The sequence below is a fragment of the Saccoglossus kowalevskii genome, chromosome 9 (assembly GCF_978046115.1).
Source record: "Saccoglossus kowalevskii chromosome 9, keSacKowa6.1, whole genome shotgun sequence".
NCBI lineage: Eukaryota > Metazoa > Hemichordata > Enteropneusta > Harrimaniidae > Saccoglossus > Saccoglossus kowalevskii.
Genome location: NC_140649.1, coordinates 33,334,538 through 33,456,586, shown reverse-complemented (window position 1 = coordinate 33,456,586; position 122,049 = coordinate 33,334,538). Strand labels below are relative to the sequence as shown.

General features: G+C 36.2%; 9 protein-coding genes across 11 annotated transcripts; 2 read left to right on the top strand and 7 right to left on the bottom strand.

The window, feature by feature from the left end:
- Positions 1-470: 470 nt before the first annotated feature.
- LOC146739170 (uncharacterized) lies at positions 471-9,385 on the bottom strand. The gene is made up of 5 exons (XM_085503427.1): positions 7,781-9,385; positions 7,397-7,447; positions 6,878-7,026; positions 6,471-6,578; positions 471-3,991 (listed from the first exon to the last, which is right to left on the bottom strand). The coding sequence occupies exons 1-4, from the start codon at positions 7,989-7,991 to the stop codon at positions 6,498-6,500; spliced, it is 492 nt and encodes a 163-aa protein (XP_085359553.1). The 5' UTR covers positions 7,992-9,385; the 3' UTR covers positions 471-3,991; positions 6,471-6,497.
- Positions 9,386-11,223: 1,838 nt separating this feature from the next.
- Positions 11,224-17,387, bottom strand: LOC146739169 (uncharacterized). Its single transcript, XM_085503430.1, has 4 exons — positions 17,300-17,387; positions 16,685-16,842; positions 15,973-16,160; positions 11,224-11,436 (listed from the first exon to the last, which is right to left on the bottom strand). The coding sequence occupies exons 1-3, from the start codon at positions 17,315-17,317 to the stop codon at positions 16,031-16,033; spliced, it is 306 nt and encodes a 101-aa protein (XP_085359556.1). The 5' UTR covers positions 17,318-17,387; the 3' UTR covers positions 11,224-11,436; positions 15,973-16,030.
- Positions 17,388-26,442: 9,055 nt separating this feature from the next.
- On the bottom strand, positions 26,443-32,883 carry LOC146739168 (uncharacterized). Its single transcript, XM_085503429.1, has 3 exons — positions 32,804-32,883; positions 32,419-32,526; positions 26,443-29,947 (listed from the first exon to the last, which is right to left on the bottom strand). The coding sequence occupies exons 1-3, from the start codon at positions 32,847-32,849 to the stop codon at positions 29,739-29,741; spliced, it is 363 nt and encodes a 120-aa protein (XP_085359555.1). The 5' UTR covers positions 32,850-32,883; the 3' UTR covers positions 26,443-29,738.
- Positions 32,884-33,246: 363 nt separating this feature from the next.
- Positions 33,247-46,250, bottom strand: LOC146739167 (uncharacterized). Of its 2 annotated transcripts, none has more exons than XM_085503425.1 (8): positions 44,916-46,250; positions 44,605-44,655; positions 44,086-44,234; positions 43,300-43,371; positions 41,961-42,056; positions 39,990-40,078; positions 38,857-38,952; positions 33,247-33,291 (listed from the first exon to the last, which is right to left on the bottom strand). In XM_085503425.1, exons 1-5 carry the CDS (start codon positions 45,124-45,126, stop codon positions 41,970-41,972), a joined length of 570 nt encoding a protein of 189 aa, XP_085359551.1. In that variant the 5' UTR covers positions 45,127-46,250; the 3' UTR covers positions 33,247-33,291; positions 38,857-38,952; positions 39,990-40,078; positions 41,961-41,969. The 2 variants fall into 2 exon arrangements, with proteins under 2 accessions (XP_085359551.1, XP_085359552.1); XM_085503426.1 differs by having other exon boundaries at positions 33,257-33,284.
- Positions 45,427-52,638, bottom strand: LOC146739166 (uncharacterized). The gene is made up of 5 exons (XM_085504079.1): positions 52,551-52,638; positions 51,938-52,093; positions 51,213-51,414; positions 46,274-46,661; positions 45,427-45,485 (listed from the first exon to the last, which is right to left on the bottom strand). The coding sequence occupies exons 2-5, from the start codon at positions 51,985-51,987 to the stop codon at positions 45,427-45,429; spliced, it is 699 nt and encodes a 232-aa protein (XP_085360205.1). The 5' UTR covers positions 51,988-52,093; positions 52,551-52,638.
- Positions 52,639-57,033: 4,395 nt separating this feature from the next.
- LOC144345459 (uncharacterized) lies at positions 57,034-62,501 on the bottom strand. 2 transcript variants are annotated; one of them, XM_085503423.1, is made up of 3 exons: positions 62,369-62,500; positions 61,765-61,858; positions 57,034-61,284 (listed from the first exon to the last, which is right to left on the bottom strand). In XM_085503423.1, exon 3 carries the CDS (start codon positions 60,248-60,250, stop codon positions 57,512-57,514), a length of 2,739 nt encoding a protein of 912 aa, XP_085359549.1. In that variant the 5' UTR covers positions 60,251-61,284; positions 61,765-61,858; positions 62,369-62,500; the 3' UTR covers positions 57,034-57,511. The 2 variants fall into 2 exon arrangements, with proteins under 2 accessions (XP_085359549.1, XP_085359550.1); XM_085503424.1 differs by lacking the exon at positions 61,765-61,858 and having other exon boundaries at positions 62,369-62,501.
- A 7,810-nt stretch (positions 62,502-70,311) lies between these two features.
- LOC144341580 (monocarboxylate transporter 13-like) lies at positions 70,312-81,443 on the bottom strand. The gene is made up of 6 exons (XM_078006896.2): positions 81,169-81,443; positions 74,467-74,652; positions 73,365-73,948; positions 72,704-72,908; positions 72,166-72,327; positions 70,312-70,548 (listed from the first exon to the last, which is right to left on the bottom strand). The coding sequence occupies exons 1-6, from the start codon at positions 81,377-81,379 to the stop codon at positions 70,322-70,324; spliced, it is 1,575 nt and encodes a 524-aa protein (XP_077863022.2). The 5' UTR covers positions 81,380-81,443; the 3' UTR covers positions 70,312-70,321.
- Positions 81,444-89,266: 7,823 nt separating this feature from the next.
- LOC102802945 (alpha-2,8-sialyltransferase 8B-like) lies at positions 89,267-94,088 on the top strand. The gene is made up of 4 exons (XM_085503422.1): positions 89,267-89,375; positions 89,978-90,535; positions 90,887-93,145; positions 93,642-94,088. The coding sequence occupies exons 1-3, from the start codon at positions 89,284-89,286 to the stop codon at positions 91,161-91,163; spliced, it is 927 nt and encodes a 308-aa protein (XP_085359548.1). The 5' UTR covers positions 89,267-89,283; the 3' UTR covers positions 91,164-93,145; positions 93,642-94,088.
- A 2,118-nt stretch (positions 94,089-96,206) lies between these two features.
- LOC144345439 (alpha-2,8-sialyltransferase 8B-like) lies at positions 96,207-99,375 on the top strand. The gene is made up of 3 exons (XM_078006873.2): positions 96,207-96,504; positions 96,900-97,457; positions 97,994-99,375. The coding sequence occupies exons 1-3, from the start codon at positions 96,353-96,355 to the stop codon at positions 98,268-98,270; spliced, it is 987 nt and encodes a 328-aa protein (XP_077862999.2). The 5' UTR covers positions 96,207-96,352; the 3' UTR covers positions 98,271-99,375.
- The last annotated feature ends 22,674 nt before the right edge of the window (positions 99,376-122,049 follow it).

Sequence of the window (122,049 nt, the reverse complement as noted above, 5' to 3'; positions counted from 1 at the left end):
TGATGCCTTGCCCTGTCTATGCCCAGCACAAAAACATTCCTTTTATGTATACAAAATATTCACAAATTTGCTTGAGCATTAAATCTCTGTGAATACCTTCACCATTCCAATGGATGTTAAGTGATTGAATGTATAAATAAAAATAGGTGTGGATATTTTTGTATATACAACATCGTTCAATAACTTAGTGGTGCTGAAAATTGGGTAGGGAAGGTAGCTGCTCCCCTCTCGTTCTGCACAATTTTATTAGGGAAGCAAGCATTTCTTTTTAACTTTTTTTGTACAAAATGGCAATGTACATCTCCAGTAGGGGACAACACTGATAGTTGCATAAACTGCAACTGTAATTCTCAGAGCAATGAACTCGTATCAGTATTTATCTAGCATTGTTTCCAAATTTTGAATTCGATAAAATAGAATGGGGTTGGAATCTGGTTGATACAACTTTCACACAGAATATCATCACGCTATTTTCTACTAACCAACTTTATTTGCAATAGTTTGAAGGAATACATATTCCTTTCTTACATTATAATGAGAAATGAGCAGAGATCAAAGTGTACTTGTTAATAGTATAGGCAGGGAGTTTTCCATAGTTGTGTTTTTTCTCAGCCACATGTGGCATTATGTATAGAAAATTTGTAAATATTTTTAGTATATTTTTGTTTCTGTTGGAATGCAATATCAAACAAAATGTTTATTCTTATTTTCAAACTTCCAGCATGAAAAGGTGGTAATTTTCCATCCCAAATTTAGGTGAGATAGAGCATACGGTACTCCAACATTTAAACAAGACCATGTTGTGGATGACCACAGATAACTATGGTAGTGGAAGGAATAAACCTGTTTGGAACTCAAGTACACCTAAGATCAAATGCACAAAATGATCATTGTAAATGATCTAAATGCTTATGCCCATAAACTTAAAGGGTGGTGGTCGGCGCAGCGGGTGTTTGAATTACACGTAAACAATGTATTTCACACGCATTGTGTGCATTGGTACAAGTCCATTATCAACCAGGCCATGGTGCAACGACCACCTTGCTTTAGGATTTATTTGATGAAAAACAAAATATATGGAGGTAGAAATACATGAAAATATTAATTAATCATAACAAAGAACACAGGAACTCCATTAATGAAGCCATGAATTCAGCCACTTATTTCAGATTGAGCTCAATTCAATAACATTTACATTTCTAGAATCCAATTATGTTTTTATAATTCATCCTAAGTAACAAATGATGTACACAGAATATCTCAAACTTGCTATTGGCTTTTGGAGCAAAGCATGATTTTGATTGACATGATTACCATAAGACCAATCAGTGTAACATGTTTTTTTAGAATGTAGGACAAGTGCACATGTAGTATTACTGAGTAGCAGAGATAGGTTTGTTTCACCTGATCACACATTCAGTTCAGTATAAAGACATAATTTTTTTGTGACCACTGTAGTTAAAACGACAATAGATGCAACTATCGATATTTTCATTTTAATAAAACATTTCCTGCAGACACTGAAAGCATAGCATAAACGGACATTGTACATTAAATCATTGTCAGTGAAATAAGGGGGGGGGGCACGGTTGCGTCATGGTCTCCATCTATTGAATTCCAGTTTTGATGAAAAATTACAGTACATGATAACTTACTGAGGGCCCTGGGTCAAATACGTTCCCAGCTTGAAAGGCTGACCAATCTCCACGCAATTATGTCTAAAACAGTATTTTGGTAATCTTTATGTAGGTATATTTAAACAAAAATTTTCAAAATCTATTGTCGCTTTAAGAACCTGTCACTGTTTCTATAGTACCAGTTATCAGAAATTAATGAAGGTATGACCCAACTGCAAAGGTTACAACAACCTGCATAGATTTGACCACAATATCTGACAGTGTGAGATTCATTGCAATAACAATGAAGTGGCCTTAAGGTATAGATGCATGTTCGTGGGCACTTTGAGTGAATTATTTTTTTTTTGCTTTTTCTTACCCAGACAGTCTTGGCTAGATAATGTTAAAATTTTGGAGCATTGTCAATGCTGAAACACTCAAAAAAACGATTTTAAAATAGAGGGAACCGAGGCACACGTATGTGATTAAAAGTCCCGAAGTTTGTTTACGTTGCTTACAGTTGTAAATGATAAGTAAACAGTTTCACCCTTATCTCGCAACATGTCAACAACTTCTAGCCTGGCATATTGTTATATTACTAAATATTTTTGTTTTCACACATTTTTTTTCTCCCAAGGTATTTTAAAACTGAAGTATACAAAGTAAACATTTTTCGTTTTGCTGTAGAGATCACCCTGCTGATAGCATTGCAATGCAATGGATAAACACCATTGCTGAGCTGTATCGATAACTTGTCAATGGCATGCTCGTAAAATGCTTGGTTAATTAAAAATAAAAAAATACCCTGGAAATTACAGAAAAATTGCCAACAAGATTCTGTTTTTAAGCACCACGGAAAAATGAAGCACTCTGTGATGCCATCTTGGTTACCTCAATCGGAAACCCCTTGTCAGCTAGCATGCACCTGTAGCGATGTTGAAAAGTACATTGTATGTATGCTCTGCAACCTCTGGTACTAAGGCACTCTATAAATCGGGTACTTCCAGAGGTCAGGGTTCGTTTAATTTTTATCGACCCATCTCATCTTTAGTTGAATGAAACCTGTCTCGATTTACAATATTTTCCCTCCCATTTAGATTTTTTCTCACAGGCAGTTGACTGATTGAGTAGTAAAAACTGCAAATAGCCGTTGTGTAGCAAAATATTACGGCCCATTTCAAACTGGTCGTCTAACTTCGCATGGTCCATTTCACTGGAGATCACGAAAAACTGAGTCATACAATGTATTTTTTTAAGGTTTGAGGGAAAGTAAATTTAGACTCAATCCGCAATGTTTATATAACTGTATGAATATCTCATCAGCTTTACGTGATCCATTGTGCCCCTCACTCAGTGGAAATGATAACACGACACCGTGACAGTTTTCGCGCAAGGTGTTGACTCTGCAGACAATTTTACGTCCGTTTCCCTTGAATTGTAAATATTTTTATTTTATTTTTTATCTGACAATTGAACATCAGCAAGCATCGATGTATGATGGATTTTGGCATGTCGTTGTGATGCAATAGCCATTTTTGTAGACGATTAACGTCGTCACTTTCATAAAACAGGCATTATCTCTGTTCGTGTTTTCTGGTTAGTCACAGAGATTGGAAATTAATTAGCTCCCACAGTTTATGTTAGTTTGTCTTGAAATTCTCACACTATTTTGACAACAACCTATTATTGTTTTGAAAAAAGTTAAATACAGTGCATAATATGGAGATCCCGTCATTACTTTTTTCACCATGTTTCTTTTTGATTATTTATGTACAGCCTTGCTAAATCTTGCTAAACATTCAAAAAAGAAAATGTTTGTACCTGTTTTCTATAATTTAAAATCGTCTTTTGAGTATGTTCCACTATTCACAATACTGCGAAATTTTAACAATCTATAGCCAAGACTTTGGATAAAAAAAGCAAAAAAAAAAAAAAATTCACTCCCAAGTGCCCAAGAACCTGTATCTATACCTTAAATCATAATCCTGCTGGAACGATTCCCTTTCTATAAAAAGAGTTTAATACTACCATAGCCGAGCACCTGATGAGGTGAGATGTAGAATCAGGTGTGGTAGCAAATATGAACTGGCGGCTCTTTAGCAGTTCTTTTACAGTTTGATGTATACCACATTATTATATAACATCTGGCAGCAATAATAACAGAATTCATTTATCCTTCCGCCTCTTATGTACCGTAATCAAATTACGAACACAATCTTTTACATTTTTCCAGGACCTATGGCACAAAACTGGATTCTGTTGTAAACAACTACTGCAAGCAGCCTTTCCAGACATGTGTAGAAGTCTAATATCTTGCGAAAAATAATTTTTAACAGCCATCTGTTCTTCAACACTCCATATCTTATATTCTGCACCTAACACAAAAAGAAAATATCAAGTAAATCTACTGTTACAAAGTAACAAGGTAAATAGACAGCCGCAAATCAAAATCTGTTGCTGCAAAATTGTTTAGATTTTCAAAAAGAAGTTGTTTGAAATAATAGTTGAAAAATTGCCATCACTCAAAATCAAAACAAGGTGTATAAGTAATATCCTATGAGTAATTTCAAATTAAATGACATTTTCATATGTTGATTTTTTATGGTTTTGTAAATGACCACCAGTCAGTCAAACATAACAAAAACAAATCAACATGGATATGTAATAAATGATGTAATGCAATTTTAAAGTAAACCTTATATTTAATTATATTATAGCATTATCAATATCAGTGGATTTTATGATGTCAATGCAGCAGATTATTTGCAATAATGTATCCCATTATTGATCCCTGTACCATGGATTTGATTACAATGTAGTTTTCGAAAACGAATAAAGGAGAAACTATTTAAGAAGAGAAATTGCAAGCATCCTCGTTAGCTCTCTACGTTAAAGCACGCTCGGCTGAAGCATTTCATCTAGTAGGCATGCTTCTAGATTCTACGACTGATGCCGCTGTCATGTCCCTAATCGTGTCAATGAACTAAGGTTAACCCGGGGTGATTCAACCAAGCAGATGCTGCTATGTTTACAGAGTGTGAGTACAGAAAAATGAATAGTAGTACTACACTTATTTGTGAAACAAGATTGTTGTCAGGTGTCTTTTTTTTAGTCCCCGTTCGAACGAAGTCCGAAAACGGGGACTATCATTTTGGGTTAGTTCCATCCGTCCGTCCGTCCGTCCGTCCATTCCTATGTATGTACGTACGGAGCTATATCTCAAACACCAATTGACTGATTTCATTCAAACTTTACATGAAGACATAATATCTTACATATACGCGTCAAGTTACTTTATTATCGGAGCAAAAATGGGCGACTTGTGGCCATTTTGGATGTAAAATTTGCTATTTCTGATACCTAAACGTGTCTGCAGCAGTTTCTCAGAGATGACTGGGCCGATTTGGATCAAAGTTGGTATGATGATCATACATATTGGTTTGTAGTTGCACGTCATTTTTTTATCGTGATTCGAACAAATATGGCGGCCATCTTGTTTTTCATGGTACTCATGCTACTTTATCTTGAATGCAATGAATGTCTCTGTTTAAAGTTTGTACAGAGATAGTATACCAAGAGATACATCTGCACCAGCATGGTTTTTGTGATTCAATTCAATATGGCTGGCCGATGCCCAATTTTAATGTAAAAGCGCTAAATCGTCATTTTCACATGTCCGAGGCTGTTTCTCAAAGATGACTGGGTCGATTTGGATTAAACTTGGAATGATGATCATACACATTTGGTTATAGGTGCACGTCATACTTTTTTCGTGATTCAAACAAATATGGCGGCCATTTTGTTTTTCATGGTACCCATGCCTACTTTCCTATGAATGCAATGAATATTTCTGTTTAAATTTTGTACAAAAACAGTATACCAATAGATACATCAACACGAACATTATTTTTGTAATTTGATTCAATATGATTGTCCAAGTCTCATGTAAAAGCAATAAATCATATTTTTTTTACAAATCCATCTCCTATTAATGGTTTCAATCTAATCTCAATGACTTCATCAGCATCAAATTGATATGTCAAATCACAAAATTTTGGACGGGGACTGTGTCGTTAACAATGACTTGTTATTTATACAGCAAGATTAAAATCACTGTTTGTAGGATGGCTAACACCCACTAGCTTTCCAGCCATGTTCACTCACTCGCTACGCATTCGTTTGGCTTGAAGTATTCATCAAATCATGGGCCTCTCGTAGCATTTGAAAATAGCTATTACAGGACTGTCGCCAATAAAATCCACCTCAATGGTTTGAAAACACTTGCTGGATTGGGTAACAATACGACAACGTACATGTACCCATGGTACACACTCCTACGCACAGTCAATTCCGTCAGTCCATAGGCGGCGGTCTAGCATAGCATAGTGCAAGGTCGTGACGGACACCAAAAGTACTAGTCACTGTGTGCCGTTCACTCGGGCGACCACTACAATGCTACTCCACACCACACTGTGAATTATTTAATTACAAGAATATTTGATGGATAAAAACTAGTTTCTTTCTTAGTTTGCCATATGAGATTGTGAATACAATTTTCAGAAAGACATTTTAAATTATTCAGATTTACAGGCCAGTGACTGCGAAACAGTTCTGTTCACTGTGGATTTTTCTCGAAATTTTCCATTTTTTAGTGGCAGCAAATCCACTGATATTGAAAATGCTTCAAAAAATAACAATAATAAATTCTTTGTCAACTCATAATGGAGTGAGCTTTCGTCCATTATAGGTTGGCGGGTCGTTCATTATTGTTTAAATAGACATCATAAAGTCATAGTCTATGAGGTGCAATACACATTGAAATTTTGGCAGCTACATACTGAAACAGTTCCATACCTTGAGGCATCTGTCTGCTTTTTTTCTTTACACTAGATGAAGTCTGAGTGAAAAAAGCATCACTTTTGCCAGATGCCCTTCTTTTAGGATAAGCAAGCTCATGCTGAACTAAAAGGAAGAATCAAGTAAAATGTAAATGAAAAAGAAAGAAGAAAAATGAATCCTGCAATTCATAAAAAACTATATAGTATAATGTCCCCTATTGTATTAACAATTTAAACAAGATTTAATTTAGCTTTTATAATATTATCATTTCTATTTTTTAATTATATTATCTAGCACATGATAACTGTACAGCATGCTATAGTGTACACAAATTATTTCTTATCTAATTACAATGATGTACATGTGACACAGACTCAGTGAAGTAATTAATATAACTTTAAATTAATATAACTTTAAGTTACCTCTCTTTTTTGAGTGGCAGGATAGACAGCAGAATTGACAATATCATCAGAAAGTTCATTCCCATTCTTGAGATTCCTAAAACTGGATTCTAGTATCAAATACGGTTCTATCTTACATACAGCTGAATCTGCTGTTTTCTCAGTAGGTGCTGAAAAAATACCAGGTATAATGAAAGTAATAAAGATTCGGAAATGTACTGATCTGTGACAGTGTGTGCAAACACAGACGCTGTTCATGAAGAATAACGTAATGTAATAGTTTCATGGTTGGATTTTATTTCCCCTTTATAAAAAACAAGCCATGCATGGCACAGTCCCAGTTAGTTATCAAACTTAAGATGTATAGTTTTGTTTATAGTAATATAGTTGGAACATAAACATGTCAGAGATATGGATCCAGAAGCTGATGCTTAATTATGATTTTTTTAACACTGAAATGATTGACATTCAGCCACCTTGTTTCTAATCGTCAATCCATCCATAAATTCTTGATTTTCCAGTATTATAACTCTCACATACCTTCAGGAGTCTTGATATCAATCAGCACTGATTCTTCATCATCTGAAACCTCTGAAATAAACACACATATTGATGAAGCATACAATAGTAATGAGAAATTAATTTTTTTTTTGATGTAAGAACATCCATTTTTGTTTAGGCATAAATGTGATTTACGATAAAGTTAACAATTTTAGAATAACATTTAAAAATTTCAAAACTGCAGTTGAAAACCATTTTGCCAACCACAGGAACTGTGGCTTTGGCATAAATACAATTTCGAAATGACTTCATCCAATCAGAAATTACTTTCACGAATATAGGGCGGTAAAAAAGAACATACCATCACCACATTCATTGAAAATATTCTGGCATACATGTACGTTAAAGTAAATCCATACTTACCATTCAAGTCAATCTCTATGTCATCAAGTGATTTGTTCTTGTACTTTTCCACAGATCCTCTTTCACAAGCAAGTATAATTCTGCTGACTTTAGTGATCTGCAGGGTGTCTTGTGGGAGCCTATAAAACTTCCTATGAACTCTGATGTAATGACCCAAAAAACCAGCCAAAATTTCCTGTCCATTGTCTTTCAAGTTGAAAAGTTGAGACATAGTTGCAATTTGCTTTCTTAAGATTGGTTGAGTTGAAACATTCAGGGCAAGTCAAACCACATTTCTGTGCATATTTGTTCAAGCACATGGTAGCACGTATTGGATTCTCAAGCATAGTGAAGAACCAGATGTAGCTCATGTGTTGAGTTTTAAATCCAGAAATGCTGAAAGAAAATTGCTGTGGCAAAAGCTAACAAAGGAAATCATGCAAATAATGTTGAAGTACTCAAGGCAGGAAAGGGTTTTCTAATTCCCTTTAAAAGACCATCATATCAGATAGGTGCAACTAAATATGTTCCCTGTCCAGCCTGTTTGGGATATTTCATCCGAACTGAATTATGGAAATATCACAAATCATGTACAGTCTGGATGTTTCAAAAAGCACCACAGCAGGCATTTCATAATCGTATACAGCAAGTTGCCGGAATGTTGTCACCTCATAGTAAAAATGCTGGTATGGCTGAAATTTTTTTATCCCAAATGATTCAGGATGATGTGTCAATTACAGCAGGAAATGATGATCTGATTGTAGAATATGGCTACAGAGAATACATCAAAGTTGGTACTGCCTCTACCTGACATCAGTATGTCAAACAAAAGATGAGGGAACTAGCAAGACTACTTTTAGAGTTGAGGAAGCAGAGTAAAGAAGACTCTTGTTTAAGGGATTTTATTCATCCTACAAAATTTGATGCTGTAATCGAAGCTGCACAAATGAAGCTGGAAAACTATCTCTAGCGTTGATGTTGGGACATGCCTTGAAAAAGCGTGCTGCAATCTGTATAACTGATGCCATAAAGAGTGAAAATTCTAATATGGAAATAGCATATACAAGGTTCCTCAAGTTGTGTGAGATGCAGTGGGCTCAAAAAATTAGTTCTCATGCACTAAGCTCAAAGCTAGAACAAAAGAGAAACAAACGAAACGATCTACCATTAGTGGAAGATGTTGTAAGGATGAACAAATATCTGAAAAAAGCAGCACAATTATGAAAATCTTAAAGAAAACACCTGTAAAACGTCATGGAAGAAGCTAAGTGAAGTCACCCTCATACAGTTAATTATCTTCAATCGTCAAAGAAGTGGCGAGATGGAACGTATAACAATTACAGATTTCAGGGAATCTCGTGGAGCAAACATGGAAGAAGCATGTCATTTGTCGGATTGGGAGAAAGCCCTATGTCAGTTGTTTGAACGAGTTGAAATAAGAGGAAAAAGAGGTAGAAATGTTCCGGTCATTCTGACACACCATGTGAAAAATCAAGTCACATTGCTTATGGATAAGAGAGAGTCGGTTGGTGTTCTGAAAACCAATCTGTATGTGTTTGCCTGTCTCCAGGATTTAGAGAATCCAATACGTGCTACCATGTGCTTGAACAAATATGCACAGAAATGTGGGCGTGACATATTACCAGACGACACATCACCGGATGGAATCAGTCGCCAGTTAGCCAAGTCTCAAGTACCACGGTGTGACATATTACCAGACTGCACATCACAAAGAAAGCTATTTAATGAAATGTCTAGAAATAAAAGTTATGGTGAGGATTATGATGATCATGGAGCCTCTACATCTGAATCGTCGGATTGTGAGTCAGAGGTGTTTAACATTACACCCCAATTTCAGTCATTAAGCATTGGAAAAGATGTTGAAGAAAACAAATGTTCAAGTAATGTATGTGCTGTTTTGAAACCTGATACTTCATCATCCTCTCAAAAATAAGGCAACTGTATCTGAAACTTCATCTGTGTTGGTTCTTACAGCAAATAACACAAAGAAAAAAGGAAATGGGACAAATACCAGTATTGTGTGTACTGTATGAAGCCAGTTGCAAAGTTACCTAGGCATTTTGAAAGCAAGCATAGTGAAGAACCAGATGTAGCTCATGTGTTGAGTTTCAAATACAGAAGCGCTAAAAGAAAATTGCTGTGGCAAAAGCTAACAAACAAAGGAAATCATGCACATAATGTGGAAGTACTCAAGGCTAGAAAGGGTTTTTTAATTCCCTTTAAAAGACCATCATATCATATAGCTGCAACTGAATATGTTCCCTGTCCAGCCTGTTTAGGATATTTCATCCGAACTGAATTATGGAAACATCACAAATCATGTACAGCCATATTCTGAGTCAGTATTGTTCGTAAAAAACATTTGTTAATGGAGCAGCGTTCAAGTGACGATCAGTAACAATCTCAGCTAACGGGCTACTAATTTCATCGGATAATGTGTGGTCTGACGATATGTCACACTGTGGTACTTGACACTGGATTGACTGAGTGGTGATTCCATCAGGTGTTGTGTGGTTGGTATTACATCACATCCTGGTACTTGAGACTTGGCTAACTGACAACTGATTCCATCCGGTGAAATGCAGTCTGGTAATATGTCAGAACCAGGTACCTGAGACTTGGCTAACTGACAACTGATTCCATCCGGTGATGTGCGGTCTGGTATTGTGTCAGACCCAAATACCCGAGACTTGGCTACCTGACAACTGATTCCATCCGGTGATGTGTCGTCTGGTAATATGTCACACCCTGGTACTAGAGGCTTGCTTAACTGACAACTGATTCCATCCGGTGATGTGCGATCTGGTAATATGTCACACCCTAGTACTTGAGACTTGGCTAACTGACAACTGATTCCATCCGGTGATGTGTGGTCTGATAATATCTCACACCCTGGTACATGAGACTTGGCTAACTGACAACTGATTCCATCTGGTGATGTGTGGTCTGGTAATATGTCACACCCTGATACTTGAGAATTGGCTAACTGACAACTGATTCCGTCCTGTGACGTGCAGTCTGGTAATATGTCACACCTTGGTACTTGAGGCTTGGTTAACTGACAACTGATTCCATCAGGTGATGTGTGGTCTGGTAATATGTCACACCCTGGTACTTGAGACTTGGCTAACTGACAACTGATTCCGTCCTGTGATGTGCAGTCTGGTAATATGTCACACCTTGGTATTTGAGGCTTGGCTACCTGACAACTGATTTCATCCGTTAATGTGCGGTCTGGTAATATGTCACACCCTGGTACATGAGACTTGGCTAACTGACAACTGATTCCATCCGGTGATGTGCGGTCTGGTATTGTGTCAGACCCAAGTACCTGAGACTTGGCTACCTGACAACTGATTCCATCCGGTGATGTGTGGTCTGGTAATATGTCACACCCTGGTACTTGAGACTTGCTTAACTGACAACTGATTCCGTCCTGTGATGTGCAGTCTGGTAATACGTCACACTCTGGAACTTGAGACTTGGCTAACTGACAACTGATTCCATCTGGTGACGTGTGGTCTGGTAATATGTCGCACCCTGGTACTTGAGACTTGGCTAACAGACAACTGATTTCATCAGATGATGTGCGTTCTGGTAATACGTGACACCCTGGTACATGCTGGTATGCCATGTGTTTGTTGCAAGTTTAATATCTACAAAAGCAATACAAATAGAAGAAGACAAAGATTTTAGAGCAATAAATATTTATATTTAATCTCACTCAACAGCATACAAGAAAATCAAGTCATTGGAAATAGCACAGCTATTTCACGTTACTTTTTCAACATAATGTTTTAAATACCATTATATGTGAAAAATGCATATACCATGTAGTAAACAAAATCTGTTCATGTATGAGCGAGATTCAGTTCCATATATATGGAAATGTACAACATTAAGTTTGATGCTTATGTGATGTTTGAAGCATATTCAAGCATGTCAGCGATCTGGTAAAGAATTCATAAAAAATGGCTACCAGTAAACAATTTTTTACCAAAACAAGTCATTTCATGATATGACAAGAGTCATCCTTATTTTAACAGTAAACATAACTGAAATTAGTCAGCCACTTTGAATCAGAGCATGAAAGAAATGACATAGGAATAGTAGTTTGATTGCCATCAATCAATATATGTCAGAGGCATACTTTATAACAGCATTCCACCATTCTGAATCAGATCCATCCTGGTCAATTAATGTCAGATACAGCTCTGAAACCACATTCATTACAACAAAATTCCCCCAACCCCCACCCCACATTCAAAACTAACAACAAAATGACCACCAGTCAGCCATTTTGAATCCAGTCTGAGAAACAAAATTACTTGCAAACGTTCAATGTACATGTATGTATTAAGTTCACACAAGATCTATCCATACATGACCAAGGTCTGGAACCGGAATGGCATTGTTCTCCCCAAAAAAGGTGACAGGCATAATGCAAAAATTTTTCTTGTTTTGAATACTTAACCAGCTGCGAAAATTTACTAATGGACACGTGGGATAAAATTAGGTCAGCTTTTCTATAACATATTTCAAAAGCCCTACAAGCCCTACTACCGGTACATTGTTTACAAGTCATTGAAAATGACACAGTCCCCATTAAATTTTTGAAAGTTCTTTTTGTGCTCATCATATTAAAGCAGAGGGGTTGTCGCGAGCGTGTCCTTGAAACTTGAGTTCCAAGTGGCGTATACAACAGATTGTCTATTTACCGTACTCGACCGCATTAGCGCCTATGCCCGAGCAAGCGCCCACCCCCCACTTTTGCGCAATTTTTATATTTGGGGTCACATTCGGCAAAGCGCCCACCCCTTCAAAATGCAACTAATTTAAAACTTGGTCTTGCGTAACGAATCTTGGTAATCGTTTTTATATGATACAGCGTGGACATCGACCGCTGTGAACATGTTGTGGATGCGTAGAACACGGTAACCGTGCGTAAACTACGCTTCGACAATGACCTGTTAATACAAGTAAAATGCGATACATATTTCATGCCATATTCAGTCTAATTCTCAAAAATGGCTAGTTACTAGTTTTTTGGAAAAACCATGTCGTTTATTCGCTGAAATCAATTCCAACAGATCGTACTTCGACATCGATTATTCACTTCCGCATTGCGTTACCGGAAAGTCTTCGGGAATTTGCGTCAGTACAACACAGCATTCTGATTAGTTAATAACCAACTTTGACCCATTAGGTCAAACGACGCTGCTGTAGGTCAAATCTGCAATTGCATCATGGCGGAAAGTGATTTTCATCGAGAGTTTGCGTACGATCCAACAACTTCGTCAGTGGAAATAATATGACAATTTTGACTTCGACTGTGTTCCAAAAGACTCAAATGTTTTTAATTCCGTAAATTATGGTGGTACGTAATTAATATTGTAATAAAATGTGCATATTTTTTGTGATCATTTCTGTTTCTTCATTGTGAAAATCAATGACGACGCAAATTAATTTAGTAATTTGATTTTCCCTCAAAGACGTAATCTGTCACTTGATGAATCAAAATTTTCATTTGCACTCTTTTTCGAGGGGGGTGCTCGGGTAAGCGCCCACCCCTACAAAATCGTGATTTTCTGAGTTGAGGCCTCTGGGCGCTAACCCGGTCGAGTACGGTACATCAAAACACGTGTTCTGTGTAGTAGTAATATGGCCAAAAATAAAAACAGCCATTATTCGGCCATCTTTGATCTGATTATGAAACACACTGATATGTATGATGTATGTGCCAAATATGAATGAAAATAGTACATAAATTGTGGAAATATCAATAGTAGTAAGGCCAAAAAGTCAGATGGCTGTCAATCAGATTTTGAAACAAATTGTCATGGACATGCATCCTAACATGTATAAAGTACATGTATGTGCCAAATTTGAATGAAAACTGACAGAGCACGTCCAAGATACCGCATAAAAAAAAAAAAAAGATACCGACCATCTTAGATCCAATTACGAAAAAAATCGGCATGGACATGTAACCTAACATGTATAATCTATGTACCAAGTTTGAATGGCAACTGACAAAGCATATCAAAAATACAACATTTTCAAAAAACAAGATGGCTGCCAGTTGGCCATTTTGAATCGAATCGCTAAACCACTGCATGTGCGTATCTCCCACATAAGGCACAAGGCACATGCAAAGAATGAACAGAATCGGTCTACAGGATTCTGAAATATGACTCAGGACAGACTGACTGACGCACGGACGGACGGACGAACGGACAGACTCAGGAACTCACAGACGGTCAGGGACATGTATCCTAACATGTATGATCTATGTACTAAATTTGAATGAAAACTGACAAAGCATGTCAAAAATACAACATTTTCAAAAAACAAGATGGCTGCCAGTCGGCCATTTTGAATCGAATCACTAAACCACTGCATGTGCATATGTGCCACATAAAGTACTAGGCACATGCAAAGAATGAACGGAATCGGTCCAAGGGATTCTGAGATACGACTCTGGACGAACGCACGGACTTCGTTAGAACGGGGACTAAAATACACTCCAAATTACAGCATGTTGTAAATTAAAAAAAAAACTGAAATGTTTGTCCCATTACCATCTCTGGGGAGAATTTTGCCATTCATGACCTAATACTCCCTTTCTGAATACAACTTCTCAACTTTGTGATCTTAGAATGACGATTTAACAACTCCTGTGTCTTATCAGTAACATTCACTTCAGTCTTGTATATTGACATAGTTTCTAGCTTGCAATCATGATATCCCAATTCCAAACTGGGCTGTTGTTGTAACCCAATAATCATTTGTCTTGAAAAAACCAGTTTAGCTTTGCTGATGACATTAGATACTAGCAGGATCTTTTGAATATTTGGGGCAATACGCAGTTTTCTGAATGAGAGCCGATTTCTATCTGAAGCAATTTTTTCAACTGATATACTGATTATCCTTTGTGCATCAGTTGTATCCATGTTTCTTTTTGAATACTGTAAAGGGATTAAAGGTACATGCTCAGTGAATGGTGGCCCAAAAAACTTGTTTGCTAAAAATATGTTAAAGATTGGGGGGGGGGGTCTCTCTCATGGGTAAACGGGCATTAACAATTGACTTCTCTGGCCAATGAAAACTCATATTTGGATCAAATGTAGCTAATTAATTAATTAATGCTTCAAATCGTATGGCACATTGTTCATTCATAAATGCAACTTGAACTGTGACCTCTTGTTATATGATTTGAATACTCAGATCTTTGTTATGATTTTAGCAAATTAAATGTAATATTTTATATCATGGAAATTGAAGTCAGCTTATTGAAACACGACTCGAATGACAGAATCATGTTCGGTTGTATTATCCACAGCCATTTGCCAGTGTACCACACCCACATGCTCAACCATTTTTAGCACTGAAGTAGGGAAATTCATAAATTTTCCGGGTTTGCTATTGGATTTTTTTTTTCAACACTTCAAGGTAATAAATGCATAGTTGAAATGAACCAATACATTGATTTTAATGACTGTTTCACCAAGACAACTTAAATTTTTTTTTGGTTTAGCAATGAAAAATCAGAATATATATATAATAAATAGTACCTAAATAATTATGGTTCTCAGTCGTCACATTGTTGTACATTATTCCCAGGAATTTTAGTCCAGGTTTGTCCTGTTTTAGCTGATCTTGCTGAATGATAGATATCGGTTTTGACTGTCCAAAACTCAGTATGGGCAAACTAATAGCGAACAACATTCCAAACAATAGGCATTTTCAAACCATTAAAAATATTTTTCTGGATATATCTACTGACATACTGCCATACCATACACATGCAAAATTAACAAATACATGTAGCGAGAGCAAGGTCAGGATGTATTTTAGAAAATTAGAAATATTTCACTCAGTCCATATTCTTTTTCATGGGGAAAACAGGAATAATTATACAAATCTTGAACACATCATGACAAGTCAACGATCAGAAGAAAAAATATCACACCAATGGACTTTGCAAACCAGACAATCCTACTGTACTTGTGTTTGTGGTAGTACATGTGCAAGTGTATGTGCAATTTCGAATGGAATCAGTTAAAGGAATGATGTGAACAAATATTACCTATTTCAGACTTTCACCAACTTCTCAACTGGAAATTGTATATAAATATATTTATAAGGCATATGCTGTTATAACATTATTATGAAAATAAGCATTATCTTACCTTATGCTCCCATGGTAATTTGACTGGTCCATAATCATATAATATTTCCTCATTGACGTCAATGTCTTTTACAGCAAATAGTGCCAGGTATGGCTGTCCTTTTCATTCTTGCATTTGGAAATTTTCTTTCATGGTTTACTAGCCGCCCATATTTAGGTCCATTACCAGGTTCATTAGTAGAATCGATACTGCAACATTGGCAAAATATAGCTTTTGAAAAATATATAGCAAGGTAGATTTTTTTTATGGACTAAGAGTTAAAAGATTATTTTTACTGTCACAATCATTCATTTGATACAGACTTAAGAATGACCAGCAATCCCAAGTTATTGATAATAGTAAATTGCATACAGTCATATATGGTCATCCACTACATTAAAAGAAATAAATGAAGAAATATTCTTTGTGGCTAACATGGCAAAGTTGTTAAAGCTTTACTATTACATAAAATAAGAATTTGATATTTGTTACAAATATTGGTAGATGGGGTTACTGGCCTTATTTGTTCATGTAATTTATTGGTGATAGTAGGTATGAATTAAAAAAAACACCACATGTGTTGTGTTTGAGTTTGAATAATTTCTGTGGCTGTGGTACAGGGTCACATAGTAGTCACAACACAGACATGTACACAGTACTATGGGATAGGCTAATATTAAATGCAGTTTAAATGAGTTTCATATGAAAAGATTGTAAAGATGTGGACACTAACCAATATGTCTTATCCTTGAATTTAAAAAAAGTAACGGAATACACTGCCATCAGAAGACTCTTCACGAATCTCTCCCTCCGACCCACTAATAAGTTCACCATCGTATTGCAATAAGAAATCTCTTTTCTTGAATTGCTTTCCAGCAAAAACACCTCTACCTGGAATAAAATAAACCATAAATGATAAACTAGTCATTACACTTGTGACTTGGATATATTTCGAAATACAAGTTAACATGAAGCAGTGATGTGGCCGTTCAGTTATTTAGGACATTGAGCACCGTGGTAAACGGCAAACAGTCAGATTAAATATATTCTCATCTGAGGGACATCAAAGAATCGTACAACGAACAGCTGAAATACTTGCTGATTATCGCTAAAAACTATAAACAAACGTCTTTTTCAATATACTGAGATCTGAATGCACAAATCTAACGCAGACTGAAGTAAATTTCGATTCCACTGCCATGGTTTGAACGGCACAGTGTCTTCGAAAAACGTGCTGTCAGTCTTTGGTTTAGAATATAATGTGTTGTCAACTGACAGGAAATTGATTGCATATTATTAATCGCGCCGAACTGAGCACAACAAATTTGTTAATTCTTTACATTATTACCTTCCTGAATAACTCCATTCACAGCATATCAAAAATTCACGGCCGATCAGAACAAAACTGCCATTTTTATTGGGACCCCCTAAGCTCTTAAGACCAAAGACTCCCTAAGTTTTATTATAGAATTTTGTATTTGGAAACTGGTGTAATATCAGTGTTCTTACGGCTAATCTCATTTTTGTGTCTAAACAATAAATCACAGTTATTTTTTTTTTAGCATGCACTTTCATTGCCGCCAGATATTAATGCGTACTGCCGAAATACAAAAACAAAACAACGAGAACGCGTACAAAATAAAAAAATAATTAGATAAAAAAAATATTGTCACTCAGTTTGAAATTATTTTACAGTAAGTGCATTCTACTATAAAAGTGTTCTGTTTAGATTACTAGTATTCGATATGGTAACACCTACGCGCTTGGTCCCAGCATTTAGCACATTGTCGCTGAAGACAGACAACAAATAGAAACAGTAAAGTGAACAGTGGAACGTCATACCTTTCCATAGCACAATCGTCTCATAAAATCCTGGCTGGTCAGTTTGTTTGGCTATATAATGTTCTGCCACTTTTATTTGATCTTCTTTAGAAGAGAGCAGTCGATGTGACCGTCGTGTGCTTCGAGTGCCCGCCATGCTTAACTTGTTGGCCTTTTCTCCATGCCCATATTATGCGCACGTCCACGCGAGTAGTAACATTTCTTCGCTTTCACAAACGTTTTCCATTTTACATTGAAAGACAAGTACTAGAACCATGTGTTCCCCAATATTCTCGCTTTCGCGGTCTGAGCACCATTTTACCCGCAAAAAAAATAATTCCTCGGAAAACATTAAAGTCCTCGCTTGCGCAATTCTTTGCATTTAACGTGAGTGCTACGTCTTACAGCCGAATTCATGAAAGTTGGACGCACGACATACTTTTGTAACATGTTTACTAAAAAACGCGTTCAGACAGCGCCACATTCAGACACAGTACAAACTAAACAAATGTGAAGTATGGTAATACAATACCATGATGCCAATGTACTCATTAGAAATACTTCATTCACAAAGAAAGATTTTAGTTTTGACAGGTAAATGAACAAACGTCCAGTCCTTGAGGAAGGCGAAATAAGATATCGCATTTTTAATAACTGACTAAATGGAGTAGCTCCAAATTACTTATGGCCAGAAAATGTCCCTAGGAGGGTCTGACCCAGTTTTCAAGAACGTTTCTTTCCTGTGTATTATTATCGAAACTAATTTAAAATACATGATTCATACTCATTTTGCTATATGATCTGAGGACTGTTTTGGAACCTGTCTCCGAGGACGTTTTCTTTTTTGTGTATTATAAAAACCGTATACAAATATATTGCAAGTGTATGATTCTTACTTATTTTGCTATATGATCTGAGGACTGTTTCTAGAACCTGTCTCCGAGGACGTTTCTTTTCTATGTATTATCAAAACCCTATACAAATTAATTGCAAGTGTATGGTTCATACTTATTTTGCTATATGATCTGAGGACTGTTTCTAGAACCTGTCTCCTAGGACGTTTCTTTTCTGTGTATTATAAAAACCGTATACAAATTAATTTTGCTATATGATCCGAGGACTGTTTCTAGAACCTGTCTCCAAGGACGTTTCTTTTCTGTGTATTATAAAAACCGTATACAAATTAATTGCAAGAGTATGATTCATACTTATTTTGCTATATGATCTGAGGACTGTTTCTAGAACCTGTCTCCGAGGACGTTTCTTTTCTGTGTATGATAAAAACCGTATACAAATTAATTGCAAGTGTATGATTCATACTTATTTTGCTATATGATCCGAGGACTGTTTCTAGAACCTGTCTCCGAGGACGTTTCTTTTCTATGTATTATAAAAACCGTGTTCAAATTAATTGCAAGTGTATGATTCATACTTATTTTGCTATATCATCTGAGGACTGTTTCTAGAACCTGTCTCCGAGGACGTTTCTTTTCTATGTTATAAAAACCGTCTACAAATTAATTGCAAGTGTATGATTCATACTTATTTTGCTATATGATCCGAGGACTGTTTCTAGAACCTGTCTCCGAGGACGTTTCTTTTCTATGTATTATAAAAACCGTGTTCAAATTAATTGCAAGTGTATGATTCATACTTATTTTGCTATATGATCTGAGGACTGTTTCTAGAACCTGTCTCCGAGGACGTTTCTTTTCTGTGTATTATAAAAACCGTATACAAATTAATTGCAAGAGTATGATTCATACTTATTTTGCTATATGATCTGAGGACTGTTTCTAGAACCTGTCTCCGAGGACGTTTCTTTTCTGTGTATTATAAAAACCGTATACAAATTAATTGCAAGTGTATGATTCATACTTATTTTGCTATATGATCTGAGGACTGTTTCTAGAACCTGTCTCCGAGGACGTTTCTTTTTTATATGTTATAAAAACCGTCTACAAATTAATTGCAAGTGTATGATTCATACTTATTTTGCTATATGATCCGAGGACTGTTCCTAGAACCTGTCTCCGAGGACGTTTCTTTTCTGTGTATTATAAAAACCGTATACAAATTAATTGCAAGTGTATGATTCATACTTATTTTGCTATATGATCCGAGGACTGTTTCTAGAACCTGTCTCCGAGGACGTTTCTTTTCTATGTATTATAAAAACCGTATACAAATTAATTGCAAGTGTATGATTCATACTTATTTTGCTATATGATCCGAGAACTGTTTCTAGAACCTGTCTCCGAGGACGTTTCTTTTCTATGTATTATAAAAACGGTATACAAATTAATTGCAAGTGTATGATTCATACTTATTTTGCTATATGATCCGAGGACTGTTTCTAGAACCTGTCTCCGAGGACGTTTCTTTTCTATGTATTATAAAAACCGTGTACAAATTCATTGCAAGTGTATGATTCATACTTATTTTGCTATATGATCTGAGAACTGTTTTTTAGAACCTGTCTCCGAGGACGTTTCTTTTTTGTGTATTATCAAAACCGTCTATGAACTAATTGCAAGTGTATGATTCATACATATTTTGCTATATGACCTGATTTAGGTTGAGAATTACTTGCCAAGTAACTGAAAAAAACGTACTCAAATAGTATAGAGTATCCGTGTTAGATATTTCTAAATGTATGCTCATTAAAACTTGTGCATTGGTACTCTTGTTTATACCTCTGTTTTCATTTTTCCTGATCACATTGAATTTATGTCCCAGTTATTTGGATTAAACATGTTTGTTTACGGGAAACACCGACATAGCGATATTTATAAATACTAATACGATTGTAACCGTGCCTGTTACATAACATATACTCTGCTTCCCCAAAATTGAATTAACTATCACGTATTAACTGATAGCAAAATACTGATATCCGCCGAAAAAGAATCTTTGACGCATGTGTACGAAGCTTCACCAAATGACAAATCCTACAGACGATGCAAGAGAAAATAAGTTAATGTCTATACTTAATAAAATATATAAGTAAAACAACTTCGCTCATGCAACATACTCCATGCAATTTTAGTCTTTATCGATTTTATGATTTTGGCGTTGTTTGTGGTGGCGGTGGTGGTAGAGACAGCCACATTTATTATTCCTTAAATTGGTCTTGGAAAAGCATATGGCGTTTGACAGTTCGACAAATCATGTACGATAAAAAAGTACAAACTGTTTCAACGAGGTTTATGTTTCTTCATGAAATCAATTGCAGTGGATATTTATACGGCATTTACTAAAGTAGTCTTGATAGGCATATAGCACCGTTAACCTTGGTCCTATTTCCGACAGTGTGGGCAGAATTCTTTCACACAAAAACGTTTCTATAAAGTAACTAACACAGCGCATCATAAAGGTCAATACTGTAAAAAAGATTCTTGGCAAGGAAAACTCTGAAATCACTATCAAAATATCAGCGTGATTGTTTATTTTCGTGTGAAATAATGCATGTTCAAGTTGTCAAAAATTTGCAAGATTATTTTTGTTAAATTGTTCAATGGACATACATTATATTTTCGAGTATTTTTAAGTTTAAGTTGTTAAGACGTTTATTAATACGACATATTTTGATATTGTCGCACTTGATTCTAAATTTTTTGCAGGGTTGTCTATTATTGAGTGTTTTTAGAATAGATCTGTTTTTATCTAACGTGTACTCCCAGTATGGGCAGACATCGCACTTCGTATTGTTCAAACCAAAATAAATCACAATGTGAATGCGCACATGAGTTATTAGAACAAAACAAAATTCAATATCGGGATTTTGTTCTGTTTATTACAATGTGTTATTTAGCTTCACACATGTCCTACTACCTTGCGTACAGTGATATCCCATTCGGAGTACTAGCATACAATTCATGGGGCTCAACAATTTGAACTTTAAGTATAGGTTATTATTAGCGGACTGTCTGACATGTCAATAGCATTTTTGATTTTCGATGCTTTTTGAGTACACACTGTGGTTACATGTTCTAATACTTTCTAACAAATGTAATGACAGTCGGCAGCAGAGATTATGCCTACTATCAAAATCGAAATATTTGTAGTTATAAAACGGCATGTTCAACGGGATAAAAAATTGATGAATAAGATAGAGTTGTTACGTGCCCAATTCTAATATTCAAAAGAAAGAACAAAAAAGGAAAGAACTCGGCTACACTTCAGTTAAACATTATCAACGACCACGGCACTACATCGCCTGCTTCAGCAGTTGAGCGGATGTTCTTAAAATACGGCAAATATATTACAAAATAACTAATTAAGACAAAACCAATTAATCCTATTCAAATTGCACACGTTGCTTTTTACGTGTCTAAATTATTATAAAACACGCAGTGCATCAGACCACAGTGATCAGACAGACCTTTTTATTCTCGACCATGTTCAATAGAGTTATCCATTTAAACAAATATCAGTCACATTATAGCCTGGTGGATTTAAAGGTTATTTGTGCCATGGCGGCTGTGTTGGGAGTTTTGTTACTGTAATTTCAGTTTATTCACCGCTTCGCGCAGTGAGATAACGTGATTGGCTATATTTGAATCTATGAATCTGAATATAGAAAATAAAATATATTGTAATATTGATCGGAATCTGTAGCACACCCACTGAGTGTAACATGTTATATATCAATGCACATTTCAAACATGACATGCAATTTTATCTTTTAATATTTTGCCTATTTTGTAGCAGCTGTCCCTCAGTTTGGGAAAGGTTGCTGGAAAACTAAACTGGGTAGCAAATAGCCGGCATAATTCGTGAGCAGGTGTCGCATGACACCGTGTACCCGCGGCCTAGCCACCCATGGTGGGGAAACATATTATACTTTCATTACAATTCATTTTAATCAATCTCGTCAGCGTTTTGAGTCACCTTTCCCGTAGAAACACGCCTCGTGATTGTCCTTGTAAAATGACTTGTCTTGGACAGCAGACAAATACACAAGTATGTACTTGGTCGTGTTCGCAGCGATTGATCCCTGGCCGATGCACGTGAAGAAACTGTATTCCATTCATGCCAAATATATATATATATATGTAGTCTTCAGAATAAAGTTCTACAGTCTTGATCTAATTTACGACAAAATACTGGCCAGGCCTGAAACTATGTTACTTGGCGTCAATGAAATTGTATCCCTAAGTTTCAGTGATAGTTCAAGTCTTCCAGCTTGAGGGACTGCTTGGTCCATTTTTGTATATTTAATTTGGATTCATGTACAACCGGCCCGACATCGTTTAAATACATTATCAGGCATCGTTCCAGTGAATTATCTCAAAATTCAAAATTTATATACACCATGATCGAACATGGTTTCCCTAAATTCGATGGATTTAATGCCATATTTGTATCTCAAAATTCACCACTTCCAGACAAGTGTATCGTATTTTTGAGTGAGTTATAAATATATAATTTGTCCAAATTTGCACAATATTCGGGTAAACATCCTGTTAAGGATTCTGATATAACAGGTGTAAGCTTCCTATCGTAAACAGTGCGTGTTTATCTAACGTCCATTGTCAGCATTGTGTTGATCGACGCCCGTCCTAAACTCAGTATGAAGAAACCAACGATATTCCAAACAAATACTAATAAATATTAACAAATACACAAAGAGGTGTAATATTAGGTTTTATTTTAGGCTTAGAAAATATTTTCTTTCACTCAGAATGGAACTGCCATTTAGCTTCATGGTCTTTCAGCTTGTCTTCGCCTCGGAGGAAAACAACAATACTTATACAAAACACATTGCGAAGACTCAATAATCAGGAAAGAAAACCCAGACAACCATGTCGTACTTGTGTCGAAATACATTTTGTATTTCACGTCAGAATATTGTTTAAAATAAAATATTCAGTCCAAGCCAAATCTAGGTCAAAGGGTCAGGTTGCGTGCATATAATTATATATAGTTAAAACAAAAAGTATTTGAACTTGTGTCAGCTGTTCAACATATATAGAAAACAGAAAAACAATGATAAGGCAATGTGAACCTCGGAATTTTTTTGTTAGTCCGAATGATATTTCGGGAATTGCGCGGTCGAAAAAAAGCGGAAATTGTTCGGTCGAATTCAGCAAGCGGTAGCAAAAGCGAGACAAAAAAGTGATTGGAAAACGGAAGTTTCGTTTAAATAGTTTTATTTTCCAAGTCAATATTCTATTTTACTAATACCATTTTTTCTAACGCAATGGCGAGGAAAAAAAAGCGTTGACAGACGAGGCAAACAAAATCTGCCACTCAGCGTCACACTCTGACACAGCAATTTTTTTTTTCACCATGAAACCCGTTCTGTTAGATTTCTTATCAGAGACACTTGAAGGATTAGCTTGTTTGTAAACTGTCAGCGTGTACAGTGGGACAGTAATGTTTGTCAGAGGATTATCCCTCGTTGTTCGTTTGCATAACAATGAAAACCCGAACCACGGTTACTTTTTTAGTAACCGTGCCCGAACGTTCCTGAAGTACGAACTCAAATGCCAGCAATTTTCTTCATTTTTCACGCTTGAAATTATTCATTATATCTGACACTCTTTATGAGTTCTATGATATCAGTGGTTAATGTGTTTGGCCATTTTAGTGCATATTTATAATAACGCAGCAAATTTCCAATGTTTTATTATCGAAAACTGTTTTTCGCGTTTTTCTTGAGTTGAAGTTTTGATTGAGTACGACTTATTGGGACCACCGCCAAATCAAGTGCCTTCGGACTAGGACATTCAAACTCGCAGTTAGCATTCAAAAGATAATGATGGTGTGCGAAATATTTCTGGGTTTTTTAGGAAAATGCTTTGTCACAGAATAATAGTATGTTAAAGGTGCCAAGTGTGGAGTAATTAGGGGACCAAAAACAAACCTGCGTAGAAATCGGAAGAATAGGTCTTTTGACTATGGAAGACGCATTTCAATAGACTTGATTACAGACAATGCCTTGCCCAAATTTCACCCGGAAATTCCCTCATTGTACTCTCGCAATCGCAGACTTGGTCATTTTTACAAAAAGTTTTGCCATTTTTGCAGTCACGTAGTAATTATGTAAACATTGACTCTCCAGATTGTGCCAACGTGTCCCTCTATACTTAGGCTTTTGAAATATATAAGCTAAATTACGGTTCTGAATGAGATAATAGACAGAGAATGCTTTAATCAGAAACGTCATCAAACCCTTCTCGCTACCTTAACACATTGTGTATCATGTTTTGGACAACAATGAGGCCTCTCATGTCCCCCGGGGTCCTCGGATCTCACTTAAAACTAGAATTGTGGTAATACCTTTGCTATATGCCATTAAAAGGTGGCGCACTAACCAGTGAGACGCGTTATAACTGTTGAATTGCGTGTATCTTTGAAATGTGTGTATCTGTCAAATTGGGGGCGCCCGAGGCTGAAATGGGCCTCCAACGAAAATGTGTAAATTTTTCACACTTTACGCGTTCTTCGAGGACGTGTCTCAGAATGGTGTCACGTGGTTAATAGGTCATTTGAAGCCATTCTATAGCACTTTAATCCGAGGACCCTGAAAATGTCCTCGCTAGCATTGAGACGTCCTCGGAGGCAGGTCAAATAACCTATCAACGTCCTCGAAGCATATAGTAATGCGAGCGCACACACACACACACACACACACACACACACACACACACACACACACACACACACACACACACACACACACACACACACACACACACACACACACACACACACACACACACACACAGGCTTTACAGGCTTGATATTTAATTACATAATATAATATTATTGTAGGTATACATGGGTTAGTAGAGTTTAGCAATCAGACCATTTCTTCAAGGACCTGCGTTTGACTATCATACTGAGGACCTCCTTTCTGAGGACGCGATTTTTTTTTCAGAGGACGTGGAAAATCTCGGGGGTGTCACTCCCACATGTGCAAAGTGTCACTTCACATGTCCTCGAACTGATATGAACAATAGCATAGCATTCACACATATAAGTGCAATTCACAAATGGCAGTTTAATTGTTATAGAGAATTGAAACTCGTACACTCAGTTACCAGCAAATGCGAGGCATGTCTTCTCTGTAACAAAAATCAGATCGAAAAAATGAAAAACAATTTGTGATGCCTTGCCCTGTCTATGCCCAGCACAAAAACATTCCATTTATGTATACAAAATATTCACAAATTTGCTTGAGCAATAAATCTCTGTGAATACCTTTAGTTTAATTTTTGTAAATCTGTTTTGAATTTAGACAGCAACACTTCCTAAATTTTTAATTTTTTTTTCTTTGTCATGTCACTTTTCATCTATCCATTCCAATGGATGTTAAGTAATTAAATGTATAAATAAAAATAGGTGTGGATATTTTTGTATATACAACATCATTCAATAACTTAGTGGTGCTGAAAATTGGGTAGGGAAGGTAGCTGCTCCCCTCTCGTTCTGCACAATTTTATTAGGGAAGCATTTCTTTTTAACATTTTTTGTACATAATGGCAATGTACATCTCCAGTAGGGGACAACACTGATAGTTGCATAAACTGCAACTGTAATTCAGAGCAATGAACTCGTATCAGTATTTATCTAGCATTGTTTCCAAATTTTGAATTCGCTAAAATGGAATGGGGTTGGAATCTGGTTGATACAACTTTCACACAGAATATCATCACGCTATTTTCTAATAACCAACTTTATTTGCAATAGTTTGAAGGAATACATATTCCTTTCTTACATTATGAGAAATGAGCAGAGATCAAAGTGTACTTGTTAATAGTATAGGCAGGAAGTTTTCCATAGTTGTGTTTTTTCTCAGCCACATGTGGCATTATGTATAGAAAATTTGTAAATATTTTTAGTATATTTTTTCGTTTCTGTTGGAATGCAATATCAAACAAAATGTTTATTCTTATTTTGAAACTTCCAGCATGAAAAGGTGGTAATTTTCCATCCCAAATTTAGGTGAGATAGAGCATACGGTACTCCAAAATTTAAACAAGACCATGTTGTGGATGACCACAGATAACTATGGTAGTGGAAGGAATAAACCTGTTTGGAACTCAAGTACACCTAAGATCAAATGCACAAAATGATCATTGTAAATGATCTAAATGCTTATGCCCATAAACTTAAAGGGTGGTGGTCGGCGCAGCGGGTGTTTGAATTACACGTAAACAATGTATTTCACACGCATTGTGTGCATCGGTACAAGTCCATTATCAACCAGGCCATGGCGCAACGACCACCTTGCTTTAGGATTTATTTAATGAAAAACAAAATATATGGAGGTAGAAATACATGAAAATATTAATTAATCATAACAAAGAACACAGGAACTCCATTAATGGAACCATGAATTCAGTCACTTATTTCAGATTGAGCTCAATTCAATAACATTTACATTTCTAGAATCCAATTATGTTTTTATAATTCATCCTAAGTAACAAATGATGTACACAGAATATCTCAAACTTGCTATTGGCTTTTGGAGCAAAGCATGATTTTGATTGACATGATTACCATAAGACCAATCAGTGTAACATGTTTTTTAGAATGTAGGACAAGTGCACATGTAGAATACTACTGAGTAGCAGAGATAGGTTTGTTTCACCTGATCACACATTCAGTTCAGTATAAAGACATAAATTTTTTGTGACCACTGTAGTTAAAATGACAATAGCTGCAACTATCGATATTTTCATTTTAATAAAACATTTCCTGCAGACACTGAAAGCATAGCATAAACGGACATTGTACATTAAATCATTGTCAGTGAAATAAGGGGGGGGGGGCACGGTTGCGTTATGGTCTCCATCTATTGAATTCCAGTTTTAATGAAAAATTACAGTATAACTTACTGAAGGCCCTGGGTCAAATACGTTCCCAGCTTGAAAGGCTGACCGATCTCCACGCAATTATGTCTAAAACAGTATTTTGGTAATCTTTATGTAGGTATATTTAAACAAAAATTTTCAAAATCTATTGTCGCTTTAAGAACCTGTCACTGTTTCTATATTAATGAAATTAATGAAGGTATGACCCAACTGCAAAGGTTACAACAACTTGCATAGATTTGACCACAATATCTGACAGTGTGAGATTCATTGCAATAACAATGAAGTGGCCTTAAGGTATAGATGCATGTTCGTGGGCACTTTGAGTGAATTATTTTTTTTTTTGCTTTTTCTTACCCAGACAGTCTTGGCTAGATAATGTTAAAATTTTGGAGCATTGTCAATGCTGAAACACTCAAAAAAACGATTTTAAAATAGAGGGAACCGAGGCATGTGATTAAATGTCCTGAAGTTTGTTTACGTTGCTTACAGTTGTAAATGATAAGTAAACAGTTTCACCCTTATCTCGCAACATGTCAACAACTTCTAGCCTGGCATATTGTTATATTACTAAATATTTTTGTTTTCACACATTTTTTTTCTCCCAAGGTATTTTAAAACTGAAGTATACAAAGTAAACATTTTTCGTTTTGCTGTAGAGATCACCCTGATGATAGCATTGCAATGCAATGGATAAACACCATTGCTGTGCTGTATCGATAACTTTTCAATGGCATGCTCGTAAAATGCTCGGTTAATTAAAAATAAAAATATACCCTGGAAATTACAGAAAAATTGCCAACAAGATTCTGTTTTTAAGCACCACGGAAAAATGAAGCACTCTGTGATGCCATCTTGGTTACCTCAATCGGAAACCCCCTTGTCAGCTAGCATGCACCTGTAGCGATGTCGAAAAGTACGTTGTATGTATGCTCTGCAACCTCTGGTACTAAGGCACTCTATAAATCAGGTACTTCCAGAGGTCAGGGTTCGTTTAATTTTTATCGACCCATCTCATCTTTAGTTGAATGAAACCTGTCTCGATTTACAATATTTTCCCTCCCATTTAGATTTTTTCTCACAGGCAGTTGACCAATTGAGTAGTAAAAACTGCAAATAGCCGTTGTGTAGCAAAATATTACGGCCCATTTCAAACTGGTCGTCTAACTTTGCATGGTCCATTTCACTGGAGATCACGAAAAACTGAGTCATACAATGTATTTTTTTTAAGGTTTGAGGGAAAGTAAATTTAGACTCAATCCGCAATGTTTATATAACTGTATGAATATCTCATCAGCTTTACGTGATCCATTGTGCCCCTCCCTCAGTGGAAATGATAACACGACACCGTGACAGTTTTCGCGCAAGGTGTTGACTCTGCAGACAATTTTACGTCCGTTTCGCTTGAATTGTAAATATTTTTATTTTATTTTTTATCTGACGATTGAACATCAGCAAGCATCGATGTATGATGGATTTTGGCATGTCGTTGTGATGCAATAGCCATTTTTGTAGACGATTAACGTCACTTTCATAAAACAGGCATTATCTCCGTTCGTGTTTTCTGGTTAGTCACAGAGATTGGAAATTAATTAGCTTCCACAGTTTTTGTCAGTTTGTCTTGAAATTCTCACACTATTTTGACAACAACCTATTATTGTTTTGAAAAAAGTTAAATATAGTGCATAATATGGAGATCCCGTCATTACTTTTTTCACCATGTTTCTTTTTGATTATTTATGTATGTAGCCTTGCCTAATCTTGCTAAACATTCAAAAAAGAGAATGTTTGTACCTGTTTTCTATAATTTAAAATCGTCTTTTGAGTATGTTCCACTATTCACAATACTGCGAAATTTTAACAATCTATAGCCAAGACTTTGGATAAAAAAAAGCAAAAAAAAAACAAAATTCACTCCCAAGTGCCCAAGAACCTGTATCTATACCTTAAATCATAATCCTGCTGGAACGAATCCCTTTCTATAAAAAGAGTTTAATACTACCATGGCCGAGCACCTGATGAGGTGAGATGTAGAATCAGGTGTGGTAGCAAATATGAACTGGCGGCTCTTTAGCAGTTCTTTACAGTTTGATGTATACCACATTATTATATAACATCTGGCAGCAAAAATAACAGAATTCATTTATCCTTCCGTCTCTTATGTACCGTAATCAAATTACGAACACAATCTTTTACATTTTTCCAGGACCTATGGCACAAAACTGGATTCTGTTGTAAACAACTACTGCAAGCAGCCTTTCCAGGCACGTGTAGAAGTCTAATATCTTGCGAAAAATAATTTTTAACAGCCATCTTTTCTTCAACACTCCATATCTTATATTCTGCACCTAACACAAAAAGAAAATATCAAGTAAATCTACTGTTACAAAGTAACAAGGTAAATAGACAGCCGCAAATCAAAATCTGTTGCTGCAAAATTGTTTAGATTTTCAAAAAGAAGTTGTTTGAAATAATAGTTGAAAAATTGCCATCACTCAAAATCAAAACAAGGTGTATATAAGTAATATCCTATGAGTAATTTCAAATTAAATGACATTTTCTTATGTTGATTTTTTATGGTTTTGTAAATGACCACCAGTCAGTCAAACATAACAAAAACAAATCAACATGGATATGTAATAAATGATGTAATGCAATTTTAAAGTAAACCTTATATTTAATTATATTATAGCATTATCAATATCAGTGGATTTTATGATGTCAATGCAGCAGATTATTCGCAATAATGTATCCCATTATTGATCCCTGTACCATGGATTTGATTACAATGTAGTTTTCGAAAACGAATAAAGGAGAAACTATTTAAGAAGAGAAATTGCAAGCATCCTCGTTAGCTCTCTACGTTAAAGCACGCTCGGTTGAAGCATTTCATCTAGTAGGCATGCTTTTAGATTCCACGACTGATGCCGCTGTCATGTCCCTAATCGTGTCAATGAACTAAGGTTAACCCGGGGTGATTCATCCAAGCAGATGCTGCTATGTTTACAGAGTGTGAGTACAGAAAAATGAATAGTAGTACTACACTTATTTGTGAAACAAGATTGTTGTCAGGTGTCTTTTTTTAGTCCCCGTTCGAACGAAGTCCGAAAACGGGGACTATCATTTTGGGTTAGTTCCATCCGTCCGTCCGTCCGTCCATCCGTATGTATGTACGTCCGGAGCTATATCTCAAACACCAATTGACTGATTTCATTCAAACTTTACATGAAGACATAATATCTTACATATACGCGTCAAGTTACTTTATTATCGGAGCAAAAATGGCCGACTTGTGGCCATTTTGGATGTAAAATTTGCTATTTCTGATACCTAAACGTGTCTGCAGCAGTTTCTCGGAGATGACTGGGCCGATTTGGATCAAAGTTGGTATGATGATCATACATATTGGTTTGTAGTTGCACGTCATTTTTTTATCGTGATTCGAACAAATATGGCGGCCATCTTGTTTTTCATGGTACCCATGCTACTTTATCTTGAATGCAATGAATGTCTCTGTTTAAAGTTTGTACAAAGATAGTATACCAAGAGATACATCTGCACCAGCATGGTTTTTGTGATTCAATTCAATATGGCTGGCCGATGCCCAATTTTAATGTAAAAGCACTAAATCGTCATTTTCACATGTCCAAGGCTGTTTCTCAAAGATGACTGGGTCGATTTGTATTATGATGATCATACACATTTGGTTATATGTGCACGTCATACTTTTTTCGTGATTCAAACAAATATGACGGCCATTTTGTTTTTCATGGTACCCATGCCTACTTTCCTATGAATGCAATGAATATTTCTGTTTAAATTTTGTACAAAAACAGTATACCAATAGATACATCAACACGAACATTATTTTTGTAATTTGATTCAATATGATTGTCCAATTCTCATGTAAAAGCAATAAATCATATTTTTTTTACAAATCCATCTCCTATTAATGGTTTCAATCTAATCTCAATGACTTCATCAGCATCAAATTGATATGTCAAATCACAAAATTTTGGACGGGGACTGTGTCGTTAACAATGACTTGTTATTTATACAGCAAGATTAAAATCACTGTTTGTAGGATGGCTAACACCCACTAGCTTTCCAGCCATGTTCACTCACTCGCTACGCATTCGTTTGGCTTGAAGTATTCATCAAATCATGGGCCTCTCGTAGCATTTGAAAATAGCTATTACAGGACTGTAGCCAATAAAATCCACCTCAATGGTTTGAAAACACTTGCTGGATTGGGTAACAATACGACAACGTACATGTACCCATGGTACACACTCCTACGCACAGTCAATTCCGTCAGTCCATAGGCGGCGGTCTAGCATAGCATAGTGCAAGGTCGTGACGGACACCAAAAGTACTAGTCACTGTGTGCCGTTCACTCGGGCGACCACTACAATGCTACTCCACACCACACTGTAAATTATTTAATTACAAGAATATTTGATGGATAAAAACTAGTTTCTTTCTTAGTTTGCCATATGAGATTGTGAATACAATTTTCAGAAAGACATTTTAAATTGTTCAGATTCACAGGCCAGTGACTGCGAAATAGTTCTGTTCACTGTGGATTTTTCTCGAAATTTTCCATTTTTTAGTGGCAGCAAATCCACTGATATTGAAAATGCTTCAAAAAATAACAATAATAAATTCTTTGTCAACTCATAATGGAGTAAGCTTTCGTCCATTATGGGTTGGCGGGTCGTTCATTATTGTTTAAATAGACATCATAAAGTCATAGTCTATGAGGTGCAATACACATTGAAATTTTGGCAGCTAAAGACATACTGAAACAGTTCCATACCTTGAGGCATCTGTCTGCTTTTTTTCTTTACACTAGATGAAGTCTGAGTGAAAGAAACATCACTTTTGCCAGATGCCCTTCTTTTAGGATAAGCAAGCTCATGCTGAACTAAAAGGAAGAATCAGACAAGTAAAATGTAAATGAAAAAGAAAGAAGAAAAATGAATCCTGCAATTCATATATGTTAGTTATAAATTGAAATTCTGCCAGCTTCATGCATGCTGAACAATTTGAGCCAGAACGAATCAACACCCCATCATTGTAAGGATAGTAATATCTCCAGAAAGTGTATATATGAAGGGACTGCACATAATGATAAAAACGTATGTTACTTGATACAAAGCATGTTTCCAACTTACCAATCTGTCAAAATGTGGCACACTTACCTGGATGTGCTTGTTTAGCTTTCTTCAGTCTGAAGCAATGGTTCATTTGTGTTTGAGTTTTGCTCTTTAACACCTGCAAGAACAGCCAGCCATTTAATTCATGAAAGTCAATTATAAAAATTTGAAAACAGTGTATTTAAAAAAAAAAACAATATTGGCATACGATATGAACCCAAATGACACTAAATTACACATTATGATTTTAAAAGTTGTTTGCATTTCTGATTTTATTTACTTTCAAAATCACATATGAACTCAAGAAAAGTATATACTTAAAATTAAAAGGAAGAAATTCTGAATGTGGGTAACAAACATGAAAGCCAATACTATAAAGTTTAACACAAGAAAATCCAGTTATTTTTTCAAGAGAGAATGTCTTATTTACCTGATTCTGAGAGCCAACATACGATATCTTCTCTGAGTTCAAAAACTTTGTCCATTCCATGCAATAATTGTGTGTATTTTTCTTTTGCTAAATACTCTGCAAACTTAATCAAAGAAAGCTTAGAAAGAACTCCCATGTGCTGAGAGTATTGGAGACACATTAAATATAATTCGAAATTACTTAGCTGAAAACTAATTATGCAAATCAGAAAATTAATATGACCAGATTTGAGTGTAAAACTAATGAGGTCTGCGCAATGTAACAGACCCAAAAAATTATGAATTATTATGCTTATTAGGGAATTAATATGAACAGATTTTTACCCCAAACTAATTAGGTTTGTACATTGTCCTAGAGCATCTTTGTACTAAGTTTCATTGAAATGGAATAATTAACACCGCGAAAACTCCAAAATTTCGACCCCTCTAAAAATTTGACCGCCTATTTATTTGCCGGGTTTCGGTGTTTTATTTACCTCCAAATTTTCGACTCCACTAAAAATTGCCGACTCATTCTTATTCGAAAATTGCGACCAGTTTTAGTTTTCCCCCAAACGAAAAAAAAAACGATGTGAGCGTTCAAACGGGACCTTCCTCAAAGGCATGAATCCGGGTTTCTGATTGACTGAGAGATTTTTATTTTATTGGTAACGAAAATATATTCTAAATAAACGAAGTTTCAAATAAAAACGAACACAAAAATCTCGGCATGCTGCGTTTCTGAATTGTTGATTATTACTGTACTCAGTAGTGATTATAATAATGTACACAAAATAAATTTGTTGAATGGTTATGAAATACAAATAAAAGTCAACTTAGTTTCATCGTAAGCGAATGATTCCAGTCTCGTATAAACGTTTGATGCTGTAGGATATCCGCCATGTTCTCTTAGGTCAAATAGGTCAAATCGCTAATTAACCAATCAAAAAGCTGGATGATGCGAAAACGGCATGATTTTTTTTAAATAAAAAAATTAGTTGTTTTTAAACAAGCAGCCTCTCGGCTGAGATAGCTCCGCTGTTAGCAATGCACATTTCAATTAAAGAACAGAAGATATCATTAGAAAATGAACAATATGCATAGTATCAATGCTATGGGACTTGCTGTTTTCAACAAGAATTCAAAAATATAATTTTTCACCATAAACGATTGTGGTTTTTAACAAGAAGTCGAAAATATCACTTTTTACAAAAATGACAAAAATATTCATCAAAATTAGAGAATTGAAGATATCATCATGAAATGAACAAATTTGAGAGTGGTCCACATGTAGTACATATATATGTAATATCAAAGCAATTGGACTTGCGCTTTTTAACAAGAAGTTGAAAATATCACTTTTTACCAAAAATGACAAAAATATTCACCAAAATTAGAAAATTAAAGATATCATTACAAAATGAACAACTCTGAGAGAGGTCCACATGTAGTACCTATATATGTAATATCAAAGCAATTGGACTTGCGGTTTTTAACAAGAAGTTTAAAATATCACTTTTTACCAAAAATGACAAAAATATTCACCAAAATTAGAGAATTAAAGATATCATTACAAAATGAACAAATCTGAGAGAGGACCACATGTAGTATCTATATACGTAATATCAAAGCAATTGGACTTGCGGTTTTTAACAAGAAGTCGAAAATATAATTTTTTACCAAAAATGACAAAAATATTCACCAAAATTAGAGAATTGATGATATCATTACAAAATGAACAAATCTGAGAGAGGTCCACATGTAGTACCTATATATGTAATATCAAAGCAATTGGACTTGCGCTTTTTAACAAGAAGTTGAAAATATCACTTTACCAAAAATGACAAAAATATTCACCAAAATTAGAGAATTGAAGATATCATTACAAAATGAACAAATCTGAGAGAGGTCCACATGTAGTACCTATATATGTAATATCAAAGCAATTGGACTTGCGGTTTTTAACAAGAAGTCGAAAATTTAATTTTTTACCAAAAATAACAAAAATATTCACCAAAATTAGAAAATTGATGATATCATTACAAAATTAACAAGTCTGAGAGAGGTCCACATGTAGTACCTATATATGTAATATCAAAGCAATTGGACTTGCGGTTTTTAACAAGAAGTCGAAAATTTAATTTTTTACCAAAAATGACAAAAATATTCACCAAAATTAGAGAATTGAAGATATCATCATGAAATGAACAAATCTGAGAGAGGTCTACCCAAGGTACATATACACCAAGTATCAAAGCATTCAGGCTTGTAGTTTTCAAGAAGAAGTCGAAAAAGTAAAACATTGACACGGACGACGGACGACGGACGATATGATAAGCTCCGCTCGACAAAGTCGACAGCGGAGCTAAAAATAAACTGGTCATCTGAAGAATAATTTAACATTGTTCACAGTGATAACAGCTCATTCTCCAAAGGAAGCTTACCCGCTCACGCTAGTCACGATAAAAATCATACACGTGTACTCTTGAATAGACAGACGTCAATGACTACGGTAAAACTTAGACTCTATTTTAGCCGGCAGGATTGATTGAAATGTCCGAAAAATGACGCCAAAATACACCTTAAAAGTCCCATTTTATTTTCTTAAATCCCATTATATTTTTTAATCCAAGGGCGAATTTACGGCAGAATTTGGTCCCTCAAATCACAGGTACGGTGCTCAAATAAGGGACACGTGAGCTTTGATTCTAACCGGATACATTGCACTGGGTCGGGGAGATCGTTTGCTAAACTTCCATGTATCTTTTGTCCAATGGGTACCTGTACTTCGAACATTCACAAGTTTTCCTAGGTAGTGCGAGACAGCTTTGTCTTTTGACCTATTAGTTTTGTGCTGACCTCTTCTCCGCGTCTTGATGTTTTGTTTTGCTTGTCATAATACTCACTGATTGATGACTTTGTTTAGATTTTGAGTTACAACTCGGCCACGACCTTTGCTTTTACCGTGAAACATGAGGAAGTTTACGTCAATTGACGGACATTGCATTTTTTAAAAACTAATGAAGCACACTGTCTATCATCCCCATTTTTTTTTGCTGATTTCTATTCTGAAAAATTCGACCGTCCGAAAATGCACCTTAATTTTGACTCTAAAAACACGTCACATTTCTAACACAAATTATTTAAAACCAGTCGAAATTTTGGAGTTTTTACGGTACTTTAGATATCAGTGTGAAAGATTAAAATTGGTTAATTATGCAAATTAGGTAATTAATATGTACAGATTTTAACCCACAATTATTCAGGTCTATTGTCCTACAGCATCCATGTACATTCATTGATATGTGATGTATAGTACCTGAGATATCAGTGTGAAAGTTGGTTAATTATGCAAATTAGGTGATTAATATGCACAAATATTTACCGGAAACTAATTGGGTCTGCATAATTCTAGATTCATTGAAATATGATGATTAGTACTTTAGATATCAGTAGAAAAGCTGAAAATTAATTATGCAAATTAGGTAATTAATATGCACAATTATTTACCCTAAAACTAATCAGGTCTCTGCATAGTCCTAAAGGATCTATGTACCAAGTTTCATTGAAATGCGATGATTAGTACTTGAGATACCCGTGGAAAAGCTGAAAATTAACTAATTATGCAAATTAGGTGATTAATATGCACAAATATTTATCGAAAACAATCAATCTCTGCATAGTCCTTGAGTATGTAAGTACCAAGTTTCATTGAAATGTAATGCTAACTACTTATATCAAATGCTGAAAATTAATTAATTATGCAAATTAGGTAATTAATATGTACTGATATTACCATAAAAACTATCAGGTCTGTGCAGTGTCGTATGACATCTATGTACCAAGTTTCATTGAAATGTGATGATTAGTACTTGAGATATCAGTGGAAAAACCGAAAATTGACTAATCATTATGCAAATTAGGTAATTAGTATCCACGGATTATTACCAAAAACTAATCAAAACCTAGCATTAGTTCAGAGCATCTATGTACCAAGTTTCATCAAAATCCAATGAGTGGTTCTTTAGATATCAGTGGAACAGTCATAGAACAGCTAAAAATTAGCTAATTATCATGCAAATTAGGTAATTAACGAGCATGGATTTTTACCAAAACCTAATCAAATCTGCGCATTGGCCCAGAGCATCTATGCACCAAGTTTCATCAAAAACCAATGTATGGTTCTTGAGATAGCAGTGGAACAGTCGGACACACATACACACATACACACATACACACATACACACATACAGACACACTAACTGCAAAGACTCCCATTTTGTGCTTCGCACATGGGAGTCAAAAATTGATATACATGTAAATCATAGAACATGTATAAATAACTACATGCCCACATTATTTTTCATCCGCCAAAAAGGCTTTGACAAAATAAAAATTACAAATAGGCAAAGCAATGCAATTATTATTACTGGCAACAGAAAAATGATCATAGACATCAGAAAGTGAAAAACCTCACAAGATGAAACTAGACAGCAGTCAAAGAAATATGAAATGTCTATTTCCCTCATGCATGAGCCATTTATTTCAGCTCAAAACTTGTTTACCAAAATGTGTTAATGCATGTTAACTTGATGTTAGCTTTGCATTAGTGTAACATAATGTTAGCATATTCAGGGTTGTAAAGTTGATTCTTATTCAAAGTTTTTAAATATAATTAAAATAGTGTTTGAATCAAAAATATAATACATTTGAAAAGGTAAAACACAAATACAACTGTGCTCCAGAAAGATAGATATTTTATACTTTGCAGCCACATGTTTTTTCAGTAATCATGTTTGTCAAATAATGTATCTACTATCATCCAATCCTTGATCTGTACTAGACGAGTGGCAATAGAACTGCTTTGATATAATCTATAGATTTAACTTGCGTACAATCAAGTATCCGTAATAAATTGGCCATTCTTATTAATACATTCAAAGACTATTACTACTGTTATTTTTACGAGAAGTATTTTTGACAAGTGGAGATCGTTACTGAATTACCCTATAGAAACTTTATTGACATCGTCGCAATGTTGAATTACGACAATGGACACTATTTAATTTTCGTCCTATATAATGTGATAATAATAAACTATAATTCTCATTTCAAATATGGATTGATTTTGTACAGTCCTTGCGCAGAAAATTCAAAGGGAAGTCATGGACTGATGTTTCAATTCATCTGTAATAAATAATGCATCAAACACAGTAAACCACTGTTGGGTGACAGTGAATGTACCAACAGGGACTGCAAATCTAAATGTTGTCTTGGCGCTGGCATGAGGCCATGGCAAGCAATCAATCAGAGTTGTGAATTTGAATAGTTGTTTTGACAACTTTTTCCTATCCCTGATAAGTAGCATGTAATCTAGTAGTAGTAATCTAGACAACTTATTTTCATTCTGCTATATTTTATGCCCACTGTTTTTATCAACAAATATTTTTGTGAGTATTTCCATACAGTCACAGCCTACTGTTAATACAAAGCTTATATTCAATAATGTAGAGTTAGCAAGGTCATAACATGATTTTAACAAAGCATTAGCACATTAGGTAAGTAAGTATTTAGCTGTACTGTAATATCTATTTATATCTATTAAATTTCAACTGACACACGATGAGGTTTCCTGGCTGTAACACTAATACACATCAAAATATTCAAATGATTCAGGGATATATCCTTACCTTAATGACAAAAACTCCACAAGAGACACTTGCACTGCGTGGTCAATTGTTGATACTTTGTAATTTCCATCTTCTTCTTTGTTAACTGCAAATTTACTAAAAAAAAGTGAAATATTTCAATCAAAAACTGTTAGAAGAGTAAAAGAACAGTGGAGGACAAATTTTTAGCTTTCAGAAGTGACAGTATCCAATCACCATAAACTAAGGTGTTTTCATTGCCATAGTCCTGTTCAAATTATGTTAACCAGTAAGTAGCAGATGAATTTACTAATATGATTGCTGTAAAACAGACACAAAGTAGTAAGTGTATTTGCAGAAGTGAAAAGTTGCTACTTCAGCATTCATTAAAACCATGTACATGTTGATGCCATGCATGTACTAAACAATTTTGAATGGACGGATGAAAACAAAATATTGACCAGCCACGATGTGCATCACCCCCCCCCCCCCCCTTAAAAGGTAAAAGTTTGACTGAAATAAGTCCACACATGCCAAAAATGTGGTTCCAGCCATGAAAAATAGTTTGATTTTTAGATGCAAATTAACAACCAAAACTAATGACAGTCCATCTTTGACCACATCTTTATATGTACAATCATGTATGTCATGTACTATCCATGTACAAAAAATGAATTGAATTTCTTTAGGCCTGTTCCAGATGTGTGTCCTGAATACCATCCATCAAAATAAAAGTGGCCACCAGTTGGCTGTATTAGCTCAACAATGGCAGCAAACTTTGACAAAATAAAAATTACAACTCGGCAATGCAATGCAATTGTTATTACTGGTAACAGAAAAATGATCATAGACATCCGTGACACTGAAAAACTTCAGCACTGGTAAAATTTGAATGATGTTGGCCAAACTGCATCCAAAAACTGGCTCCCCAACATACTTGTACACATGTGTGCATAGATGGCCAGGACCTTAAGATTTTCCAAAGCTCATACAGGAATGGAAAAATTTAACTTACACATACATGTACCAAAATTGTACACACAGACCCAAGGCTTGAACATCCAATTTTAAGACCAAAAAATTACCTTATCAAGCCCTACAGACCAGAAACAGATTAGTACCAACAGTTGACTTATGGAAAACAATACATGTACATAATATAGACTAATACTCACTTCCAGTTCTGCTGAATTTGATTCATTTTCTCTTTGCTTTCCCCCAAAGAATTGAGATATAATATTTTGCGCTCCATTTGATTTACTTCCTGTCAAAACAATCATTAAAAAAAAGTGTTTTTATATCAGAAGCTTTATCATTAGAAGTATGTGTGTTTCATTTATTCTATTATTCAAAACAACAGAATATATGAATAAGTATATCTATACAGGCAAGTCACATTCAAGAGTTCAACAGATAAACAAAATCTGTGTCAGATGCGTATAAGATATTAAAACAGAAAATGTGCCCCAATTAAAACAAGTCATAGTTGTATTTTGGTGAATTGACATTTGAGGACTAAAAATTATCTTTTGTCTGTCATTTATTGTGGCATTCAAAAAGACTCAAGAGCACAAAATTTCCATTCGGTCAACAGTCAAAAGTAATCAACATGTATACGCATTCACTGTGACACAAAATCGGGACAGGAACATTGAATGTTGGAATTGTTCACATGATGAAAAAAAAATGACATAGTTATGAGGAACAAGTCATTGAAAATTACACAGTCCCCATTAAATTTTTGAAAGTTCTCTTTATGCTCGTCATATTAAAGTGAAGGTGTTGGTTGTTGCGAGCGTGTCCTTGAAACTTGAGTCCCAAGTGGCAAATACAACAGATAGTTTATTTACATCAAATTCGAACATGTGTTGCGTGACAACCCCTCTGGTTTAAGATATAGCAGAGAAAAACAAAGATCACAAGTGAAAGTAAAACAAATTGAAGTGCACTCTGTTATTGCACTTGCTAAAATTGTTTAAAGTATGTTTAAGAAAATGCATGTCTGAAGATAGGAATGAGGCACTACAATTACAAATTTTGAAATACAACTCTGGACGGACAGACAAACGTACGAACGCACAGACAGTTGGATGCACTGACGAACGGAGGACATATCCTAACATGTATGATCTATGTAAACAAATTTGAATAAAAACTGAGAAAGCATGTCCAAAATATGACATTTTCAAAAAACAAGATGACTGCCAGTTGGCCATTTTGAATTGAAACTCATTGACTCGCTCAAACTGAGTCTACCATACACATAAGTCGTGATGTTGGCATCTTGGAATAATTAGTTCTATTTTGCTATAAATAAGTGGGCATATATTTATGATGTTACTACATACTAAGAACAACATTGTCTTTATTATGACAGGAAATTATACTCATGATATTGCATGTACCATGGGGGATGTGTGGATAAATTCCTACACCATAGAAGCATGTATGCATGTGCATATATCCAATACGATGCATGATGAAAGCTCAAGACCTCACTGAATATAAGCCTCTAAGATTGTGCACTGTTGTCCCAGTTCAAGAAAAAGCTGAATATAAAAACAGTCTGAGTGCATATAAGCAGTATAAACTACCAGTTGTAGTTGTCCTGTGCAGATGAATAGAAATGTTGTAATATCTGTAAGGTAATTTTAGTTTCCAGTGCACAGCAACAGAAATATTTTTCCTAGTTACAGCTACCTGAATTCCTGTATACTGTAACCTGTGCAGTGAGTACTGCCAATATTTAATAATTGCATGTTGCAAAAAACTGTCTATCAAAAAATATATAATGCAAATAGTTATTTTTGCAGTAATAGTTGCCAACAGAACTAAAGTGCATAACAAGAAATGAATGAAACAATTTTTGCACAAAATACCATTTTTCAAACATAAGTGTTCACAAAATCAGAAGGATGTACCAAAAGATAGACAGGTAGAGGTGCTTTGCACGACATAGCCTCCTATCCGTGTTCTACAAATTCAGTAGACAAGTAGGCAAAGATACTGAGAAAACTGCAAAGTGACAGCAAGATTTAATGAGAAAATTGAAATCAGTGCTTTGTTATCTGTATTACTGAATGAAAGATTATTATATAAATTTGTATATACATGAGAATGACTAAGAAAAATTCTTAAATATTTACCACAAGAGTTCAGTGTCCATCTTGTATAATACCACAAATATTTTGTCCACCTTCATACATAGTTCCCATTATCAAGTCATGCTTGGAAAAATCAATCTGTAAGTGTAAATGAAAGTAGACAAGTCATTGTCAATGACACGTCCCCGTTCCGTTCATATTTGAGTGACATATACATTCAAAGCAGATCATGACCGAAATGCACCTGCATATGTACAACACATTGTACTAAATCTGAACAAAATCCATCCATGCATGACTGAGATCCGATTCCGGAATTGTGAAAATACGTGATTTTGATGCATTTTCGGCCTTAAAATAGCCATCATTCAGCTATTGTTAAGCGGATCATGAAACAAATGCACATACATATTTGTGACATGATGTACCATGTGTGTGTGAAGTTTGAACTTGATCAATCCAGACATGTCTTGGATACGGATCCAGAACTGAATTTATTAAAACAAAATGGCCACCAGTCGGCCATTTCGAACTTGATCCGAAAAAAAAATAACGTGCATCAAGGTCCTATTATGTTTAATGTATGTACCAAATTTGAACAAAATCCGTCCATGCATAACTGAGATCCGGGTTCGGAATGGTGAAAATGTGCGATTTCAATGCATTTTCGACCTTAAAGAGGCCGCCATTTGGCTATCGTTAATGAAATCATGAAACAAATGCACATACATATTTGTGACATGATGTACCTTGTGTGTGTGAAGTTTGAACTTGATCAATCCAGACATGTCTCGGATACGGATCCAGAACTGAATTCTTTAAAACAAAATGGCCGCCAGTCGGCCATTTCGAACTTGATCCGAAAAAAAAATAACGTGCATCAAGGTCCTATTATGTTTAATGTATGTACCAAATTTGACTGAAATCTGTCCATGCATAACTGAGATCCGGGTCCGGAATGGTGAAAATGTGCGATTTTGATGCATTTTCAGCCTTATTCGGCTATCGTTAATCGGATCATGAAAAAAATGCATGTGCATATGTCCCATATAATGTGTGATGTATGAGTGAAGTTTGAACTTAATCGGTCCATGCACGTTCGCACACACGGACGCACGCACGGACGCACACAGGGCAAAACATAAGTCCCCGTTTTCGGACTACGTCCGAACGGGGACTAAAAGCAAAAATGAGTGAAGAGTATGCAACTTTGATAATAAAAATAAAAATAAGATCTTTTATACATATGCAGAATAGGCACATGTGAAATTTCTATTTACTCGACATGTATACTGCTAAGAATGAAAACATACATGAACTAGTTTAGACAAAGTTTTATAAAATAAAGGTCACAAAAACTTTTAAAGCTTGATAATCTTACCTTCTTTGGATAAGTGGTTTCACCCCTCAGACAAATGGATGACATTAAATTATGGTCAAAAAATTTGATTCTCTGAGAAAAAAAATATCAAGAATATAGTTATCAAATTGACTTGAACATCATAGCTTTAATGATGCTCAGTTTAAATCACAAAGTTTAACTTAATTTAGAGCTATTAGTGATATAGAATAACAAATATTTCACAACTTGTAGTCTTCAGCTGGAAAAGTGGTAACAAAATTTACCACATACATGTGGAGCCTGGACATGTATAGGATATAAAACTAAACATGAAATTATGAATAAGAACTCAAATGAAAACAAATGGTGTTCAAAATAAAGTTTGAACTCCTCTGCCATCTAATAATTCTTTTAAGAGTGAGGTTATCTTCAGTTGTCCAGAAGAGAAATTGTTGAGCTATGCATAGCAATAATGTACATTAATGTACAAGAGAAGCTTTAACAAACAAACCAATGCCATTAATCCTGAAATTTAGTTTTTCAGATTTTAAATTTGCCAAGACACCTATAGGTTGAACACATCTTTCTGAAAAAAAACCTATATAGTATAATGTCCCCTATTGTATTAACAATTTAAACAAGATTTAATTTAGCTTTTATAATATTATCATTTCTATTTTTTAATTATATTATCTAGCACATGATAACTGTACAGCATGCTATAGTGTACACAAATTATTTCTTATCTAATTACAATGATGTACATGTGACACAGACTCAGTGAAGTAATTAATATAACTTTAAATTAATATAACTTTAAGTTACCTCTCTTTTTTGAGTGGCAGGATAGACAGCAGAATTGACAATATCATCAGAAAGTTCATTCCCATTCTTGAGATTCCTAAAACTGGATTCTAGTATCAAATACGGTTCTATCTTACATACAGTTGAATCTGCTGTTTTCTCAGTAGGTGCTGAAAAAATACCAGGTATAATGAAAGTAATAAAGATTCGGAAATGTACTGATCTGTGACAGTGTGTGCAAACACAGACGCTGTTCATGAAGAATAACGTAATGTAATAGTTTCATAGTTGGATTTTATTTCCCCTTTATAAAAAACAAGCCATGCATGGCACAGTCCCAGTTAGTTATCAAACTTAAGATGTATAATTTTGTTTATAGTAATATAGTTGGAACATAAACATGTCAGAGATATGGATCCAGAAGCTGATGCTTAATTATGATTTTTTTAACACTGAAATGATTGACATTCAGCCACCTTGTTTCTAATCGTCAATCCATCCATAAATTCTTGATTTTCCAGTATTATAACTCTCACATACCTTCAGGAGTCTTGATATCAATCAGCACTGATTCTTCATCATCTGAAACCTCTGAAATAAACACACATATTGATGAAGCATACAATAGTAATGAGAAATTAATTTTTTTTTTGATGTAAGAACATCCATTTTTGTTTAGGCATAAATGTGATTTACGATTTTTAGAATAACATTTAAAAATTTCAAAACTGCAGTTGAAAACCATTTTGCCAACCACAGGAACTGTGGCTTTGGCATAAATACAATTTCGATATGACTTCATCCAATCAGGAATTACTTTCACGAATATAGGGCAGTAAAAAAGAACATACCATCACCACATTCATTGAAAATATTCTGGCATATATGTACGTTAAAGTAAATCCAGTGATTTGTTCTTGTACTTTTCCACAGATCCTCTTTCACAAGCAAGTAGAATTCTGCTGACTTTAGCGATCTGCAGGGTGTCTTGTGGGATCCTATAAAACTTCCTATGAACTCTGATGTAATGACCCAAAAAAACAGCCAAAATTTCCTGTCCATTGTCTTTCAAGTTGAAAAGTTGAGACATAGTTGCAATTTGTTTTCTCAAGATTGGTTGAGTTGAAACATTCAGGGCAAGTCAAACCACATTTCTGTGCATATTTGTTCAAGCACATGGTAGCACGTATTGGATTCTCAAGCATAGTGAAGAACCAGATGTAGCTCATGTGTTGAGTTTTAAATCCAGAAGTGCTGAAAGAAAATTGCTGTGGCAAAAGCTAACAAAGGAAATCATGCAAATAATGTTGAAGTACTCAAGGCAGGAAAGGGTTTTCTAATTCCCTTTAAAAAACCATCATATCAGATAGGTGCAACTAAATATGTTCCCTGTCCAGCCTGTTTGGGATATTTCATCCGAACTGAATTATGGAAACATCACAAATCATGTACAGCCATATTCTGAGTCAGTATTGTTTGTAAAAACATTCGTTAATGGAGCAGCGTTCAAGTGACGATCAGTAACAATCTCAGCTAACGGGCTACTAATTTTATCGGATGATGTGTGGTCTGACGATATGTCACACTGTGGTACTTGACACTGGATTGACGGAGTGGTGATTCCATCTGGTGTTGTGTGGTTGGTATTACATCACATCCTGGTACTTGAGACTTGGCTAACTGACAACTGATTCCATCTGGTGAAATGCAGTCTGGTAATATGTCAGAACCAGGTACCTGAGACTTGGCTAACTGACAACTGATTCCATCCGGTGACAACTGATTCCATCTGGTGATGTGTGGTCTGATAATATGTCACACCCTGGTACATGAGACTTGGCTAACTGACAACTGATTCCATCTGGTGATGTGTGGTCTGGTAATATGTCACACCCTGGTACTTGAGACTTGGCTAACTGACAACTGATTCCGTCCTGTGATGTGTGGTCTGGTAATATGTCACACCTTGGTACTTGAGGCTTGGTTAACTGACAACTGATTCCATCCGGTGATGTGTGGTCTGGTAATATGTCACACCCTGGTACTTGAGACTTGGCTAACTGACAACTGATTCCGTCCTGTGATGTGCAGTCTGGTAATATGTCACACCTTGGTATTTGAGGCTTGGCTACCTGACAACTGATTTCATCCGTTAATGTGCGGTCTGGTAATATGTCACACCCTGGTTCATGAGACTTGGCTAACTGACAACTGATTCCATCCGGTGATGTGCGGTCTGGTATTGTGTCAGACCCAAGTACCTGAGACTTGGCTACCTGACAACTGATTCCATCCGGTGATGTGTGGTCTGGTAATATGTCAAACCATGGTACTTGAGACTTGGCTAACTGACAACTGATTCCGTCCTGTGATGTGCAGTCTGGTAATATGTCACACTCTGGAACTTGAGACTTGGCTAACTGACAACTAATTCCATCTAGTGACGTGTGGTCTGGTAATATGTCGCACCCTGGTACTTGAGACTTGGCTAACTGACAACTGATTTCATCAGATGATGTGCATTCTGGTAATACGTGACACCCTGGTACATCCTGGTATGACATAGCAGATCCTTGTGTTTGTTGCAAGTTTAATATCTACAAAAGCAATACAAATAGAAGAAGACAAAGATTTTAGAGCAATAAATATTAAATTTTATATTTAATCTCACTCAACAGCATACAAGAAAATCAAGTCATTGGAAATAGCACAGCTATTTCACGTTACTTTTTCAACATAATGTTTTAAATACCATTATATGTGAAAAATGCATATACCATGTAGTAAACAAAATCTGTTCATGTATGAGCGAGATTCAGTTCCATATATATGGAAATGTACAACATTAAGTTTGATGCTTATGTGATGTTTGAAGCATGTTCAAGCATGTCAGTGATCTGGTAAAGAATTCATAAAAAATGGCTACCAGTCAACAATTTTGTACCAAAGCAAGTCATTTCATGATATGACAAGAGTCATTCTTATTTTAACAGTAAACATAACTGAAATTAGTCAGCCACTTTGAATCAGAGCATGAAAGAAATGACATAGGAATAGTAGTTTGATTGCCATCAATCAATATATGTCAGAGGCATACTTCATAACAGCATTCCACCATTCTGAATCAGATCCATCCTGGTCAATTAATGTCAGATACAGCTCTGAAACCACATTCATTACAACAAAATGCCAAACCCCCCCCCCCCACCCCACATTCATAACTAACAACAAAATGACCACCAGTCAGCCATTTTGAATCCAGTCTGAGAAACAAAATTACTTGCAAACGTTCAATGTACATGTATGTATTAAGTTCACACAAGATCTATCCATACATGACCAAGGTCTGGAATCGGAATGGCATTGTTCTCCCCAAAAAAGGTGACAGGCATAATGCAAAAATTTTTCTTGTTTTGAATACTTAACCAGCTGCGAAAATTTACTAATGGACACGTGGGATAAAATTAGGTCAGCTCTTCTATAACATATTTCAAAAGCTCTACAAGCCCTACTACCGGTACATTGTTTACAAGTCATTGAAAATGACACAGTCCCCATTAAATTTTTGAAAGTTCTTTTTGTGCTCATCATATTAAAGCAGAGGGGTTGTCGCGAGCGTGTCCTTGAAACTTGAGTTCCAAGTGGCGTATACAACAGATTGTCTATTTACCGTACTCGACCACGTTAGCGCCCATGCCCGGGCAAGCGCCCACCCCCCACTTTTGCGCAATTTTTATATTTGGGGTCACATTCGGCAAAGCGCCCACCCCCCTTCAAAATGCAACTAATTTAAAACTTGGTCTTGCGTAACGAATCTTGTTAAGCGTTTTTATATGATACAGCGTGGACATCGACCGCTGTGAACATGTTGTGAATGCGTAGAACACTGTAACCGTGCGTAAACTACGCTTTGACAATGACCTGTTATTAATTAATACAAGTAAAATGCAATACATATTTCATGCCATATTCAGTCTAATTCTCAAAAATGGCTAGTTACTAGTTTTTTGGAAAAACCATGTCGTTTATTCACTGAAATCAATTCCAACAGATCGTACTTCAACATCGATTATTCACTTCCGCATTGCGTTACCGGAAAGTCTTTGGGAATTTCCGAAGAATTGCGTCAGTACAACACAGCATTCTGATTAGTTAATAACCAACTTTGACCCATTAGGTCAAACAACGCTGCTGTAGGTCAAATCTGCAATTGCATCATGGCGGAAAGTGATTTTCATCGAGAGTTTGCGTACGATCCAACAACTTCGTCAGTGGAAATAATATGACAATTTTGACTTCGACTGTGTTCCAAAAGACTCAAATGTTTTTAATTCCGTAAATTATGGTGGTACGTAATTAATATTGTAATAAAATGTGCATATTTTTTGTGATCATTTCTGTTTCTTCATTGTGAAAATCAATGACGACGCAAATTAATTTAGTAATTTGATTTTCCCTCAAAGACGTAATCTGTCGCTTGATGAATCAAAATTTTCATTTGCACTCTTTTTCGAGGGGGGTGCTCGGGTAAGCACCCACCCCTACAAAATCGTGATTTTCTGAGTTGAGGCCTCTGGGCGCTAACCCGGTCGAGTACGGTACATCAAAACACGTGTTCTGTGTAGTAGTAATATGGCCAAAAATAAAAACAGCCATTATTCGGCCATCTTTGATCTGATTATGAAACACACTGATATGTATGATGTATGTGCCAAATATGAATGAAAATAGTACATAAATTGTGGAAATATTAATAGTAGTAAGGCCAAAAAGTCAGATGGCTGTCAATCAGATTTTGAAACAAATTGTCATGGACATGCATCCTAACATGTATAAAGTACATGTATGTGCCAAATTTGAATGAAAACTGACAGAGCACGTCCAAGATACCGCATAAAAAAAAGAAAAGAAGATACCGACCATCTTTGATCCAATTACGAAAAAAATCGGCATGGACATGTAACCTAACATGTATAATCTATGTACCAAGTTTGAATGGCAACTGACAAAGCATGTCCAAAATACAACATTTTCAAAAAACAAGATGGCTGCCAGTTGGCCATTTTGAATCGAATCGCTAAACCACTGCATGTGCGTATCTCCCACATAAGGCACAAGGCACATGCAAAGAATGAACGGAATCGGTCTACAGGATTCTGAAATATGACTCAGAACAGACTGACGCACGGACGGACGAACGGACAGACTCAGGAACTCACAGACGGTCGGGGACATGTATCCTAACATGTATGATCTATGTACTAAATTTGAATGAAAACTGACAAAGCATGTCAAAAATACAACATTTTCAAAAAACAAGATGGCTGCCAGTCGGCCATTTTGAATCGAATCACTAAACCACTGCATGTGCATATGTGCCACATAAAGTACTAGGCACATGCAAAGAATGAACGGAATCGGTCCAAGGGATTCTGAGATACGACTCTGGACGAACGCACGGACTTCGTTCGAACGGGGACTAAAATACACTCCAAATTACAGCATGTTGTAAATTAAAAAAAAAACTGAAATGTTTGTCCCATTACCATCTCTGGGGAGAATTTTGCCATTCATGACCTAATACTCCCTTTCTGAATACAACTTCTCAACTTTGTGATCTTAGAAAGACGATTTAACAACTCCTGTGTCTTATCAGTAACATTCACTTCAGTCTTGTATATTGACATAGTTTCTAGCTTGCAATCATGATATCCCAATTCCAAACTGGGCTGTTGTTGTAACCCAATAATCATTTGTCTTGAAAAAACCAGTTTAGCTTTGCTGATGACATTAGATACTAGCAGGATCTTTTGAATATTTGGGGCAATACGCAGTTTTCTGAATGAGAGCCGATTTCTATCTGAAGCAATTTTTTCAACTGATATACTGATTATCCTTTGTGCATCAGTTGTATCCATGTTTCTTTTTGAATACTGTAAAGGGATTAAAGGTACATGCTCAGTGAATGGTGGCCCAAAAAACTTATTTGCTAAAAATATGTTAAAGATTGGGGGGGTCTCTCTCATGGGTAAACGGGCATTAACAAATGACTTCTCTGGCCAATGAAAACTCATATTTGGATCAAATGTAGCTAATTAATTAATTAATGTTTCAAATCGTATGGCACATTGTTCATTCATAAATGCAACTTGAACTGTGACCTCTTGTTATATGATTTGAATACTCAGATCTTTGTTATGATTTTAGCAAATTAAATGTAATATTTTATATCATGGAAATTGAAGTCAGCTTATTGAAACACGACTCGAATGACAGAATCATGTTCAGTTGTATTATCCACAGCCATTTGCCAGTGTACCACACCCACATGCTCAACCATTTTTAGCACTGAAGTAGGGAAATTCATGAATTTTACGGGTTTGCTATTGGATTTTTTTTTTCAACACTTCAAGGTGATAAATGCATAGTTGAAATGAACCAATACATTGATTTTAATGACTGTTTCACCTTGAGACAACTTAAATTTTTTTTTGGTTTAGCAATGAAAAATCAGAAAATATATATAATAAATAGTACCTCAATAATTATGGTTCTCAGTCGTCACATTGTTGTACATTATTCCCAGGAATTTTAGTCCAGGTTTGTCCTGTTTTAGCTGATCTTGCTGAATGATAGATATCGGTTTTGACTGTCCAAAACTCAGTATGGGCAAACTAATAGCGAACAACATTCCAAACAATAGGCATTTTCAAACCATTAAAAATATTTTTCTGGATATATCTACTGACATACTGCCATACCATACACATGCAAAATTAACAAATACATGTAGCGAGTGCAAGGTCAGGATGTATTTTAGAAAATTAGAAATATTTCACTCAGTCCATATTCTTTTTCATAGGGAAAACAGGAATAATTATACAAATCTTGAACACAAGTCAACGATCAGAAGAAAAAAATATCACACCAATGGACTTTGCAAACCAGACAATCCTACTGTACTTGTGTTTGTGGTAGTACATGTGCAAGTGTATGTGCAATTTCGAATGGAATCAGTTAAAGGAATGATGTGAACAAATATTACCCATTTCAGACTTTCACCAACTTCTCAACTGGAAATTGTATATAAATATATTTATAAGGCATATGCTGTTATAACATTATTATGAAAATAAGCATTATCTTACCTTATGCTCCCATGGTAATTTGACTGGTCCATAATCATATAATATTTCCTCATTGACGTCAATGTCTTTTACAGCAAATAGTGCCAGGTATGGCTGTCCTTTGAATTCAAGTGTTTTCATTCTTGCATTTGGAGATTTTCTTTCATGGTTTACTAGCCGCCCATATTTAGGTCCATTGCCAGGTTCATTAGTAGAATCGATACTGCAACATTGGCAAAATATAGCTTTTGAAAAATATATAGCAAGGTAGATTTTTTTTATGGACTAAGAGTTAAAAGATTATTTTTACTGTCACAATCATTCATTTGATATAGACTTAAGAATGACCAGCAATCCCAAGTTATTGATAATAGTAAATTGCATACAGTCATATATGGTCATCCACTACATTAAAAGAAATAAATGAAGAAATATTCTTTGTGGCTAACATGGCAAAGTTGTTAAAGCTTTACTATTACATAAAATAAGAATTTGATATTTGTTACAAATATTGGTAGATGGGGTTACTGGCCTTATTTGTTCATGTAATTTATTGGTGATAGTAGGTATGAATTAAAAAAACACCACATGTGTTGTGTTTGAGTTTGAATAATTTCTGTGGCTGTGGTACAGGGTCACATAGTAGTCACAACACAGACATGTACACAGTACTATGGGATAGGCTAATATTAAATGCAGTTTAAATGAGTTTCATATGAAAAGATTGTAAAGATGTGGACACTAACCAATATGTCTTATCCTTGAATTTAAAAAAAGTAACGGAATACACTGCCATCAGAAGACTTCACGAATCTCTCCCTCCGACCCACTAATAAGTTCACCATCGTATTGCAATAAGAAATTTCTTTTATTGAATTGCTTTCCAGCAAAAACACCTCTACCTGGAATAAAATAAACCATAAATGATAAACTAGTCATTACACTTGTGACTTGGATATATTTCGAAATACAAGTTAACATGAAGCAGTGATGAAGCCGTTCAGTTATTTAGGACATTGAGCAGCGTGGTAAACGGCAAACAGTCAGATTAAATATATTCTCATCTGAGGGACATCAAAGAATCGTACAACGAACAGCTGAAATACTTGCTGATTATCGCTAAAAACTATAAACAAACGTCTTTTTCAATATACTGAGATCTGAATGCACAAATCTAACGCAGACTGAAGTAAATTTCGATTCCACTGCCATGGTTCGAACGGCACAGGGTCTTCGAAAAACGTGCTGTCAGTCTTTGGTTTAGAATATAATGTGTTGTCAACTGACAGGAAATTGATTGCATATTATTAATCAAGCCGAACTGAGCACAAAAAATTTGTTAATTCTTTACATTATTACCTTCCTGAATAACTCCATTCACAGCATATCAAAAAATCACAGCCGATCAGAACAAAACTGCCATTTTTTATTGGGACCCCCTAAGCTATTAAGACCAAAGACTCCCTAAGTTTTATTATAGAATTTTGTATTTGGAAACTGGTGTAATATCAGTGTTCTTACGGCTAATCTCATTTTTGTGTCTAAACAATAAATCACAGTTATTTTTTTTTTAGCATGCACTTTCATTGCCGCCAGATATTAATGCGTACTGCCGAAATACAAAAACAAAACAACGAGAACGCGTACAAAATAAAAAAAATAATTAGATAAAAAAAATATTGTCACTCAGTTTGAAATTATTTTACAGTAAGTGCATTCTACTATAAAAGTGTTCTGTTTAGATTACTAGTATTCGGTATGGTAACACCTACGCGCTTGGTCCCAGCATTTAGCACATTGTCGCTGAAGACAGACAACAAATAGAAACAGTAAAGTGAACAGTGGAACGTCATACCTTTCCATAGCACAATCGTCTCATAAAATCCTGGCTGGTCAGTTTGTTTGGCTATATAATATTCTGCCACTTTTATTTGATCTTCTTTAGAAGAGAGCAGTCGATGTGACCGTCGTGTGCTTCGAGTGCCCGCCATGCTTAACTTGTTGGCCTTTTCTCCATGCCCATATTATGCGCACGTCCACGCGAGTAGTAACATTTCTTCGCTTTCACATACGTTTTCCATTTTACATTGAAAGACAAGTACTGGAACCATGTGTTCCCCAATATTCTCGCTTTCGCGGTCTGAGCACCATTTTACCCGCAAAAAAATAATTCCTCGAAAAACATTAAAGTCCTCGCTTGCGCAATTCTTTGCGTTTAACGTGAGTGCTACGTCTTACAGCCGAATTCATGAAAGTTGGACGCACGACATACTTTTGTAACATGTTTACTAAAAAACGCGTTCAGACAGCGAAGTATGGTAATACAATACCATGATGCCAATGTACTCATTAGAAATACTTCATTCACAAAAAAAGATTTTAGTTTTGACAGGTAAATGAACAAACGTCCAGTCCTTGTGGAAGGCGAAATAAGATATCGCATTTTTAATAACTGACTAAATGGAGTAGCTCCAAATTACTTATGGCCAGAAAATGTCCCTAGGAGGGTCTGACCCAGTTTTCAAGAACGTTTCTTTCCTGTGTATTATCGAAACTAATTTAAAATACATGATTCATACTCATTTTGCTATATGATCTGAGGACTGTTTTGGAACCTGTCTCCGAGGACGTTTTATTTTTTGTGTATTATAAAAACCGTATACAAATATATTGCAAGTGTATGTTTCTTACTTATTTTGCTATATGATCTGAGGACTGTTTCTAGAACCTGTCTCCGAGGACGTTTCTTTTCTATGTATTATCAAAACCCTATACAAATTAATTGCAAGTGTATGGTTCATACTTATTTTGCTATATGATCTGAGGACTGTTTCTAGAACCTGTCTCCGAGGACGTTTCTTTTCTGCGTATTATAAAAACCGTATACAAATTAATTGCAAGTGTATGATTCATACTTGTTTTGCTATATGATCTGAGGACTGTTTCTAGAACCTGTCTCCGAGGACGTTTCTTTTCTATATGTTATAAAAACCGTCTACAAATTAATTGCAAGTGTATGATTCATACTTATTTTGCTATATGATCTGAGGACTGTTTCTAGAACCTGTCTCCGAGGACGTTTCTTTTCTGTGTATTATAAAAACCGTATACAAATTAATTGCAAGTGTATGATTCATACTTATTTTGCTATATGATCCGAGGACTGTTTCTAGAACCTGTCTCCGAGGACGTTTCTTTTCTATGTATTATAAAAACCGTATACAAATTAATTGCAAGTGTATGATTCATACTTATTTTGCTATATGATCTGAAGACTGTTTCTAGAACCTGTCTCCGAGGACGTTTCTTTTCTGTGTATTATAAAAACCGTATACCAATTAATTGCAAGTGTATGATTCATACTTATTTTGCTATATGATCCGAGGACTGTTTCTAGAACCTGTCTCCGAGGACGTTTCTTTTCTATGTATTATAAAAACCGTGTACAAATTCATTGCAAGTGTATGATTCATACTTATTTTGCTATATGATCTGAGGACTGTTTCTAGAACCTGTCTCCGAGGACGTTTCTTTTCTGTGTATTATAAAAACCGTATACAAATTAATTGCAAGTGTATGATTCATACTTATTTTGCTATATGATCCGAGGACTGTTTCTAGAACCTGTCTCCGAGGACGTTTCTTTTCTATGTATTATAAAAACCGTATACAAATTAATTGCAAGTGTATGATTCATACTTATTTTGCTATATGATCCGAGGACTGTTTCTAGAACCTGTCTCCGAGGACGTTTCTTTTCTATGTATTATAAAAACCGTGTACAAATTCATTGCAAGTGTATGATTCATACTTATTTTGCTATATGATCCGAGGACTGTTTCTAGAACCTGTCTCCGAGGACGTTTCTTTTCTATGTATTATAAAAACCGTGTACAAATTCATTGCAAGTGTATGATTCATACTTATTTTGCTATATTATCTGAGGACTGTTCTAGAACCTGTCTCCGAGGACGTTTCTTTTCTATGTATTATAAAAACCATCTACAAATTAATTGCAAGTGTATGATTCATACTTATTTTGCTATATGATCTGAGGACTGTTTTTTAGAACCTGTCTCCGAGGACGTTTCTTTTTTGTGTATTATCAAAACCGTTTATGAACTAATTGCAAGTGTATGATTCATACATATTTTGCTATATGACCTGATTTAGGTTGAGAATTACTTGCCAAGTAACTGAAAAAAACGTACTCAAATAGTATAGAGTATCCGTGTTAGATATTTCTAAATGTATGCTCATTAAAACTTGTGCATTGGTACTCTTGTTTATACCTCTGTTTTCATTTTTCCTGATCACATTGAATTTATGTCCCAGTTATTTGGATTAAACATGTTTGTTTGCGGGAAACACCGACATAGCGATATTTATAAATACTAATACGATTGTAACCGTGCCTGTTACATAACATATACTCTGCTTCCCCAAAATTGAATTAACTATCACGTATTAACTGATAGCAAAATACTGATATCCGCCGAAAAAGAATCTTTGACGCATGTGTACGAAGCTTCACCAAATGACAAATCCTACAGACGATGCAAGAGAAAATAAGTTAATGTCTATACTTAATAAAATATATAAGTAAAACAACTTCGCTCATGCAACATACTCCATGCAATTTTAGTCTTTATCGATTTTATGATTTTGGCGTTGTTTGTGGTGGCGGTGGTGGTAGAGACAGCCACATTTATTATTCCTTAAATTGGTCTTGGAAAAGCATATGGCGTTTGACAGTTCGACAAATCATGTACGATAAAAAAGAACAAACTGTTTCAACGAGGTTTATATTTCTTCATGAAATCAATTGCAGTGGATATTTATACGGCATTTACTAAAGTAGGCTTGATAGGCATATAGCACCGTTAACCTTGGTCCTATTTCCGACAGTGTGGGCAGAATTCTTTCACACAAAAACGTTTCTATAAAGTAACTAACACAGCGCATCATAAAGGTCAATACTGTAAAAAAATTCTTGGCAAGGAAAACCCCGAAATCACTATCAAAATATCAGCGTGATTGTTTATTTTCGTGTGAAATAATGCATGTTCAAGTTGTCAAAAATTTGCAAGATTATTTTTGTTAAATTGTTCAATGGTCATACATTATATTTTCGAGTATTTTTACAGTAAGTTTAAGTTGCTAAGACGTTTATTAATACGACATATTTTGATATTGTCGCACTTGATTCTAAATTTTTTGCAGGGTTGTCTATTATTGAGTGTTTTTAGAATAGATCTGTTTTTATCTAACGTGTACTCCCAGTATGGGCAGACATCGCATTTCGTATTGTTCAAACCAAAATAAATCACAATGTGAATGCGCACATGAGTTATTAGAACAAAACAAAATTCAATATCGGGATTTTGTTCTGTTTATTACAATGTGTTATTTAGCTTCACACATGTCCTACTACCTTGCGTACAGTGATATCCCATTCGGAGTACTAGCATACAATTCATGGGGCTCAACAATTTGAACTTTAAGTATAGGTTATTATTAGCGGACTGTCTGACATGTCAATAGCATTTTTGATTGTCGATGCTTTTTGAGTACACACTGTGGTTATATGTTCTAATACTTTCTAACAAATGTAATGACAGTCGGCAGCAGAGATTATGCCTACTATCAAAATCGAAATATTTGTAGTTATAAAACGGCATGTTCAACGGGATAAAAAATTGATGAATAAGATAGAGTCGTTACGTGCCCAATTCTAATATTCAAAACAAAGAACAAAAAAGGAAAGAACTCGGCTACACTTCAGTTAAACATTATCAACGACCACGACACTACATCGCCTGCTTCAGCAGTTGAGCGGATGTTCTTAAAATACGGCAAATTTATTACAAAATAACTACTTAAGACAAAACCAATTAATCCTATTCAAATTGCACAGGTTGCTTTTTACGTGTCTAAATTATTATAAAACACGCAGTGCATCAGACCACAGTGATCAGACAGACCTTTTTATTCGCGACCATGTACAATAGAGTTATCCATTTAAACAAATATCAGTCACATTATAGCCTGGTGGATTTAAAGGTTATTCGTGCCATGGCGGCTGTGTTGGGAGTTTTGTTACTGTAATTTCAGTTTATTCACCGCTTCGCGCAGTGAGATAACGTGATTGGCTATATTTGAATCTATGAATCTGAATATAGAAAATAAAATATATTGTAATATTGATCGGAATCTGTAGCACACCCACTGAGTGTAACATGTTATATATCAATGCACATTTCAAACATGACATGTAATTTTATCTTTTAATATTTTGCCTATTTTGTAGCAGCTGTCCCTCAGTTTGGGAAAGGTTCCTGGAAAACTAAACTGGGTAGCAAATAGCCGGCATAATTCGTGAGCAGTTGTCGCATGGTAATGTCCTTATGGAATTCTTTGTTTATAAGATGTATGCGATGGTGTTTATTGCGCACTGTAGTGGTCCCCGCGAAGTCATCAATGTAATTTACAGCGTCATAGCCTTCTTGGTGGTAAATGTACATCAGAGCATTAGTGCAGCGTTGACAATCCATTCCCGATGAGCGGAGTCCAAATGGGAGCTTGGTATCAATAAAAATATGACCTTTCCAGGTAATACCTAGGAGATGAAAGTCTACTGGATTCCAACGATAGCATCGCTGAATATCACATTTGAATAACAGGCATTCATGTCCACTGGAGTTGATTAAATTAACAAGGTTATCAATGAATGGGTACCGAAGCTTGAATGGTTCTCCTAAGTAAAGATCTTTTGATATGCCATCATTAACTGAGGTGTTGGTGGGAAATTCCATGATTACTCTGCGTTCTTGCAAGTTTTTCTTTGGGACTGTTAATAAAAGAGAGTGGGCTAGTTGAATGTTAAATGAGTTTGTCTTGTAGGGTCCCAGGAGTGCACAATGACTGACTTCTGTCAAGACATAGTTGTCAACATGAGATACGAATGCTACTGATGAATTGTGATTATGTAGCATAGTAACTGGCAGCATATCTGCCGCATAATTAATAGGCCAACCAAATTCTAAAAAGTTTGATACGATACTGTCATGGTAGCTGTTTAATGCTTGTCGCCACTGTGTAATGTCAAATGTAGATGGCACTGGTATATGACTGTAACAGTAATTTGGTTGGTGCAAGGCATAAACAATATTGTGTGTGTTAATAAGTTCGGCAACATTGTTTTGTAAAATTATAATAGGTGGCCAGTCTGATAATGGATCTGGCAAATTGTTGGTAAAAGTAACAGCGGATGTTGTAGCATTGGGTTGACAAGAATCAGTGCTGTAGTGTGGATAATAACACAATTTATTGTCATGATTGGTTGTTTCTGTTGATTGAGCTTTAGTGGTGTTGGTATAGTTTGTGGTGACTGTGATAATGGGCAGCAGCAAGTGCGCAGCAGAAATGACTGGATACTGTGACATTCTGACAGGTTGTGGTGCATCGGCAGCTATGTTGTTGGTTGGAGACAAGTGATTAGCATTGGTGGCAAGGTGGTCTATCTTTAGTTGTTTATCACTGGAGGCCATGCTATCAGATGGAGGCTGGTAGGCAGCATCGGTGACTACTTTATCAGATGAGGGCATGGGAGCAGCCTCGGTGGCAAGACCTAACAGTGGTTCAGCATCAGTGGCTAGGTTATTAGGAGGAGGTAAACATAGGTTGGCAGCAGCGGTGGCTACATTATCGGATGAGTGCATGGGAGCAGCATTGGTGGCGAGACGGAACAGTGGTTCAGCATTTGTGGCTAAGTTATTGGGAGGAGGTAAACATAGGTTGGAAGCAGCGGTGGCTACATTATCGGATGAGTGCATGGGAGCAACATCGGTAGCAAGACGTAACAGTGGTTCAGCATCAGTGGCTAAGTTATTGGGAGGAGGTAAACATATGTTGGCAGCAGCGGCGGCTACATTATCAGATGAGTGCATGGGAGCAGCATCGGTGGCAAGACGTAACAGTAGTTCAGCATCGGTGGCTAAGTTATTAGGAGGTAAACATAGGTTGGTAGCAGCGGTGGCTACATTATCGGATGAGTGCATGTGAGCAGCATCGGTGGCAAGACGTAACAGTAGTTCAGCATCGGTGGCTAAGTTATTAGGAGGTAAACATAGGTTGGTAGCAGCGGTGGCTACATTATCGGATGAGTGCATGTGAGCAGCATCGGTGGCAAGACGTAACAGTGGTTCAGCATCAGTGGCTAAGTTATTGAAAGGAGGTAAACATAGGTTGGTAGCAGCGGTGGCTACATTATCGGATGAGTGCATGTGAGCAGCATCGGTGGCAAGACGTAACAGTAGTTCAGCATCGGTGGCTAAGTTATTAGGAGGTAAACATAGGTTGGTAGCAGCGGTGGCTACATTATCGGATGAGTGCATGGGAGCAGCATCGGTGGCTACTTTATCAGATGAGTGCATGTGAGCAGCATCGATGGCAAGACGTAACAGTGGTTCAGCATCAGTGGCTAAGTTATTAGGAGGAGGTAAACATAGGTTGGCAGCAGCGGTGGCTACATTATCAGATGAGTGCATGGGAGCAGCATCTGTGGCAAGACGTAACAGTGGTTCAGCATCAGTGGCTAAGTTATTAGAAGGAGGTAAATATAGGTTGGCAGCAGCGGTGGCTACATTATCAGATGAGTGCATGGGAGCAGCATCTGTGGCAAGACGTAACAGTGGTTCAGCATCAGTGGCTAAGTTATTAGGAGGAGGTAAACATAGGTTGGCAGCAGCGGTGGCTACATTATCAGATGAGTGCATGGGAGCAGCATCTGTGGCAAGACGTAACAGTGGTTGAGCATCGGTGGCTAAGTTATTAGAAGGAGGTAAATATAGGTTGGCAGCAGCGGTGGCTACATTATCGGATGAGTGCATGGGAGCAGCATCGGTGGCAAGACGTAACAGTGGTTCAGCATCAGTGGCTAAGTTATTAGAAGGAGGTAAATATAGGTTGGCAGCAGCGGTGGCTACATTATCAGATGAGTGCATGGGAGCAGCATCGGTGGCAAGACGGAACAGTGGTTCAGCATCCGTGTATAGCATAGTCTAGACTGAGGAGTCGGTCATGCTTTGGATAGTGTGGGCAGTCTTTAGCCTGGTGAGATGATTGAATGGAGCGAATTTTTAAACATGGACGACAGATGTGCTTTTCCAGCTCACCAACGTAATTCTTGTGGTCTTTGACCATTGAACACTTGCCTTCCTGATATGCAGCACAATATCGGACTGTGGCAGATTTGGGTTTCTTTGTGAGCTTGCTATGTAAACATCTTGCCCTTTCTTTTTCAAATATATCATCCCATGACCTTCGACCTCGCTCAATGGCACGCAACACTTCAGCGTGGAATTGGCGAATTTCATCCCAGGCAAAGGTTTCAGAAAGGTTTAAAAGTTCCATCAAGTGCTCTCTGTGTGCTTGTTTATGTTTCTTACTTTCAATGTAGCTGATTATATACAATTCACCTCTGGTGAAGGTTGTCAAGCTGAGTTGGGCATAAGGAATTTCATCATAACAGCTCGGGTTTGTTTGGTGGCAGTCTCATTTTGGCTGGATGTATTCGTTGTGCTGGAAGAGTCACTGCTGCTGTCTGATGATGAGTTATGATCTACTAATTTGAGCTGCTTTTTGGTTTTCTTTATCGTTTTGGAGATGGAGTCGTCATATTTAGAACGGGCAGTTTTGGCTTGGATGGATTTAGCGGGAGGAGCGGTTGCTGTTAACGTTGATTTGAAAATTGCTGTTTTTGAGCATTTGTCGTTGTAATTCGATTTCCAGTTCTAGATTGTCATTTTCATGTCGTATAGAATCAAGCATTAGCTTCTGTTCTCGGCTTGTGGACCGGGAGGCGTGTTTGTTGGTTTTGAGGGCCGACATTCATGGAGTCGAATCACGAGATTCTTACGTCGCCATGTTGTTTCGTGGTCGTTCCGAGCGGGCGGTCTTTTCAAAATCAAAGATAAAAGAACTTTCACTGTTGAGTCGGCAAAATCTTCCCATCGGACCATTGTGTGAGCTTATGGGAACTGAGCAGGTGGAACTACGCATAGAACGGGGTGCCGTCGCCGTAAATAAACTTCTAGAACAGAAAAAATACAAGACAGCCTGAAAAACAAAATACTGAAGCAGACTGAGAATCTGCTGCCACTAGGTGGCGCTATATATTGATGGTTACACTGCAACAGAGATAAACTGAACAGGCAAATCTATATATGTGCAGCAATTAACCAAATTTATACTAAAAACAAATTTAACACTATTAGAGACATAATACAAATTAATTAGCCGTACAAACATGAAACATGGCAACTAATATTTGTCTGCTATTTGAGATGTACAATGTGAAACAATGTAATCCACATTATTAAAGTTTATAATACTTGAGATATTGACTAATTATTATACGAAAGTGTGAATCCGGTGATTATTATACAAAGCAGTTAAAAGACTCTAAGGCGTGGCCTTCACACATTCAACTTGCACATAGCCAATCAAACTAAGTACTGAACACGTCATATCTTTTGATTAATCGTTCACTATATTAATAAACTACAAATACCACACTGTCAGAAATAGCGGTCCGGATGGCAACGGTTATATCGTAATTAGTTCCAAATCACTGAGTCAAGTTCCGTCCAGGACATCGCACGAGCCTAAATGATGACAGATATAACACAGAGTAATGTAAAACTAATAAGGGGGCACACAATGTCACATATCATCAATGTACCAAATTTCATTGAAATGTGATTAGAAATTAAGATATCGATAGATGGTTTATCCATCGGATGGTTTATATAAACAAAGATGGCGACTTTGACTATTGCGCCGATCAATCAACGAGTACAACTGAGACGTTACCAAGCTTTAATTACATATTTTTTAGGTGATTGGAAGTTATCGAAGGAGTCACCGGCAGTAATTAATGCAAGTCGCACCCAGGTCAAACCTCTAACTGGTGATTTCTATTAAAATAGTGCATTGGATTGTGGGAAAATCCATGTTCATCAGCACAAATGTCGCACTTCCACAGCGCGACGACGAACGCCGTTTAAAGTAACATTTTCTGTAAACGAATACATTGAGGGACAAGCTCAATGGTAACAGTATTACATTGGGTAGTAATTATATCAGAGGTAGTAACAATAACTTTCAAATCGTACCTGTATCTGCTTTGGATGCACCAAATGCATCTAATAATGACACATACAGCACACCAAATGAGAAGAAACCGCCCCCGATAAGAGCATACACTATGAAGCCGGCGAACGCAATGAACCATCCATATCCTCCATCTGGTGGTTCGATACTATTGTTTGATGATTCAGGGCTACCAGGATTGCCCATGACTGCACAAAGTATGACTTACTTTGATCACAACAGAGTATAGCATCACCTGGTCTAAGCATTCATGAAGGCAGGAAACGCCACAGGGCAGGTGAACCCCCTAGTTTACTGATAGTTTGTCTAGATCGTTGATATCTGGTTGCCTGAGTTCTATCATTCATGTTTATTTTATGTTCTCAGGTTTATTTCATTCGTACACTGTGTCGAATTCTTAAAAAAAACATCCTTAAATTGTTTGATTAATCAACAAATTACTGATCGCTGTTCGCTGTATTTAAATTGATGTACAGGGAGTCTGTACTGTACCTAAATTGACAGGTTATTTGGGTCATGTTCCGTTATCAAAGGTTACAGTTCAATGAACTATCCCTGTATAGATGTTGTAATGTTACATGTTGCAGCTTACTCGATTAGAGAAACTGACAATAACGTTGCTCACAAGTGAAAGCTGGATTTATTCGAATACTTGGCAAAACTAATAAATGAGTTAACGTTTCAGAACCGAAAATTAGGTAAACTTAAAGAATGTATAATATTATCAGTAAAAAATCATCTGTATACGAAGTTCGCAAAAAGCATCCAGTCTTCAGAAGTCACTTCACTTTATTATTAGCACGTATTATGCTGTTATAATTATTATTTCCGACCGTTGTGAGATTGTATTTTCTAGATTCTTTGATTGAACGCAGCATTTACAGTTAGTTCAAAGTTGTGTTATGAATTAGTTTTCGCGTATCTGTTGACCGACTTATTTAGCTGATTACTAGTGAATGGCTGTGTTATATCTGTCATCATTTAGGCTCATGCGAGGTCCTGGACGGAACTTGACTCAGTGATTTGGAACTAATTACGATATAACCGTTGCCATCCGGACCGCTATTTCTGACAGTGTGGTATTTGTAGTTTATTAATATAGTGAACGATTAATCAAAAGATATGACGTGTTCAGTACTTAGTTTGATTGGCTATGTGCAAGTTGAATGTGTGAAGGCCATGCCTTAGAGTATTTTAACTGCTTTGTAATTGGTTAAGTTTTTGATACGTAATAAACAGTCTAAGTCCTTGGTCACAGAGAGAGGGAGAACTCCACGAGGCGAGAGAGTCTTGGTCAGTGCTGGGGAGAAATCCCGAGGAGGCAGTTTGCCTCGAGGCGTTCTCGATGTGTCTAATGACTAGCTATTGAAACGTATTTCGTTGTGTGCGTCTATTTGACTGTAAAGCTTAAGTGACTTTCCCGGTCCGGTACCTCAAGCAGACGAGATATAGAGACAGACGATATCCCCCCCCCCCGACACGTATTGGAGAAACCCCGAGGAGAAGAATTTCCCCATGATAGTTGCTTTGGGACAACGTTGATACAGTGTAACAATGTCGGCGCCGGTGATCTCTTGTCGGTGCGCAACTTAGCCAAAATAAAAAAACACGATCATTAAAAATTTGATCACTGTTATTACAAAGGAGGTAGAAGGTAATACATTTCGAGCGAAAGTATTCAATCGTTAGTTTTTTGGCTGTTGCCATATGGCAGCGGTGGACAAGGACTTTTCTTTCCCAATTAGTGACGGTATGGCTTGCCTGACAAGTATGAAGAAAATCGACCAAGTCAAAAAAATCAAGTTGAAAAACAGTTACTGGTGAAAAGTTACCCCAACTTTGAGGTCAAATTTCACAGTAATGAAAAAAGACATTAAAAAATAGTAACTTTGTATCTACACTCAAGCTGAGTATAATGAGCTACTAGGATGTTCTAGAATAGTAGGGTGAGATACATTTGGCGCGAAGGTATTCATGGCAACTATATATGGGTCAGAATTTAAAAAAAAAATACCAGGTGATGAAAAAAGATATAAAATATTCAAATAACAAGCTAAGTAGAATGAGCTATGTCCAATGTATTTAACTCTAAATTTGTTGGCGGAGATACATTTGGCGCGAAAATATTCAACACACGCACACACGTGATTTTAAAGGAGCGGATGATTTTTAGGACAATTCTAGCGGAGCGGATCGCCAATATAATTTCCAGTATGATCCTGCCAAAAGAGAGGCAGAAGTAAAACAAGACAATACACTTTATCTCCAACAGAGGGCGACCAGCATATTGTCACTGAAATACAGTGGGGCGATTACTTCAAATATTTCTCTTCAGTTATTATTTTGATAATTTGTTTGGAATATATTTCATTATGTAATGCTGTATGTTATATTCCTTGCATGGAAATCTATTTATTTAATTACAGTTACATGTATATCATGTCGGATTTTATTAAGCATAAACTTTTTTACATAAGATTAAAATTAATTTGAAGCATATACTCTATTCTAGTGTACAGTCTAACAAACATAGAGTAGACTGCACCACTCAATGCTGTATATAATAGATGCAAACAATATTTTCATATGTCCAGCATTGTCATATAATTTTCTACACTCAATGCAGGTAAGCAATACACCCAGAGTTGACCGTGCCATACGACCGGAATGCGATGCAACGTATATATATATCTACCACATTTCTCCATTTCTTTTGACGTACCAGATTATATTATATACCTATTAAGAGCCATGCATGTAAAGACGAACAACGGAAATTTGAAAAGACACGATTTATAAGTGACATACGAGTGTTGACGATGTTTTCAGCCATACAACACCAATCATGGTGGCAGTCTGTATTTGCGATATGATAATCCACAAACATGTTGTGTTCCATGCAGTTGAGGCCAACGCCAGTCTGAACTGTCTAGAATACTCAAATCGTCACATAATTGATGAGAAACACAACTTAATATTTAATAGAAAACACACCAAAAAACAAGATAAAGGGTTGAAAATACAATGCGTAAATGAGTCTATCTATTTGACAGACTCAACGCTGAATTGGAATGGTCTTCATTCAAATAGTGAATTAATTAACTTAATTACGGTTTTTGAAAAATACACTGTTTATATTTTCGTCTCTCTCAAAATTTCGTTTTAACTGATGAACAAGGTTACATTTGAGTGGTTTTTGTACGTTCATATTCAGACAATAAATTCAGACAAATATAGGTTAGCAATAGTGTTTCTACAATTCTACGTTTTATGTTTGAAGACAATGAATCGTTCGTTCATATAATTACTTTTATGCATAATTAATGAATTATGAATTAATGAATGCCCGTTACACGAATTTAAATCAAATAAATGATGTAATGGCGATCTGTGAGTAAACATGAAATTATGGAAGAGTGAATATGCATTGTAATTAAACTGTTGGAATAAAAGTTATATCTTCATTAGACTGTATTAAATCAGTATTCCGTTTTCCCCATCATTTGAAATAAAAAAAAGCACAAATCCGCCGACATTATAAAAAAATGTGCTCAGTCATGGAAAAACGCAGCATAGTCGTCTCCTAGAACATCACGCATACAATCTAAATGAGATAATAAATTGATATGTCATAAAGTAGTCTAGATTTCGTTTATGCGATTCCCAAAGTGACTCATATGAAATAAATGTATGTAAATATATGTCTACAAAATGTGTTCAATATTAATTTGACCTAGTTCCAACGAATATGTGCTAGATATATTACTTTGAATGAACAGTGATATCCTTAAACTTAATATTTTGACCGGCAAAGGCGTTAATCTATCTAGCACAGAGAACCAGAAAAATTATCACTACTTTAAAAGCCGTATTTTCATTCGTTCAAACCGCATTCGCACTGAATCGAACATAGAAATTCTCTTCATTTAGAGTAGGCGAACACTCTTTGTTTTCAAGCTCGTACAGCACAACATATTTTTGTCATTTCATTATTACTTTGTGTGTGAGAGATTATGCTCTGGGGTAGTACGGATATTCTCTCAATTAACCTCAAGTCTATGATATGTTTATAACAGTTATGAAGATAGTACAGGAAGAATACATTTGGGCGAATAGTAAGTTCAACTTATGGAGTTATCAAAATCGTTCTTGCAGAAAGTAACGATACACAACAGCCACCATAAAAGTTGCACCATGTCCATATGAAGCCATGCACCTATCAAGCCATGTCAATATTTAGTACAGTAGTAAATGAACTAGATGTTAGCGTTCTAATAAGTAATTAATAACAAATAGTATCTAATTGACGCCCGAGACAAATAGTCTATTATGGTAATCCCATGCCAGTGTATTTAAACTGGAACATTTAAAACTGGTAATTCCATAATCAAGTTTGACCTACATAGAACGTAAATTATGTATTAGGTGGGATACGATTCAAACTGCATTTTGTGAGATATTTTGTTTTTTCAAACGACAACTATTCTAACTGAACTCATTAACCATCATTAATTGCGACAGATTCATTCTTGGGCGGTTGGTAAAGCTTGTTTTTTTTCTGATAAAACTCTAGCTTCATAAATAGGTATGCCATTATAGGAACATTTATGTTCTTATGTATTAGTAAATGATTTGTCACCTTGTGGTATGTGTATGTGTTGATAATGTTTCCTATACCTATAGACTATGCACACTAAGGATGGATCACAGAAATTATAACATACGAGAATGAATAATTTAGTTATCACGATTTCGAGAACGAAAATCTCAAATCTATTTATTTGTTGAATTGTTTTTAGTTTTAAATTTTTCATCACCTCCCACGAAGGTCTTCGAATGGTAATCATATTTCTGCGTTTGAGGCTGTGAGGGTCTCTATGTCATAACTTTTTCACGTTGCTGGTAATACAAGTCTAAGTGTTTCAATGCCACGGCAAATTCATCGCCAGTGTCCGAATCATGCCAAGTTGTCACTAAACGTGAGCTAATACTGACATATATTCATTCAGAACCAATATATATATATATCTAATATACACTTTACTTTCAATATCCCAAAACCACGATAACTGAAGAATTATGGTGACAATCGAATTTATACAATGATCCTAATGTATATACTCACTTATGAAAGGCCCCATTCTTTACTAAATATAGAGTTCAAAATAACTGAAACACCGAGGTATTTATTTATTCATGTCGGTAGGGGGTCAAAGTTCGATCACCTGCTGCACATCACACGCTATTCTGAAATGTTTTGCACGAGTCCCTATGTCCTCTTCCAAAAGATTGTCAATTAAATTCTATTATAATAGTACTATATAAACTTGTTTAATAATATGTATAATTTTAGATCACCACAGATGACCAAATGTATCTGGCTGTATGTAAATAATATCAAAGAAAGCTTAGAAAGAACTCCCATGTGCTGAGAGTATTGGAGACACATTAAATTTAAAATTCAAAATTACTTGTACTTGATTGAGATAGTGATGGAAAAGCTGAAAACTAATAATGCAAATCAGAAAATTAATATGAACAGATTTGAGTGTAAAACTAATGAGGTCTGCGCAATGTAACAGACCATCTATGTACCAAGTTTTATTGAAATGTGATTGGAACCAAAAAAATATGAATTATTATGCTAATTAGGGAATTAATATAAACAGATTTTAACCCCAAACTAATCAGGTTTGTACATTGTCCTAGAGCATCGTTGTACCAAGTTTCATTGAAATGGAATAATTAGTACCTTAGATATCAGTGTGATAGCTTAAAATTGGTTAATTATGCAAATTAGTAATTAATATGTACAGAGATTAACCCACAATTATCCAGGTCTGTCTATTGTCCTACAGCATCCATGTACAAAGTTTCACTGAAATGAGATGATTAGTACTTGAGAAATCAGGGTGAAAGCTGAAAATTAATTATTTATGCAAATTAGGTAATTCATATGCACAATTATTTACCCTAAAACTAATCAGGTCTCTGGATAGTCCTAAAAGATCTATGTACCAACGTTCATTGAAATGTGATGATTAGTACTTGAGATATCTGTGGAAAAGCTGAAAATTAACTAATTATGCAAATTAGGTGATTAATATTCACAAATATTTATCCCAAAAATAATAAATGTACCAAGTTTCATTGAAATATAATGCTTACTACTTGAAACATCAAAAGCTGAAAATTTATTAATTATGCAAATTAGGTAATTAATATGCACTGATATTACCCTAAAAACTATCAGGTCTGTGCAGTGTCCTATGACATCTATGTACCAAGTTTCATTGAAATGTGATGATTAGTACATGATCAGTGGAAAAACCGAAAATTCACTAATCATTATGCAAATTAGGTAATTAGTAATTAGGTAATTTTTACCAAAAACTAATCAAAACCTAGAATTAGTTCAGAGCATATATGTACCAAGTTTCATCAAAATCCAATGAGTGGTTGTTTAGATATCAGTGGAACAGTCATGGAACAGCTAAAAATTAGCTAATTATCATGCAAATTAAGTTTGAATATGCACGGATTTTCACCAAAAACTAATCAAATCTGCGCACAAGTTCAGAGCATCTATATACCAAGTGTCATCAAAATCCAATGAGTGGTTCTTTAGATATCAATGGAACAGTCATGGAACAGCGAAACATTAGCTTATTATCATGCAAATTAGGTAATTAATATGCATGGAATTTTACCAAAATCTAATCAAATCTGTGCATTGGCCTAGAGCATCTATGCACCAAGTTTCATAAAAAACTGATGTATGGTTCTTGAGATATCAGTGGAAAAGACGGACACACATACACACATACATACATACACATACAGACAGACACACTAACTGCAAAGAATTCCATTTTGTGCTTCGCACATGGGAGTCAAAAATAATGTACAATGCACGTTATAACCTTATTAAATAAAACAAGTCATTGAAAATGACACAGTCCCCGTTAAATTTTTGAAAGTTCTCTTTGTGCTCATCATATTAAAGCGGAGGGGTTGTCGCGAGCGTGTCCTTGAAACTTGAGTTCCAAGTGGCGTATACAACATATTGTTTATTTACATCAAAACACGTATTCCGTGTAGTAGTAATATGGCCAAAAATAAAAACAGCCGTTATTCGGCCATCTTTGATCTGATTATGAAACACACTGATATGTATGACGTATGTGCCAAATATGAATGAAAATGGTACATAAATTGTGGAAATATAGTAGTAAGGCCAAAAAGTCAGATGGCTGTCAATCAGCCATCCTTGACCAGATTTTGAAACAAATTGTCATGGACATGCATCCTAACATGTATAAAGTACATGTATGTGCCAAATTTGAATGAAAACTGACAGAGCACGTCCAAGATTCCACATATAAAAAAAAGATGCCTGCCAGTCCACCATCTTTGATCCAATTGCGAAATAAATCGTCAGGGACATGTATCATAACATGTATAATCCATGTACCAAGTTTGAATGACAACTGACAAAGCATGTCCAAAATACGACATTTTCAAAAAACAAGATGGCTGCCAGTCGGCCATCTTTGATCCAATTGTGAAATAAATCATCATGGACATGTATCCTAACATGTCTAATCTATGTACCAAGTTTGAATGAAAACTGACAAAGCATGTCCAAAATACAACATTTTCAAAAAACAAGATGGCTGCCAGTCGGCCATTTTGAATCGAATCGCTAAACCACTGCATGTGCATATGTCCCACATAAAGTACTAGGCACATGCAAAGAATGAACGGGATCGGTCCAAGGGATTCTGAGATATGACTCTGGACGGACGGACGGACGCACAGACGCACGGACGGAGACCGAATTATAAGTCCCCGTTTTCGGACTTCGTCCGAACGGGGACTAATAACAGATATAATTGTATGATACGTAATCAAGTACAAAATAGAAAACATCCAAGTAGCAATATTCATTATCATTAAACTGTTGTAATTGAAGCCATGTCTTCTTTATAACAAACTAAATCTGTATTCTGTTCTTTTCCCGTCCCCGGCAATGAATTGTCTCTTCTTATATTGGCATTTCTATACTCAATGTATTTATCTGCAATTGGCATGAGAAAGCTACAAATAGCTGACACCATTAAGACTGCTGCCACCATGTAAAATGCAGCGTCATAATTTCCTAGAACATCACGCATCACACCTAAATAAGATAATAAATGGTATATCAAGTTATAACCTTGTAAAACATCACGCATCACACCTAAATAAGATAATAAATGGTATATCAAGTTATAACCTTGTAATATCAACTAAATATAATTTGCTGGAAATACAGAATATTTGTTCAATACATTTTTTTATATTTTGAATTAATTCAGCTTAAACAAACTACAGTGATTATGACACTAATTAGAGGAACACGATAGGCAGTAATATTTAAGTAGATCGTGTTTTGCCCCCGTACTGTACAGCTTCTATTTTGTTTTCGTATACTACGTGTTTCGTACATAGTGTCCGTAAGAGTAGTTCGTCGTCACCCTAAACCTGCTGACAGGATAGGCTGGCACAAAACAACACCGTAACAGCATCCCCACAGCTATTGGACTTGTTAAAGCTATAAATTGCCTTTAATGCAGTGCATTTAACTACTAGTATGTGATCGAGCGCCACCTTTTCTGTTTTAAGGAACATTTTTTTATAATGCCAGGTGGACATTATACAAAATAATGTTCACCCCAACAGCGGTGGACATACAGTTTTAGCGACCCGAAGAGCTCATTGTCAACCGAGGCTGACAATGGGTTCTGAGGGTCTCTAAAACTGTATGTCCACCGCTGTTTGGGTGTACATTTGTATTATTATACCGAATAAATCTTAAATAAAACAGAAATTGTGGTACTCAACCATGGTAATCTTCCAGGTCACGCTCGTAGAGCTGAATGCATGTATGAACACAAATATACAAGTTGAAAGAGTTCAAGAGCAGTGATTGAATTCTATCAAGTTGTAAATGTAATTGTATCATGGATGCCTTTTCACTTTTATGTTGTTTTGATAAACCTAATTTCAACAGCTTCAGCCTGACGAATTAGTATATATTTTTACAAACACATCCGGCGCCATCCTGTGTGAATCTATACGCTACACTGTCTTCCAGTTCGCATTAGAACACTAAAACGAGCTGCACACTGCTTGAGTAAAGGTTAATGTCAACACTATTCTATTTCAACAAATACCCTGTACATAGTATGTCGATATATTGTCAAAACGGTACCGTAACAAGGTAAAGTGCACGACTCTAAAATATTTCAGGTAGACGAACTGCGCAATCGCAGATCGAATGGCGAAACGCACGGCAAGCGCAACATCACGCGAAATCGCTACAAAATTCCAGTTTGCTTTCCAATATGATAGTCAAATAGTGAACGCAAACCTGGCAACTAATCAGTTTATGAATATTGGCGCATATCGTGTTCCCCTGACTAGTTATTGCCGTATATCAGGTAAATGCTGTAGGAAGGTACCCGGGTGGAGATAGACATACGAATATGGCAGCAGGTCGATACACGAATATGTCTACCTGTAATGCGCGAATCTGATTGGCTGTCATCGTCATGAGATATAATAATGGAATATGTTTACCTGTTATGCGAAATGTTTGACTGTTATGGTGTATAATATTGTTCACATTATTGGCTTTGCTTTGAACACACAACATTAACAGGACACTACAGGAATGCGTGTACGCATCATAATTACACATTCTGCTAACAAATTTTAAATGAAGGAGTCAGCGTTAAACCTTGTATATACTCACCAGCAATCGGAGTTCCAATCATCATCGCTAATGCCTGGGTTTGCAAGCAAATAGAAAGAGCACGGTCGTATCTCACAGGAAAGAAATAATGTACAACAACAGGCAACATGGGAATATAGCACGCCATACCAGCACCAAATACAATAGCAAACGCTAATTGCCCTAAGAGATATACAAGTGGATACTCTAATTCATAATCGTCGATATCAGCAATGGATCATTACAATATATTTCAATACATATAATTTGCAGTACAAATATCTCTAAAATACAATTTGCATACAGGCAAATGCTAATTTCCCCAAGAGATATAAATATATGCATATGATTTTGAAAGTGTCTTCAAAAATAAATTAGAAAAGTATAATGCTTCCAGTAATAATGCAGCACTCGGAATCAATATTGAATTCAATACTTGATATACGATCAGTTGCAGTACAAATGTTGTTTAAAACCACAATTTTCATAAAAATTTAATAAATTATAACATAACCTCCAGCAATGATCGCACATTGGAATAGAAATAATATACACACACCTTCATACGTTTTGCTATGGATGCTAACCACTGTTGCAATCCCAGAAATCACCATGCCAGCACCGTACAATATATGAGGTTGAACTTTTAGTAGACTTCCTCCAACTCCCCAGAATATTCTTCCAACAAACTGAGTAAGACCCATGATTGCTGGTAAACTTGAACTTTTAAAGCTGGGGATTCCATAATCTTTGGCACGTTTAACCTGCCGGGGAAATCAATTATGACATTCAATTATCCTCCTCGAAAAATGTTCACAATGTTTACTTTTTTGTAAGTTGAAATATACATGCTTGTAAGTTTCCCCTAGAAACATTTGACAAAGCTATGTATATTTTTTGTTTACTTTGAATGTATAAAACACTTTCTATATTTGATTAAACAATTGTGAGCATTCAAAAGTAATATTGGATTTCTACAATACAAAATCAATGCCAGAAGGTTGAAATTGAGAACTATAATTCAAGCCAAATGTCGCCATGTTCGGATGGTCTTGTTGATTAGGAATTCATTTATTTATTTATGCATGTATATTTCAACACAATGTAGATATAAATTCAATCAATTCCATGTCGACAATCATAACGACAATCATAACGAGTTATGTTGAATTTTGTTTATCCTATTGAATCATGCATGACATGTTTTCTTGAATATTTACCATGTGAACAATAACTATATACTGTGACCATGTAGAACCGAGTACGGATAATATCAACAGCAAGAACACAACATTTCTAAAAAGCGGTAGGTCACACATTGACTTAAATACAGTCTGAAGATTTCTCAAACCAGTGATGCAACAGCTTCTGCTCGCTTTCTTCTTCAGTTGCACTGTAGTTGCGGCAGGCTTTTCACTAAAATTACTATCAGAGTCATCAGGGTTTGAGACGCGTTGATTGAATTTGTCAGCCACATACAAGTCGTGATTCTCTGTGTCCTCGAAGGTGGTTGCTCTTTCGGTTATTTTGGTATATTGGGCTGGTGGTTTTGTGAGTCGATAATAATATTTTGTCGGCCTAAATAGTGCACCTGCTAAACAGAAATGTAAAGAAGTTCCCCCAAGGACAATCAACGTCCCTCGCCATCCATAATTGTCAAGAAGAATTTGTGTTAAAATGGAAAATATACACTGCCCTGCACCAGTTCCGGAAAGGGCCAGTCCTATAGCCATTGGCATTTTCTTAGAAAAATATTCACGAATCATAGATATTGCAGGAAAAGATGTTATCCAGTACAAGAAACCTGAAACAGCAAGGAATAATAAAATATGTGTCAGTGTCAGCATACGTTGGCTGATACCAGATTCCAGATACCAGATTAGACTCTAATCCAACACATTAGTTCGTTACAGATAGTCCAGTTTTATTCATCCAAACTGGCAGCTGAGGTCATCCCTCAGCCCCCACTAATCTCCTTCCTCTAAAATATTACACACTCTATCATCAAACTCTAAGGGCATGACAGAGTAAACAATGCAATCATCCAATCGATGCAGTTGTTGGCGCGATCACATGATTATCAGGGATGTGTCTCACGAGTAAAGCCTTTAGAAGTTGCCACAACTAAATACAATTAGTACACAATCTATTAATAAAATAAAATATGTGAACCAAATGTGTGTACATGATGTCATTGATAATGTTATTCTATATCAGCTCATCCTAGAATTATAACTACGTCATTTCAGGCTATTTAACAGCATATTTGTATACATGTAACTATTTAAATACATAAATAAGATAAAGAACCCAAACACATACTTATAAAAACTCCATACACAACATATATTTGTCTCAATGAAGTTGTAAAAGAACAAATAACAAATCCTATTGAAGAACATATTCCAGAAACCATCAGAATCTTGCGGTGCCCATATCGATTACATAATGTCATAGACACACCATTGCCGATAATTCCCATACTACACGAGAACGTTCCTACCAATGCTGTTGGAAGATTAAATATAATAATAATCATGCTCCATTGTAGAGATTGCATAATATATATATATATATAATGGTAGAAGGTAATTGTAGACTTGGCAAAGATTCAAGACAACCAGACGTTTTGAACATTCGACTCCATTCCTATCTAACATTGGGGAAGAATACTTTATCCGAGATGTCTTATAATATTGAATATCGCGATCTATTATTACCTACTTTACAGTTGCTATATATGTTACATTTATCATTTTTACCTTTCACCAATTACATTGTATAAAGATTGTATTACATGTGCATTGTCAAATATGACAAATCAGAATTAAGAAAAAAGCAAATTGACTGCAAGTCACACAAATATGCAATGTGTTCCAAAAAGTCGCTTTCAATGTGGTACTGTAAGAACACCTAGTCTACATACAAGTTGAGTATATCATTGGATGTTTTGATCAGTATAACAATTGTAATTTGCTTTGATAGCGAATAATCAAGTTTTACTTTTGTTATTTTCACATGTAATCAACCTCCAAAAACCTCAACTTTGAATATTGATGCATTTCTTTTTTATAGTTACCAATTATCTCAGTTATATAAATTAGACGACATTGGCACTTTCATTATTTGAGGTGAATGCATGCTTGGGTAATATGAAAGATAATTTTGATGTAGTCGATGACATCCCACAAGTAAAAGAAAGCTTAGAAAGAACTTAGAAAAAATACAGTATGTACGTTATTAGAAGCACATCTTCCACAATAGACATAAAGCAAAAATGTTGATTATTATTCATAGCACATGTGTTTCTAATAGAGTAAATACAGCATTCAGAAATAAATCTGCAAGCAATGATCAGGGTGGTTCCAAGTAGCTAGGTCAGGGGAAGCCATATGACCTCATAGATTTTCTTCCATGTCAAGCACCTTGTGACTGAGGCAATGAAGAAAACACCATCTATCCTTATGATCACTTCTGGTTTTCTTCGTAATGAGGACTAAGCCAATCGCTACAGAAAGTGGGGGTGGTCGGGAGGGACCTGGAGTCTATGGTGGGTATGAACTATGTGAATAGGTTGAAAACCCTCTGCCTAAATTCACTATGTTTAATTACCCACCATAGGGAGAAACTTCTTTGCACAAATCTGTAACAGAGACTACTCTTTGCCTATGCACAGGGATTCCTGCCGTCGTCCGGACCAGGTCAGAAACCAAAGTCTGACCCACTACGAGAGGACCCACCCTAAAAGAACCCTCTTCAACGGTTTGGGTGTCCCTTAGGTAATAACTGGTAAAGACATTTGCGTTCTCCAGAAGCCGCCCTCAGTATATGCTCGAGGGGGCGCCTTAGGCAAGAGCCAATGAGTTAGTGATTGCACGAACGTCATGCGCTCTGTTGACCCTGTGTTGAGGATGCCAGATGGTCATAAACCACACACACTGTCACAGTGATCCACCTGGAAATGGAAGTTGGGCGAGGCTGGTCTGTTCTGCTTACCTTGGCCATAACACATAAACATGTGCTTGCTGCCATGGCTCACTAGTAAGGTTCCCATAGTAACTCGATGCTCGAACCGGGCAAAGTGGCAACTCCTCTTGATCCCCGGAGCCGACAATGTTGGCCAGACGGGATGACGATCAGCTAAGAGTCGTGTCCTGGAATTTGGATCTTGGCGAGAAACTTGATTTGTGTCTTTATCACAGCTTGATTGTCCATAAAGGTGGCACAACCGTCTGAGAAGGACAAGACCCCTAGCTCAGAATGGCGCCTACCAGAGGCGACAGCTAGCAGTAAGACTGTTTTCTACGTCAAATATTTCAGTGGTGCTGATCCCAGAGGCTCCAAAGGTGGTCTGCCTAAAGCTGAAAATACAACCGACAAGTTCCAATTGGGCAGTTCCCTTGTTCAGAGTCTATGCCTCTGATGGAAAGCGGTAAACAGTCTCCCAAAAATAGGACAATTGGCTAGTTTTGTCCGCAAGAGATTCTCGTGGGTGACAAGGCAGGCCTAAAGACAGCAATTCCTGCATAGGACAAGCCCAACAGGTCAAACAAATGAACGAAAAAATCAGCTACCTAGCCAACAAAGGGATGGCATGGATCAACCTTCCACTACACTAGGCTGCATTGGTGGAAGCCCAGTTCGCCCTGGCCTGGCAGCTTGCTCAGATAAGCCTGAGCGAGTCAACCGATGTGTCGTCTAGTTGGGACAGCAGATCCAGTAAGTCTGGAAGCACTACTGGTGTTCCAACTAACATTCCCATTATTAGTGGAAACCAGGTCTTGCTTAGCCTGTTGGGCGCCACCTGTGTCAAAATGCAGGTGCGCTCCTGTCGAAGTTTCCCGAGTACCCAGAGAATAGCGAGGAGGGATGAAAAGGCGTACACGTTCATGTGAGCCCACGGGATCGACAAAATGTCCCTTGCCCAGAGTCAGCAAGAGTGTCACGTACATCAGGTGCTTGGCATTCTGGTGGTGTGGTGAATGGGTCTAACTTTGGATCGTCCCACCGCCGATATGGCTGCCCCGAACCTAATGCAGGGGCCTTATTCCTTGGGCTTAATTGTCCAATAGGTGGGCTCCCCAGTCTGTAAGGATGGGATCCCGAAGCACCAAGACTACTCCTTCCATCCTTAAACGAAAGATGGTGGGAGAAGGCCCAGTCTGTGTAACTCAGATGGTGACACACCCCATAACTCAGTTCATCAGCAAAAAAACAGCAAAAACAGCATCCTGCTGCACAGATGCAGCCCCTACCACGAGAGCCAGATGACAATGCGGCATATCCCACGTAGCCATGTGGTGTCCCACCAACAGCTGTGTTTGCTGGTCTTGATGCTGGTGCGTTCTGCCTTTGAGACTCGAGTGCTGGAGGCGCATAAGATGCATTCCAGAGGGCAGGCAACAAACTCAAAAGTTGAGGGTCGCAATGCTCTCAGAGCGTGGATTGTTTCTGACTGAACTGCTGAAATATTCCATGAACGCGGCCATCCCCCTTAACCCGTCCCACCAGTATCAAACACTGCATCGATCGGGTAGCACTTGGTCCAGCGGAAAGGGTTGAGCATGAGATTGCCCCACCCTGGGGACTTAGGCCTCTATTCTGCAGGGAACCAAGGCCCGCCCATAAACAATGTCTCTTTGTTCTCACTGCGTCAAGCACTCGGCCGGAACAAGAGAGTCATGCAGTTGGTGTTGCTTTTGATCCCGCCATCTGAATCCTGGAAGAGACAGCACTACCAAGAGTGGCTGCTTCAGGTTTAAGGGTGGGGGTAGAACATCGGATAACTGGGATTGATGTTCCCCACACCACCCCCACGGCGTGGCTCACGGAGTTGTTACGAATAACAGACTCCTAGTGGCCGCCCAAGGTTGCACCAGCCAAATCAGATATTGCCTAACCCGCCCTCTACACTTTTCGAGAAAAAAAATTTGAGCAAGGGCATGACCAAGACACCTCCGAAAAAGGAAGCAGGACTTAGGAAAAAAAATCCTTGTCACTGGATCCGACAGATGATTCCTGGCTGGCATAGTGCAGGGGGGTTCAAAACCAATGTCCTGATTGGTCCCCGATAAGGGGATCCCAGGGGAAGCATCCCATGCTGAATAGCGCTTGCTAGTGTGCTTTTTCTGGCTTGCCGAACAAGGGGCAACTGCATTTGGTCTACCCGACCTGCAAGGGACACAATTTGTCCTGGCAGGCCCTCAACCAAAGCCTGAATCTCGTAGGCAAACTCCTGCATGATGCGAGGAGTAATCTACAAAGAGACCCGTAACAGGCTCCATAGGAGCAACAAGCTCCAGGGGCACAGCCTCGCCGTTGCCGGCACGATCTAGCAAACCTCTGCCTGCAATAGCAGACTGTGATGATGTCCTCTGATCAGCAGGGGGCTGCCAAACTTCGGATCCACTGCTGTAGGGCCTCCCACTTGTCAATGCAGTACCAAGGTAACGGTAAACAAATGGGAGGAGTTTCGCTCACTCCACTCACTCACACCCTACAGGGCCCCCGAACTGAAAGCGCCATCAGTCTTTTCAACACGCACACGGTCCTGATAAACATCCCAGACCTTTGAATCCCAGTTGGCGTACATAACCTTGTTGCAAAACCTCAAATTCTGAACGTATCCTAAGCCCAGATGACGTTTGCTATGGGGGTTACCAACCCAAGAGTTACTTGAGGCAATTGCCACACGACTGTGTGAATTGCCTATTTCCTGTCCATTTGAAAACTACACTAGTAAAATGAACAAGGCATGCATGAGTGAAACGAATTACAGTTAAAAGCTGACACAATGTGACCCCACAAATTGCTGAATGCGTCATCTGAGTTTTTTGGACACAAAAAAAAAGTCACAGGCTCCAAAATAAGAAAAACTCATCCTACCAGCCACTATATCCACTGTTACCAATGGAAAAACTGGAGATTGAATCGCACTGTTTTTTTGTGGAGAAAATAAGGCAAGATGGCGTTGCCCTCATTGCCTCGGTCACGTGGAGCATGACGTGGAAGAAAATATATGAGGTCAAGGGGCTTCAGCTGACCTAGATTTCTCTCTCCATCAATGGCTGAATCGCAAATTAATGCCTACAGTTCAAAATTGTCATTTTGACTGACCAGAGTCTATGGTGGGTAATTGAACGTAGTAAATTTACACACATTTATTTTCATCAAAGTTCAAAGGTACATTGTACATGTATATTAATTGTCTGATTCCTGTAAGTATAGACATTTAATGAATAGACTCCCCAAAATTGATATTGCCAAATTGTTTGCTTGTGCATGCAACAGTACATATATGTATGGGTAAAGCCTCTTATGGGAAGAATAAAATAATTCAATTTGTCATATTGTTTGGCTGCCATCTTGGATTCCAAGCAAAAATGGCAAAAATGTTGAGCATTTCTTCTTGCCATGTTTTTGACACCAAATATATAACGGAAAATATTTGAATATGCACCGGTTGCTACTCCTGATGTACTCTATGAAAATATAACTAAAAATAATTGGTAGATTATTTATAGTAAGTCACATACAATAGTAAAAACTGCTTTACCAACCACCTAGAAAATATAATGCTGATTTATTGCGTGTACATTATACAAAATCATTGAATAGTACAAAATATTCATAAAAAAACTATAAATCTGGGAACAGTATGAGGAACGCATTGTTGTATGATGTACACGTCTACTGTACTACTAACAAACAAGATCACTTTCATGTTGATTTTAATAACTGTAAATTACTGCCATGATTTTGATACCAAATATATAATGGAAAAGATTTCCTTAAGCCCCGTGTACTCCACCCCATAAGATGAGCCACACTCAAGCCACAATTGTATGACCTTCAAGATAACTATACATGTCCAGAGTTGTGCACATACAATGAGAACTAAGGGGCACTGGATAGGCAGGGTTAGAATTAGATCCATGTGTGGGATGATGTAAAAGTATTACTAGTACAAAAATAGTAAAATATACCCAGTAGATAACCACAGAATCATAATTTACAAAAGATGATAAAAATGTCTGATCAAAGAAATTTTATCAATTTTTACATTCAAACAGCTGCCCCTCTACACTCCGGAGCTCAAACCCTGTAGGATTTGACAATATTGTTGACAAAAATTAAGAACTGAAATCTAAAAAGGCTGCTTCTGAACAAATTTATTACAGTGAAGAATAAATGGGTTAAATTTAATCTAGTATATGTACATTATAAACTTTGGATTTTTCATTTTAATTGTAATTATTTTTTTTAGAAATATTCAATATTTAACAGGCAGAAAAAAACGAAAAGCAAACCTACCAGAATACAATGTAAAAATATTAAATTCAAAAATATTAGTTTAAATACTTTTTATATTAGGCTGTTTCTGGAACTGGTTTCATAAAATGAATAGCAATTAGTTATTTATTCAAATTATATTATGCCAAAGATGGAACAGTATAGACATTTTGAGCCAGCATATGAACACCTGCTTTTGACGCTTCAACTCTACGCCAAATACTGAGCTTAATAACGAGAATGGAAACAAACATTACATTAAATCATAATGATTAGAAAACTGTAAATAATATAAAAATCAAATCCAACACTGAATTGACCCAACTAGTTCATCACAAATTCATAAAATAATCCCATTTATAATAGTCTTCCTTTCTTTCAGAAGATTGAAAAACTGAAAATTTACTCAAATTTTGTCTGTTGGTTCCAAAATTAGGGTTCATTTCCAGAAATATTGAAAAGTAAAAGAAATCTGCAGCCATAGCTACAATGTCTACAAAGAACTGACTTTCAACAAAATATAACCGATTTAAATCACTCTGTACTGTACTTGCAGCTAAGGGTTAGGCCATTTGATTTTTGAGGGGGGAGGTCAGAATTAAAAAAAGGGGTTTTTCAAAAAAAAAATTGTTGTTTCAGAATCTGAGTATTTTTAAAAGAAATTGAGGCAGTGAATTAATACAATATGCCAATTTGAATAAGACCAACGAACTGCGTATGATTTTGTCTTACCTGTATTAGCATTAGATGCATTGAACGAGTCCAACAACGCCACATATAGCACGCCAAATGAGTAGAACACACCACCGAGAAGAACAAAAATTAGAAAACTCCCAAACATAACACACCATCCATAGCCTCCATCCGGTGGATCAAACTGTCTGTTAGCAATGCGATTATTGACTGTCTTTGAGAATGAATGAGAGCTACCAGTAGAGCTCATGACTGCACCTAATATGACTTGTTTTTTCAGCTTCGATAGTGGAGTGGAGTCTGGACAGGAAGCTCTTTTTTTTAGCTTCGTGGTCTGGGCAACTAAAACACGCAAGTAAACTCCCCAAGTTACTGATAATTAGGTCATTTGTTGTTATCAGGTGCAGCCAGTGGAGCTGTTTTCATCGGAAAAGCTGTTCCAAAGGATTTTTGTTGAGGGCAGGGGATTTTTCCTATTTTTTGTAGAGGACGGGGAATATCAGTACCCCGTAGTGGGCAGGGCAGATTTCTAAAAAAAATGCAAGGACAGGGAAACTTTTTTTAGTGGGTAGGGCACATATGAAAATATCGCAGGGTGGCCAAAACAGAACAGGGTATAATAAAAAAAACGCATTGAGGGAAATAACATCTGCTTAATGTGGGCAGCCGTGTGCTATCAACAGTGGCGAATCCAGAGGGGGGCAGGGGGCTATGGCCCCTCCCAAACGCATGACGATTCATATCATCTGGATTACGCATAGCTTCTCTGCGATTTACGCTCCGTATATTTTAAGCGAAGCTTGCCCCCCCCCCCCACAATACATTTTGCTGGATCCGCCACTGGCTATCAATAACTGAAAGAGCGAGTCACCCAATGATCTGCTGAGTGGTTAATGTATTCAAGAAGCCCATATAAGCCAATGACTCGATGAATTACGCCACCAATCGGCATAGCAATGTAGGTTCTGTCACTGTGAATATTCACCCCGGATATTCACAAACATTGTACTGCAACCAGTGTAAGTGAGAAATAGAGTTCAGTTGTCATCACTATGAATGTACGAAGTTGATGTTACACTTCGGCAAGTTGGCGGTAGGGGAGTAGGCAATGAGGGCAGGGGAAAGATGAATTTGGTTAGCAGGAGGGAAAGACAATTTTTTTCAGATGGAGAGTAGCATATGAAAAGGTTTTAATTTCCCCCTTTTCCTTTAATTAGCATACTTCAAAAGGCCCATAAAATATTTTTTGTCCCAGAGAATTGACTATTTAAATTTATTGCTTGTTGGCTGCACCTGTGTTATCACTGATTAGCTTACATTTGCTTACAATTCAATAGAACTAAGTGGATTCTGACCGCAGCGGAATAAGGCTGACCTTCAGGACTTTACTCAGGACCAATATACTAGTACTATAGTATAGTGATTTCGTCATGCCCAGGACCTTGACAAGTTGATAAACAGAAGTGTGAAAACGACCTCTGAACCCTAACAGTTTTCACAAAAACAGAGAGCGTCATTTGTGCCGTCCAGATGTATTCGAACCTGTCCTCCTGTTTCACAAGTTTGAAGTACTGGTACTCAGATTTAATTCTGCTGATGATGCGCGTTTTGAGAATTTCCAACGGATCCACAAAAGCACTTCCCTCCCGTTTATTCCGCCGGGAGATATGGATAGCTACTTTTGCAGTGATAATGATAAAAAGTAAAATACTCTCACACTGACAAGAGAGAAAACAATGTGAGTGGTGAGGTGGCAAAATAACAAACCACCAAGGAGGAACCGTCTAACCAAGTTGTAAAAATTCAGTAGAAATGCGCGAAATGAAGCGACAGAAGGCGCCAATCGCCGGACATTCAATAACAATGTGAATGAGCGAAACCAGATCACCACAAAGCAAAATTTGCCCCAGCAAGAAAACCAGCAGTAGAATATGCACCATGCATTACACGCCGTTGCAAATCTCCCTCACGTTTTGTGATGGGGGCAGTATTTAATATTTAATATTTAATATCTGAAGGCGTATTCAAGGCGCATACTGTCAATGCGAGATGGCAAGTGTGTGAGATTTTGCCCATCGTTTTCTATGGGCAAATACAAAGTTTCCGCCTGCACTCAATGGCGGCCTTGCCATACAAAGTTTACAAACGATCTTTGGAGTGAAGAGATAATATCAGGGGAGGGGACAAACTGTACAAGCGATAGAATAATTGTGACGTAAGCAAATTGTTAATAACAAGTGCGCGACATTGTAGGAGCAAAATCCGCCCAAAACTACATTTTGTTTTCAACTTTTTGCTTTATTTCAGTTCAGTTTTAGTCAATAAATGTCTTGGTGTTCTCCAAATACACACCCAACAATGTTAAGCCCGTACTGGTCCAAGGGCGAGCAGCTAATGTTTCGCCAGCTGCCAACCCACAGTCCCTCTGACTTTTGAAAGTTGATTTTGGAATTGGATGCGCTCTCATATATTTCCAACCATTGTGCTAGTTTATTAATAAAAGTCTTGTTTGCGTCTAATGAATATTTCTATGTCGTCAGCATATGCTGTCAGTTTGCTGTTTAGTCCATTTCTCTGAGGGATATCAAAACCTGTGATGTCTTTATGCTGCCTGATTTTATGGAGTAACTGCTCTATGGCAATGACATATAAAAGTGTGGACAGAGAGCATCCTTGACGAATGCCTCGGGACAACATGATAGGTGATGTGAGGGCGCTGTTCACTCTAACAAGAGAATGGTCATTTTTGTACAAAAGACAAATATACTGAATGAAATTTGGTCCAAAACCAAATGGACGTAATGTCCTGAACAAATAAGTGTGATTTATGCGTTTTCCTGATCAAGAGCTACTGTAACAATACCCAATGGAGTGTTTGTCGCGTTACACTGATAGTAATCGATACAATCGCGCAGTAGGTTGATGTTGTCGTGAATGTGACGATTTGGGATACTGCAGCTTTGATCAGAATGGATTATGGAACCAATGACAGATCGAAGACATAGTGACAATGCTTTCGTGAAGATGTTATAATCACTGCACAGGAGGCTAACTTTCCGCAAGTTTTTAAGACAAGTAATTTCCCCCTTTTTAGGTAGTAAAGTGCAAGAAAACCATCACAAATACAACAAACAAAGATATTCACGATCTGCTTCACTGAGATTTGGTAATCCTTCAAGAATAGAATTTAGTGCATTTTCACCAGTGTTATCGGGTGACTGATGTGTAAAGAGATGCATAAAATTTGCAAGTGATGTTAAGTATTTTACAAGTGTCGTCAGTTAGACCATGGAGTTTTTACCTCCATGGTTAGACGGCCATTTTCGCGCTGAATATTGAGCTATTTAGTAAGTGTACGAATGTAACCCATCACAGCACTGAAAAATTAACGCTGTATTTTTTGTGGGAAAAACTCCAAACTAAAATTTGTAAATAGAGGGATAAGTGAACTACTCTCAAATTCAGGCAGTCCATCTTGCTAGGACCAATCCGGTTATAAATTAGTTGACCATGTGGCAACTAATCTAGTCAGCCTAACTACTGTAAAATACTTTATTTTCGCTTGGAATTAATTTTCGCTGAAAGAATGATTCAGTGAAAATCCAGCGAATATTACTTTTTTTCTATACTATACTATACATTCAACTCACCGAAAATCAGTGAAAATAAATTCCATAGTACAAAACACCAAAAAAGTCTTTACAGCGAAAATTAATTCCAGCTAAAATAAAGTATTTCACACTGAGTAATCGGTCATCATACCATTTCCAATCTATCGGCGCTGGCTCTGTGGTGAATTAAAATACATAGTGCAATTTACCCGACGGACGATACTTACCACAACATATAATCTCTTTTGATAGTGCATATTTGTATCACCCCCAACAGTCTCCGGACATCGAGTCGGTAACCAAAATGGCACAATCATATAGACATTATAGAACTATTTAATACGGGTGGCATTGTACACGTTGGTGAATAAATTCATTCTTTGCCGATTATGAAAAATACAGATTGGGTTAGTTCCCGAGAGAAACTGCTCTAATCATATGATCGGATAAAGCGCACTGTAGTATTTAGGTACAATTTCGAGTTGAGATTATGACTTTTCTTTACGTAACACTACGATAAAGAGTTTCCGTTTTCGACATTGTGAAAAGCTTTCGTTTTTTGGGGGATAAAAAACATTAAAAAAAAATTTTGACAAGACAATTCAGGAATTTATATTAAGAATAATTCATAACGAAATGTATTCCCTATGCACCCATAAATAATGTTCATAATTACCAATTACACTAGAATATTACATAACAAAATAATTTGATAAATTCTCTATATTTTTGCCTTTTATATGTCTTGAAGTATTACTGAAAGAAGGTGAATGAAATTACAAACTATGTAGTGTGTTCAACAACTCATGTATGAACATTAACTTAATTCGCTAGCCAGTGTGCAAATTGGCTACCCCAATACTTCTGGGACTTGCAATCATGATAATTTTCTGGAAACTGTACATCAAATCACATATTTTCATTATTAATTGTTCATTGTATTTCTAAATTTCAGTTTTTATTGTTCATAATTATTTACAGTGATAAAACTTTCCGTTCTGAAACCAATTCCAGTTCAGGTTTCAGGTCAAATCCGGATGAAAAACTTCATGGTGAAAATATGCTTTGCGTCGAGAGTTTGCCTACGATCGAAAACATACCAAAACGAAGATAATGATAAATGCCTTCGACTGTTTCCCCCACAGACCCTATCCATTATTTCACCGTAAATTCAGACTGTATGTAAATTGTGTGTTTTTTTATGTTTGTTTCTTCATTGTAAGTGTCGTGGAAATCCATGACGCATTTTTCTTTAAAAAGAAGTATTATTTTTCCGAGCCCGGCGTGGTGAACGAAAGATTTAATTTGGATAATTGTTCGTTGTTGGCAAAAGGTTTACAATGTTTAACCCAAAAACAAAATCTTTTCTGAGGTGGTCCTGAGTATAAGCCCGTCCCTTACTTTTCCCGATTTTACGTGTTCATGTTTCTGGGCTTATGATCAGGGAAGTACGGTAGACTGTGAACTTAGCGAAGATTCTATCTAGAGTCTATCTGACGTCGACGATGCCCCTTGTTCGGATGATAGTTTTATTCCAAATTACGCGGAAGTCTGTGGACAATCTGCTTGGTGTTCCTATGACAATTGTCCCATTGATATTGATTTGCTCTGAGTGCGGCTCAGTGAATACATGGGCGAACATTTTTCCTCCACCACCCTACGAACTCAAGATTGCATACTCGAGCATCCAGACTTTGAAATAATTTGCACGCATGGAGCAGTACTGGAAACATCATTTATTAGACAGTTGGACAGAAAAAGAAAAAAAAAGTTACTGTCTCTATCATTCGCACATCCATAATATTTGCATTTTGATGTGCTTGTGAATAACATTAACGTAAAAGTCGAAGCTCCCTATAGGCTGTAAGTTAATTCATCAATCCAGCCAACTATGGCCCCCTAAGTTATTTATACATAATCAGATAGTATTTCGTCATCATGCTTTGTTGTCTTTCTTGTTTATACCTCATGCGGGCGTTTTTTATGGCAAGATGGCGCGGACGGAAGTCCTTCACAGTTTTATGGTTTCTCATTTTTAAATCACCATAACTCTGAAGATAATCATTTTTTTTTTCAAATTTATAATCAATGTACATAACTTAATAAATACAAACACCAAATTAGGTTATATTAAGTTCCCCTCCAAGCTGATCTAGCTACGACCAGGAAACAGTTCATTGACTGTGTGAATCCTGATACTATGTAAAGATGCATTTGATTGGATAAAACCACGCATTGACGCGAAAAACAACTAATCAGAATATTTGTTCCAAAAAAAGAAAGCAAGTGAATCTATTTCCTCCACTTATAATGCGCGTTGAAAGCGTGACTGTTTTACCGGGGTTTTTAAATCACAAAAATTTAACTGATATTCGTCAAAATAAAAACATTTACGTGTTTAGGCAAGCATTCGTGTGGACTTCTTAGTGATCAGCAACGTCCGTGATGGTACGTCGGCTGCGCTGGTCGTTTACAGATCGTGCCTTTGTTCTGCTCGACGGTGACGATGTTGCCGCTACAGGTTTAGACCTTAAGTTTAGACGAATGTTTTTATCGATATCGATTTTATATATTTGACATCACCTTGTTAGTAAAAATATGGGTACGGTACTACACTTTTCTAGGCCAAATGTTATTTTTTTAATCGTGTTCAAAAACTTGCAACTTTTTGTTCGGTAGTGTTATCACCTCACGGTGACCTGCTACGATAACAAGCCAGAATTTTCACGTGATGGTCTGTTTTGAAAATAATTTTTTGTCTAGGACCAGGCGCACAGGAAATACAACAGGGCGCTGACAATTTAGACAGGGCTTTAATTTCAGAAAGCAGGGCGCAGCGCCCTGCTAAACTTGGCGACGACTCGTAACGTTGGCGCTGTCTTTTGCCGTTAAATGTTTATGAAACTTGCGGCATACTGAAGTCCGGGACTTGAGGTAAACTGAACCTCAAATAAAACGGACGAAAAACAAATACCCCGTTATGATAAAAACTCAACCTCAAGTGAAAGATAAGGTTTGTTTGCGATGTGACAACAATACCGCCCACTTTGCATAATCGCGGGTTATAATTAGTTACGTCACTATGCGTTATCAAGAGGACAGTTGAAAAACTTGTCATGATTATGGAAAACTCTCAATAAATCGAATTGTAGTAGTAAAAAACCAGCGACCGATGTCCTGTTTTAATGTTGATGTTCAAAATAACTGATTTTGAAGTTGTTGGGCTAAACAAATGAAATAATCGAAATAATCGCCCCCAAACTGAGAATTCACAATTGTCTCGTTTTCTCAGTGTTTGTTTCCGGAGCACATCGATGTGAATGGTTGAAAATGACGTCTTTCCGGCCACCGCCACTAAGTTGTGTTTTGAACACATGGACTCTATAAGACGTAAGCTTCATTATCGTATTTTAATTTTGACTGAATCATGCGACACTTTTTCACTGTTATTGCGCAAAAACGGACTACATACTTATAAAATCGCAAAATGTTGGAAATATGAATCTTTTGTTCAGGAAAAATAAATAAAACAAAGGGAAAAATTAGAAATACAGGATCAAATTTCATGACCTCTTTTCTACGATAACGTGACTTTCGGGATCACTGTCATCATAGTGGTGCCGCCATTTTCAATTTTAATCTTGTTACAAATTTACCAGTCAGAGGTCATGTGGCCATAAAACAAACACACTATTGAAAAAAATAATATTAATCGAAACTTTAAACCGGGTCTTCCTAAATATATTTAGGTTTGGTGGTTTCTCCTACGCCCTTCTTTCAATTTATCTGCTAAAATGGCAATCCATCTGACCAGACGAAATAGGATGAATGGAGATGCGAAAACAGATGTCACTTGTATGTTCAAGGAAAGGCTACGCTACAGAATAGAAGGTGAATACTGGTACTATACAATCACGAAGAAACTGGACTGCTTCATAGATTACTGGTGCATCAACAGCGGATTGGCAGAGGTTAATAACCAAGAACTGATATTCCCTCGAGATATCGTATAAAATATTTTTGTCATTTTCTGAACCACATGTGATGTAATTTAACAGTAATAACAACTTTATGCTTTTAAAACCAAAAACATTATCTAGACATTTACAACATATGTCGCCTATATATTGAATTATATAATAAACGCTGTAATTCGTTTTAATATACAATTTGTATTGTAATTTTTAGCAATTGTATATAGAGCATGTAATTTTTATTGAACAATGTCATGATAAATAAAGGTTTGTTAAAAATCAAAAAAAAAAAATCTTTCAATTTATAGATCGGCATTTCTCTTGCCAATAAACTACCAGTATCTCGCTACCTTTATTGTTCAACCGTCGCGTGTGCTGTCAAATTAATTAGTTATCAAACGATTCACTGTGTTGATCCTGCAAGCTGACGACAACTGATGCAAGTTAATCATTATATCTGGAGTTAATCTTTTGAAGGCCGTCTCTTACCTACGCTATTCATAATTGTTGACATTTTGTGCAATATGCTCTCGTCATTGTTTTTAAAAAAAATACGCTTGCTTGTTTTGATGACTTCGACAGTTTTCATTTACATGCTATACGGAAAACAGCAGTCATACAATCAGGAACATAACATCAGTTCTTCAACATCACAAATAAGGTATATATCATATTTTGTGTTGTATTGTGTTCATGAGTAAAAGAGTTAATTAATTGTATTAGTGAATTACACGTCGTTGCAATGTGGTACGTCCAGTGGTCTGCACAGGAATTCACATTCAGTATTCTATTGGCGGAACTACATATAGTATATGTGTTGTTTAATAGTCTTTAATACATGTGCAAGGTACGAATGTGTGTTATTTCACGTGTCAGGCAAACATGATATTTCCCCATTTCTTCATAGAGCACACCACGTTGGCCGACAGAGACTGTTCGACGAAAACGCAATGTAATGTTTATTTATACATGTTTTGTTTGAAGCGCATCATACGATATTGCATTGCAACCACGTATACAACGCGTGTATCAGTACAGTGGGTGGGAAAGTAGTAGGTAGAACCGTGAACATTTATAAAGGGCGGTGGTCGTCGCGCCGTGACCTGTTCGATATAAGACTCATAGCAACGCACACAACGCGTGTTAAATACATTGATTGTTTACTTGAAATTCGAACACGCGCTGGGCGACCACCACCTCCCTTTAACAGCAATACGTTTAACTACATGTACATTTAACGGTTTTCTTTATTTTTATATATAGAAAACATATTCGTCAACTATTGCCTCCCACAGTCGATATAACGGTTTTCAAGAAAAGAGTGGCCATACAAAACCTGACGTTTCACAATTTTGCAATAGAAGATGAAGACACAAATAAAGATAACGACAACCAAACATATACTATACCTCGACAAAAGACCTGTGCGGTCGTTGGCAATGGTGGAATTCTTTTGAATAGCAAATGTGGTGAAGAAATCAACTCCAATGATTTTGTTTTTCGTTGCAATATACCGGAAGTGCAGAACTTCACAAAAGACGTTGGCGACAAGACAAACATTACCACAGTCTGCAGTATGCAAATGTACATCGCATACAATCACCTTATTGGACAGAATCCAAACTTTCTATCGCACGTGCCATTGCAAGAATCAATTAGTTTATATCAGTTTTTGAATAACTCAATTCTCTGGTTTCCCAATCCCAATGAAAAGCTTACTGCTGAAAGGTTGCGGACTGTGTTAGAATTTTTAAAATCAAACTATAGTCTGGTGTATCAAACAGCGTACACACAGAAGAACCTGACTGAAGATTTCCAAAGGTGAGATACCATTTACTAATAAATGATATGCATGACGTGGTATATTATGATTTGCTATTTATATATATCTTATATTTATGCCAATACTAATGATACTATGGCGGCATTATTGAAATGTCATTTTTATTGATACATATATGCATATTATGCATACATTGAATGATACATTATTTCCAGAATTTTGCCCTATGTTAATATCTTCATTAAAGCAATGTTAATAAACTTGTTATTGCGAAATCAGAAATGTACATGACTATACTATGTGTCACTATTATCTGGGCATTGTTGTTATAGCTACAAGGTATTTGATGACCATTTTCATGTGCATATCATTAATTTCTCGCATTTCAGTTTATTGAAGAAAAATCCCTCGTCTGGAATGAGAACAATTGCTGCTGCATTGTCTATGTGTGATGAAGTTAATGTATATGGATTCTATCCTCTGCATACCGATCCCCATGGCAACCCCGTGCCTCATCACTACTATGGGTATTTTGCTGAAAAGGCGTGGGACTATAAGGACGAGACTAAGCTACAAAATATGCCAGAAGAGTTTAAACTATTGCAATCCTGGCATGCAAATGGGATTATTCGGTTAGTTACAAATCCGTGTCGATTGTCAAATTAATTAAAACGTATAATAGATAATTTCCAACTAATGAAATCGATGGGAGAAGCTTTAACCGATGGATATATTGGAATATATAGTAAACAACGACTATGAAATGAGACTCGAACACAACTGCAGGGTCATCACTGTTTAAATTTTATTTTTCGTGTGTGTTTTCTGGCTTTCATCCGAATCGAAGGCGTACATATTAGTCTGAATACGTTCAGACACTTTAAGTGGGCAGTTAGGGCGGGTGATTATTTTGCCGGAATTTGCCATAATTATATTGTTTTTTTGTTCGAGATATTTCGCATTTTAGGTTTTTTAGATGTTTACTAATTATAATTTATCACTGAACCTCGTTCCCGAAGTCCAAGAGTCTTTTATATATAATGGCAACAATTTATTTAAATGAGAAATATAGCATTACAAAAAGTCATTTCCTATACGACAACATATATTTTCAGTGAATAATATTTAATAACATGAACAAAATGTAAGATATTCAGGTACTTACAATATTTCGCACCAAACGGAAACGACTTATTTTTTTAATTTTACAGTCAGATACATATAATAACATTCAACATTCTTTTTTTTTATAGAATTTATCAAATTTATGATACTTAACATAATGGCTGACATAAAAGTTAATTAGTTGAGAATTATGAAGATTATGAAGCGTTCGAAAACTTATACATGATAAGTGAACACAGCCATAACCAAATTTACACAATTTTATCAGTTTAAAAAATATGTAGTTCATTTTTCCACTGTCCACTTACATGGACGACTCCTATAAATGAAAAATTACAAAAACAAATAATGAAATATAAAAATAAATACAAACTGAAAATGCTGCCACAAGTTTCTTTACTGTGCAAAATCTAACCATCCAGTGCATTGAAAAAGTCGTGGAACGAGCATGTTTTTTTAATTACAATGAACGTAACAATTTTGATGAACATTTTTGCAAAATCGTTCTGGAGATTTTAAAATGTTATTCAAAACAACAATATTCTTCATTTACTTCATACTGTTTACCTTCTTCCTGACACGATTGATTGCACCTGCCAACAAGGTATTTTATCTGGTAAGAATATGTTTGAGACGTGGGTGCAACAGATTTTAACACACACACACACACACACACACACACACACACACACACACACACACACACACACACACACACACACACACACACACACACACACACACACACACACACACACAATCACACGGAAACAGTATAACTCATATAGTCAAAAAGAAATCAGTTGATCCAAAATGAATTCCACTGAGCAGCCAACTGTTGCCTATAACATTTACCTGGTCGTACACGGGTTGCTGATTGATGGATGTAATAATACTCGGGGTACTAACTTGAGAGTCCAAACAAATTGCCTTTTATAAAGGTAAGGTTGCAAACTTTAACTGATGAGATATATTTTTAGTATAGTGTGGAAATAGTAATAATGTGGTTAATTCTTGTATAAACAAATACTTTCCGTTTTCGACATTGTGAAATTTTTACCAAGTGAAGTCATATTTCAAGACAATTCAAGATAATTCAAGACAAATGAAATGCAAAAATATCGAGAATATAACGAATTATGTTTAAAAAATTAGTAGTGGTGTGCATGTGGAATCAATCTGATTAAAATCTGATGTAGTGTACGGGCTTTAATTATTTTGGCTATAAACTTATTTTAATTTTATGTTTTATTACTTTTGTTATTAATGCCTTTTTATTTTATTATTTTACTTTGATTTTGATTTTGTGATTTTTTTAAAATTCCGCCCTACATACATCTGAGCCGATGCCTATGTAACGAGATTTCAACGAGACCCACTGTCGACGATTTTAGTCAACGAATCACAGACCTTCTTCTATAGCGCACATGATGACGTCACTGGGCAGAGTCAGGTGGCAAACACACTCAAATAAAATGGCGGATTATACCGATGTTAGCGACCGAGAAGAACACGGCTTTTCGGTAAGTTTATCATTGTCAAATGCAACGAAAGTCATTTTTTTATGTTTATATTGTGGCTCGAATGGTTCGAGTTTAGATCGTTATTTTGCGTAGTTATTCTGGGAGTGACGATTTTGTTTCCACCGGTTCGACCGAACACAGGTGTCTTTTTCCAGTCGCTTGCCCTGGAGACGGGGGATGTTTTGTTGACGATCGGGTCAAAACCGTCTACGGTATTGAAGCCGTAGCTGTAAATATTCATCAAAATGTATCAACATTTTGTACATTATACAATAACTCTTTATTAAAGTAATTCAGCTGATTTGGACTGGAATAAAATATTTTTTTATTTGGAACACATCGCAATTGATCAGGAAATATTTTTTTTTGCTCCAATTTTCTGCGTCGATGCCGTGGGCCGGTGACCGTTATACAATTTAAAATTTGCATTGTTTACTATAGCTGTTTACAGTGTTCTAATCATTACGATTTACTTATTTTTTTGCTTCCATTCTAGATAATTATGCTCAGTGTTTGATGTAAAATTGAAGCGATGACTGAATATACGAACCTTGGCTGGCGAAGATGTATCAGGAAGTGTACACATTTGTTGGAAGTGAACAAAATATTCAATGTAATGACAAAAATTGTAAAATGCTGTGGAATTTCTTTTGTAAATAAAAATATACTAGCAATTTTCTATTAATGGTTTATTCAAGTGGGCAAAATATAATGTACAGAAAGATTGCCCGTAGTGTATCGCTACACTGAAAAGTAAGCAACCGACAACCTGTATAAAAGGGGGCCTGTGATTGGCTGTTACTTACGCGAGATTTGAACGGGACTTACGTAGGCGTCGGATCAGATGTATGTAGGGCGGAATTAAAAAAAATCAAAATCAAAGTAAAATAATAAAATAAAAAGGCATTAATAACAAAAGTAATAAAAAATAAAATTAAAATAAGTTTATAGCCAAAATAATTAAAGCCCGTACACTACATCAGATTTTAATCAGATTGATGTGGAATAAAATTTATTATGAAATATTTTAATATTGAGTTCAACAAAAAACTCAAAATCGGTTTTTATTTCAGGTCTTCCCCCCAAAACGAAATTTCACAATTTTGAAAAGGGAAAGTTTTTATCTTAGTGTTATATGTCCATGCCAATAGAGACTTCTGAACAAATAAATACGAGAAGTATGTCAATCATATTAGAATATATACTTTCACTTGGTATTAGCAATATACTTAAAGTTGTTGATGAGCACTAATCCGTACAGGAGTATCTGTATCTGCAGTCAGCCTTAAGAAATGTGTTTGGATCTGAAAGCGATGATCTAGATAAACTAATACATGCCTTCATTGAACAAATAGTAATACAAAACAAATAGAGACAAAATTGCTAAATACGAGGTGTATAAACATCGATGAAAAATACCGTAAAGCATTGACATGTGTAGTATAATCTAGGTTTTCGACCAACTATCATGTTTGATGTCAAATATTTGCAACTTGTACTCAGGAGAGCGGCAGATTCTAGAAATGAACACCTAAAAAATGCATTATCAATATATTTTCAATATCACCAAAATAGAAAAAAACTAAAGACAAGGGAATAAAATGTATTCTTGTTGTAAATTAACTCTATCAGTGTTTATCTAACTTCTCTCAAACTTAGGTATTATATATTATGGTTCTCGGGTAATTTCGATTATGGTGTATCTACCAAGTGCAATGGGGGTAATGGGGAGATAGTAGAAATAAGCGGACAGAATGGAAACATTTATAATGCTGGTAATGAGAAGTGGATGTTAGTAATATGCTCTCCAAGATCTGTCAAGTGTACTAAACCGATATGTTGTTTTATTATATGTATAAATCAGAACAAAGTGTAGTTTTCCTTCCTTTTCAAAGGAAAATTTAAGATTATTAAAATACATGTAGTACTGGTTGTGGAACTCGTTTGCTAAGATTTATCTTGCTAAGTTTTGCTTTGATATGTTGCTGTACTATATATTCTTTTAGAAATATTATACAATTCATGTTATATTATTCTATAAGAAATATTGAGATTAATACAGTGCATTTAGTATTGAGAAACACATTGGCCAGTATTTTTCTTACCACATTTTGCATAGATATATTGCTGTATTATTGTTATTTATTTAGAAACTTTTATACAATTGATGTTATGTTATTCTATAAGGGACATTGAGATTAATAAAGTACATGAATTATATGAGAAACATGAATATTTTTTTTTGTATTTGATTGTTTCTCTGCTCTTGATCGAAACTGTTCCAATCTAACGTTTAGCCAGTAAATAATTGCATTGTTTCACCAATTTTATAGTCTCTCTTGCCAATCTATTATCATTATTTTTATTTTTATCCATCCTTATGTTTGTTATTCAATCTAGATTCTGGCATAACTTGTGGTGTTACAAAAAGCAGTATTTAGTGTGGCGCAAGAAAGATATCAATATTGCTTTTAAAATGTCACACGCTATCCCCGGTTTTACCCGCGAATGACCTCTTTATATTATGTGCACGAAAATCACGAAACTGACTACTAGAATAAATACATGAAGTGTTAGTATTCTATTGAATAAAATTGAAAACCATCAAGTAAATTTACTTCAGGTCCATACCCACCATTTTAATTGAAGTAGAGAAATTGTAGAAATATGCAAGATATAAAGCTTTTACCAAATACCATGCGACACATTTCTATATTCTTCAAAATGAAATGAACAACTATATATTGAAAACATATCGGGTTTGTCCAATATGACAATCAGTGATATCGACATAATCCTATTTAATAAAGAGTGAGCGCTTCTGTTTATGTTTATGTTTACAGTTCCTATCCCAATATATCAAACTAAATATGTGTGTTTTTATGAATATGTCTATTTATAGAATCAATTTGTTTAAAATGTATGAATGCATTTTTAATTACAAGCTGTCGTTTACTGACGTGAAATAATCTCTCGACAGCTGACACTTCTCTTGACTCTTTGCAATTTTGGAATAATGATTTCGTCGTTGTTGTTTAGAAAAATAAACCTTTTCGTATTCCTAACTACCGCAGTATGTTTTTACGTGCTGTACGATAACAGTAATGTACATAGTCGGCCTCCGGCCTCCGACAAACTGTCGTTTACTGACGTGAAATAATCTCTCGACAGCTGACACTTCTCTTGACTCTTTGCAATTTTGGAATAATGATTTCGTCATTGTTGTTTAGAAAAATAAACCTTTTCGTATTCTTAACTACCGCAGTATGTTTCTACGTGCTGTACGATAACAGTAATGTACATAGTCGGCCTCCGTACAACAAGGAGTATAACACCAGTAACCCGATACCACCAACAAGGTATTTATATCTATATTCTATCCAGAAAAAATCAAGTCAACAACATACTTGTGTCAGATAAAACTATTGTCGTGTTTTGGATCACGTCTCTCGGTTGATATTCATACCACAAAACATATTATTATCAAATCATGTATTAATTCGAGTTTTTTAGCGTCTCTAATGTAAAACTGTAAAACATACTTTTCTGTTCTGCTATAAAACTCGTACGACAAATACGAGGCAAATCAAAGTGCACGTCTAATATGTAATAACGAGAAGGACCAATTTGTATCATATCACATACACTCGCTTAATAAAAGTAGATAAAGAATTACCTGCATTATATTTGTTTTCTTTGAGACATGTAATCGAGGTCAGTCAATATAAATGCATTGTTTCCTTATCTTAAATAGAAAACATATTCGTCAAGTATTGCCAACCACACTCTCCATTAAGGTTTACAAGAAAAAGCTAGCAATACAAAACATGGCGTTCCCCACTTTTTCGTTAAATGATGGAGACATAAAGATGGAAAACGATAACCAGACATACACTTTACCAAGGCGGAAGACATGTGCAGTTGTTGGCAATGGTGGTATTCTTTTGAATAGCAAATGTGGCGAGGAAATCAACTCCAGTGACTTTGTTTTCCGTTGCAATATACCGGAAGTGAAGAACTTCGTGGAGGACGTAGGTGACAAGACTAACATTACCACTGTCTGTAGTATGCAAATGTACATTGCATACAACCACCTTATTGGACAGAATCAGAACTTTTTATTGCGTGTGTCATTGAAAGACTCAATTCGTTTACTGCAGTTTTTCAATAACTCCATTCTATGGTTTCCTAATCCCAAGGAAAAACTCACTGGCGAGAAGCTACGTGCTGTGTTATCATTTTTAAAATCAAATTATGGTCTTGTTTACCAAACAGCGTATTCGAATAGGAACCTTGGTAACCATTTCCAACGGTGAGTCTGTCTATATGTGTATTTCATCATTTTGTTACCTAACAATATTTTTTTTGTCAGGTGATTGTGAAAGTTCTGTGGATTTCGGTTCATGATGTGCACGGTCACAGGTGTGAATATATGACTTTGCGCTGTATTATTATATCAATATTTTGATGTGTCGATCAAACATTCACTTGCCAATTAGTCTAATGATTCATAATGACAATATGCCAAAAACTGAGCAACATGGTTAAAATTATTTGAATTTTCTATGAACTTATTTCCAAACATGTCCCTTGTAAATCTTGCATAATTGTCTCATATTTAGAACTAACATTTACTAATGACGTATGATATAGTTACCAAGTGCGGTATCATCCGATCACGGTACACGGTAACTTATCGAGATATGAGGACAATAGCAATAGTAATTATTACAGGACTAGCCACGAACGAGGAATTGTGTATTCGTTGCAAGTGATCTTTCTTTAGCACTAGTATTTGTCAGTGCAACATAATAAGCCATGTGTATTATGATTTTTTTTACATTTCAGCCTTTTATCCAAAAACCCGTCGTCTGGAATGAGAACAATTGCTGCGGCACTGTCTATGTGTGATGAAGTTAATGTATATGGATTTTATCCTCTGCATACTGATCCCCATGGCAACCCCGTGCCACATCACTACTATGGGTATTTTGCTGAAAAGGCGTGGGATTATGAAGACGAGACTAAACCACAAAACATGACGGAAGAGTTTAAAATATTACAATCCTGGCACGCAAATGGGATAATTCGCTTAATAACAAGTCCATGTAGGTTATCGGATTGACAATATCGTCTCGTCGAACGAAGATGCAGCTACCGCGATTCATCATAGAAATAGAAGATAATATGTATTTACAGATTCCTATCTCATGTATGGCAACCGAATGAATACCAATCGCGCTGTAACATGAAAGGTCATGTGTTAACTGCACCTGGCTTCAATGTAGTACTGTTTTAATTTTCACCTTTCTCACCGAACATGGATATTTTATTATCAATTAGACTAGCTGTACAGTCAAACAGAATAAATTAACATCACTTCCTTCGTTGAAATATATTATATTAGTGAGTAATTGTGTTCAGAGAAAGACTACATCTTATCCTATTTTTCAATTGTTTAATAATGATAATTATGGGATAGCTGCGTTTTATACCTCATAAACACATAATCTTAAACAAACTCGATTCTCTTGTTTTACACATTCATGTCATGTTATTTGTGATGAAATCCAATTAACTGTCAGGATTAACTGACACAGCATTACCAAAAACTCTGTAATGTATATATACATTCAATGGTGTCAGCTGGTAATACCATAAATACCCACTATAACTGGTTATTCATATTCACTCACGTCTCTTGCAATAATTTGCATACTCACGGGGATAGTAAATAGGTCATTTAAAAAATCGAAACGCCACACAACGGTGCAACGAAAGAGAAATCCCCTCGGAGATAGATGATTTATGCACTATTTTGTTGTAAATAATCTTCCTTACCACCATAATTTCAAATTGTACTTAATCACTGAAAATGTACTAATCGTATTTTATATGCAGACTCATACAGCGCTTCATAAACTCGTCTTATTTCAGACAGAATTGTAGAGAGCATTGCATGATCAATATTATCGGGCCAACAATAAGTGGGATATATGATAATTACGTTTCTTCAACTCCAGAAGATATCTAAATGTTTAAAAGTATTTTCGAGTAACATTCATTCATTTTCTGTTATTGTTTTTTTAGTCTGACGGTATGGTAAATGTGAATTTTATATTTTGAAATAAGATTAAGTCACCGATAGTGTAATATACTGTGCATGGATTTTATATCATTGATATTACCAAGTACGCTGGAATTAAATTTTGAAAATGATAGTCCTTGAATTGAATATTGTGATAAATATTGATAGAAACGGGCACAATATCACTCTACTAAAATGCCTCTCTTCTAGGTAGAGCAGTAAAATTATGTCCAAATGTTCACTATATCGTATTTATCTTTAAAACTACAACATTTACATTCATACTGTTCTAGACAGAGTACTACCTCAACAACAAAGTTTGTGTATAATGGTGAATACAGTATTATCTAGTTTGTCTAGACCAATATATAGTAATTTTTATTTTAAATTCAGGTGAATATTTTCGCTGATTCAGAATAACTCACCAGATAATAGGTTTTGAATGTGAACATTTTAAACTTGATTGTCATAATATTTAAATTGGCCCAAATCACAACAGTACAAACGTAAGCGCACAAACATAAGACATTAGAACATGCAACAACAATGTAACAATACCAAATACGTTCAAATAAAAACACAGTAACAACGATTCAATACCGCTTCAAAAGATCAACTGAACGATAAGTGCAAATAAAAGGATTTAGACCAAATATTCATAAGTCATCAAATCAAACATAAGATTTGGTGTAAATGCAGTGCCCGCAGTAGAATTCGACATTGTTTTGTGCATTACTACGACTGAAATTTCCTTCTAAATTGACATGGATAACTTATTTACTGTACATTGATAATTATTAATTCGTTTCTGGTTTTCTTGCAACCGAAAATATTTGGTGATTGACTTGGTGCCGCTAGTTTAACCAATAAATAGTACTGTTAGTTTGCGGTCAAAATGTACAATTTCTTAATATTGAACGCACGGGATAATGCTTCTAAATTATATAAAACCTTACCTGATACGTAGATAGATGTCCGTAAACAATATGTAAATCCCCACTGACTTGCACTGTAATGCAAGATAACAACACCTAATAGTATGTAGTTACATGGTGGGAAAAAAATAATTCCGATGAATGAATGAATGAATGAATGAATGAATGAATATACAGATGATTGTTTCTAAATAGCAAACCCAAAGAGCGTGATCGGTCTACAATGCCATATTCTACGTTGATCATTCGGTGATATATTCAAGTACAATTTTGAAATATTCTTTCTTATTATAGGAACGTTATACTTTGTTCTGCATACATTGTTCTGACTACATACCATATCGCAATACTCAATTCCAATGCATTGTGGGATTGATGTGATGTTGCACGAGATGACGTGCTTTATGATTGACGGAGTTGTGTTAGAATCGGTCAAAAATAACCAAAATTAGTCTATGCAATGTATTATCATGAACACATCACTCGCTAGTGTGCTTCGCGTTTCTTTATTATACCACGCACAGAATTGAAAGATTCAGTGATCGACTGTGTATTAATTTACATTAATAAAAAAAAGATGTATTGTACGCTTTTGGCATTTACTCATGTTTATTTAAAGTACAGTATGACATTAAACGAAGAACCTTTTAAGCAAATTTTTCAATTTTTCACCATGATTTAAGCTACACAGCATTAGCAAAGTTGCAAGGCCTGGTTTATATTTTACAGGCAAGTAGCTATGACAATGTCGGTTTATGTATAGTTATCTCTAACAATTATACTTTACAAAAGAACAAACGTTTACAAAAATAAAACGTGGTATAATAAACGTTGTTTGTGACGTTTGGTTTGAATTGTCACAACGTGTCATTGTAAAAAGTATTCAATGCACGCTATATAAATTGTCTCTTCACTTAAATAATTAAATGCTGTACCTCCAAAGCCGACTTACTGACATTGTTGTAATAAATGTAAAAAAAACTAAAGTTGATTTCTTTGATCATAGTTCATGAGCTCCAGAGATATCTCCTGATCTCGATCATTAAGCATTGTTTTTGGACAAGACAGAAAACGTTCGAACGTTTGAAAAAAAATAATGAAGAATGCCGGAATTATAAATCATGAAAATAATTGGTACACCCTATCACACCAACCCAACGATTACAGAGCTCTCAAGAATTAATATAGCATCGTGATGTCCCGGCCTAAGACAGTCGTGAGTTCAGAAATATTTACAACATCACACACTGTATCTGCGTAATAGCCTTGACAGAACTGCAATGATAGGTTCTGCAAACAATGCACTGTGTATGTCAAAACATAACATCACCAGTCCAAAACGGCACAGTAAAAAATAACCAATTATCGATGTGCATCATAAAATCTGCACTGATATTAAAAGTACAAATACACTTTTACTCATAACAAAGTTTCACATCTGGACAAATAATAAACATATCTCAGAAAAACAACCAGGCAGTAATGTGAAATGAATGAGAAAACCTTTATTTCATGGTATATACAAGATCCTAACAAAATCATGATTATCACCATCCCCAACAAAATTTCTAGATAGTGTCTTCAAGTGACAGTTGATGATCCTGACCAAACCTAGCTGAATCATTCCTGACTGCTTTTGGCTAATGGTGATCAACCAACATGATATCAAATGTACCATCAATACCTCAGTGATTTTGACACAACTCCCATGGATCACCCCTAACCCTCACATAATCCTAGTTTCCTGTTTCCCTTATCACGGTTACTCCATAATTGTTTCAGCTCCACAAAAACGTTCCTGCTGTTCTGTAATTAATTTCCTTCTTAAGTACGTACTATTTTGATTCATACGAAAAACACGCTGGTCCTCTGTGAAGTTTCCATTGTAGTTTTCTATTTTTCTCCATTGTGTTTTGTTGAAATGTTGATATAACATAATATCTGCTGCATTCCATGTGACATTATTGCATTTTGTGTGTTTGTGATTGGTGGTAACGTTTTACTATTTACTTTGGATGAATGATACATGACATCATTGTTATCCCAACACATCATTTTTTTTAAGATTACCAAAGACTCATCCAGATATTCAGTGATCAATACTAGATCTAGTTCATTGTCAAGTTCTTCTATTTTGTGATTAACTGCAGTTAAGTTGTCATGGGTTTCATATGCAAGCCTAGTGTAACCAAGCCGCACAAGTTGCCCATTTCTCCATTGGTGAGACATGCCATTGTTCTCTAATTTATAATAATGGGTTAGTATAATTCTGCAGGTTAAGCTTGTTATATGCCTTGTAGTAATAAAATGCAGATCGAATTTGTGTGTAAGGATTACGAAGTATTGTTATGAATTTAGATTTCGGAATCAACCTCTGTAAAGCTGTGTGATTGTACCAACTCAGATGGTTTGCTAAGCCGTCATAATCTTGAACTGTCGTATTACATGTAAACATATTTATCATAACCATGCCATTCAGTATTCTTATTTCAGTTTTAGATGTAGACGACGGGAGTGTAGCTACTAAATTGTGTGTGATCATATATTGTAAAAATATTGAACCAACTGTGGATCCGGCTGTCTTGGTCGTTTTGACAAAAATGAACTTTTGTATTGGTCTGCAAATGCGTGATTGATCATCATGGTCAGGATAGTCGATCTTGTCCAGGTGATGGTTTGTCAGAGCTGTAGTTTTTTTTAAATGGGTAGTTACCACCATAAATCTGCTTAGTATGAGGTTTCCACCTGTAAAATGCAATATATATTTCCACATTACTACAGTGAATAAGAATAATTCGTTATTCATAACTATATATATTTCATATGTGGCATGTTTTGCTGACAAATGACTCTGGAGTTATTTACTGAATAAGCGCCCTCAACGTACACCATCAAAGATTTGACCACGCCATTGATGAACTCTATTTATGTGTGAATATTCCCCTCAACTATTTTCTGCGCTTTTGTTCTGTGATTTTCTTGCGTTGAAACTGAATTGTTTTCAGGGAAAAGTGTACACTACCAGGCATTACCTAGAACATGACGACCCTAAACCAGCCGGGATGTTTTTTTATGGTACTAATATTGATCTGTATGCAAGTACCTATGATTATGGTATTTATAAATATGATATTAAGTAATTAAATTGCTATCGATTATATTGTGCCAAACGATTACAGAAGCCAACAACACTTAAACGCTATTTTGTCACGTGTTCAGAAATGTCCTTGAACCTTGAACTGCTGTTGGTGCACATAACCCAAAAAATTAAGAATTCATGTTATTAAGCAATCATAAAATAGTCGTTGATTTTTTGATGTGGTTATTTGAGATGTTGTGACGTTTAATCTCCCAGGCAGAGTTCTATTTCAATCTACGAATATATCTCTGCCACCACGCAATCTTATGAATATGTCCCTTAAAATCAAAAGTAACATGATCTATTTTTAACAGGTTAAAAATGTACCAGTCTCACATAATCATGTAATGGCTTGTGAAAAACTTATTTAGGTAAGTGATGAAATGTAATGCTTTTCACACGACGTATTAAAAGTATTCAAAATTCCAAACGAGGCTATACTCACACTTTTTGATGTTTGGTAATTGATCGGTTGAATTGGAACCAAACATAATCTGCGATTAACAACCACAGAGCACAGATAATCAGAACAGCAAAGCCAATCGTTTTCTTTCCTTTAACATAATTGACAAAGAACTAAATAAACAAACGATAATATCAGTGCTTATGTATGAATATGTAAGTTAGTTCATGAATATTGAGAGACTGGCACCAACTTAACACATTATTACGTCGTATATTATTCCGCTTCATACTATTAAATGTCGCTTTCTATGTCAACATATAAAGCCTTATTTTACATCTGTCACCGTAATGCCATAAGTTACATACAGCGTGTCGTAATTTTGTGGTATTTTACGGAGTATTTTCATCCTACCATATTAGGAAATGCGAATTCTAAATATGGAATGATCATGCGCGTAATGCCACCAGGGTTTGACCGGACTCCACACAAACTTGAAGAAGTTCGCTGATTATGTTCTAAACCTTTTGAATTTTGGCATTCCCATGATGTATCTTTGAAAGGAAAAGATGTACAATAATAAGGTTATTACGAGCATACCTCAAAGATTGCACTCAGACAGTACACCATCGCGTCGGTAGATACTCACGCTGTACTGTCTTCGTGCATACTTTGATCCATCCTCGTAATAACATCATAATATATGCATTCACTAACACAGTGGTAATTAAATTCGTATATACATAGGATGTAAAACAATTAAATAATAAAGGAGGGTAAATACTATATTAGACAAAAAATGTTCTTTGAGATATTAGCCTTCAGCGTACGTATTGATTTTAAAGTAAATATCCACAGATATTATGAGGCGAAAATTAAAGCCTCAAAAGACATTGTGTAAAATCATGGATCAGCAGACTTATAAAAAATAAGACAATATACAAATATTTACAATGACACGAAGTCAGATCAAATATTTAGCCAACAACACCCAATAATAATGAAAATTAATACTGTGGAACGTGAAATTATTCGCGCAGTTAAATTCTCGCGTAATTCGCGGAGGTGGCTCTCTGTGCTAAAATTAAAATGCGTGAAAATTTCGTTTAGAGGTTATTTATTTTAAATTCGCCGCTGGGGGCGCTGTATTTTGTATTGCCGATGTACACAACACACCATTCGCATACACGTCATTCAAGCAGTGAAAAAACACCGGGGTGGTAGTATTCATTTAATGTTTTTATTTCATTGAGTAAAACATGTATTTACAGTCATTAAGTATTTGTTAACACAAATAGTATTTGAAAAACGGTCATTCTACCACGAATGAAAATTAGATTTCAGCGACGGAGTTCTTGAAAAAAAAATTGTTATGGCAAGAACAAAGACTTGCAGCCGAAGGGTACAACCATGGAACTATAAACCCCCATGGTACAACAGACCGGAATAAACACAGTGGCGGTGTGTTGTCGTTTTTTTCAAAAATCTTCACATCGATGTACTAGTTCCAGGGCTTTTTGTTCTTCGGGTTATCCCAGATTCTGGCGTGTCGATGTTACATACGAAATGATAGCAGTGCCTCAATACAGTTGCATTGTTTCCCGTTCAAAATGACTGTCGCGTTAAATGTGAACTGCGGCAATAATAGCGATAATCCTCGAACGTATGTTAGCTAGTGGAAGTGTAACAATTGTTTTAAATGACAGTGATTTCAAAGTAAGCCATGCAAGCCGACATACGAAATGGTAGTAATACGTGTATACGTGGAACCAGCAGTGATTTAACGGTAAATGAATAAAGTATATTAATTATTAATATTGGGAGGCATTCTGCAGTACTAGCTTACTGTATATGAAATGCAGAAAAATATTTTTTCTTGATTTTTAGGAATTATGTTTTAGGTTTACCCCGGCCGGCCTCTTCCTGTATGTACAGAGCAACATTTAAAGGACGACTTGCCAAAACTACTTCATCAAGCACTAGTAGAAGTGGGAGAGGATAACAATCCGAGGCTAAAGGTGAACTTGGCAATTTATGACTTCAATTTTAAAGTCAAATGTCAAGGTAATAGTACATGTATATAAGACCTAAAATGCGTCTATGAGTGTTGATATACATATTGAAGAAACCTAGCGCAGGTCATCGTCCGAATCGCAGTTCCGAGCTCATCACAATGGTGGCGTGTATGCTTTGCGCTGATTCACCCGGAGTAAAGAACAAAAGGTCTATATTCGTTGACACGTTTCCAAAATTTCCTTGTTGGCAAGTAAATGAGGACGATGAAATGTCTAAATATTTGTGCAAACTGTTTTAGTATACTGACAGAACTGTCAAAACTGATAACATATCCGTCGACCCGATTCGGTCTTCGTTGCAACACGGTCGAGGGACTGTGCGTGTTTGCAACAAACACGTCATTTTCTTCAGATACAGCACTAAGCGCTTTCTTTTGATGATAAGTAAGCTTGTTCAGAGAAAAAGCTAGCAACGCGTTTATTTGATTCCGCCATTTTAATTTTACCAAGTAATGTGTAGTTTCTTTCGTTAGTTCTGATTGGGTGATGCAAAAGGCGAAGTGAATCTTATAATAGTTTGAGGGCGTGTGACATATACAGTAAATCGTGGTGAAATCTGCCAAGGGTTAATGTTGAGGCTTCGGCCGAATAAATGGTCCTTGGCTGGCAAAGATGAGCGCAGGTTGGCATCTCCTCATTCTGAGTGTTGTATTTTTGTTTATTGCTTCTGATTACGCGCAAAATCAATTTAAATTCCTTGTGTGGCTAACCTGAAATGTTGCGCGTGTTTGTGTAGACTTGACCCTAGCTCAAAAATTGTGTGACCTTTAATGACATTTGACATGAATTGACTGGCAACGCTGTAGTGTGTTTGTGACGACATTTCCGGTAGTATGCTCTCAATACCTTATCACAAAATGTAGTTTTGCGAATTAGGCAGTATATTTACACCGCGTTTATGATCGCCATCACTTTCCAAAATCAGTTGATCCATGACGTGTAAAACGAAGCGTACAGCACTACTAACGATTTAAAGGTGTTGACACATATATTATAAAATTCATGGTGTGAGGCAACTTGAAAATTCTTTCCCACAAGTAGTTTATAGAAATATCTTTTCCCTTGGTTTGATAGTATAGAGTGACAATATTGTCTTCATTGTTACGGTGACAGTAATTGATGAGATGGGTGGGGGATTCAGATAGGGAATAGCGGAAAGCAGTAGGAAGTTAGTCAGTCTAGTCAGCAACTCAGCAGCTCACGGACGTTCAAGTTCAATTACTCAAATATTATTTTTTAAAGTTCATTTGGTTTTGCCCTTACGTGATAACAGTCTAGTCTGTCCCTGTACTATGTGCTGCATTGCTTTCGGATACAGGTTTCCAGAGAATTTACCACAATATAAAGTAAAGGACATAGGATAACGGGGAGATCACAACAAGTAACAGCCCACCCTGGTATAACATGTCATGTAATAATTTCTTTCTCTATCCACGTCTGTAAATAAAGTTGCTGCGTCTCTGGCTCATCCATCATTATTGAATGAATGAAGTGTAATTGAATTTATTCAATGGTATAAGAGTATCCTCGGGCGTGGAGCTACGTCACAAGACGTTCCACGTTGCTACGACGCGCACAACTGTACATGCATTTCTATGGGCTCTGTGCGCGCTGCTGTGGAACGCCGGTCGAGCCGGTGAAAATTCGAGAAAACAACACAAACTCAACTTTGAAGTAATACCGAACAAGCAAATTTATATATGTTACACACGCAGGGCTAATCTTGTTACACTGTTCAGAGGAGGCTCAACAATCATCCCAAAGTACTGTTTTCTGCGAGTTTTTGGCCTTTGTTTTCACCGCCGCGGGTTGCCAGGCGGTGAAAATGCCCGGATGTCCGCCCCGAGGATAGTGAAGACTAATAGCTTGTGAGTGTCCGAATAATGTTACCCAAGTATGGGATAGCGATATGTATTCAGGAACCCTGAGGGCGCATTATACCACAAATGACTGGTAATTTGAGACTAAGAGTATTAAAAACAGGATACACTTATGTATGCTTCAAAAAAGATGTGACGGGAATCTAAATTAAGTAGTACAATTTGAAAGACTCCTAAACACCAAGCCAGCTGTAACTCAATGCGTTGTGTGACTTCTTCTTTTTCTACGATTTTATTCCCAGGATAATATCTCCGCATCATATTTTTATTCGACATGTTTTTTTTTTACTGCAGGATGCCCTTCCTGCCGCAAACCACTGTTATTGGACATGGGCCTAGCCTTTTGCCTGAAGAGGCATACCCTGCAAGGCAGCAGGTGTTTTAGGAAGCTATGAGTCCAGTCAACTTCGCATTCGTTAGTGAAAGAATCTCGGCCAGTGGAATTGGTCTTCCCATTGAGTCTGTGGCACACTCCTTTTTGATGTTCATCCTGGGGTAGGATTTGAACTTGGGTCTACCGATCATGAGTCTGATGCTATCAGTGACCAGTAGCAGCAGTATTGCACGTATCTTCTTTAATTTTAAGTTATATAATTGTTCAGCACACGGTGCATCCTTTGCAACAAAGCCTTCGTATTGACACATCTATAAAACTGAAAAAAATCACTAATTTAATCACAGTTGAGGTACTGTAATTTAACGTAGAATTAGACATTCCAGATATTTATATATACGAATTAATAATCAATCTGTTGTACAATTATTCGATTTCAAATTAACCCAACCATGAATAACGCATATTAAGTGAATCGCGGATCAAACGTAATCAAACGTGTCTATGCACATAAAGATAGGGAGTACTTGTGTATATGGCAGTATATAACTAGGATCATTTCATTTTTGCCAGGGGATATATAGTGCGATTTTATACACATTAACTGTTGGTGTCGAATTACAAAAATGCGCTTTGTTGATGTGACTGTAGCTTTCTGTGATGTCTTCGAACAAACTGTTACACCGGTGGCATTATATCTAGACTCTACCGCTGTTCACTGGACGTGTTGTGTGCTATCCGATTACTCATGCAATATAAAACACTGGTTCGGTATTTCAGCTTTTACCTTTTTGGAAGCTGTGGGTAGTAGCCGCTACCCCATATACACCAATGTTTGCAGCTACACATCGTTGATGGAGCGTTGATATCAGTGTCGCAAAATGGAAATCATATGGATCACAACGACATTGGCGTATCTTGTCGGTGAGTGACGACCTTTACAGTGTAATGTTTACGATCACAACTTACCTTAACATTATTATATTCTTGGACATATTATTGGCTCCAATTCCCATGTCTAGGTTGTTTAAATCCCCTGATATCTGTTCTGTATATCTGTATATTAGATACATACGGCCATTGACAATTAATTATTTACCATAGTTGCAACTGCTCTTTTCAAGACATGCACACATGGCTGTCATAGCTTGAAAGAGACATAGTGAGATTTGTATACTAGTATTTATGTTGTGTCAATTTGGACTGTGTATCGCCCTTGCGGCTCGTTTTTATTGTATTTTTATTTTCAAATATAACAGCGATATCGGCTTCACTTAGTATTGATAATTTGTCTGCGCCCCGTATCAGCGGTTACTATTTATGACAATTTCACTAGTGACATCACCAGATAAATTGAATTTTATAACTGTTAAGGATTCAAAATCATTTATTTTTAGCCAAGTAAACATCAGTTCTAGCAGTCAGTTTTAGCATGTATTAAAATATTATATAATATAGCGTATTGTTACTATAAAACGTGGACATGGTAGTATGATTAGCGACTTTCCCACTTAACGGTGAGGTTGTGAATCAGATCCCCTAGCTGACTGCTCACTCAACAAGCCAGTAGGCTGGTTGGCGATCCGCTCCACTCAAAAAAACAAGCAACATGTTTTCGGCTGTTGCCATGGTAGGACATGGACGTGAACGTCACTTTATTTTATTACTAGGACGTATTATGTTGTTAAACTTATTATTTTCAGCCGTTTTGCGATAGTATTTTTCTAGATTGAAGGCATGGCCCTGAACGACTTGATGTTGGATTAAGACAACCGAGTGGCAAGGAGGCAACCGATCCGCATGCTCCAGAAATAAGTAGGACCACCATGTACCTGTCAAACCCCACGTGATTGCCCTAAGTTTTGATGACCAGCGTGATTTTTTTTCTGATTCCTACCCAAACCCAAACCCTTTCAATATTTTTAGCTTATAACTAGAATTTTATTTCTTTTGTTTCATTGAATTTATAAATTACTTGACTTTAAATGCATTACTAGTAATTGTTGAATTTCGTTATTTCTGTTAAAGAAGTCCACTAAATTTAAACCACTTGAAATGAACTTATTTTTCACCTTCATTTAAATTGGAATTAAAACGCCATATGATTTATGTATGTCGAGGAAGATTTGTGTACTTGTAAGTGTGTGTATTGTTATTACAAATAAATACTAAATCACTTGAATCACAAATGTATGTCTTTTATTCCCACCTTTGCAATTACCCAAAAACAACTCCTCAATATTAATTAACACGAAATTGCATTAGTTGCTATGTGTTATCGTTGACCATAGATCTACTGTAAACGTTATTTCCGATTATGAACTGTTCACGTTGCCCTGATCCTACTTGTGTTGAACATCGAGTGGCCAAATATTTCATTGTGAATCACCTCCCACGTTTAATTTCCTGTGGTATGCGATCTAGTCTGATGCAAGTCACGGGAGAACAGTCACTTGTAACTTACAGATAAAGAAAGGGTTAATGCCTCGTTGTTGGTCCTGTGTTCATAACAAAAACGTCTGATCACTGGGATGGCCATGGGTGTGGCAATAACCATTTCTTTATCTTTACATGTATATGACTGTAACAGGAGCTCGTGATATTGCTAGGTTGTTGTATTGTGTTTATAAATGTATGTGTTGCGGTAGCAAACACGAGTAATACTATCGATACTTTATTTATAAACAAAATACTAGTACCTAGAAAAATTACAAGCACGTGCGGCGCCCAAGAACCAAATTACTACGTGAATGATTAACCGGAAATGAAGCATGATCTAAAATATGTGACCTGTATGCAAATGTTCCTGAAAAATCAGCCAATAGCATGCGCTTTAAATATGCCGAGTATACGCAAAATATACGTAGATCTACGCCGATGTTAATTGTGTGCACTGGTTTATTGCGTGACCGTATACACTACGTATACGTCGATCTGTGTCAGTATTAACTCTGTGCAGTGGTTTATCACGTGTCCGTATATACTACGTATACATAGGAATACGTTAGACAGCATTGTTCTGCATTAGGTGTACGTTAATGTGCGCACTGTATACTTCCGGTCTGCGTAAATATACTGCTGTGTATATTTACGTATCAGTATGTTCCGAATGTGTGAATATACGTTGCGTATTCCCCGTACATACGTTGAATGTACGTGTGCGCCGACCAACGTATATCTTCGAATATCGGGAATATACGCGTGCGAATACGCTAATGTACCCGCCGTATACCAACGATTTTGCCCAGTGTTATCTAAATAAATGCCAAGTCTATAGGCTTCTGAAAGAAGTGTGTTGTTCTTTGTTTGTTTTATTTTACACCAACATTTAATTTTTTGTTTTATACTAGTAATAGCTAATGGATATCTTCCTAGTTCTAGTAGACAAGCAAGATTGGTAGCTTTGCTGTTTACTCTTAAAAGAGATTTACAGAATTTTACATGCAAGTTTTCCATAGGTGTTGTCAAATTAAAGAAATCTTTTGCATGGTTGTTGTAATCAGTTGACCATATTTCACTGCAATAGAGCAGTATTGGTCTTACCACAGCATCAAACATTTGTATATGTACTTTTAATGGAACTGCAGTGTCGGAATACAAAATTTGTTTCATTTTGAAATAGGCTTTTGGAGCTCTATTTTTCAGGTCGTCTTGGGCTCTGTGGAGCTTCCCAGTTAGATTAAATTTGATTCCTAGGTAGGTATAGGAGGCTACATTTTCTAATTGTTGGCCAGAGATTGTGAATTTGAATTTATTGAGAACTATTTATTGAATATCATAATTTTTGATTTTGTTGTGTTAATTTTTATATTCCACTTTTTGCAGTATATGTTTCCACACTGTTCATGGCATTCTGTAGGCCTAATTTAGATTGTGAAATCAGTACCAGGTCATCAGCATACATCAGGCAGGAAAGGTTATTATGTAGAAGAGTTGGTGGATCATTATTGGAGGATTCAATGTGACTTGTGATGTCATTAACAAATATATTGAAGAGTAGAGGACTTAAACCATCTCCCTGTCTGATGCCCTTTTTCACAGCAAAGGAGATAGTTAATCTACTTTTTAGCTTAACACAGCTAATTGAATTAAGATAGATTGCTTTAATTACATTGTAGAATTTTCCGGAAATGTTGTATTTCTGTAGTTTATAGAAGAGGCCAAGATGCCAAAGGTCTTTTTTAAAATCTATGAAGCATGAAAAAATATATTTACCATTATTTAAGTACTTTGTTAAAAGTTGTTTAAAAACAAAGATGTGGTCAGATGTGCTAAAATTTGGCATGAAGCCAATCTGTTCTCTCATAATGATATCATTTTCTTTGATATATGTTGTTAATCTTTGTTTCAGGATTGCAGTAAAGAGCTTACTCAAACTGTTAAGAAGAGTTATTCCTCTATAGTTTCCTGGTTCAGATTTGATACCTTGTTTAAATACAGGGGTGATAATGCCTAAATTCCAAGTATTTGGAAATTTTCCACTGCTCAGTATTAAATTAAACAATTTTTGCAGTGGTTTAATCAGTGTATTTCTGCCTGCTTTTATCATCTCGTTAGTGATTGTGTCAACCCCAGGTGCTTTTTTATTTTTTAGTTTGCTTATTGCTGACTGAATCTCTAACTGAGTCTCTCGTAATAAAGAGTCATTTGAAGAGCTCTGTTTGGGTGGAGGCCTACAATTTGAAACACAATAAGACATAACACGCAGAATATACACAAATCACTCTGTACAACTTGCATGAATTTGTTCTATGTGTATTCGTTCTCCAGGTGTCACTGTCTGCTCAACAGAACTCGAAGACATGGCCTCGACATTTTTCACAGTATTAAAAAACCATTTTAGCGTCGTCCGCGATGTTGAAAATGCTCCGACCAATAAGGCACGCGTATTTAGTCACGTGATGGAGACTTTGCATAACTACCATTACGATATGTATGATATGGAGTTCACTGAGGATATTCTACAGGTAACAATCACAGTCAGCTGGCGCACACGTGATAATAAAATAAATACGATATGGGGGCCGCCATCTTGAATGACGCATACAATTAAATAAGAGACAAGTTGTGAAATGCGTTTTTCAGATTCCTACAAATCAGAACAAAAATAACAATCTTTCACAAAAATACGGTCCGTTTGTAGGAATCTGAAAAACGCGTTTCACAACTTGTCTCTTATTTAGTTTTATGCGTCATTCAAGATGGTGGCCTCATATAGTAAATATCGTATTTATTTTATTATCACGTGTGCGCCAGCTGACTGTGGTAACAATCTATGAACCAGGAGCCGGAAAATCGGTAATTAGCATAAATCCAATATGGTGGCCACTAATGGTGATCACTATGGTGGCTACTGAGCATACTATACTATTGCACATTCGTTTATGGATGTCAGAAGGTCCAAAACACCGAATGATATTCTGGCTGTTTCTTTCAGTATTTGTAATGATAGCATGGTCTGAAATACTACCGTAACAATGCTATGGGATTCTATAAAGTTCTAGACAACTTATATTATGAGTAGATGACTCATTCATTCGCGTCATTTGTTTGTGGCCACTCTATATAACACAATTGTCATATTTCATATCTATAGTCCAGCTTCATTCTGGTCACTGTGCATGCCTTAGTTGTTGACCTTTTTAGACGGGTATGTTATCTGTTGATGCCTTGTCTTTGCCACTCTAATATAAAAGCAGGCAGAATAATTAGCAGTGCATCATAGCAACATTTCGCCTTGGCCCACTTATCACTTTAATTAAGGAATGCATTCTAACCACTTTTTCCTGCTTTCTGCTAAAACTACAATAACTTGGGAACAGACCAGTTTGGTTCTCGACCCACATTCTCATCACCACTGTGCACACATAGCGTTAATGCCTTTGCCTAAATGTTTTCCTCCATTGCTTTACTTGATTGCCCTATCATGAATGTGAAATAGGGTAATTATCCACAAAAAGCATTTTCATCTTTCACACATTGCCTAATTGTCTACCCATTCTAGTTTGGTAGGTCAAAGCAGTGTTCTTCCAATGTGATTATGGGGGCCTTATTGTGGCGTGTTTCTATGAATTATTTGACATTCCTGGAGTCCATTACAGTGTATTGGTTTGATTTGTGTTCGAAACTCCAAATCTTTATTTTAACGACAAGAACATGTATGTCTATCTACACAATAATCTATTTCCCACTGGAGGTAGGATGGGGTTATTTGGTTCTTCGTTATACAGCTACAATTTAATTATGGCAAAATATTTTCATCCAAATGTTTGATACCTTTTTAAATGAAAGAAACCATGTTTCGAGTGTTTTTTATAATATGTAATACATATAATACTAACAGTGAAATTCGTTCCATTACTGAAAATACGCCAATTTTAAGGAAAAGGTAAATAAAAATATATGTAATTGATGATGAAATTCATTAGAAATTATCTAAATCCTTTTCTAAAGTCTTACAAACCCTAAGTAGTATCGGAAGCAAAAACTTACTTACAGCTAAATATCATAATAGTTTTGTTTGGCAAATCTGAGTCATATTACTTCAACAATGGCCCAATGAAAGTAATTATGGTACAATGTAATCACAATGACACAACACAGATGTATATAAATGAAATACGACAATTGTGTTAAATTGAGTGTCCATATTGAAATTATGCAAAATTATCAAATCATAATTTGATTTATGTAGCACTTTGAAGTAGATGCTATTATGTATTATCCTAGTAGGATATAACCACAATAGCACGTCGAGTAGTATTACAGAGCTATTTATAATTCTATTGGTGGGAATTAACCAGAATTCTAGACTCAGTCGCACATTGGCGGCCATCTTAGATTTGTGCTAATTACCAATTCCCCCCCCCCTCACAATTGTGTGTCCCGATTCATTTGTTTAGCGCTTTTACATTATCAAAAACAACCTATAGTCCAAGAAAAGAAGTCACGAGATTTAATACAGTTGCCCTTCTAACCAAAATATCCCCAAAATAGCAAAATTTACCATATATGGACATTTAGGGGCGTTTTCCCGTACCATAGGTAGCATTTGCCCCCGAGATTGTACTGATATTGCGTCAAATGCCATATGAACTTGACTCATGGTTAACTTGTTTTAGAAATTCCATTGACATACTCTTCGTTTAATATTCAAACAATTCGCATCATCCGTTTGTTCTATTTTCCACCAATTAAAGTTTAAAGGACGGAATATCATCGCCGTATTTCCAGGAACAACAATTGGTACTGCAGATGACCACGTGCTTCTAGTCGGGGCTCATTATGACACTGTTTCTAGCTCGCCAGGTGTGGATGACAATGGGTCGGGATTGGCTGTTCTACTGGAGACTGCTAGAATCTTGAGGAAAGAAATGTGTAAACCTAAACACACAATAATTTTCGTGGCTTTTGACTTTGGGGAGAAAGATCAACTTGGAAGTTTCAATTTTGTGCACAATTGGTTGCCGACCTTTCTGTCTAACAGCGACGGGACCAACAGTACATTCATGGGTGCCATCATTATGGACTGCGTTATGAATTATAACAACACGGAAAACAGCCAACACTTTCCCCTGACTTTCAGTTTAGTAAGTATGCGTACATTACTTTCAGTTTTAGTTTTGTAATACGCATGTCTTCTTCCTGGTATAAGTCTGATACGTGTGAAAGTAGACCCTCCGTCATTATAAGGTTATAATGTACTGAGGCTTACTAAACAATCACAAAGTTAACAATATATGTTAAGGAAAACAATGGCCAATTTGTTGCAAAAATTGTCGAAGTATTGAGACGTTGGAATTTTTGCCCCCCTCCCCACATACAACCAAGCGGCATGCACCACGGACTGATCCTGTAAACACATCATAGAAACAATATTTGAGGTTTCGTTTATACATCTGAATACCAAATTAATACTTTCACACAAACTTTCGCCAAGTGTTATCCGTAACTTCAGATTCCTCTCCGCTTCACAACATTAATCAAGGTCTACGTTATATGAATTGTCTATCATAGGCTTTTCCCGAACTATACTTTGCTCTCCAATCTGAAAACTTCAAGGGGAATTTTTTAGCTGTGGTTGGAAGAGAACACGATGATTCGCCGTTGCTTACAAGGTTTGTTGAATATTGGTCGTTCATAAACGAAACGTCTCCAAATCGGCGCTGGATCCATACAATTGAGTTGCCAATTTCAGGTACATTAATGAATCATTGTTTGTGTAAATGTGTGTGTCATTGTAGTAGACTCAAACGTAACTCTGTTATTATATTTGGTTACCCATAATTACATATTCAAACACTTCGAATTTCGACCTCTCAATCATGAATAAACATAGTACACTCTGTTCCAGGCCGTTTTTAGTGCCAGGTATGTAAGACTGGCTTCGTTTATTATCGTAATGGAACGATACAATTCCGACCATAGAAGTCCCGGTGTAGAATACAAGTGAGGCTGACTGTCTCCGTTCTCTGTGTCCTGTAAGACAATGCTTACAGTATCCTTAAAGCTTCAATTGTACTTTGAGCAACAGCTGGTGATCATTTGAGCACGTGACTAACTGGCTCAATATTTTGATGATCTGCCGAAGAACATTGACGTATGTCATCTACTTTCGAAATGCTTATAATAACATAATTTTACTCTTATGCTCACTTGGCTTGAATAAAGGTGTTCCCCGTAGACAAGAACTAATGTATTACGAAAATCTTCTCAGAAGTGACCATGCAGCATTTTGGCGTAATGTACCGAAGTCATACAGCGCGATCTACCTAACGGATACAAGTAAGTGAATATTATGACAAAGTTGTTTTCTATTCATAGTAGCATTCCCTCAACGAGAAGACGAGTTTACGAAGTTTGTTGATATAAAAAATTAAGCAAAATGTTTCGGCCATAGTGGCTTGAATATCGCATTATTATTGGCGGATTACATTGCAGGGGAATACCGTGGTTCAATGGTCAGATGCTACCACCAATCCTGTGATAATATCGCGTCTATCTCAGACAATGGACTACTATACATGGCGAAAATAACACGTACTCTTGTAAATATGATCAAAGAGATTGCAGTAGAGGAGCAACCCGGTGGATGCGTTGGTAAGCATTGACAATTGATGAACGTTGCATGCGCGCATTGATGCTGATCAAACGAACCATAAAATGTCAATGTACAAGTTATTATGTCGTTGTATTGTTTAATGTCTACACACTTTCTCATTGGTCGATTTTATTAATTGTTTTTAAATAAGGAACTAAAATAAGTTATGACAGATATTGACTCTCTGGACGCACCGCTTATTTTTCAGATTCCGTTTTAGTTGAGGAGAATACTCATTCCACCACCATTGAGACATCTGGTACATCTGCCTATGTATTATCTGTATATCTCTTCCCCATGTTCGTGTATTGGATTCCCTATTACAACGAATACATCTAATTCCAGTGCATGTAAAGCGAAATGTTTGGGAGTGAGCCTTGTATATGTAAATGTTGCGTTTCATACATCGAAATTTTCAGTATTTGTGATTTATTTGTAAAGGCAGCCCAGCGGAGCTTAGATGTGCAAGATCCATCTTGCTAAAGAATTAGGGAAATCGCGGAAGAAACTACTATATTCCTAAAATGATCATTATATAGATCAGTTGGGTGTTTGTGTCATTTTACATAAATAAAAACGGTCTATTGCACGCATTGGATAATTCTATACCACCCAAGAAATAACTATTTCCTAACAAGTTACGGGAGAGTTACAATCCACATAAGGGCGAACAGACAAGTGTGGGAGTATAGGAATAAATGTATGGAAATTAGAAGAGGGATATGCTCATTTTTATCACGTGTTCTTTTTCGTATGAATCATTATATATTGTAAATTAAATTTGAAACATTAGTTGTTATGTATGTCATGTGTCTTTTATTTAATACCTTGAAGCCATTCGTCTAAAAGGTAAAAAACAGAAAAATTATATGCTTTAATTTAAAAGTGAATAACCACTCCAACTGTAAAGTACATTCGAACATGCTGCACAACAATCGAATCTTCTTTTACTTGATAGAGCTTTAATATATTAGGAAATTGTTTGTCATGATACAACAGATTGTCAAAAAACTTGTCACTACAAGGGATGAGATGACTGTGTCTGCGCCTAAAAGATAAATGAACATTGTTAGGTTGTTGAACAACAGCATATTTAAATATTGTGATCACCGACATGGATACGTTTTTATATAGGACATTTGTTGTTATATCACCTCAAATAGGAACTTACTACTTTGTGTGCAGGAGTCAATCCCAAACTCTAGCAGCATATTGGCGGCGGTGCGTGTCGACTTTGCCATGAACATCATTCTTTCCTCTGTAATCCACGAGGTATTATCGCACGGTGTGTGGTAGCATACCTCCTGGTATCCACGGAATTCAGCTACACCGAACATACAATTCGGCAATAAAATTAAAAATGTTATTTTATTATGTTATTATAATGCTTAAATTGAGTGAAAAGTTTCGAGGATCGTGAATGTGCGAATACAACAAAAATATTTCTGTATAGGAACTACAATTAAAAGTCGAACGCAGCTGCTACTGTGCCGTATAATGTGATGCTTATACTCACATGAATCTGTGACCATTATCGCTGCATAGGAGTCTGGGTAATAGAACCAGAATGATGCATGGTCACTTCTGAAAAGATCATGATATAGCAGGTATTCCAGTGGGGTTGGACGACCTTGTATGAATTTAAACACATACGTTACCAGATAGATTGTAAATTTAAAAATGGATGAATCGAATAAATCTATACTCTGAATTTGAAAACTGTTCTTAGGTGTTTAGAAACTCATTCAGTTTTGAAACAATAAGCTTTAGTATTATACTGGCTCTATTTGACCATAAGAACTAATTTGCACTGAAAGAGGAAAAAATGGCAGGTCATCCAGTGACGTGCTATAGACATGCTATAGAGGCATGGATACCTAGGTAATTTATGGTACCTGGCGTACTAGACCAGCATACTGCTATTGTAAGCTTCCAAAGTTATCCATTCGTTCGGACTGGTAACCGTGGGATGACTATTTATTTTGAGTGACATAGCGCTTTAGTGTTACTGTTCATTTTATATATTGCATATACCTATCTATGTGACTATATGTTCGGTTTCTCCACAGTCTATACTGAGTGAGTGATCTCTCTGCTACAGGGTGACAATTGTAGTAACCTCAAAAGTTGTAAATTGCAATTCTACACACTCCACGAACTGTCAAATCCTATTTAAAAAATGTTTAATTGTTACTCGTTGAAAAATTATTTCAATGTAGATTGAATGTATATCTGATACTGGGTATATCACAATAAAATAAAAATACAGCACATCACAGAATCTGAAATTGATTGATAATATGTATGTAGTCGGCGACTGGTGTCTAATTCAGGTGCATAGTTAAGGGATGGTTCTGATCTTACCTGATATGGGTACTTCCAGAGTCACTTCAGGGAATTTATTAGTTTCAATGGCAGCCCAGTGTTCTTGCCACTTGGATAACAACAGTGCATCATCGTCCTCCCTGCCTATGAGTGTTATGAAGTCTCCAGTAAAATTCCGACTGGCGAGTACTTCGTATTCGTCTGGATACAGCTGTTTTATGGATTACATTTCCATTACATTACATTATTTTACGCTACACGGCGTTAAAATACGTCAGGTTACATCCAATGCATTTATTTCACATTATACTAGCTTACGTTGCGTTACACGACGATACATTACATTATATTAAATTACATTTATATTTTTAAGACTTGACCCTTATTTACAAATCGCGACGTGCGTTCACAGTTAAGGAAGGACGGACTGGAAGCCGTATATCATATCACTCTATGTAAACTTACCACATCAAATCCTTTTGGAACAAGTTGGCTGTTTGGTGTGTCGTCATAGTTCATAATCATCTCGAGTACAATCGACCCCAAGAAGGTGCTAGTAGTACCGTCATCGTTTTCCAAGAAAGGGGCCAACCATTCGTTCACGAAATGTTTACTTCCCAGCAATCCGCCAGCATCTAAAAAACGAAGACGTTAAATGGTCGCAGTTAAAATCTTGTTTTCTATTAGGTTCAGAAAAATATCATGTTGAGATTACTGCATGCGTCATTTAAAATTATGCGCGTCGTGGTATTTTATTTAGGTTTTTCTGTCAGAAATTTAGTAAAAAAATTAACACAAAATCAAAGCACAATTATAATATAATTTTTAACATAAGTCAAAAATGGTCAGTTTCAGTATGTTTGCCTTTATTAAACCACTACTGTATTTGTTTCGTAGTGATTGTCAGCCCAAGAGTACGTATAATTGTAAAATATAATTGAATCAAAAGTCCATATCTAGTTTGCCCTGCATGGATCGTCTAATATGATGTCATTATATTTGCATGAAAGTTATTCAAGTTAATTCTTACGTGACATACGCATACAATTTAGTCTGATTGGGTATCCTTAACAAATATTATTCTCATCTTAATTGTTAACGTTATAATAACCACGATGACGCAACCATGACTAGTAACCCAGTGACATCACATAACCCAGACTATCGAGGTTCGAAGAACTCGAAGTTCGAGGAAAGTGATGCGGTGTATCGCACGAGCGAGGCGTTATGCTATTATAATACATTGTCTGGTATTTATTTCTACATTTATTCGAGTCACACACTACAGTATCCGATATCCATGCACGTTGGCAGTCACACGTTCTATAACGTTATAGACTATTTTTGGTAACTATAGTTAACAACTAACTCCCCCACGCCTTGGATATTAAGGAACTTAGTGTGATCGAAGTTCATAAAGAATATGCCGTAATAAATATATAGTAGTTTTCAAGAAAGACAGTTAAAAGAAGGAACTAGTGAGCTTGTGCTCCAATAACCAAACGAAGAATTCAAAAACGAAGAATTCAAGATGAATTCATATCACTGCTTTGATTGTTGTAAGCACCTGCTTAACTTTGTGTGTTTATTATGGGGATTAATTACAATCTGTTCATTATTTATATGGGATTTATGGTTGCCTTCGCTAAAAAACTATGGAAAAGCTTAGCTTATATCAAGTTATGTGCTTTCAATGAAATGAAGAGTAAAAATAATAATTTCAACTTTCGTAGCTTCGTTGACATAAATAATTAAAATATACCGGTATCTTGGATGTGGCTCATGAATGTGATTATGGTTATCACATTTATAATTTCTTTGATTTGTTTGGTTGGTGTATTGAGCGGTTTTATTAGCATAATGGCAGGTTATTGGTGTTCTAGCTTGTGTATTATATCAGTCATTTGTTTTGCGTTTTAGGGCTCGTAATTTGTTTATTGATCTTATCTACCAAGCATATATTAGCATATATTAGCTCCAGCCTAGTCATCAAACGCACGACGGAAACACTGTTGTTATACTGTGAGCCACGATATACAAGAAAGGAAATCTACCTGGTTGGTTTTCCTCAAGGTCAAATGCAACGAAGATAATAGTGTTTGCAGGCTGACACATTTCCTCACTCACAATACGTGCAGCTTCCAAGAGTCCGGCCATCGCAGAACCATTGTCGTCGACACCAGGTGTGGTAGATACTGTATCAAAATGAGCTCCTAATGAGCTAACTTGGTCATCCCCAGTACCTCTCCGGATTCCCGGTAAAATGCCTATTACATTAGACCCACGATATGTGTCCTGTTGAGAGTGAATTTTCCATAAAATATTTATGTAATGGTTACATTGACAGTTGTTGTCAGTTTATATTGATAAAATAATGTATCCTCGGGGGCGGAGCTACGTCACAGAATGTTCTACGTTGCTAAGACACGCACCCCTGTATTTCTATGGACTACTGCTGTGGAACGCCGGTCGATCAGCTGGTGAAAAACGGCTAAAGTCGAGCAAATGGCACAAACTCAAATGAGCAACCATATTTATATATGTTGCACACGTATGAATAGTCTTGTTACACTGTTCATGGGGGTCTCAACAACTATCTCAAAGTTTTCTGAAAGTTTTCGGCCT

Bases quoted from the DNA above. Each gene is read 5' to 3' on its own strand.
- LOC146739170 (XM_085503427.1), bottom strand. From the start codon at position 7,991: ATGTCTCAACTTTTCAACTTGAAAGACAATGGACAGGAAATTTTGGCT. The intron at 7,448-7,780 runs GTAAGTATGGAT...TGTTTATTTCAG, and splicing joins CATAGAGATTGACTTGAATG to AGGTTTCAGATGATGAAGAA. The intron at 6,579-6,877 runs GTAACTTAAAGT...TCTTCCTTTTAG, and splicing joins CTGCCACTCAAAAAAGAGAG to TTCAGCATGAGCTTGCTTAT.
- LOC146739169 (XM_085503430.1), bottom strand. The intron at 16,161-16,684 runs GTTAGTGTCCAC...CCAATGTTGCAG, and splicing joins TTCAAGGATAAGACATATTG to TATCGATTCTACTAATGAAC.
- LOC146739168 (XM_085503429.1), bottom strand. From the start codon at position 32,849: ATGAACCATTGCTTCAGACTGAAGAAAGCTAAACAAGCACATCCAG. The intron at 32,527-32,803 runs GTAAGTGTGCCA...TCTTCCTTTTAG, and splicing joins AGCTAAACAAGCACATCCAG to TTCAGCATGAGCTTGCTTAT. The intron at 29,948-32,418 runs GTATGGAACTGT...TTTTTGTGTTAG, and splicing joins AAGCAGACAGATGCCTCAAG to GTGCAGAATATAAGATATGG.
- LOC146739167 (XM_085503425.1), bottom strand. From the start codon at position 45,126: ATGGACAGGAAATTTTGGCTGTTTTTTTGGGTCATTACATCAGAGTTC. The intron at 43,372-44,085 runs GTAACTTAAAGT...TTTTTTTCTCAG, and splicing joins CTGCCACTCAAAAAAGAGAG to AGAATCAAATTTTTTGACCA. The intron at 42,057-43,299 runs GTAAGATTATCA...TTACACTTACAG, and splicing joins AAACCACTTATCCAAAGAAG to ATTGATTTTTCCAAGCATGA.
- LOC146739166 (XM_085504079.1), bottom strand. From the start codon at position 51,987: ATGGCAGTGTATTCCGTTACTTTTTTTAAATTCAAGGATAAGACATAT. The intron at 51,415-51,937 runs GTTAGTGTCCAC...CCAATGTTGCAG, and splicing joins TTCAAGGATAAGACATATTG to TATCGATTCTACTAATGAAC. The intron at 45,486-46,273 runs GTCAGTTAGCCA...TCCATAATTCAG, and splicing joins ATCACCGGATGGAATCAGTT to TTCGGATGAAATATCCCAAA.
- LOC144345459 (XM_085503424.1), bottom strand. From the start codon at position 60,250: ATGCTATACACGGATGCTGAACCACTGTTCCGTCTTGCCACCGATGCT.
- LOC144341580 (XM_078006896.2), bottom strand. From the start codon at position 81,379: ATGAGCTCTACTGGTAGCTCTCATTCATTCTCAAAGACAGTCAATAAT. The intron at 73,949-74,466 runs GTATGTGTTTGG...TTGCTGTTTCAG, and splicing joins TGTGTATGGAGTTTTTATAA to GTTTCTTGTACTGGATAACA. The intron at 70,549-72,165 runs GTGAGTATATAC...TATCTTATTTAG, and splicing joins GATTGGAACTCCGATTGCTG to GTGTGATGCGTGATGTTCTA.
- LOC102802945 (XM_085503422.1), top strand. From the start codon at position 89,284: ATGACTTCGACAGTTTTCATTTACATGCTATACGGAAAACAGCAGTCA. The intron at 89,376-89,977 runs GTATATATCATA...TTTTATATATAG, and splicing joins TCTTCAACATCACAAATAAG to AAAACATATTCGTCAACTAT. The intron at 90,536-90,886 runs GTGAGATACCAT...CTCGCATTTCAG, and splicing joins CTGACTGAAGATTTCCAAAG to TTTATTGAAGAAAAATCCCT.
- LOC144345439 (XM_078006873.2), top strand. From the start codon at position 96,353: ATGATTTCGTCATTGTTGTTTAGAAAAATAAACCTTTTCGTATTCTTA. The intron at 96,505-96,899 runs GTATTTATATCT...TATCTTAAATAG, and splicing joins AACCCGATACCACCAACAAG to AAAACATATTCGTCAAGTAT. The intron at 97,458-97,993 runs GTGAGTCTGTCT...TTTACATTTCAG, and splicing joins CTTGGTAACCATTTCCAACG to CCTTTTATCCAAAAACCCGT.